The 124,300-nt window shown below is 36.9% G+C and overlaps 6 protein-coding genes across 9 annotated transcripts; 2 read left to right on the forward strand and 4 right to left on the reverse strand.

Annotated features, from left to right (window-relative positions):
* The first annotated feature begins 46,593 nt into the window (after nt 1–46,593).
* On the forward strand, nt 46,594–53,504 carry LOC128246664 (uncharacterized). Its single transcript, XM_052964981.1, has 6 exons — nt 46,594–46,743; nt 47,174–47,347; nt 47,849–47,958; nt 51,647–51,783; nt 51,968–52,149; nt 52,448–53,504. Exons 2-6 carry the CDS (start codon nt 47,180–47,182, stop codon nt 52,535–52,537), a joined length of 687 nt encoding a protein of 228 aa, XP_052820941.1. The 5' UTR covers nt 46,594–46,743; nt 47,174–47,179; the 3' UTR covers nt 52,538–53,504.
* Nucleotides 53,505–54,272: 768 nt separating this feature from the next.
* On the reverse strand, nt 54,273–56,123 carry LOC128220567 (uncharacterized). The gene has a single exon (XM_052929014.1). The coding sequence runs from the start codon at nt 55,959–55,961 to the stop codon at nt 54,870–54,872; it is 1,092 nt and encodes a 363-aa protein (XP_052784974.1). The 5' UTR covers nt 55,962–56,123; the 3' UTR covers nt 54,273–54,869.
* Nucleotides 56,124–68,105: 11,982 nt separating this feature from the next.
* On the reverse strand, nt 68,106–71,474 carry LOC128221002 (soluble calcium-activated nucleotidase 1-like). 3 transcript variants are annotated; one of them, XM_052929409.1, is made up of 4 exons: nt 71,388–71,474; nt 70,478–70,880; nt 69,341–69,544; nt 68,106–69,000 (listed from the first exon to the last, which is right to left on the reverse strand). In XM_052929409.1, exons 2-4 carry the CDS (start codon nt 70,875–70,877, stop codon nt 68,630–68,632), a joined length of 975 nt encoding a protein of 324 aa, XP_052785369.1. In that variant the 5' UTR covers nt 70,878–70,880; nt 71,388–71,474; the 3' UTR covers nt 68,106–68,629. The 3 variants fall into 3 exon arrangements, with proteins under 3 accessions (XP_052785369.1, XP_052785363.1, XP_052785377.1); XM_052929403.1 differs by having other exon boundaries at nt 71,338–71,443; XM_052929417.1 differs by lacking the exon at nt 71,388–71,474 and adding an exon at nt 71,085–71,257.
* Nucleotides 71,475–78,381: 6,907 nt separating this feature from the next.
* Nucleotides 78,382–83,351, reverse strand: LOC128221025 (soluble calcium-activated nucleotidase 1-like). The gene is made up of 3 exons (XM_052929429.1): nt 82,577–83,351; nt 81,835–82,038; nt 78,382–81,566 (listed from the first exon to the last, which is right to left on the reverse strand). Exons 1-3 carry the CDS (start codon nt 83,262–83,264, stop codon nt 81,196–81,198), a joined length of 1,263 nt encoding a protein of 420 aa, XP_052785389.1. The 5' UTR covers nt 83,265–83,351; the 3' UTR covers nt 78,382–81,195.
* Nucleotides 83,352–84,570: 1,219 nt separating this feature from the next.
* LOC128204474 (zinc finger SWIM domain-containing protein 8-like) lies at nt 84,571–111,647 on the reverse strand. 2 transcript variants are annotated; one of them, XR_008256148.1, is made up of 22 exons: nt 111,215–111,647; nt 104,244–104,397; nt 103,575–103,669; nt 102,774–102,949; nt 102,443–102,550; nt 102,027–102,229; nt 101,376–101,571; nt 98,668–99,759; nt 98,268–98,409; nt 97,722–97,897; nt 97,065–97,251; nt 96,722–96,829; nt 96,213–96,337; nt 95,626–95,930; nt 95,205–95,305; nt 94,721–94,910; nt 94,305–94,394; nt 93,900–94,180; nt 92,475–93,671; nt 92,073–92,250; nt 87,984–91,569; nt 84,571–86,867 (listed from the first exon to the last, which is right to left on the reverse strand). XR_008256148.1 is itself a non-coding variant. In XM_052905890.1 (21 exons), exons 1-21 carry the CDS (start codon nt 111,393–111,395, stop codon nt 91,350–91,352), a joined length of 5,505 nt encoding a protein of 1,834 aa, XP_052761850.1. In that variant the 5' UTR covers nt 111,396–111,647; the 3' UTR covers nt 84,571–91,349. The 2 variants fall into 2 exon arrangements, 1 of the variants encoding a protein (XP_052761850.1); XM_052905890.1 differs by having other exon boundaries at nt 84,571–91,569.
* Nucleotides 111,648–113,836: 2,189 nt separating this feature from the next.
* LOC128225079 (40S ribosomal protein S14a) lies at nt 113,837–118,630 on the forward strand. The gene is made up of 5 exons (XM_052935098.1): nt 113,837–113,903; nt 115,363–115,512; nt 116,118–116,279; nt 117,338–117,414; nt 118,514–118,630. Exons 2-5 carry the CDS (start codon nt 115,364–115,366, stop codon nt 118,579–118,581), a joined length of 456 nt encoding a protein of 151 aa, XP_052791058.1. The 5' UTR covers nt 113,837–113,903; nt 115,363; the 3' UTR covers nt 118,582–118,630.
* The last annotated feature ends 5,670 nt before the right edge of the window (nt 118,631–124,300 follow it).

Consider the following 124,300-nt stretch of genomic DNA (forward strand, 5'->3'; position numbering starts at 1 on the left):
GGAAAATGCCAGCTTTGCATATTGTAATATGTTCTGTCAGTAAAAACACGGAATGACCTGGTTGTAAATTATGTTTATGATATATATTTGTAAAACTACTAATGCAAGCATATTTTAGTAAAATATGTCTCTAGCTTATGCGTATACTGCTTATACTACTACATGAATAAGGGTAAAAGTATAATATAATGTAAAAGAACATTTTACTGTCTGTCCGCAAAATGCACTATTTCTCATGAAAACATGTGTTACATGGTTATTCTGTACTCTTCAATTGCATCATAAGTATAAAACATCTTATGATTACAATTCAGCTCTGGTGAAATCTTTTCGCATGAGAAGTTTATGTCTTTGCCAGACGACAGCCGGCTCTTGAATACGATCGAGATTAATCAAGAATTGCTGATGGCCTAGTTGACCGTATTCATGGCTGTTTGACGATGATGACTCTTACCAACATATTTCGGTCAAGTAGCTCTACCACAGTATACCAAAGTTATACAACCAAGTCAACCATGTGTTACCCCATGTAACGCTGGTCGACTGCATGTTGGTACGGTTTGTTAGAGATATATTGAAGGAAGTAATAAGTACACATACGTATGGTTGACTTGGTCGTACAACAGAAAATATTCCACTCATTATCTTATTATAGGAATGTCTTTTATAGCGACATTCATTGACAATTACTTCTGAGAATTTAAATCTTTTACCCGGTGTATCGATCTGTTCATTGCTAAGGGAAGCAACATTTACTTGATGGAATGTGTAGTATTGATTACAGGAAGGAGATACAATTAAAAGGCTTTGATTCGTAATAAGCTTAGCGTTGGTCAATTTTATTTAGTAATACAAATTTCGTGCCAAAATAGAATTTTATTGACAAAGATTTCGTTTAAAATGCTTACTCAGAAGCATTCAACAATTGTATAAAACACATACTTTAATGAAATAATAATAATACCATATAACTTTAGAACACATACAATCATCTGTATACATTTGTTTTTGTGTATGGTCTATTTTTAAGTCACGTGACCTTAAATGACCTCATGTATTGTACTTCAGTAGAACTGTTTGGTGTTTTGTAAATCATAACTCATATGTCAAGTCAAAGTTTTCAAAGTCAAGTCTAATGAGGAATTCGTGAAAGTCAAAAATGTTCCGCTTAAAGAAAAGTGCACCCAACTCAACTGTTTGTAACACTTCTCCTGTATAACATATATAAATACATTCCCATACATTTTCCCGTTTTTTTTTCATATTCTTCATCAGCGTACTGGACTGTAAGGCTGCCATTGTTTTAAAATTGTCGTATCTAAACTGAACATCTTGTGGAATGCGTAAATAGTTGTTTCAATATTTATTACATGGTTCAATCATTTCCACCGTCCCAGAACCCGAAATATGTCTCGGTTATTGCTTAAGGCTGACGAGAAAGGTATTCTAAACATCAACCCTTTAGTGAGTTCTTGATTGGTGCTTGTCAGAATAACGTTCTTACATCTAGCTTCCTCATATTACTATGTCTAGCGAAAACAAAGTACTTGTTTGTCACAGTTCGATGGACTCAAGGAAATGAACATTATGTTCATCTTGTGTTTTCTCTGTTCTTGAATTGCGTAACTGGACATTACATTGACATTGATTGTTAAACTACAGACAGTGTTACAAAAGGGGTTATCCGCAATTCGATGCTCAAAATGGAGAGTGCCTACATGCAATTGCTTGGTGCCTATTTATAATCGACAACCGTATTTGTCTATGTGTACAACTTTTAGTTGTCTTATGTTTATTGCCTAGCGCCAACGTCTTAATGCGAACCGTTTACTATTAAGTGACAACTATGTTTATCAAAATACAGAACTACAACTACTGCTACTACTTATAATACTATTTATATTATCATTAGTAATTATTATACATTAATAATATTATGCATTTGCCATTAAGCATGTATACGTATGCATCTAGATGAACGCAAACCAAACGAATGAAATTGAAAGGGAAACAGTAAATATTTGTATCATGCGAATGCAACACTCAATAGGAAATGAAATGGAGTCCTGGTACCCTTCTTATCCACAGGAGAGCACTCTCGACATGACATTCGCTATGGTAGCAGTCAACAGTTTCAGGTGTGGTAGTGGTATTCTTTTTTGTTCAAGATGACAAATGTCATCAAGCAGCATGTTGAAACTTAATGTCTCTGGCTTGAAACATTTCCTGTCAATAACTGCTGTGCACATGCCAAATTTCTCTGTAAATTATTTCCCAGATGCAGATCACTCTCATTTAACAGACAACTGTGACAACAGTATTGAGAAATTTTCAGAGGGTATTTCTGGAAGAAAAAAATAACAATAAACCATGTTTCAAATAAAAAGATGAGGCTAAAACGAGTACGTGCTCATGTTCTTCTTGGTCTTTGGTTTTTTCCTTATGAAAATCTCTTGCTCGCGCATGTTCTGCATTCTGAGAAGTAGTTGAAATATGTGTCATGCGATGTGTATTTGACTATGTCGATACGTAAATATAGAGTTTTCATTTGTTTGGTTACACTATGTTATATTGGGTTTGAGCGGGAGAGGTGTCCCCTCCCGTAGGACTTTTAAAAAAAATAATACAGTCATAACAATTTCAAAGCATTCCGAACGCCAACATTCAGTAAAAATACGACACTCTTACTAATAAAACATAACGTCTATAGGCACCCCCTGAACCTTCAATTGCTATTCCTAATTTCACGATACAAGCACTTGGAAATTCAGGGGAGCCAACATTTATTTGTTCGCCTGAGCGCTTTAGATTATATATTAAATGACGTCTCCAAGTGGTTAAATGATTTTATTATACAGAAACGGTATAAGATGCTTTGTGATAGAAAAATCTACACAATGTCTGTAATGGACTAGTTAAACAAATGTCCAAGCGTTATCAAACAGAGCTTAATTTAAATAGTTAGGTTAGGTCACTGAAAACCATCAAACATTGCAATAATTCATATTCCATTGCTTATGTGAAATCCATTTTATCTTGGTGATGATCATTAGTTTTTAGGATGTTAATATCCGATATTTTTAGGACTTACCTTAATTTGCAATGTACCGAATTGTAATTATGATTGGCACTTGTAGTTACCTTAAAATTATCTCATTCAACACAATAATGATAAAACTTTCGATTTTACAATCACGCTCGATGTCGTTTCACTGGTAGAAACTAGTACCGGTGTCCATTTTTGGGAGGCCATGCTAATGTTACAAAACCGTATGGGCCTCCAGATGTTTCTCATTGTGCCGATATGTTTGATTAGTCTACTGACCCAAATAGCATGTGCTTAAAGGTATTTCGCTCAGACTGCAATTCAAATGTTACACAACTGGCATGTTCCAAGTACAAGGTCGGACAATTTGTCAAATGTCCCAGAACATAATGCACCAGTCGAGAATTGAGTCCGTTCTCCCTTTCCCTCTTTCAATACACGTAACCGACTTTTGCTGTATCCCATTCCCATGATATGATTTGCCATTTGTTGAAAACGAAATGAAATATCTTTAAGTATAATAATTACTTGTCATACGAGAGTGATAAGGATCAATGGAAATGACAAGTTTTGTGACAATTTCATCATTGCTTTTTAGAAGTGATTGTTGATTTGCCAAGGTTCCGCTGCAATGAGATGTCATGTTCAGAATACATGTCCGAAACAATCAGTCCCTAACATGTTGATGTTAAATTTAAATATTGTTTACCGGCAGTTACTAATATGCGAATGATGAAAAGTATTGATACTGATCTATTGTATATTAAATGCACGTTTGTACAGTAAATAAATCCTTATTGATTGGTAATTTCATGACCTACGAACAGAACATATTGTGGGCTTTGAATGAATCTGGCACATTGTTCGATGTCCGATTCCGCTTGGATATCGGAAGCTTTGTGACAATTACTTCAATGACTTTTAGATGTGTTTGATGATTTTCTGTTATTCTTCCTATTGATTTTCATGTTCAGAACAAATGACAAATCAGTCCGCTTTTATCCAAGTGATGGCACATATGCATTGTGTTTACAAGAAGTACAACACGTGGGCATGTAGGAAAAAACACATTTGTACACTTATATTTAGAATATATCTATTTCAAGACATGAACTACCTGTAAGTACAATAAAAGTATATAATATTCATGAGTACTTATACGAATTGAGAACAGTATATTATACTTTGTTATAAATTCAAAGAAGTTAACAATTTTATGTCCGTTGTTTATTGTCATAGCATTTTAGGGTTTTAATTTTAACCTTAATCATAACTCATGAACATTCATGGAACTTTTTTGCAATTATTACACCGTAAATTATTCTGTAATTCAAACAATTGCAAATCAGAATTACAGAATAATTTAGGGTGGGATCCATTGGAATAAAAATAGCTTTTTCAACGTTAAGTTTAGTTGGTGGTTTTATTGTCAATTACAACTCGCGGAACATTGATGGAAGCATTTAATGCCAGCCTACGTAGGTGTCACATATGGATTCAAGCAATCGCCGTTAATGCCTCATGTTATATCCGCCACCTGTGACATGATGTTTCGTGGTCTTATATTGTATTATATCAGACACAGGTTGTCACGTTTAATTTGTGAAGGCACGTGTCGATCAATACTTTTTATAACACACTAAGTTTGATTTTAAATAGAATTAGTGAAAATCTAATCTACTTCAATTTCGAGAATATTTTCGCTTTGCCAAAACAAGTCAGCTTTATCATTTAAAAGTGCATGCAAGCTGCTTAAAAATGTTCGAATGGTCAGATGTTAAAAATTCGAGTTGCTTTTTCCCAAAATAAAATTTCGAATGTTTATACTTCAAAATGTTATAACTTCTTACTCAAGCCAATTCTCATCAAATCACGGTCCGATTTCCTTCCTAACAACCTTTACAAGCGAGGATGAAAACGGCTATGGGTTTCACAAGTGTTAACAATCCTTTCCTTGCCTTTCACCAGTTAAGCTACCAAGGTTGAAATGTGATTTGATTTTGTTTAGTATTTTGACAAAGTTGAATAATAGTCGGAAGAACATTAAAGGACACTTTTTGCTCACTAAAAAGAGTGCATGGCCTAGGGTTTATACATACACATATACCTCAAAATACAATTTTACAAAGAAAGCATACTTTTAAAGTTTCAATAAATAATTCAATTGGCCAAAAGCCTGGTATCAACACAGTGTAAACAAAACGTTTCTTCCCCTACTTATGACGATGTGATAGACACACGTGACTTTATTCTGACCTAGTTTAAGGTTAACAGGGTGAATGTTCGAACGAGCCCTAGAATGTATACAGAGAAATATTGTGTAAGCTGTATGAAGGTTGATGTTTGGTCAGAAAAACAAATGCTTCAATAATTCAAATAATTTTAAATTCGTAAATAAAATAAAGTATTTATTTTCTGGTATTTCGCAATCATTTGGTATGTACTTTATGACTCTTGGTTTGTTATTGGCGGTGACAGATTTGTGAGCGATCGTGTACCACGTTGTATACTTACATGTGCAAGCACAGTACTTACCGGTCGATATTTTGCAAACGACCTATGGTCAAACTTAAAGATACATTATTACCATTGCATTATTAAATTACCTTGAACAGTTGCCTGTCTTAAGCCAATACAACACATTGTATCACGTATTATTGTATGAAATGCTTTTTGAAGTAGAATTATATATCTATGATTTATCACCTGTCTTTGCTATACATCAGTTCGTTGCTCGTTGCAATTACCTTTCGACTTTACTATATCTAAAGGAAAATGCCAGCTTTGCATATTGTAATATGTTCTGTCAGTAAAAACACGGAATGACCTGGTTGTAAATTATGTTTATGATATATATTTGTAAAACTACTAATGCAAGCATATTTTAGTAAAATATGTCTCTAGCTTATGCTTATACTGCTTATACTACACGAATAAGGGTAAAAGTATAATATAATGTAAAAGAACATTTTACTGTCTGTCCGCAAAATGCACTATTTCTCATGAAAACATGTGTTTCATGGTTATTCTGTACTCTTCAATTGCATCATAAGTATAAAACATAGTATGATTACAATTCAGCTCTGGTGAAATCTTTTCGCATGAGAAGTTTATGTCTTTGCCAGACGACAGCCGGCTCTTGAATACGATCGAGAGTAATCAAGAATTGCTGATGGCCTAGTTGACCGTATTCACGGCTGTTTGACGATGATGACTCTTACCAACATATTTCGGTCAAGTAGCTCTACCACAGTATACCAAAGTTAAACAACCAGGTCAACCATGTGTTACCCCATGTAACGCTGGTCGACTGCATGTTGGTACGGTTTGTTAGAGATATATTGAAGGAAGTAATAAGTACACATACGTATGGTTGACTTGGTCGTACAACAGAAAATATTCCACTCATTATCTTATTATAGGAATGTCTTTTATAGCGACATTCATTGACAATTACTTCTGAGAATTTAAATCTTTTACCCGGTGTATCGATCTGTTCATTGCTAAGGGAAGCAACATTTACTTGATGGAATGTGTAGTATTGATTACAGGAAGGAGATACAATTAAAAGGCTTTGATTCGTAATAAGCTTAGCGTTGGTCAATTTTATTTAGTAATACAAATTTCGTGCCAAAAAAAATAGAATTTTATTGACAAAGATTTCGTTTAAAATGCTTACTCAGAAGCATTCCACAATTGTATAAAACACATACTTTAATGAAATAATAATAATACCATATAACTTTAGAACACAGACAATCATCTGTATACATTTGTTTTTGTGTATGGTCTATTTTTAAGTCACGTGACCTTAAATGACCTCATGTATTGTACTTCAGTAAAACTGTTTGGTGTTTTGTAAATCATAACTCATATGTCAAGTCAAAGTTTTCAAAGTCAAGTCTAATGAGGAATTCGTGAAAGTCAAAAATGTTCCGCTTAAAGAAAAGTGCACCCAACTCACTCAACTGTTTGTAACACTTCTCCTGTATAACATATATAAATACATTCCCATACATTTTCCCGTTTTATTTCATATTCTTCATCAGCGTACTGGACTGTAAGGCTGCCATTGTTTTAAAATTGTCGTATCTAAACTGAACATCTATTTATCCCTTGTGGAATGCGTAAATAGTTGTTTCAATATTTATTACATGGTTCAATCATTTCTACCGTCCCAGAACCCGAAATATGTCTCGGTTATTGCTTAAGGCTGACGAGAAAGGTATTCTAAACATCAACCCTTTAGTTAGTTCTTGATTGGTGCTTGTCAGAATAACGCTCTTACATCTAGCTTCCTCATATTACTATGTCTAGCGAAAACAAAGTACTTGTTTGTCACAGTTCGATGGACTCAAGGAAATGAACATTATGTTCATCTTGTGTTTTCTCTGTTCTTGAATTGCGTAACTGGACATTACATTGACATTGATTGTTAAACTACAGACAGTGTTACAAAAGGGGTTATCCGCAAGTCGATGCTCAAAATGGAGAGTGCTTACATGCAATTGCTTGGTGCCTATTTATAATCGACAACCGTATTTGTCTATGTGTACAACTTTTAGTTGTCTTATGTTTATTGCCTAGCGCCAACGTCTTAATGCGAACCGTTTACTATTAAGTGACAACTATGTTTATCAAAATACAGAACTACAACTACTGCTACTACTTATAATACTATTTATATTATCATTAGTAATTATTATACATTAATAATATTATGCATTTGCCATTAAGCATGTATACGTATGCATCTAGATGAACGCAAACCAAACGAATGAAATTGAAAGGGAAACAGTAAATATTTGTATCATGCGAATGCAACACTCAATGGGAAATGAAATGGAGTCCTGGTACCCTTCTTATCCACAGGAGAGCACTCTCGACATGACATTCGCTATGGTAGCAGTCAACAGTTTCAGGTGTGGTAGTGGTATTCTTTTTTGTTCAAGATGACAAATGTCATCAAGCAGCATGTTGAAACTTAATGTCTCTGGCTTGAAACATTTCCTGTCAATAACTGCTGTGCACATGCCAAATTTCTCTGTAAATTATTTTCCAGATGCAGATCACTCTCATTTAACAGACAACTGTGACAACAGTATTGAGAAATTTTCAGAGGGTATTTCTGGAAGAAAGAAATAACAATAAACCATGTTTCAAATAAAAAGATGAGGCTAAAACGAGTACGTGCTCATGTTCTTCTTGGTCTTTGGTTTTTTCCTTATGAAAACCTCTTGCTCACGCATGTTCTGCATTCTGAGAAGTAGTTGAAATATGTGTCATGCGATGTGTATTTCACTATGGCGATACGTAAATATAGAGTTTTCATTTGTTTGGTTACACTATGTTATATTGGGTTTGAGCGGGAGAGGTGTCCCCTCCCGTAGGACTTTAAAAAAAAAATAATACAGTCATAACAATTTCAAAGCATTCCGAACGCCAACATTCAGTAAATAAACGACAATCTTACTAATAAAACATAACGTCTATAGGCACCCCCTGAACCTTCAATTGCTATTCCTAATTTCACGATACAAGCACTTGGAAATTCAGGGGAGCCAACATTTATTTGTTCGCCTGAGCGCTTTAGATTATATATTAAATGACGTCTCCAAGTGGTTAAATGATTTTATTATACAGAAACGGTATAAGATGCTTTGTGATAGAAAAATCTACACAATGTCTGTAATGGACTAGTTAAACAAATGTCCAAGCGGTATCAAACAGAGCTTAATTTAAATAGTTAGGTTAGGTCACTGAAAACCATCAAACATTGCAATAATTCATATTCCATTGCTTATGTGAAATCCATTTTATCTTGGTGATGATCATTAGTTTTTAGGATGTTAATATCCGATATTTTTAGGACTTACCTTAATTTGCAATGTACCGAATTGTAATTATGATTGGCACTTGTAGTTACCTTAAAATTATCTCATTCAACACAATAATGATAATACTTTCGATTTTACAATCACGCTCGATGTCGTTTCACTGGTAGAAACTAGTACCGGTGTCCATTTTTGGGAGGCCATGCTAATGTTACAAACCCGTATGGGCCTCCAGATGTTTCTCATTGTGCCGATATGTTTGATTAGTCTACTGACCCAAATATCATGTGCTTAAAGGTATTTCGCTCAGACTGCAATTCAAATGTTACACAACTGGCATGTTCCAAGTACAAGGTCGGACAATTTGTCTTATGTCCCAGAACATAATGCACCAGTCGAGAATTGAGTCCGTTCTCCCTTTCCCTCTTTCATTACGCGTAACCGACATTTGCTGTATCCCATTCCCATGATATGATTTGCCATTTGTTGAAAACGAAATGAAATATCTTTAAGTATAATAATTACTTGTCTTATGAGAGTGATAAGGATCAATGGAAATGACAAGTTTTGTGACAATTTCATCATTGCTTTTTAGAAGTGATTGTTGATTTGCCAAGGTTCTGCTGCAATGAGATGTCATATTCAGAATACATGTCCGAAACAATCAGTCCCTAACATGTTGATGTTAAATTTGAATATTGTTTACCGGCAGTTACTAATATGAGAATGATGAAAAGTATTGATACTGGTCTATTGTATATTAAATGCACGTTTGTACAGTAAATAAATCCTTATTGATTGGTAATTTCATGACCTACGAACAGAACATATTGTGGTCTTTGAATGAATCTGGCACATTGTTCGATGTCCGATTCCCCTTGGATATCGGAAGCTTTGTGACAATTACTTCAATGACTTTTAGATGTGTTTGATGATTTTCTGTTATTCTTCCTATTGATTTTCATGTTCAGAACAAATGGCAAAATCAGTCAGCTTCTATCCAAGTGATGGCACATATGCATTGTGTTTACAAGAAATACAACACGTGGGCATGCAGGAAAAAAACACATTTGTACACTTATATTTAGAATATATCTATTTCAAGACATGAACTACCTGTAAGTACAATAAAAGTATATAATATTCATGAGTACTTTTACGAATTGAGAACAGTATATTATACTTTGTTATAAATTCAAAGAAGTTAACAATTTTATGTCCGTTGTTTATTGTCATAGCATTTTAGGGTTTTAATTTTAACCTTAATCATAACTCATGAACATTCATGGAACTTTTTTGCAATTATTACACCGTAAATTATTCTGTAATTCAAACAATTGCAAATCAGAATTACAGAATAATTTACGGTGGGATCCATTGGAATAAAAATAGCTTTTTCAACGTTAAGTTTAGTTGGTGGTTTTATTGTCAATTACAACTCGCGGAACATTGATGGAAGCATTTAATACCAGCCTACGTAAGTGTCACATATGGATTCAAGCAATCGCCGTTAATGCCTCATGTTATATCCGCCACCTGTGACATGATGTTTCCTGGTCTTATATTGTATTATATCAGACACAGGTTGTCACGTTTAATTTGTGAAGGCACGTGTCGATCAATACTTTTTATAACACACTAAGTTTGATTTTAAATAGAATTAGTGAAAATCTAATCTACTTCAATTTCGAGAATATTTTCGCTTTGCCAAAACAAGTCAGCTTTATCATTTAAAAGTGCATGCAAGCTGCTTAAAAATGTTCGAATGGTCAGATGTTAAAAATTCGAGTTGCTTTTTCCCAAAATAAAATTTCGAATGTTTATACTTCAAAATGTTATAACTTCTTACTCAAGCCAATTCTCATCAAATCACGGTCCGATTTCCTTCCTAACAACCTTTACAAGCGAGGATGAAAACGGCTATGGGTTTCACAAGTGTTAACAATCCTTTCCTTTCCTTTCACCAGTTAAGCTACCAAGGTTGAAATGTGATTTAATTTTGTTTAGTATTTTGACAAAGTTGAATAATAGTCGGAAGAACATTAAAGGACACTTTTTGCTCACTAAAAAGAGTGCATGGCCTAGGGTTTATACATACTCATATACCTCAAAATACAATTTTACAAAGAAAGCATACTTTTAAAGTTTCAATAAATAATTCAATTGGCCAAACGCCTGGTATCAACACAGTGTAAACAAAACGTTTCTTCCCCTACTTATGACGATGTGATAGACACACGTGACTTTATTCTGACCTAGTTTAAGGTTAACAGGGTGAATTTTCGAACGAGCCCTAGAATGTATACAGAGAAATATTGTGTAAGCTGTATGAAGGTTAATGTTTGGTCAGAAAAACAAATGCTTCAATAATTCAAATAATTTTAAATTCGTAAATAAAATAAAGTATTTATTTTCTGGTATTTCGCAATCATTTGGTATGTACTTTATGACTCTTGGTTTGTTATTGGCGGTGACAGATTTGTGAGCGATCGTGTACCACGTTGTATACTTACATGTGCAAGCACAGTACACCGGTCGATATTTTGCAAACGACCTATGGTCAAACTTAAAGATACATTATTACCATTGCATTATTAAATTACCTTGAACAGTTGCCTGTCTTAAGCCAATACAACACATTGTATCACGTATTATTGTATGAAATGCTTTTTGAAGTAGAATTATATATCTATGATTTATCACCTGTCTTTGCTATACATCAGTTCGTTGCTCGTTGCAATTACCTTTCGACTTAACTATATCTAAAGGAAAATGCCAGCTTTGCATATTGTAATATGTTCTGTCAGTAAAAACACGGAATGACCTGGTTGTAAATTATGTTTATGATATATATTTGTAAAACTACTAATGCAAGCATATTTTAGTAAAATATGTCTCTAGCTTATGCGTATACTGCTTATACTACATGAATAAGGGTAAAAGTATAATATAATGTTAAAGAACATTTTACTGTCTGTCCGCAAAATGCACTATTTCTCATGAAAACATGTGTTTCATGGTTATTCTGTACTCTTCAATTGCATCATAAGTATAAAACATCGTATGATTACAATTCAGCTCTGGTGAAACCTTTTCGCATGAGAAGTTTATGTCTTTGCCAGACGACAGCCGGCTCTTGAACTCGATCGAGATTAATCAAGAATTGCTGATGGCCTAGTTGACCGTATTCATGGCTGTTTGACGATGATGACTCTTACCAACATATTTCGGTCAAGTAGCTCTACCACAGTATACCAAAGTTAAACAACCAAGTCAACCATGTGTTACCCCATGTAACGCTGGTCGACTGCATGTTGGTACGGTTTGTTAGAGATATATTGAAGGAAGTAATAAGTACACATACGTATGGTTGACTTGGTCGTACAACAGAAAATATTCCACTCATTATCTTATTATAGGAATGTCTTTTATAGCGACATTCATTGACAATTACTTCTGAGAATTTAAATCTTTTACCCGGTGTATCGATCTGTTCATTGCTAAGGGAAGCAACATTTACTTGATGGAATGTGTAGTATTGATTACAGGAAGGAGATACAATTAAAAGGCTTTGATTCGTAATAAGCTTAGCGTTGGTCAATTTTATTTAGTAATACAAATTTCGTGCCAAAATAGAATTTTATTGACAAAGATTTCGTTTAAAATGCTAACTCAGAAGCATTCAACAATTGTATAAAACACATACTTTAATGAAATAATAATAATACCATATAACTTTAGAACACATACAATCATCTGTATACATTTGTTTTTGTGTATGGTCTATTTTTAAGTCACGTGACCTTAAATGACCTCATGTATTGTACTTTAGTAGAAATGTTTGGTGTTTTGTAAATCATAACTCTTAGGTCAAGTCAAAGTTTTCAAAGTCAAGTCTAATGAGGAATTCGTGAAAGTCAAAAATGTTCCGCTTAAAGAAAAGTGCATCCAACTCAACTGTTTGTAACACTTCTCCTGTATAACATATATAAATACATTCCCATACATTTTCCCGTCTTTTTTCATATTCTTCATCAGCGTACTGGACTGTAAGGCTGCCATTGTTTTAAAATTGTCGTTTCTAAACTGAACATCTATTTATCCCTTGTGGAATGCGTAAATAGTTGTTTCAATATTGATTACATGGTTCAATCATTTCTACCGTCCCAGAACCCGAAATATGTCTCGGTTATTGCTTAAGGCTGACGAGAAAGGTATTCTAAACATCAACCCTTTAGTTAGTTCTTGATTGGTGCTTGGCAGAATAACGCTCTTACATCTAGCTTCCTCATATTACTATGTCTAGCGAAAACAAAGTACTTATTTGTCACAGTTCGATGGACTCAAGGAAATGAACATTATGTTCATCTTGTGTTTTCTCTGTTCTTGAATTGCGTAACTGGACATTACATTGACATTGATTGTTAAACTACAGACAGTGTTACAAAAGGGGTTATCCGCAAGTCGATGCTCAAAATGGAGAGTGCCTACATGCAATTGCTTGGTGCCTATTTATAATCGACAACCGTATTTGTCTATGTGTACAACTTTTAGTTGTCTTATGTTTATTGCCTAGCGCCAACGTCTTAATGCGAACCGTTTACTATTAAGTGACAACTATGTTTATCAAAATACAGAACTACAACTACTGCTACTACTTATAATACTATTTATATTATCATTAGTAATTATTATACATAAATAATATTATGCATTTGCCATTAAGCATGTATACGTATGCATCTAGATGAACGCAAACCAAACGAATGAAATTGAAAGGGAAACAGTAAATATTTGTATCATGCGAATGCAACACTCAATGGGAAATGAAATGGAGTCCTGGTACCCTTCTTATCCACAGAAGAGCACTCTCGACATGACATTCGCTATGGTAGCAGTCAACAGTTTCAGGTGTGGTAGTGGTCTTCTTTTTTGTTCAAGATGACAAATGTCATCAAGCAGCATGTTGAAACTTAATGTCTCTGGATTGAAACATTTCCTGTCAATAACTGCTGTGCACATGCCAAATTTCTCTATAAATTATTTTCCAGATGCAGTCACTCTCATTTAACAGACAACTATGACAACAGTATTGAGAAATTTTCAGAGGGTATTTCTGGAAGAAAAAATAACAATAAACCATGTTTCAAATAAAAAGATGAGGCTAAAACGAGTACGTGCTCATGTTCTTTTTGGTCTTTGGTTTTTTCCTTATGAAAACCTCTTGCTCACGCATGTTCTGCATTCTGAGAAGTAGTTGAAATATGTGTCATGCGATGTGTATTTGACTTTGTCGATACGTAAATATAGAGTTTTCATTTGTTTGGTTACACTATGTTATATTTGGTTTGAGCGGGAGAGGTGTCCCCTCCCGTAGGACATTTTTTTTGAAAAATACAGTCATAACAATTTCAAAGCATTCCGAACGCCAACATTCAGTAAAAATACGACACACTCTTACTAATAAAACATTACGTCTATAGGCACCCCCTGAACCTTTAATTGCTATTCCTAATTTCACGATACAAGCACTTGGAAATTCAGGGGAGCCAACATTTATTTGTTCGCCTGAGCGCTTTAGATTATGCTTAGGTACACTGCCCTATAAAATGTCCACCATTTTCTCCGAGGAATGATGGTTATGCATATATATGGCAATACTATAAAAATATATCAATAAAAACATATTGTTCTGCCCGGTTGGAAGTTATACCAGGTCATTGCAGTACAAAGTTTTCCAAATGAGTCTTTCATTCAGTTTGCACTTTGCAGTCATTTCAGTTTATCAGGAATCATTGTTAAGTTATTTGAATCCTAATAAGATTAAACTAGTTGTCCAATATCTCCTGGGCCAATACTATTTTGCCAATCATGTGTTTTGCTGTGCTGTAACGTAGGTGTAGAATCCATTTACGGCTTAAAACAGATTTCTTTACCGCATTGGGTTCTCTCATCAGACATGCACATGGCATTGGTCTGTACCGTTGTCTGTAACTCGATAAAGTCAGAACGAACTGTGAAATATATTGTATGTATTATTGTCTTAAGAATATAAGTAAGAACTAATACAAGTATATCTAAATCAATATAATTATAACAATCCCAGTAACACACATGTTATCAATGTCCAGACTCATTACAAATACATCTTAATATGTTCATCAGACAGCTTCTTCAATAACAATACAAGAAGGCATTCTACTTACGCTTTAATGTTATTAAAAATATTTAATTGTAACATGCATGTAAATTCATTGGAAGAAGAGTTGTCTCCCCTGCCACATGAAGAAGATAGTTTATTCACTATAAGCTTAAAGCCCATGAGTAATACATATTTCAAACGATACTATAGAGAATAAAACATTTCCGGTATGCACAATGATAATACTTTTCTTACAATTTTCATCAATTTCTATATCAGACACATATATATTTTCAAAACCATTAAAAATTGAATGTGAGATGGTGCAATCCAATACAATTTTCAACTGAATATATCTATTATTTTCAACAATAAATTTACAAGTGAAAATGTTAATTTTGTTTAATAATGATTTATAGAATCATTGCCTTATTCGAGGAATTTTTAAGATATCCATATCATATCCGATATATCTTTACATGTTACATTTGGAGAAAAGTGTTAATTATAGTATGTATTTTGTCGTATTTTAAAACTTTTAAATATATAGCACGATAATTTGCGTATAGTATTTATGTTATTCGTTGAAAGAAGTTCAGTGAATTTCATAATATTTGGGCGACGCCAGTAATATCGACGTATGTATGATTTCCGTAATTCATGATATAAAGGACATTCTAAGAGAAAATGAAATTCGTCCTCCAGAGTGTTACAAAATTGACATTGTCTTTCATTTCTTGGGGTTATGTGTGGTTTATGCCATTGTCCCATTTCAATTTCGAGTCTATGGGAAGATAACCTAAGCCTTGATAGAGCGTGCCTGTGATGTTTGTTCTGGATATTGTCTAGGTATAGTTGGAAGTTAAAGTTTGAGAATAATACATAGGAGGAAGCTCCCGAAGAGCCTCTCAACTCTTCATTCCATTTTTGCATAAATATATCTCTCGCTCTTTGTTTGATGATATATAAAAAGTAATTAATGTTGACACCTTGATTTAGCCAAACGTCGTTAAACCCCATTGATTCTAACATAAATTTGACTTTATATGCCCAATTGAATTGACCGATATTGTCTTGTATATCTGATATCATTGAATATATAAAAGTTTTACGTATTTTCTGTCATTCGACATTGTCAATCTTAACCAGTATCTGATGATAGACGTCATTCGATAAACATAGAGAGGGATTCTTCCCAATTCTCCGTAAATAAAGTTGTTTTGTGTTGATAATTTTACTCCAAGTAAGTTTTTAAAGAAATGAAGATGAATTTTTTCTAGTGAATGTGCTCTTAGGAACCCCATACTTCTGACCCATAGTTGAGTATAGGTAATATAAGTTTGTCGAACAATGAAACGATGTGGCTTAATTTGATGTAAGTAAATTTAGATAAATATTTCTTTAATTTAAAAATAGGTTTAAGCGCTTGACCTCCAAGTGCTTCAAATGTTTTATTAAATGAACCGCCGGTAGAGAATGTGATTCCTAAATACGTGAATTTGTTAACAATCTCAATTTCACAATCTCCGTAAAAGAATTTGATATTATTTCGTAATCTTCCGCCTTTTCGGAATACCATGACCTTAGTTTTATTGACATTTACAACCAGTTTCCAGGTTTGACAGTAATTTCTGAGAATATTTAGTCCGTTTTGCAGTTCTACTTCTGAATTTGCAAATACCACTATATCGTCTGCGTAAAGCAGTAACAAGAGTTTTAATGTGTTTAAATTGATCCCCTGAAAACCTTTGAGTATAAATTCTTCCTCTAAATCGTTAATGTACATGGAAAATATATAAGGGGATAAACAGTCCCCTTGTCTTGTACCAAGTGAGGAGATAAATGCCTCACTTACTTCATTTTTTAACTTTATGCTTGATTTAACATTACTATATAGCGAGTATATTGTTTTCATCATATTTCCACGTATTCCGTATCTAATAAGTTTGTAGAAGATGTTACCTCTCACCAAAAGGTCAAAGGTAAAATCTACGTAGCAGACATACAGTTTCTTATTTTGGTTAAGAATATGTTCAATGACACCATTAAGGACATAGATATTGTCAACTGTTCCCATATTTTTCCTAAACCCTGCTTGCGCTTCAGTATAAATGAAATAATTTTCGGCCCATGTATTTAAACGATTACTTATTATTCTTGTAAAAGTTTCCCTAAAGTACTTAGTAAGGTAATTCCCCTGTAATTTTCTGGGAGGTTTTGGTCACCCTTCTTAAATAATGGTATAATATAGCCTTCCGTCCATTGATTAGGGAAGTAGCCTTGTTTCAATATATTATTAAATAGAGCACTGAAATAATTCGATAAGTAGGGAAAACCATATTTAAGAAATTCATTTAATATAAGATCGGGTCCTCCCGAGCGCCAGTTACTTAATTGAGAACATGCTTGTTTGATTTCATCATTTGAGATTTCAATATCTCTGAGAACATTATTTGCAATTCCCCATTTAGAAATCTGTTATTGAAATATTCTGTATCTTCATCCTCTTGATAAAAGACAGAGTTTGGGTCGTTGATAGATTTGAAATATTGCTCAAATTGAGATATAGTTACGTTTAAAGAATTCTGTTTGTGATTTATTTGACTGTCTTTTAACATGTTCCAATACATTTTTGCATTTTTATATCTAGCATGCAGTAGCTTCTCGGTGACGCTTTTGTCGAGTTGATAACGTTTAGACCGCAGAAGTGTTCTATATTCGGTTCTAGTTTTAGTCATAGCTAACCTATTGTTTGGCGAATCGTCGTTTATGTATTTATTAAGTTTTTTGAAAAAATCTTTGCGTTTATCCTCGCATTCATTATCGAACCATTTATTTGTTTTGTTACTAGAAGGCCTGCTGCGATGACCTGTCTTTTTCTTAAAAGGAGGGTCACATATGTTACCAAACTCTGCGTAGAAAGTCTTTAAGTTTTCTTCTAAGCTTTCAGTATTAGTTGCTCTTAACAAATTAGTTGTCAATGTATCTAATTTTAATGTGAACGCTTCATTTCTCAGAGCAGATTGGAAATTTTCAATTTTGTCATTGTCCCATCTATACAGATAATCTATGTTTCGGTTTGCACTATTTACCTCCCTTTCGTTTACAGTGTCACGATGGTTTGTATTTAGCCCTTTTAGTAATGAAAATGATATTGCACAATGGTCACTCATAATGTTTGGATCGTGTATAGTAAAAATCGAGATGTGTGGGATTAATGTCGGTTTACATAACACATAATCAACCACACTACGACCATTATTTTTTATACATGTAAACTTCCCGATACTCTTTTCATACAAATATTAGAATTAGCATGAATATATATGTTAGTATTTTAAACAGTGAAATAGCATCATAATATCAATAAAAGTGTGACCCTGTTAACTGCTTTAATTCAATATTTGCGTTCACAAGGCATCTGAATCATTGTTTTTCACTTAAATGTTGTTTAAAACCACCTTGTTTCTTTTTTGTATATCAAAGACACTAAATATCTTCAGATGTGTTGTTTATCTCATTGCATGTACCCAAAATGGTTTTAAACAACATTTTAGTGACAAACAATGATTCGGATGCCTGTGAATTATATAACTGCTTTGCCCATTAGGTACAAATTTTGCTCCCGAAAATGCTTTCCGAATTGTCCACTTTCCAAATTCCAGTATGTTAATAAGATACCAATAAGCATTACATTTAACGTGATAACAAAAATGTCATACAGTGTCTATTGCCAACTAATTAAGTTTTTGTCGCATTATCACCAAACTAACCAAATTATTATCCCTCTGTGCCCCTATTTACCAAAGGGTGTTTTGTTCATTTTTATAAATGGTTTGCTGTAAAATATGGAGGCACATGTACATTGATATGCTAGTTTCTCACTGCCTGAAAAACATTCCGTTTTGCCAAAACACCACAGCAGTTTGAAATATAACGGCTTCAAAGTCTATTAAATTGTTAATTTACCTCCCTTTAAACTGAAAACAAAATAAAAACCTGACAATAATACTAAAAGTGAATGTCATCCCAATAAAACATTCTCAAAGTTCAGAATGCGTCAATAAGGAATTTTCCAAAACCAATAGAAACAATTTCAAAACTATCGTATGCTTGAACAGATCTTAAACGTTCATTTGCCCGTGGATTTGAATGTGTAATATTTGAAAAACAACTTTTGTTTTTCTTTTATTCATATTCCATTATTCTCTTTGCGTCTTTTTTTTAAAGTTATTAGGTCCCTGCTTCAATACGTTTTCTTTGTCGTAAATCGTATGCTGCTGTGATCAGGGACGGCAGGGCACAAACTTTTAGATAAATTTCTTACTATGCTTTTATCAAAATGAAACAAACGCCAAAAACGGAGTTGAGCCTCGAAATTTACGATCTTAAGCCTTTAAATCTTGTTTAAAACCGGCTTAAGATTTCTCATAATTTTAACAAACGCATAATGAAAACGACACCAAAATGCTGCACATGCATTAGTCATAGAAAAAGAACTAAATTAGTAGCTAGTACCTAAATTATAAGTTTTTTCCAGAATTATAGTGACCAATAAGAAGAGTAGGTCAGTGTTTATTTTACACTGAAAATTTAACAAAAACTTTTAACTGCCCTGTGCCGATAATATATAACTTCATGTTCTCACATTTGGTGGTCGTACCTTTCTATTAAGGGGAACTGTTGCTATACATTTGAAGTTGTCTGAAAGAGTGAAGGATTGTGTCACAGATAGCAGTTTAGCTAACTTAATAAAACTACGAGATTTATATTAACTGCTACCTATTTGGTCGAGAGTCTTGCTCTGCTTAGAGGAAACTAAATTCACATAATTTCACAGCATTATTTAAGATGGTACTTCTGTGCTGTTATCCAATTCCAGTGGGTTTGGAATAGCATCATGTTATGATGACAGTGGTTAAAAAGATCTTACTCTTTTTAAAATACGAACTATTCATTAAATTTGAAGAGAAATTGGGGTTTTTAGGAATCAAACTACAATAAACCGGCGTTAATTTTATAAATATTTCTCGCTTAAAACTAGGTATATTTATGGCCATTTGCTAATGACAAAATGAAATAGCCATAAGCAATACAATTTCTTCTCATATATGATAATATAAAGCCAGCGTTTTAATAAAAACAGCCATAAACAAATGGCTGTTGGCTATGTAATGTTTCCATATTTATTTTACAGTGATATCGTTTTTCTATTGAATTGTATATACTTGATGTTTCTAATAATGGAAGCAATCTGCGGTATATCTAGTTGTTCCCTTGTGCTAAAGTGAATAATGAATTTTGCTATGCCCAGGGTATGTTACGAGCTGAAATTCTGACAAAAAAAACTAATGCAGGAAGCCAAAGGAAAAACATGTAACGTTATAGGCAAAAGAAATAAAACTGATGAAACAAGCCAAAGGAAAAACAATCAATGCAACAAGTCAACGGAAGCAAAACATGTGTTAAAAGCCAAAGATAGTACAACGAATGCAAAAAGCCAAAGGTAGTACAACGAAGGCAAAAAGCCAAAGGTAGTACAGCGAATGCAAAAAAACAAATGCAAAAGGAAGAAGAACAACGAATGCAAAAAGAAAAAGAAAGGACAATGTATGCAAAAAGTTAAAGGTAGTACTGCAAATGCAAAAAACAAAAGGAAGTACAACGAATTCAAAAAGAAAATGAAAGAACAATGTATGCAAAAAGCCAAAGATAGTACTGCAAATGCAAAAAAGGAAGTACAACGAATGCAAAAACAAAAAGAAAGGACAATTTATGCCGAAGGAAGTACAGCGAATGTAAAGAGCGAAAGGAAGTACAGCGATCGCCAAAGGAAGTACAACTGATTCAAAAAGCAAAAGAAAATGCAATATATGCAAAACCCCGAAGGAAGTACAGCGATTGTAAAGAGCCAAAGGAAGTACAGCGAATGCAAAAAGCCAAAGAAAGTGCTGCGAAACCCAAAGGAAGCACAACTTATTTAAGAAGCAAAAGAAAGTACAATGTATGCAAAAAACCAAAGGAAGTACAGCGAATGCAAAAAGCCAAAGGAAGTGCAGCGAAAACCAAAGAGAGTACAACTGATTCAAAAAACAAAAGAAAATACAACTGATGCAACAAGCAAAAGAAAGTACAACTGATTCAACAAGCGAAAGGAGGTACCACTGATGCATCAAGTAAAATAAGGAAGTACAACTGATGCAACAAGTGAAATAATGAAGTACAACTGATGCAACAAGCGAAAGAAAGTACAACTAATTCAACAAGCGAAAGGAGGTACCACTGATTCAACAAGCGAAAGAAAGTACAGCTGATTCAACAAGCGAAAGAAAGTACAACTGATTGCGAAAGGAAGTACAACTGATTCAACAAGCGAAAGGAAGTACAACTGATGCAACAAGCGAAAAGAAGTACAACTGATGCAACAAGCGAAATGAAGTACAACGAATGCAAAAAGCCAAAGGAAGTACAACGAATGCAAAAGGCCAAAAGATGTACAACTGATACAAAAAAGTCAAAGAAAGTGGAAAATGATTCAACAAGCCAAATGAAGAACAACTGATGCGAACACCAAAGCACAAAGGAAGTTTATCTTATTCAAAAGGCCAAGAGAAAAACAACAAATTCAAAAGAAATACAATTCAGTCAAAGAAAGGCCCAAAGGAATACAACCCTGTCAAGTGGGTAAAAACTAATGCAAAACGCCAAATGGTTATCAGCTAAAACAAACAAAAAACGCCCGTCTTAAATTCTTGTCACCAAGTTTGGTGATAAGTGTTTGTACGTTAAGGCAGATCTAGATAGCGACACTGCAAAAACAGTTCTTGCCAATTCATGGGACATAACTCTAAAGTGACTGAGGCTACATAGCAGGTTATCTTACCTGATCGAGTATTCTGCTCATACAAATTCTGACCAAATTTGTTGATGATCGGACATCAGTTATTGATGGAACAAGAACGATCTTAGGTTATCTCATTAATAAAAGGGTGTGACTCTTATGTGGCTCTGGACAGCAATATGGCTGGTTAAAGAGCTTGTTTAAAATACCATTCTTATACACATTCAAACCAAATTTGGTGATGATTTAACAACAGCCTCTAATTTTTTTGATCAGAGAAGTTAAGTTAATTTCTATGACTTTCGAATCAAACTTGTCCGACTTATTATGACTATAAACTTTCTGGTTAAACTTGGTAATGATTGGACAAAGGCTTAACTTATTGAATGGAAAAGACCGATTATAATTTATGGGCGATAACTATACATTGGTACACGTTAAAAAAACAGGTTAGCTCTAACGAGCTAAAGACTGTCAATACACTGTGCTGAAAAACCATATATAACTAACAATCTTATCGGAACACTCGCCAAATTGGTGATTATTCGAGTATAAATAAACTCAGTTCTTCAACTTTTCTCTTTTATGGGGCTTCTTTTTTTGTCCCATTCCGCGTGGAAATCAACAGATGTGTGAAAATTTCATCAACTACTTTTAGATTGAATTGTTGATTTACCAACGTGCTATATTTCTCTGTTATTCTTTGCCATGTTCATTACAAATGGAAGAATAAGCCAGACCCTATCAGGGAGACGATTAATCTGCATTTTGCGTGCAAGAAGTTACAGATATGGGAATGCTGGAAAAAACTACTACTAGTATTTAAATAAAGTTAAGCGAAGTACAATGAACATAAAATATTATGAGCAATATCTTTTGAGATTAAACAAACAATCCAGTTTATATATCATACTAAAGTACTGAACTATTAAAAGCAGGATCAGTCTCGTTTAGTTTGTGTTTTTTTAACTTCGTTCACATAGTCACACATATATCGTTTATTATTATACCGATGGGGTTAGAGAAAATGATGGAAAAGCTATATTTATTTCCTACGTGAGTGTAACATATCGTGATGTGTATACATTGATCCTATCCTACATTAACATAAATCAAGTTAAGCTCCTGTCATCTGTGACATGATGTTTTCTAGCTATATGATTATACACAGTTGGTTCAGTGTGTGTATACCACGTGATAAATTGTGTCATAAATGCTACGTCGGAAGGCAATATTTTGCTTTGAAAAAATACTTTAAACAAAGATAACTTCACTATTTCTTCACCATTTAAAATAAAACATGGCGCAGTTTACGCCGCTTACGGAGCCCTGTCTTCAGTCTTTTACCAGAGTTTGATTGCGAGTTTAGTATCTTTAAACACTTCGACAAACCTTTTCATAATACGGCCGTCTGACGGAGCACTGTCAAAACATTATTTTGGAAACAGGTTTGTCGAAGTGTTTGATGAAACTAATGACTTTGTCAAATTTCGGCAATAAAACAAATGCGGGGCTCTTTAAGCGGCATAGACTGCCCTTTGTTTCATTTAAAATGGTGTTGTAATAGAAATGTTATCTTTGATTTAAGTCTTCATTTTTATCAAAATATTGCCTTCCGACGTAGCATTTATGACGTAATTTATCACGTGGTATACACACACTGTAGTAGGCATGTAATAGATACAGTACGAGTTTTTCTTCAAAGTGTCCTCTTACAGACGTAAGAAGCCGTTTCGCTAGGACGAACACCAATTTTGTCCGAGGCGTTCGTCGAGTCGGAGTTGGCTAGAAAGTCGTCCAGTCGGAGTCGTCATTTGGAGTTGTCCAGTCGGTCATCAAGTCCATGTTGTAAAGTCGGAGTCGGCAAGTCGGAGTTGACAAGTCGGTCGTTGAGTCGGAGTCGTCAAGTCGATCGGTTGTCGAGTTGGACTTGCCAGTTAGTCGTCTAGTTGGAGTCGTCGAGTCGTAGTCGTCGATTTGGAAGTGTCGAGTCGGAGCTGTCGAGTCGGTCATTGAGTCGGGAGTTATCCAGTCGGTCGTCGAGTCTGAGGTATCCAGTCGGTCGTCGAGTCAGAGTTGTCTAGTCGGTCATTGAGTCGGGAGTTATTCAGTCGGTCGTCGAGTCGGTGTTGTCTAGTCGGTCATTGAGTCGGGCGTTATCCAGTCGGTCGTCCAGTCGTCATGTAAGAGTTTTTTAGTCGGTCGTCGAGTCGGAGTTGTCCAGTCAGTCGTTGAGTCGGAGTTGTCGACCAGTCAATCGTCAAATCGGTCGGCGAGTGTGAGTTGTCCGGTGTGAATCGCCCAGTGGGAGTTGTCCGGTCGGTCGTCGAGTCTGAGCTTTCTCGTCTGAGTCGACCAGTCGGTCGTCGAGTGTTAGTTGTGCGGTCGGAGTTTTCAGTGTGAGTTGTCTAGTCGGTCGTCCAGTCGGAGCTTCCCAGTCTGAGTCGACCAGTCGGTCGTCGAATCTGAGTCGTACAGTCGGAGTGGGCGTCGGCGTCGGGTTTGTCGTGCAAATACTTCAACCTTAGCCATAACTCAAAGCCGTTAAAGAAATAATTATGAAACGTAAACTTGTTGCAAGAGACATTGCACATGTGTAACGAGGCCCATAACAGTTGCATGTAACGAGGGTCAGTGTATAACTTTATGTATTATTTTTCCAAACTCCAAATTTTGATATTATTTATGAATACTGTGCTGAAGATACCTGAAGGGTGACACTCAAACTGCTTGAAATTAAAGCGTAATTAGCTTCGTTTTGCTGTTGGAAAACATGCCGTAAAAGCTCAGCAATAGTACACAAAGATGGAAATTGTATTACCGCTAGACATGAAATCAAGACTGGTATTAATGAATCAGTCCATAGCAGAAAGAGATGCAGAGAGCCAACGTAATTTCCAAGAAAATTGTCTTATTGACACTCGGTCTGTGAAAGAAATTTGATTAGGTGCCCTTTCATAAGAAACTCCCAGACACAATAAAAAACGGATAATGACACTGTTCAAATGCATTGTGTCAGTGTAAGAACCTTTCCCGTTCAAAGTGTTTCCTATTCGAGGTTTCTCAGCCGATTGTTATGTAAGATTGTTTTGCAGGAATATTGCATTGTTATTGGTCTGTAGTTGACTTCCATTTGTGTTATTTTATTGTTTATTTGAGACTATGTCTAACTTATATTGTGTGTGTTATATTTATCCGAAGTTATTCAAGTCACATTTTTATAAGCATTATAGGGACACAAAACCTTTTCTTCAATTTTTCAAACATGCTTTCTGTTCATACTATCATTCTTATACTGCAGTGCTATGGTTTGGTTAAGGTTATGAACATGATGTTCACACCAATGTCAAACGGTCATGTATACTTTTTTAGTGTGTCTTTGATAGCACATTGCGCGGTCGGATTGTCAAGCTTTGCGCAGGTGCTGCATGTTGCAAAGTACCACGTGACGGTGTCGGATAACCAAGCATTGCGCAGGAGTTGCATGTTGAAAGGTACCGCATGGCGGTGTCGGATTGTCAAGCATTGGGCAGGTGCTGAATGTTATAAAGTATCACATGACGGTGTCGGATTGCCAAGTATTGCGCAGGATTTGCATGTTATAAACTATCACATAACGGTGTCGGATAGCCAAGCATTGCGCAGGTGCTGCATGTTGTAAAGTACCACATGAGGGTGTTGGATTGTCAAGCATTGCGCAGGTGCTGCATGTTTTAAAGTACCACATGACGATATCGGATTACCAAGCATTGCGCAGATGCTGCATGTTGTAAAGAATCACAAAACGGTGTCGGATTGCCAAGCATTGCGCAGGTGCTGCATGTTTTAAAGTACCACATGACGATATCGGATTGCTAAGCATTGCGCAGGTGCTGCATGTTGTAAAGAATCACAAAACGGTGTCGGATTGCCAAGCATTGTGCAGGTGCTGCATGTTGTAAAGTTTCACATGACGGTGTCGGATTGCCAAGCATTGCGTAGGTGCTGCATATTGTTAAGTATCACATGACGGTGTCGGATTGCCAAGCATTGCGCAGGTGCTTCATGCAATAAAGTATCACATGACGGTGTCGGATTGCCAAGAATTGAGCAGGTGCTGCATGTTATAAAGTATCACATCACGGTGTCGGATTGCCAAGCATTGCGCAGGTGCTGCGTGTTGTAAAGTATCATTTGACGGTGTCGGATAGCCAAGCATTGCGAATGTGCTGCATGTTATAAAGTAACACATGTCGGTGTCGGATTGCCATGCATTGCGCGGGATTTGCATGTTATAAAGTATCATCTGGTGGTGTCGGATTACCAAGCATTCTGCAGGTGCTTAATATTATAAAGTATCATATGAGGGTGTCGGATTGCCATGCATTGTGCAGGATATGCATGCTGTTAAGAATCACATGACGGTGTCGGATTGTCAAGCATTCTTAAGATTTCTCATAATTTTAACAAACGCATAATGAAAACGACACCAAAATGCTGCACATGCATCATTCATAGAAAAAGAACTAAATTAGTAGCTAGTACCTAAATTATAAGTTTTTTTCCAGAATTATAGTGACCAATAAGAAGAGTAGGTCAGTGTTTATTTTACACTGAAAATTTAACAAAAACTTTTAACTGCCCTGTGCCGATAATATATAACTTCATGTTCTCACATTTGGTGGGTCGTACCTTTCTATTAAGGGGAACTGTTGTTATACATTTGAAGTTGTCTTAAAGAGTGAAGGATTGTGTGACAGATAGCAGTTTAGCTAACTTAATAAAACTACGAGATTTATATTAACTGCTACCTATTTGATCGAGAGTCTTGCTCTGCTTAGAGGAAACTAAATTTACATAATTTCACAGCATTATTTAAGATGGTACTTCTGTGCTGTTATCCAATTCCAGTGGGTTTGGAATAGCATCATGTTATGATGACAGTGGTTAAAAAGATCTTACTCTTTTTAAAATACGAACTATTCATTAAATTTGAAGAGAAATTGGGGTTTTTAGGAATCAAACTACAATAAACCGGCGTTAATTTTATAAATATTTCTCGCTTAAAACTAGGCATATTTATGGCCATTTGCTAATGACCATAAGCAATACAATTTCTTCTCATATATGATGATATAAAGCCAGCGTTTTAATAAAAACAGCCATAAACAAATGGCTGTTGGCTATGTAATGTTTCCATATTTATTTTACAGTGATATCGTTTTTCTATTGAATTGTATATACTTGATGTTTCTAATAATGGAAGCAATCTGCGGTATATCTAGTTGTTCGCTTGTGCTAAAGTGAATAATGAATTTTGCTATGCCCAGGGTATGTTGCGAGCTGAAATTCTGACAAAAAAAAATTATGCAGGAAGCCAAAGGAAAAACATGTAACGTTATAGGCAAAAGAAATAAAACTGATGAAACAAACCAAAGGAAAAACAATCAATGCAACAAGTCAACGGAAGCAAAACATGTGTAAAAAGCCAAAGATAGTACAACGAATGCAAAAAGTCAAAGGTAGTACAGCGAATGCAAAAAACAAAAGGAAGTACAACGAATTCAAAAAGAAAATGAAAGAACAATGTATGCAAAAAGCCAAAGGTTGTACAGCGAATGCAAAAAACAAAAGGAAGTATAACGAATGCAAAAAGAAAAAGAAAGGACAATGTATGCAAAAAGCAGAAGGAAGTACAGCGATTGTAAAGAGCGAAAGGAAGTACAGCGATCGCCAAAGGAAGTACAACTGATTCAAAAAGCAAAAGAAAATACAATATATGCAAAAACCCGAAGTACAGCGATTGTAAAGAGCCAAAGGAAGTACAGCTAATGCAAAAAGCCAAAGGAAGTGCTGCGAAACCCAAAGGAAGCACAACTTATTCAAGAAGCAAAAGAAAGTACAATGTATGCAAAAAGCCAAAGGAAGTTCAACGAATGTAAAGAGCCAAAGGAAGTACAGCGAATGCAAAGAGCCAAAGGAAGTGCAGCGAAAACCAAAGAGAGTACAACTGATTCAAAAAGCAAAAGAAAATACAACTGATGCAACAAGCGAAAGAAAGTACAACTGATTCAACAAGCGAAAGGAGGTACCAATGATGCATCAAGTAAAATAAGGAAGTACAACTGATGCAACAAGTGAAATAAGGAAGTACAACTGATGCAACAAGCGAAAGAAAGTACAACTGATGCAACAAGCGAAAGAAAGTACAACTAATTCAACAAGCGAAAGGAGGTACCACTGATTCAACAAGCGAAAGAAAGTACAACTGATTCAACAAGCCAAAGGAAGTACAACTGATTGCGAAAGGAAGTACAACTGATTCAACAAGCGAAAGGAAGTACAACTAATGCAATAAGCGAAAAGAAGTACAACTGATGCAACAAGCGAAATGAAGTACAACGAATGCAAAAAGACAAAAGGAAGTACAACGAATGCAAAAGGCCAAAAGATGTACAACTGATACAAAAAAGTCAAAGAAAGTGGAAAATGATTCAACAAGCCAAATGAAGAACAACTGATGCGAACACCAAAGCACAAAGGAAGTTCATCTTATTCAAAAGGCCAAGAAAAAAACAACAAATTCAAAAGAAATACAATTCAGTCAAAGAAAGGCCCAAAGGAATACAACCCTGTCAAGTGGGTAAAAACTAATGCAAAACACCAAATGGTTATAAGCTAAACCAAGCAAAAAACGCCCGTCTTAAATTCTTGTCACCAAGTTTGGTGATAAGTGTTTGTACGTTAAGGCAGATCTAGATAGCGGACACTGCAAAAACAGTTTTTTTCCAATTCATGGGACATAACTCTAAAGTGACTGAGACTACATAGCAGGTTATCTTACCTGATCGAGTATTCGGCTCATACAAATTCTGACCAAATTTGTTGATGATCGGACATCAGTTATTGATGGAACAAGAACTATCTTAGGTTATCTCATTAATAAAAGGGTGTGACTCTTATGTGGCTCTGGACAGCAATATGGCTGGTTAAAGAGCTTGTTTAAAATACCATTCTTATACACATTCTAACCAAATTTGGTGATGATTTTACAAAAGCCTCTAATTTTTTTATCAGAGAAGTTAAGTTAATTTCTATGACTTTCGAATCAAACTTGTCCGACATATTATGACTATAAACTTTCTGGTTAAACTTGGTAATGATTGGACAAAGGCTTAACTTATTGAATGGAAAAGACCGATTATAATTTATGGGCGATAACTATACATTGGTACACGTTAAAAAAACAGGTTAGCTCTAACGAGCTAAAGACTGTCAATACACTGTGCTGAAAAACCATATATAACTAACAATCTTATCGGAACACTCGCCAAATTGGTGATTATTCGAGTATAAATAAACTCAGTTCTTCAACTTTTCTCTTTTATGGGGCTTCTTTTTTTGTCCCATTCCGCGTGGAAATCAACAGATGTGTGAAAATTTCATCAACTACTTTTAGATTGAATTGTTGATTTGCCAACGTGCTATATTTCTCTGTTATTCTTTGCCATGTTCATTACAAATGGAAGAATAAGCCAGACTCTATCAGGGAGACGATTAATCTGCATTTTGCGTGCAAGAAGTTACAGATATGGGAATGCTGGAAAAAACTACTACTAGTATTTAAATAAAGTTAAGCGAAGTACAATGAACATAAAATATTATGAGCAATATCTTTTGAGATTAAACAAACAATCCAGTTTATATATCATACTAAAGTACTGAACTATTAAAAGCAGGATCAGTCTCGTTTAGTTTGTGTTTTTTTAACTTCGTTCACATAGTCACACATATATCGTTTATTATTATACCGATGGGGTTAGAGAAAATGATGGAAAAGCTATATTTATTTCCTACGTGAGTGTAACATATCGTGATGTGTATACATTGATCCTATCCTACATTAACATATATCAAGTTAAGCTCCTGTCTTCTGTGACATGATGTTTCCTAGCTATATGATTATACACAGTTGGTTCAGTGTGTGTATACCACGTGATAAATTGCGTCATAAATGCTACGTCGGAAGGCAATATTTTGCTTTGAAAAAATACTTTAAACAAAGATAACTTCACTATTTCTTCACCATTTAAAATAAAACATGGCGCAGTTTACGCCGCTTACGGAGCCCTGTCTTCAGTCTTTTACCAGAGTTTGATTGCGAGTTTAGTTTCTTTAAACACTTCGACAAACCTTTTCATAATACGGCCGTCTGACGGAGCACTGTCAAAACATTATTTTGGAAACAGGTTTGTCGAAGTGTTTGATGAAACTAATGACTTTGTCAAATTTCGGCAATAAAACAAATGCGGGGCTCTTTAAGCGGCATAGACTGCCCTTTGTTTCATTTAAAATGGTGTTGTAATAGAAATGTTATCTTTGATTTAAGTCTTCATTTTAATCAAAATATTGCCTTCCGACGTAATTTATCACGTGGTATACACACACTGTGGTTGGCATGTAATAGATACAGTACGAGTTTTTCTTCAAAGTTTCCCCTTACAGACGTAAGAAGCCGTTTCGCTAGGACGAACACCAATTTTGTCCGAGGCGTTCGTCGAGTCGGAGTTGGCTAGAAACTCGTCCAGTCGGAGTCGTCATTTGGAGTTGTCCAGTCGGTCATCAAGTCCATGTTGTAAAGTCGGAGGCGGCAAGTCGGAGTTGACATTCGGTCGTTGAGTCGGAGTCGTCAAGTCGATCGGTTGTCGAGTTGGACTTGCCAGTTAGTCGTCTAGTTGGAGTCGTCGAGTCGTAGTCGTCGAATTGGAAGTGTCGAGTCGGAGCTGTCGAGTCGGGAGTTATCCAGTCGGTCGTCGAGTCTGAGGTATCCAGTCGGTCGTCGAGTCAGAGTTGTCTAGTCGGTCATTGAGTCGGGAGTTATTCAGTCGGTCGTCGAGTCGGTGTTGTCTAGTCGGTCATTGAGTCGGGCGTAATCCAGTCGGTCGTCCAGTCGGTGTTGTCTAGTCGGTCGTTGAGTCGGGAGTTATCCAGTCGGTCGCCGAGTCGATGTTGTCTAGTCGGTCATTGAGTCGGGAGTTTTCCAGTCGGTCGTCGAGACGGAGGTGTCGAGTCGGTCATGGGCTCGGAGTTATCCAATCGGTCTTCGAGACGGAGTTGCCAAGTCGGAGTTATCCAGTCAGCCTTCGAGTCGGAGTCGTAGAGCCGGTCGTCATGTAAGAGTTTTTCAGTCGGTCGTCGAGTCGGAGTTGTCCAGTCAGTCGTTGAGTCGGAGTTGTCGACCTGTCAATCGTCAAATCGGTCGGCGAGTGTGAGTTGTCCGGTGTGAGTCGCCCAGTGGGAGTTGTACGGTCGGTCGTCGAGTCTGAGCTTTCTCGTCTGAGTCGACCAGTCGGTCGTCGAGTGTTAGTTGTGCGGTCGGAGTTTTCAGTGTGAGTTGTCTAGTCGGTCGTCCAGTCAGAGCTTTCCAGTCTGAGTCGACCAGTCGGTCGTCGATTCTGAGTCGTACAGTCGGAGTGGGCGTCGACGTCGGGTTTGTCGTGCAAATACTTCAACCTTAGCCATAACTCAAAGCCGTTAAAGAAATAATTATGAAACGTAAACTTGTTGCAAGAGACATTGCACATGTGTAACGAGGCCCATAACAGTTGCATGTAACGAGGGTCAGTGTATAACTTTATGTATTATTTTTCCAAACTCCTCTGTTGGAAAACATGCCGGGAAAGCTCAGCAATAGCACACAAAGATGGAAATTGTATTACCGCTAGACATGAAATCAAGACTGGTATTATAGAATCAGTCCATAGCAGAAAGAGATGCAGAGAGCCAGCGTAATTTCCAGGAAAATTGTCTTATTGACACTCGGTCTGTGAAAGAAATTTGATTAGGTGCCCTTTCATAAGAAACTCCCAGACACAATAAAAAACGGATAATGACACTGTTCAAATGCATTGTGTCAGTGTAAGAACCTTTCCCGTTCAAAGTGTTTCCTATTCGAGGTTTCTCAGCCGATTGTTATGTAAGATTGTTTTGCAGGAATATTGCATTGTTATTGGTCTGTAGTTGACTTCCATTTGTGTTATTTTATTGTTTATTTGAGACTATGTCTAACTTATATCGTGTGTGTGATATTTATCCGAAGTTATTCAAGTCACATTTATATAAGCATTATAGGGACACAAAACCTTTTCTTCAATTTTTCAAACATGCTTTCTGTTCATACTATCATTCTTATACTGCAGTGCTATGGTTTGGTTAAGGTTATGAACATGATGTTCACACCAATGTCAAACGGTCATGTATACTTTTTTAGTGTGTCTTTGATAGCACATTGCGCGGTCGGATTGTCAAGCTTTGCACAGGTGCTGCATGTTGTAAAGTACCACGTGACGGTGTCGGATAACCAAGCATTGCGCAGGAGTTGCATGTTGAAAAGTACCGCATGACGGTGTCGGATTGTCAAGCATTGGGCAGGTGCTGAATGTTATAAAGTATCACATGACGGTGTCGGATTGCCAAGTATTGCGCAGGATTTGCATGTTATAAACTATCACATAACGGTGTCGGATTGCCAAGCATTGCGCAGGTGCTGCATGTTGTAAAGTACTCATGACGGTGTCGGCTTGTCAAGCATTGCGGAAGTGCTGCATGTTTTAAAGTACCACATGACGGTGTTGGATTGCCAAGCATTGCGCAGGTGCTGCATGTCTTAAAGTACCACATGACGATATCGGATTACCAAGCATTGCGCAGGTGCTGCATGTTGTAAAGAATCACAAAACGGTGTCGGATTGCCAAGCATTGTGCAGGTGCTGCATGTTGTTAAGTATCACATGACGGTGTCGGATTGCCAAGCATTGCGCAGGTGCTTCATGTAATAAAGTTTCACATGACGGTGTCGGATTGCCAAGAATTGAGCAGGTGCTGCATGTTATAAAGTATCACAACACGGTGTCGGATTGCCAAGCATTGCGCAGGTGTTGCGTGTTGTAAAGTATCATTTGACGGCGTCGGATAGCCAAGCATTGCGAATGTGCTGCATGTTATAAAGTATCACATGACGGTGTCGGATTGCCATGCATTCCGCGGGATTTGCATGTTGTAAAGTATCATCTGGTGGTGTCGGATTACCAAGCATTCTGCAGGTGCTTAATATTATAAAGTATCACATGACGATGTCGGATTACCAAGCAATGTGCATGTGCTGCATATTGTAAAGTACCACGTGACGGTGTCGGGTATCCAAGAATTGCGCATGAGTTGCATGTTGTAAAGTATCACATGACGGTGTCGGGTTACCAAGCATTGCGCAGGATTTGTATGTTGTAAAGTATCACAAGACGGTGTCGGATTACCAAGCATTGCGCAGGTTTTGCATGGTGTAAAGTATCACATGACAGTGTCGGATTATCAAGCATTGGGCAGGGTTTGAATGTTGTAAAGTATCACATGACGGTGTCGTATTGCTAAGCAATGCGCATGTGCTGCATTTGTAAAGTACCACGTGACGGTGTCGGATAACCAAGCATTGTGCAGAAGTTACATGTTGTAAAGTATCATCTGAGGGTGTCAGATTGCCAAGCATTCTTTATACTCAAGATAAAAAATAAAATAAAATTAAGGGGCCGAAATGTCTCAGCTGAAAATCACGAAGGGGCCGAAACGTCTCGAGTCATTTTAATTAAGGGGACGAAATGGCAGGGCCGAAATGTCTAAGGGGCCGATTTGGTAGTAGGCCGATTTGGTAAGGGGCCGATTTGTCTTGCTCCCTAAAGTATCATCTGGCGGTGTCGGATTGCCAAGCATTGCGCAGGTCTGCATGTTGTAAAGTATCAAATGGTGTTGTCGGATTGCCAAGCATTGCGCAGGTGCTGCGTGTTATAAAGTATCATATGACAGTTTCGGATTGCCAAGCAGTGCGCAGGTGCTGCATGTTGTAAAGTATCACATGCCGGTGTCGGATTGTCAAGCATTGCGCAGGTGCTACATGTCGTAAAGTATAACATGTGATTGCCAAGCATTGTGCAGTGCTGCACACTGTTAAGTACATTGTATCACATGACGGTGTCGGATCGCCAAGCATTGCGCAGTTGCTGCACGGGTAAAAGTATCATATAGTCATACCTTGCATAAACCTTGCGCAGACGCTGCATGGTTTGAGTATCATATGGCCGTACCTTGCAAATGCCCTGCATGGTTTGAATATCATATGGCCGTACCTCGTGCAAACTCTGCATGGATAGAGTATCATATGGCCATACTGCCATGGCGCACAGGCGTTGGATGGTGAAAGTGGCCGTACCTTGCACAGGGGCTGTATGATGTAAGTATCATATGGCCGCACCTTGCACAGACGCTGCATGGTAAAAGTATCATATGGCCGTACCGTGCGCAGACGCTGCATGGTTTAAGTATCATATGGCCGTACCTTGCGCAGACGCTGCATGGTGTGAGTATCATATGGCCGTACATTGCACAGACGCTGCATGGTTTAAGTATCATATGGCCGTACCTTGGACAGACGCTGCATGGTGTAAGTATCATTAGGCCGTACCTTGCACAGGCGCTGCATGGTAAAAAAGTGGTCGTACCTTGCGCAGACGCTGTATGATGTAAGTATCATATGGCCGTACCTCGTGTAGACGCTGCATGGTTTGAGTATCATATGGCCATACCGCCATGGCACACAGGCGTTGCATGGTGAAAGTGGCCGTACCTTGCACAGGGGCTGTATGATGTAAGTATCATATGGCCGCACCTTGCACAGACGCTTCATGGTTTAAATATCATGTTGCCGCACCTTGCACAGACGCTGCATGGTGTAAGTATCATATGGCCGTACCTTGCACAGACGTTGCATGGTAAAAACGTGGTCGTACCTTGCGCAGACGCTGTATGATGTAAGTAGCATATGGCCGCACCTTTCACAGGCACTGCATGGTGAAAGTGGCCGTACCTTGCCCAGACGCTGCATGGTTTGAGTATCATATGGCCGTACCTTGCGCAGACGCTGCATGGTTTGAGTATCTTATGGCCGTACCTTGCGCAGACGCTGCATGGTTTGAGTATCACATGGCCGAACCTTGCGCAGACGCTGCATAGTTTGAGTATCAGATGGCCGTACCTTGCGCAGGCGCTGCATGGTTTGAGTACCATATGGCCGTACCTTGCGCAGACGCTGCATGGTTTGAGTATCACATGGCCGTACATAGCGCAGACGCTGCATGGTTTGAGTATCACATGGCCGTACCTTGCGCAGACGCTGCATGGTTTGAGTATCACATGGCCGTACCTTGCCCAGGCGCTGCATGGTTTGAATATCACATGGCCGTACCTTGCGCAGACGCTGCATGGTTTGAATATTATATGGCCGTACCTTGCGCAGACGCTGCATGGTTTGAATATTATATGGCCGTACCTTGCGCAGACGCTGCATGGTTTGAATATTATATGGCCGTACCTTGCGCAGACGCTGCATAGTTTGAATATTACATGGCCGTACCTTGCGCATACGCTGCATGGTTTGAATATTATATGGCCGTACCTTGCGCAGACGCTGCATGGTTTGAGTATCATATGGCCGTACCTTGCACAGACGCTGCATGGTTTGAGTATCATATGGCCGTACCTTGCGCAGACGCTGCATAGTTTGACTATTAAATGGCCGTACCTTGCGCAGACGCTTCATGGTTTGAATATTATATGGCCGCACCTTGCGCAGACGCTGCATGGTTTGAGTATCATATGACCATGCCTTGCGCAGACGCTGCATGGTTTGAGTATCACATGGCCGTACCTAGTGCAGACGCTGCATGGTTTGAGTATCACATGGCCGAACCTTGCGCAGACGCTGCATGGTTTGAATATTACATGGCCGTACCTTGCGCAGACGCTGCATGGTTTGAGTATCACATGGCCGTACCTTGCCCAGGCGCTGCATGGTTTGAGTATCACATGGCCGAACCTTGCGCAGACGCTGCATGGTTTGAATATTACATGGCCGTACCTTGCGCAGACGCTGCAGGGTTTGAATATCACATGGCCGTACCTTGCGCAGACGCTGCATGGTTTGAATATTATATGGCCGTACCTTGCGCAGACGCTGCATGGTTTGAATATTTTATGGTCGTACCTTGCGCAGACGCTGCATGGTTTGAATATTACATGGCCGTACCTTGCGCAGACGCTGCATGGTTTGAATATTATATGGCCGTACCTTGCGCAGACGCTGCATGATTTGAGTATCATATGGCCGTACCTTGCACAGACGCTGCATGGTTTGAATATTATATGGCCGTACCTTGCGCAGACGCTGCATGGTTTGAATATTATATGGCCGTACCTTGCGCAGACGCTTCATGGTTTGAATATTATATGGCCGCACCTTGCGCAGACGCTGCATGGTTTGAGTATCATATGACCATGCCTTGCGCAGACGCTGTATGATGTAAGTATCATATGGCCGCACCTTGCACAGACGCTGCATGATCAAAGTATAGACAATCATCGCTGCATTGTTTTAATATTGTTTTCTTAGGATTTACCTAAAAGGTGCAATTCTCAGCTGTCTTCCAAATTTGAACATCCCTTACACATATTGGAAACACATAACGAGCAGTTTACTTATTCGAATTTTTATCAGTAATCGTTAGCTCCATCCCTTTTGTTTGCGAATATTGTATCAGTAATAACATTAATTGTTTTTTTGTATGGTAAATAAAGTCAGGTTGCAGTTCATATCAATAAATATAATGATCCTCCTGAATGTATTCGAGGAACAGTTTATTCTATGAGAATATGAAACATACTCATACTTTGTTTCATGATAGAAGAAATCTGTGTTAGGGGTGTCTTTTCTGTGGGGAAATGGTACACTATCGCAATCATTGTTCAATTACTTTGTCTTATTGATGTTATATATGCCTTCTGCCTTTCCATTTGCTTTGTTGTGGAATCACTGTACAGTGTAGTTATGTTCATTATTCAGGAAACTATTTTCATATATATGCCCCGTACAATAAGGTGCAATTTAATGACATAATTTGTTCTTCAGATGCCTTACAATTTATTTCATATTTGAAAAACTTCTATCTTTCCAAAGGAAAGCATCATAAATTACAACTGATCATTTCTGCAGCATACGTTCTGCAATTCAACTTACCTGGATAAGTCTATCTCTCATCAAAATATTCCAAAAATTCTCATGTAATGAAAGAATGACAACCTAGATATTATATATGTATAATTTATTTGCAATTTTCTATAAAATGAAAAATGCTTTGTCATGTGTTCTTGAGTATGCGTTTTCCTATTTACATTATATAGTTCGTGCGGTTCAGTGCGTACATAATTAATGGACAAAAATGTATTCAAAACGAAAAATGCTGTTCGTGTTTTTTTATAAAAAAAATAATTCATTAAAAAGAGATTTAAGCCTTGTAAAATATATGCGATTTACATCCCGAATATTTCCTTTTTTATTTAAGGGAGGTAACGCAAGCAAGCTTGATTTCTTATTTATTTATGCACCAGTCAATTGTAACCACTACCGCCTCCCCCGCCCGGGGGTATACCGAGGATAGCGGGGAAATGGGCCGTATTTTTACCTTTTAGGTGGCCCCAGAGTGCCGAGTGGATGCGGTAGTTTTGTTTTCGCGCCAAAAATAGTGCGGAATGATAATATAATAATATGTGTAGAAGATGCGGCGTTTACAGTGTTCACGGCGTTCTCTAACATTTGCCCTGGCGGTCTGTTTATCTGGTTAATCAATGATAACCCTAGGATCATCATGGTGCTTTAATAAAAAGAGATTCTGTCCAATGTCACATGTAATTGGGGGCCTTAATTTTGACAGCAAGCGTGTAAAGATATTTGAAATGCAGCCTCTATATTGTCAGATTTTTTTAAATCTAGGTTAAGTATTGTTCATATATATATATAAATATATATGTGTGTGTGTGTGTGTGTGTGTGTGTGTGTGTGTGTGTGTGTGTGTGTGTGGGTGGGTGTGTGTGTGGGGGGGGGGGGCTCTATTCGCACTCTGTCATCATAAAACTACTTGGCCATACAGTTTGTCTATAAACCCATGAAACGTTCCAAAACGAATCTTATCTAGTCGAATAATAGGTGGTAATGGGACAAGAAGTATAAGACGCTATAAACCATGTTATCTAATTATAGTATGCAATGTTTCCAACACCAAATATTCATCAAACTAGCTCCGAAAATTTGCATTGGTAATTCAGGTTTAGTTTAAACATAGGTCAAATAGCGCAAAACTATCTCTAGTAATGTCAAATGCTTTAGCGCTTTTTCTCGAAAAAAGGTTATGGAGCTCAGGTGAGAGATGTATGACCGGTTAGGCTTTATTACACAAATGTATTCAAATTCGAAAATGACCAAGTGCAGTAGCTACAGTGTAATCCTGTATGTTCCTGGAGCCGTTTAATCAAATGTCGTCGGAGCACTTTCGTTGGAGAAATAATTCAAAGGGGTATTGAGGTTGTGGCCATATAAACTAGTTAACGCCCCCTTTAGAATCGTGCTCCACTGAACTTTAACAGCGACAGCTTCTCTAGCGGAGGTCCAGGGTTCAATCCCTACCTGCCTCAAACCATAGACGATACCAGTAACTTCCACTTCAGGTGTTTGGCTTGATAAAGGGGCCTATCTTTATTTAAAATTATGAAAAAGGTTAAACAAATATTTTCATTTGAATAATTCTTGGAAAGTTCTATCTTTTTTAATTGCATGTATCTTGCTCGGTTAATCGAGATGTTCCATTTCCTGTTTACGACCAATCTTGCCAGCTTTTCACAACAATCGACTGCAGGAGAGCGTAATAGGTCAGAAATTAATAAATTAACTGAAATATTTTTATATAAGTTAGGTATGTAAGAATTCATTCTTTAATGCAATAGGTATCGGACTCACATGGATATCAGATCATTTGATGAGTATTATATCCATAGACAACTTTGCTGGTTATATTAGTTTACGTGTGCATATTGTTTTAACATTATTTTTCCTTCGGACTCCACACACATTGACCAACCCAATTGCGTTCATACCCCGATAATGACATCAACCCCGCAATTCATTCCTTAAATGAATTGCGGGGTTGATGTCATTATCGGGGTATGAACGCAATTGGGTTGGTCAATGTGTGTGGAGTCACGCATACTTTGACCAACCCAATTGCGTTCATATCCCCGATAATGACATCAACCCCGCAATTCATTCCTTATATTTACACCAATAGTTCATTTTTTCATTCAAGAATTGTTAAAAAACTACTTCATTTCATTTAAGAAAACCTTTCAGTAATCCGTTCTTACCCATTCTGTAAATAGAAGGACCCGACTAAAACCGGAAACATTTTTTCAAATGACGTCACAATAACGCGGGAAAAGATCAACCACTTGAAATCACTTTAAAACGTAAAAAGTGAAACACTTCTGGCACCAATATATTTAAAATATAATAAACTAACACTTTCTAAAATGTTGATCTATATTTTACGGGACCTGCTGACACAATACAACCAATAACAAGATCAATAGCTTTTATGTATATTGTTATGCAATGAATTACGATCCGAACATATCCGAAGGTGTTGCGTTCATCGATTGATGAACGCAATTGCCGCAAGGCAGTTCATTTAAGGAATGAAAGTTGAGGTGTAAATATCACGTCATAAAATATACGCCACATTTTCGACAATAGATTTTGAATCTTTGTCAAGCACTTTAATTCTTTACTAAGCACATTTCGAATATCATGTCAGCTAAATAACATTGAAAAATACCAGAAATACGTTCTTAATAGTGGTTGGGTATATGTTCTAGGTTGACTATCGTTTATAAAATTAACACTGGAAAGGAAGCAACCCATGTACTATGTGAAAACAATGATGGCTCTGGTGACACTCAAAATAATGTTTTATGTACAGAAAGCCCCCACAAGGAAGTATATTTGAGCTTAATCATGGCTACAATCAAGCACGGCTTAACTGAAGTGTCTGCTAGGCCTTTAACCTTGTGCCGTTAAAACATGGTTCAAAATTATTCTCACTGCCCTAATAAATCTGAGAAACAAAGGGAGACAACTAATGAATCCACGCAAGATCTCACCATCATACTTGATTAGGAAATCAAGCTTGCTTGCGTTACCTCCAATAAATAGAAATATAATTCGGTGTGTGAATTGCATATATTTTACAAGATGCAACACAGTTCGTTTAAATTTGAATTTATTGGAATATTTGTATATTACAGAGAAAATAAAACAAAAACATACCTTTATGAACATCTGTTTAACATGATATAAAAATAAAGTTTAAATCTATTTAAAATAAAAAGCACAACACAAAAATACATGTATATCAATTCCATAAAACCTATTTCTTAAAAAAACTTAAAGCATTTTCGTTGTGAAAACAACTTTACATCGTGCACTTTCCATTATTATTGTACACAGTGAGCACTGTAACACTGCACCACAAATGAATAACGTAAATAAAAAAACTCACACTAGAGAACCAAGCTAAAAATATTTTTCAATCTAAGGAAAAAAATAGCAAATAATTAATACATATATATAATCAATGTTGTCAATGTAACGATCCATTTATGAGTTAAAAAAACACGAATTCATACATATATAACCCTTGGTGGCTGTGAACGTCTACATGTATGCTACATGTATGCGTTATATACTTTGATAATTGTACTAAGATTCAAGATTCAATAATTATTTTCAAAATACCCAGATGACCATAACCCATTTTGGACAAAAACAAACAATACAATAAAATGTTTCTGATGACAGAATGCACATATACTACATAACATGTCTGCAATAAGCATCAAAACAAAATTATCCCCAGTGGTACTGCGGATAACAGGTTGATTTTCGATCTCTTTTATTTGTAATCACAATCGAATCCGTGCCCACTTCCGAATACGGTAATAGTTTGCAGTGTTAATACAAATGTTTCTTTAATATCTCTGAACAATGGGTAATAGTAACTTTTTCGTGTGTGTAATATTCACTTAACATGAGGTTCTGCAAAAATAATAACAACAACAACAACAACAACATTCGCGTTTCGTGCACTGCATAATTTCAAATTTAAACATCACTAAATGTACAAAAAAGCGGTTTTACAAACGAAGGCTTATTTAGGGAATATTGTTCAATTATAATTTAACCTCATAGTAAGAACAGATAAGCTGTACATATGTATACTTTTTCTTTAAATTTATTCTTTCCATAGTCACACTTCCGTGTGATCTTTTGTACAGTAAATCTTTCTCATTTATCAATCTCCTAGGTTAAGCCCAATTGGGACGAAGAAAGAAACAGTTACTATCGCGTGTAACACTAAAAACGACACAAACAAAATAGCGTCGAATACCAATCCTTTCTGTTTCCCTCTTTGCGTTTCTTTAATCGTCTTTCTCTCATTGCGGTCTCGTTTCAGTTTCGTCGTTTCTGGTTTGCCGGTTTCTTCAGCCTGCCCATTGTCTGGCCATGCGCTTCTTACGTCTTGCTCGTTTTGTCCATGTTGTGTTCCCTCTGTGAAGTCATCAAGCTCAGATATTGCAACTGAGTTTTTCTCCGAGACAAGGACATTGTAGCAAACGTCGAAGGTAATATGTAACCAATGAGTGCAAACGACAAACACAGTTATGACAGCATTAACAAATAGTTCAGTTAATAAATAAATCACGACAAGAGACAGCGGGAGTGAAGATTTTGGAACTTGTGAAATTATAACCAGTGTCGTTACAACCGAACATAAAAAGCACTGGGTGCTGAATGTTATTCTTGAATCCATTTCATTCAAAAGAAATACGCACGTATGTAGAAAGCTGACCACAGCTACAGTTACTATGATAAAACACGCGTAAAACGCCGATCCACGCTTAATTGTAAATTTGAAATCGATGTAAGCGACATTATTTGAGCTACCTGTCGCTGTAGACGTCGATGTTAACTGCCATTCACTTGATTCTTCGAAATAAACTGTCGAAATTGTTCCCGAAGTGGAGATTAAATCCAGTTCAGTAATATCATAATCAGTGGATTCAACCCTGATTGTACAATCAAACTCGTCGAAGGGAAAGAATTTCGCATTGGAACACAACACAGATGTTTGAAATGGTGGTTTCCAAACAACTGCACCTGTGCTTAAATGAAATTTAACAGTATCTGACATGGACGCTATAAACGATGAAGATCCAGCAGAGTTAGCAATTCTCAAAGGCGGTATCCAGATACTCGAGCCTTGTATTAAAGTCCAAAGATCGTCAGTGACTACCGTGTAACGTTGTTCTGTCCACGTAACGGTGAAAAGGCCGTTAACGGATACGAGTCCGGAATCAGAGTCAACGTCCACCACTGAGATGAGATCCATGCCTACGTTAACGTTCATGATGCCATTTACAGTTTGAATAGGAATTGTCGACTGCTTTTCGAAATAAACTTCAATTATCGCGGCCACTTCGTCGTCCAACGCGGCCAACGTGTTGATAACACATCCGACGTTATTGATCATACCAAATATCAACACAAAGAGATACATCGTCATTTCGTTACGTTGTGTTTCGCTATTAAATGCTTCTATGTTTTAACTCTGTTGGTCATACTTATATACTTGCACATCCGTGTAAATAATTGCTGTATCAATTTTCATTAAAAGTGGTTTGTTTTGATCGAAAATTGACATTTTATTCAATACTTATATTCCCATTTCGCTGAGGTCTTAATTTTATAATTACGTACCTCATTGATGTAACAAAACTACTGTGCTTTTTTGACACCAATAATTACCTTAAATTACTATTCATAATCGTTATCTTGATATTCACTTGTACTGTATTTAAGGCATTGCCTCAAAAAGTAATTGGAATATAAAAGGCATTGAGATATACATCATAAACACAGTAATTATAAGTTTTGTATACGTTTATCAGACGTCGACAACATCAAATTGACCATAAGAACATGACAGCTGCATTATGTCTCAATGATAAGATGATAAAAATAGTTTCTATCTAAAGTTTATAAGAATAACATGTCATGTTGAACTGTAATTTTAATAGGTTCTGCATTTAGACCAAATACCGAATTCAGGTATATGGCAGATCCATTCTTTCTGTTTGATATATTAAAAAATGCATATACAAATCAAAAAGTGATACCAGATACCTTTATTAATGCAACAAAACAAGTAAAAATGACATTACAAACAATTCGAAGCATACACGAGATGTCAACTCAAATGACACAACAAAATAAAACTTTTCAGTCCAAAAGATATGCATGCGTCAGTCAGCTTTTTCCTTAAATCATTAACTATTATTGTTACCAGTAGTTTCACCACTGTCATTTGTAAATATTGGCACCAAAAACACAACCGTGAAGAATGCCTCTCCTGCTGAGAATGCCAGGAAGAAGAATGTATCTAGGATACGACCCACCTCTGCCCATTCAACCTCCTCCTCCAAACCCGCTAGTGAGTCGATCTCGTCTTCGTTTTCAGAGGACTGCCCTGTACTTTTCTTGGAAGCGCGACTCACTATGCCTGACAGAGGTGTTATCATAGTTTCATCATTGCTCATACTTGGCATATTATCTTTTACACTTACCCAATCCCTATTTGTTGATGTTTCCCTTTGCGTTTTTCTTTCGATTTCTAAATTATTATCATCGTTGCTTTCAGAATCGGAAGCTACATCGACTTTAGTTTTAGTAAGAACTTTGACAGTAGTGAGCTTGTCGATTGATACGTTTTTGTTTATCTTCAGCGATTTGACAGACGGTCGAAGAGAGTTGTGATTACTCGTGTGGCTGTTGAAAACCTTTTCAGGTTTATTTTTACCAGATTTATTCTCTTGGATAGGTTCTTCACTTATGTTTTCGTCGATAGTTTGGACAGCTTTCAACGATTTAGTTACCATTTCCTCGTCATGCTTTTGCCCTTCAAGTGATTTCACAGTTTGAAGCAGCGGTTTTAGAGTTGATCCTTTTTTATAATTCGTTTCTTCCCAACTTTGTAAAATCGTTTCTTTTTGGTCGAGTATATCCTTTTCCGCTAATGATTGTTTAACGTCAGGCAAAACGTCTTGCTCTATGTTTGGAACTGTAGTGGGAATCTTAGTATTTCTTTTGAGTAAGCTGAAGCATGTTTGATTTTCTTTATGAGCGAGGTCTTCTCTGGCTTTTGAATCATTTTCGCCCGAACGTTTAACGAAGCATTTTGATAAATTGTTAGTATTGTCAATATTCGTGTCGATGTCGACCCCTCTGGTGTTTTCATCTTTAAGTTTACTAGACCAACATCCACACAAAGTGTTTTTGCTGTCAGAAACAATTTTAACATCACGTGCAGTGGTGATAGTGTTTTCAAGGTTAACTTCTTCAACCCTACGTTTTCGGACAGCAAGTATGCAACCGCAGCAACATTTACTGTTTGAACCTTTATCGTGCTTGACACATCGGACGTAACAGGGGAAGCAACCTTTCCTACGATAACCCTGGTCGTCAGGCATTTCTTTGGGAATAGATGTTTTTTCTAATATCATATTATTTTCATCGACTGAAATTTCATTGAGTTCTTCGTCGTGCAAGCTTTTGTCAGAGGAATGGCAGCTACATTGACACAAATTTCTTCGTAGACACCTACATAATAAAACGCAACACCTGAGTTTTGCACAACCACAATTAATGAACGTCACTGTCCTTTGCAACCACAATGGAACCTTGCTCTTCTCGGGCTTATGATACACTCGCATCATCAATATGGTAACTAGAGTCATAGCACCGCTGTTCGCCATCATGACAACCAAATAGAAGCACAGGTATGAGATTGGGTTTGAGCTGCGAGGCATGATGTCCATGATCATGTTGAGAAGAACTGTGAACGACAAGAAGCAGGTTACAGAGAAGCCAACACGTTCTCCGGACTCGGCCGGGAGCAAGAACACTGTTGCGTTCAACAAGCACAACACTAACACTGGTAATAGGATGTTGAACGCAAAATAAAGCGGTTTTCGCTTGAATGAAAGAGTAAATTCAATAAATGAAGCGTTGTTCTTCGAGTAGGCCTCTGACGATGTGGTTGATATGTCCCATTCTCCAGAAAGACCATAATCATCAAGATTCCATTCGCTGTAGGCCGAAATAAGTTTCACTTCATTCTCGTAGAACCCCCATGGCGTGTACACGAAGCTGCAGTCCTGCTTATCAAAAGGATAGAATGTTACATCTGGAGTACACGAACCGCTTATGACGATTCTTGGCTTCCATGTCACAACATGAGAGTTCATGTTGTACCTGCATATGTAGGAGAGGTCTCCAACTTCACTGGCGTCGCCTATTGCATTGACCAGCACTAGTTTAGGAGTCCAAATTTTATCGTATGGTATCAGAAACTCACTTCGGTCAGAAACTTTAAAATTGATAGACTGAATCAACGACATTTCGTCCATCCAAGACATTTCCAACGCCGCCACGAGCTCGATGTTACCTGCGACCTCGTCGAAGCCATTAATTGCGAATAGGTGTATCCCGACTGTGACTTCCATGACCCTACTGACGTCATTGACGGGCGGAAAGTCAACCGTGCTGAAGCCGTCCTGGCTGTACGCGGACACGAGGTTCACATAGTTCTGTATGTGACTTATGTAGTTCGTGAAACAGGAACTTTGGCACAATAGCCCTAGCCATAACAACGACTGAAACCACGCCATCGATTATGTGTCCTTTTTCTAACGTGTTACGTTATTTCTATTTTCGCATAAATACCGACGTATATTCCCACGTTTGTAATTGCTTGTTTAAAAACAAACGACTACCTTGTGATTGACAACTGGACTTTAAAGCAATATACACTTTCTTATGAAATGATTGCATTATATGCATGCGCTATTCACTAATTTCATTTAATATCAGCAGGCGTAGTCGGTTTATGCCCACTAGGTTTTGTCTTGCACAGACTGTAATAAAACAAAACTCGCCATGGGTGTTTGGTCCTTTTGTTTAGGCCAAAATAATGAACATTTGATACATTTAGACTCTGTGAGGCGCCGTCGTTTTCATTTCGTATAACGTGGTATTTCAAAATATCTATGAATAAGATATAAGTTTTTTATAGACAATGCCAATATGAATACTGTGCATATCTTGTTTACATACAACAAAATACTAATTTAATATAAATAGTATTAAATACAATTATGTATTTCGAATGTTGAACTTCGTATCTTCTGTATAAAACAATTACACTTATTAACTTTATTAAAAAGGTATTCGCAATTCATACAAATGAAAATTTAAAAAGATAAAGTCAATGGAAAAGTGATTAACTCTATTTAATGGGTTCTGCTAATCCTAAAGATATTTATAACTAGGAGAAACACATTTAAGATCGTAAACACCCGGGACAATGTAAACTATTTTTGACTAAATATGGTTTATGATATTACACGAACATTTAGTTTTATGTTTCTTAAATTATTATAATTATTTCTTAAAATATGAAGTAGGCACATTCAGAAGTATGTATTGACGTTCTGGATGGTGGTGTGAAACATTTCCACGATAACATAACGATGCCATTGACGCTGTAGACTACTCATTAGAAACATTTAACAGGCATGTTCAATATTGTATCGGCTATACATGTATATATCGGTAGAATACAATTAAACCATACAAATACACAATTGGTGCCCTTTGAAGGATCAATAGATATGCACATAAACTGTTAACCATGTTCGATTTATAATATGATCAGGTTGGCCTTTATATAACTAGTGCATATATACTAGAACATAAATAAGTACTTTACAAAATATCAGGCTAACCACATGTACCGAGGTTCGATATCCATTCTACAAGGATTTATCACGGAGGTGTATACAATCTTTACTAAAGGTGAGTTTAATTTTAAACCCGTACATAACATGCAGGTTTTCATTTACCTGTACAACAGAAAATTTATTTGTAATAAATAAGAAACATGATACAACGTGTTCATGTATGGAGCATGTGTTTGTACATGTATCTTGTTTAAAACTCGGCGATATAATCGAAAGTCTTTAAATGATATGTATATTTTATTGTACTACAATACAAAATGTAGAATATTATCTTGGCGGCATTAAATAAAAGGTAAAGATATGTTAGGTGAGCGATTTAGGGTCTTAGTGATTCTCTTGGGAAAAGCCTATGGTTATACTTTATGTATTCTGAGTCATGAATCGTGCTTTTTTCAAGAGAATCAATAAGGCCCTTAATAGCCCACCTATCCAAAACAGGTTTGCTTATATCAATATGCTTACAGTGCATGTTTGTTTCACCTCAGGTCAGTATGTCTAATAGGAAGGTGTTATTCGTGGTGACGAACCACTCCAAGCTCGGAAATTCGGACAAGAAGACGGGTTGGTATCTACCGGAAGCCGCCCACCCGTACAAGGTGCTCACCTCGGCCGGATACCATGTAGATTTCCTCAGCCCCAAAGGCGGAAAGGCGCCAATGGTATGAATTGTTGTTTGTAGGTTGTATGGTCTTTTTTCGTGTGTTATGTTCAATTCTTTAGTTGATCTGCATATACGATACATGTACTGTTTTTTATACTTTTAACAAATAAACTATATTACCCATCATGAATATGATGCCTGCATGGTAATCCGATACATTTTAGTATCGTTGCTGACTACTTATATGTCATATAAGGTGACCGAAAGACATAAGTTATTCAGTTATTGCAGTGTGTATGTATTGTTGCAGGTTATTGTAACTGGAATTCAGAGCGAAATAGCCTAGCTAGTTTCGATGTAGCTTCAAAATTAATTTGTCCGCACATTGACAGGGGTCCCAAAATAGCATAAATGCGTATCGGATACGCTAAGTGCGTTATGTACAGATGCGTAATAATACTTTCACGTAGCCTGTGCACATTACATATAGTACATGATCCGCAAAACGCCAATAAATGCTTTCTAGTAAATATATTAAACAAATGACCTTCATCATCAGGATCCAGGGAGTGCCGATGCGTTCAAGGACGACCCCGATTGCACGACGTTTCTGAAGGAACACGCCTCCAAGATGGACACCACCCTGGCACCTTCGGCTGTCAAGGCAGGGTATAAACGCTTGCTTTTAAAACTATCACTATGCTTTTAATTCAATATAGCATATTTTCAAAACTTACATTGGTAAAAGTAACAGAACAGTGAAAATCAAAGAGCTGCATGCCAACTTAGTTTTTCCTCAAGGCATTTTCAACTTTCAGAACCCACATTTCTGACCTACCTTTCTTTTAGGTTTAAGTTAGGTTTCGTCATTGATTTATGATTGATTATACCCTACGTCGCCTATCAATCGTAGAGATGTGTAGTTTTACCACATATTAGACATAAGGTCATAAGTTGGTTGCCCGCCTGCTTAAAACAGGGTTCAATTTAAGACATTTAAAAATGATTAAGTTAATCTGAATGGCGAAAGGGGCGTCCGCTTCTAACTCATTAAAGACCTAGATTAGTAGCCAGTCACTGCTGGTCTGTAATTGACATGATGCGTTAAACTATTGGGAGTCTAAAGCTATTAAATTTCGCTGACCAGGGAAACTGAGGGCGTTATAACGTCTGTATGGTCAGGCAGAAGGGTTCCACTGATCAGGGCTAGAAAAGTCGACTTGTAGCATATGCATTGCCAAGTGCTTCCCTGGTGTCCGCCCTAAGGAGGGAAAATAACGGCTTTTTATGGCATATGTTCGGTCAGATAGTGCTCACAAGGTTTATGCCCAGACATGGGCAACTGTGGGCAATTCATAGCATATATATTGTCAGATAGTGCTCACCAGGTTTTCACCCAGACATGGGCTACTGTGGGCAATTCATAGCATACATATATTGTCAGATAGTGCTCACAAGGTTTCCAGCTTTACCAGTGCAACTGAGGGACATTTATAGCATATGAATGATCAGATCGTGCTTTCCTTGTTTCCGTGACCTGGAAAACTGAGGGCACTGTATAGCAAATGTATGGTCAGATAGTGTTCACAAGGTTTTTACCCTGACCAGGGCTACTGAGGGCACTATATAGCATATGTATGGTCAGATAGTGCTCACAAGGTTTTCACCATGACCAGGGCTACTGAGGGCACTATATAGCATATGTATGGTAAGATAGTGCTCACAAGGTTTTCACCATGACCAGGGCTACTGAGGGCACTATATAGCATATGTATGGTCAGATAGTGCTCACAAGGTTTTCACCCTGACCAGGGCTACTGAGGGCACTATATAGCATATGTATGGTCAGATAGTGCTCACAAGGTTTTCACCCTGACCAGGGCTACTGAGGGCACTAAATAGCATATGTATGGTCAGATAGTGCTCACAAGGTTTTCACCCTGACCAGGGCTACTGAGGGCACTATATAGCATATGTATGGTCAGATAGTGCTCACAAGGTTTTCACCCTGACCAGGGCTACTGAGGGCACTATATAGCATATGTATGGTCAGATAGTGCTCACAAGGTTTTCACCCTGACCAGGGCTACTGAGGGCACTATATAGCATATGTATGGTCAGATAGTGTTCACAAGGTTTTTACCCTGACCAGGGCTACTGAGGGCACTATATAGCATATGTATGGTCAGATAGTGCTCACAAGGTTTTCACCCTGACCAGGGCTACTGAGGGCACTATATAGCATATGTATGGTCAGATAGTGCTCACAAGGTTTTCAACCTGGCCAGGGCTACTGAGGGCACTATATAGCATATGTATGGTAAGGTAGTGCTCACAAGGTTTTCACCCTGGCCAGGGCTACTGAGGGCACTATATAGCATATGTATGGTAAGATAGTGCTCACAAGGTTTTCACCCTGACCAGGGCTACTGAGGGCACTATATAGCATTTGTATGGTCAGATAGTGCTCACAAGGTTTTCACCCTGACCAGGGCTACTGAGGGCACTATATAGCATATGTATGGTCAGATAGTGTTCACAAGGTTTTTACCCTGACCAGGGCTACTGAGGGCACTATATAGCATATGTATGGTCAGATAGTGCTCACAAGGTTTTCACCCTGACCAGGGCTACTGAGGGCACTATATAGCATATGTATGGTCAGATAGTGCTCACAAGGTTTTCAACCTGGCCAGGGCTACTGAGGGCACTATATAGCATATGTATGGTAAGGTAGTGCTCACAAGGTTTTCACCCTGGCCAGGGCTACTGAGGGCACTATATAGCATATGTATGGTAAGATAGTGCTCACAAGGTTTTCACCCTGACCAGGGCTACTGAGGGCACTATATAGCATTTGTATGGTCAGATAGTGCTCACAAGGTTTTCACCCTGGCCAGGGCTACTGAGGGCACTATATAGCATATGTATGGTCAGATAGTGCTCACAAGGTTTTCACCCTGGCCAGGGCTACTGAGGGCACTATATAGCATTTGTATGGTCAGATAGTGTTCACAAGGCTTTCACCCTGGCCAGGGCTACTGAGGGCACTATATAGCATATGTATGGTCAGATAGTGTTCACAAGGTTTTCACCCTGACCTGGGCTACTAAGGGCACTATATAGCATATGTATGGTAAGATAGTGCTCACAAGGTTTTCACCCTGACCAGGGCTACTGAGGGCACTATATAGCATATGTATGGTCAGATAGTGCTCACAAGGTTTTCACCCTGACCAGGGCTACTGAGGGCACTATATAGCATATGTATGGTCAGATAGTGCTCACAAGGTTTTCACCCTGACCAGGGCTACTGAGGGCACTATATAGCATATGTATGGTAAGATAGTGCTCACAAGGTTTTCACCCTGACCAGGGCTACTGAGGGCACTATATAGCATATGTATGGTCAGATAGTGCTCACAAGGTTTTCACCCTGACCAGGGCTACTGAGGGCACTATATAGCATATGTATGGTCAGAAAGTGCTCACAAGGTTTTCACCCTGACCAGGGCTACTGAGGGCACTATATAGCATATGTATGGTAAGATAGTACTCACAAGGTTTTCACCCTGACCAGGGCTACTGAGGGCACTATATAGCATATGTATGGTCAGATAGTGCTCACAAGGTTTTCACCCTGGCCAGGGCTACTGAGGGCACTATATAGCATATGTATGGTCAGATAGTGCTCACAAGGTTTTCACCCTGGCCAGGGCTACTGAGGGCACTATATAGCATATGTATGGTCAGATAGTGCTCACAAGGTTTTCACCCTGGCCAGGGCTACTGAGGGCACTATATAGCATATGTATGGTCAGATAGTGTTCACAAGGTTTTTACCCTGACCAGGGCTACTGAGGGCACTATATAGCATATGTATGGTCAGATAGTGCTCACAAGGTTTTCACCATGACCAGGGCTACTGAGGGCACTATATAGCATATGTAAGGTCGGATTGTGCTCACAAGGTTTTCACCCTGGCCAGGGCTACTGAGGGCACTATATAGCATATGTATGGTCGGATTGTGCTCACAAGGTTTTCACCCTGGCCAGGGCTTCTAAGTGTGCTTTTTATCATCTCTATGGTCAGAGTACTCTTACAAGGTTTCCACTATGACCAAGGCTACTGAGGGCACTTTATATCATCTGAATAGCCAGAAAATGCTTACCAGTTGTTCATCCTGACCAAGGCTTCTGAGGGATGTTTAGCAAAATGAAAGTAATTGGAAGTAAGTGCAATGGTCTAAAATTACAAGCAGTATTTTGCTGACCGGGAACCAAACTATGACTCTTATTCGGATAAGATCCATTTCAGCGTAGTGCTTATTGAAGGCCGTCTATATCTTTATTCCAGTGACTACAAGGGACTGTTTTACGTCGGTGGGCACGGCCCCATGTTCGATTTACCCGGAGATGTCGCCACTGCGAAGCTCGCGGCCGACATCTACGAACAGGGCGGGATCCTCGGGGCTGTCTGTCACGGAACCGTCGGTGGGATGTTTTTATTTATAAATGATGTATGAAAACTTTACTCGTTTATGAAACGGCAGCTAGTGGATAAAAACGTTAATCTACCCGTTTTACATAATTATATTATCGGCCAAATCCGTGTTCCTTTGCGTTGTACTGCAATGTGCTGAACATGCAACTTCTTAAACCACTTATGTACGTTCAGGTTTCGTGCCCATTAAGGTGTCTGGCAAGCCGCTGGTGAAAGACAAGACGGTAACGTCATTCACGAACGCGGAGGAGGACGCGGTGAACCTGTCGAAGGATATGCCGTTTATGCTGGAAACCAAGCTGAAGGAACTAGGTGCGAAATTTGTGGGAGCGGATTTGTGGGCGTCTAACGTGCAGGTGAGTGTCATTGTTTATGGTTGAACCAAGAAAATATCCTGCATGTGTATGGCTAAGGGTCAGGCAAAACCAGACGTTCCCTACGTAAAGGGGACAGGACTGTGGACCTACTCAAGGACATCAAGTTGGGCGGTGGCTGCGGACGGAGGTATATAGTGTCTCGTTATATTGTGACGACGGGACGGGTGGTATCGGAGTTGAACCCGGCTTCTTCCATCACGCAGACAGGGGAGAAGATCGAGGAGCTTCACAAAGACGCCAAACACAGACCCTTTATTTCCGGTGTTCTTTCTTTCAGGTGAGCGGGCGGCTGGTAACTGGGCAGAACCCGGCATCCGCCAGTGCAACTGCGGAAAAGATGGTGGAACTCCTGAACGACGTCAAATAGGGCGTTTGAAGCCGCAGCGACACCAGGATTTAGAGGATCGCTTTGCACTAATTTGCATAGGCGGCTGTTTGGAAATTACATTGTTCATGACAATCCTGATGCTTGAATGTATTCATTTTGAGTATTTACTTTGCAGCTAGAACAAAAACAAATTATGATAGAACGAACGGTCGCCAGATGTTTTCATATATTTTGGCTTTGCATACATGTACACCCACGTTTTCTAAAGCATCATTCGAAGGAATCGGTTTTAATCGAGATTGTACTTTCAGTCAGTCATTCAGACATAAGTTTAAACATTTCCATTCCATTGCACAAAATACAATTTCGGGCATTGAATGATGTTATACTTAAATAGAATGAAGCAATGTTTTATTTTGTCTTGGAGCTCAATAGATTTTATAGTTTATTACAGAAAATGCGCATTTATACTTGAATCATGATTTAATTTTTGTTTGCGTATAATTTGCCGTGTTTTATTTAGCATTTGTAAGTAAATTTGCGTTAAAAACTTAGATTATGTTTAAAGGGACTTTCGCATGTTACTCATGTTTTTGTAAAATGCACTATCTTTTTGTATGACGAAATAAAATGTGGTAAATGCTTAAAAGGAGTGTTAAAACTAAGATACCAAAAGCTGGAAATGGTGTTAAAAATATGGTCATTTAAGACCACAATAATTAAAAACACTAATGGTCCCTTAATTGTTGTTGCGTGATTGGTTGATTGACATGATCCAAGATGTTTTCAATATATTGTTAAAAGGTCAAAATATCCATCACTTTTGTATAAGTCTTAGTGACCTAGTGGTGAAGGCGTCGGTTTTCCTAAAACAAATCTTGACTTTACCCTCATGAGGATGCACCCTACTTCAACCGATATACTTGTATTATATATTTGTACCTTTTCTTCAATTTTGATATCATAAAATAAAATAATGATAAAATAAATGACTACAGATGCAAAACCGGTAAGACTCGTATTTGGTCCAAAACATAAGCGGTTCCCTTTTAATGTATGTAAATATAGAGTGTTTCAGAACCAATCAAGGCGTGTGTTTGATTATATTTTAGTTTCAAACATCCACAGATTTGTGTTAAATGCTGAAACTGAAATGGTATTTTTCTGCGAGTTGAAGCAGTTCCACGTGTATCTGCGAGTTGAAGCAGTTCCACGTGTATCTGCGAGTTGAAGCAGTGCCACGTGTATCTGCGAGTTGAAGCAGTTCCACGTGTATCTGCGAGTTGAAGCAGTTCCACGTGTATCTGCGAGTTGAAGCAGTTCCACGTGTATCTGCGAGTTGAAGCAGTTCCACGTGTATCTGCGAGTTGAAGCAGTGCCACGTGAATCTGCGAGTTGAAGCAGTGCCACGTGTATCTGCGAGTTGAAGCAGTTCCACGTGTATCTGCGAGTTGAAGCAGTTCCACGTGTATCTGCGAGTTGAAGCAGTTCCACGTGTATCTGTGAGTTGAAGCAGTTCCACGTGTATCTGCGAGTTGAAGCAGTTCCACGTGTATCTGCGAGTTGAAGCAGTTCCACGTGTATCTGTTAAAGGCAGTAACGGTACAACTTGAGAAAGAATATCGACGTTCATTTTGCGCACATCCACAACGCTTCATGCGTATACGACAGTGTTTGAGTATACGAATATAAGATACAAACTAGATTTGTTATACAAGATTAGACGCACTATTTGAAAACACATCAGGTCGGCCGGGAAAATAATAAAAAATAGTACGCACGTATATTTTTATTCAGTTACCGCAAATCAACGATGACATAAAATTACTACTAACACATTCTTTCCGATTGTAAAAAGATTTATTTTCGACGGATTAATTTCCGTGAGTTTCTTTTTCAAGCGGTACATGTAATTATAGAAACTATAAGGTTTTTTTCTGTCCCTACACAATCGTTATGATAGTTAACAACAGTCAAGCAAATCAATGAAAAACATGTTGAATTAAGTAACTCAATGGACACGCTATTTACCAAAAGATAGCTCCAAAATATGATGGACCAATCCCTTTTCATGCTTGATTTAATGATGTTGGTTTAAATATTGTGTTAAAATTTGCATTGATATTCTCATTGTCAAATGTGTTCTCATGCAATAAAATATAATTAAATTAAATTAATTATGATGGACACCTGGGATGGCGACCGCAATGATAAACTCAAAAGCAAACAACGCTAAAACACATATGCAGAAAACCAACAGCAGAATAAAGACTTGAATTACAAATAAATGTACAGAATATAATAGTATCATACAATATAGTCTTGCATTTTCGACCCTTTAGCACCATCCTGTCAGTACAGTTATGTCGTCCTATGTGCTAGTATCACCGTCGTCTGTTTCTACAGCCGGAGGAGCACTTGGCACGCCGTTATTTTCTTCTTCCGGAATGTCGTCGTGGTCCTGACGTCTGTGTTTGCTCAGTTGAATGACGTCATCGCTTCTGTATGTTTCCAATAGGTATTCACCTGTGCGCTGGAAGCGTTCCGCATGCTTAATTGCAGCTTCCGTTTTCATCAAACGTTCGGTGACGGGATCTGAATCGTCGGAGTAGAAAGTGCTCTCGCGGGATTTGATGGCATCGAACCTTCGGGCGACGTCGTGTTTCATGTTCTGCTGGTGGGATTTCGGCACCAGACGGGCGGAACGCGGCGTCTGTCTGTCCCTGTCGTCCTTGGTGGCATACTTAAACAGGCGGCTGAGTGATTTAACATTTTCGTGCGGATAGTCGTCAAGGGAGACAACCGCGGGAGAGAGGCTCTTTATAAACCTGTGGAATCTGGCGTCCCGTCCGGACCCACCGTCCTCCAGAAACTTTTTCCCACAATAGTTATTGTATCGGTCAATCAGTTTTTGGTCGTATTCAATAATTTCTGGAAACTTAGTCATGAAGGTTTTTTCTCTATGAGTAATTATTTCTGTCTGCTCTCTTAATACGGTTAGGTTCATTTTTGGCAAAATCGGAGAAGGCGTTTCGGCTTTTTCTCCTTCCGGTTTGAACTCAGACATCCGGTACATGATTTTACAACTCTTTGGCCGTTCGCTCTCATTACTCATATGTACACACGGAAAATTCATGTTCGACAGTCTGACCTCATCGAGGCGTTTCCACTTCTGCTGCTTCCGTTTCTGTGCCTGTCGGAAGGCACGCATGTTGGAGTCGAGCACCTGCGCGTTTCGGAGCCGGTCTTGTCGCATGGAGGTCATTTTCATGTCCAGCTGGCGCCTGTAGCTTACATTTTCGTACAGTATTGCCTGGGAAAGCCGTGTCTTTGGCAGGGTCCGTCTTAAACACAGGAAGTGTTTAATGCCAATGTTTCTCGTGTCCGCGCCGGTGGTGAACTCGAGCGTTTCCGGTGTTATTTCGAAACGCTCGATCGGTTTAATATCCGTTTCCAAAGCCATTTTTATTTGATAGTTTTACACAAGTCCCCTCGTATGTTAGAAAATTAAGTAATAGACGTCCGAAACCGCCCGGCTACCATATCTTCCAACCTAACACTTGCGGCTAATCCATCGAGTGCCCACCGTTCCATATATTCCGCTATATTACCTTTAAACAATACTTGTAAAGGACAAATGTGTAAACATCATTATTCCTTACAAATGTATCTTTGCAAAAGATGGTTAGTTAACATTCATTCAAACATTTAATTGTGACTTACCCAAATCGATCATGTTTGATAATATACAGCTATGACTTAAACAAAAGGATCGCTATTATCCAGCATGAAGAGGACTGTAAAATAATGAATGCTGTGAGATGTGTGCCAATAATTTGTATTCAATCTCACCGTGCAGTGTCGGTGTTGAAATGTTAGGCCAGAGTTTTTTTATCTTTAGATTTACGGGAGATTTTTCAAAAAGTTGGGTAAGGAGGAGGAAATAAAAATAAAAATAAAATGCATAAAATGTCCCAAAGGAGAAATAAATAAAAATAAAACGGATTTTTCTCCGATTTTTTTTATTTTTTAAATCTTCTTATATCATGAAGACAAAACACACCTTACTTGTGTCAGCTATTTCATAGGCTGAAAAAAGGGTGATAGATCACCATAAAGTTTCAAAAGCATAATAAAAAGATCCTTTTAATGACTGAAAATATTGACCTCAACACTGTGAGTTCAAGCGCTCATTGAAATTAATTGTATATATTTGTTTGAATGCATCTATGCATATAAGGTCCATATATTATCAACCCATGGATTTTATTAAACATGTCTGTGTAATAAAGAAGTTTAAATGGCCAATTCTAACCTTTTGCCCACAATATAAGCATATCCTTTCCATTGTGAAGTTATCAAACATTGAACACAGTTTCAGACACAGTATAATAAGGAGGTCAAATGTGTTTTTCTGTCTTTAACGAAATAGCACCGTGACAATTTACCGTGATGTGGTTTTTATATAGAAAATATAACCAAAAAAAGTAGAAGCCCTGATGGAAATTCCTCTTCACTTCAAAGTTTGACAGGGCTTACGGATATACAGACAGTCAAAATCTACATTTATGTACTTCACCAAAGAAAATTCGGGAGCATTAAGATAAATTTTACAAGTGTTATATGTTTCAAAAAACCAGGTCTAAGAACTGATTTTAGAATCAGTCCTGAAAAATATCCTTCTAATTCAAGCTATGCCCGTTGGCAATAAGCAACGGATAAGTTTGACTTCTTGCACTGACTGCCAGATATCTTATGTTCAGATTGATTTCTGTTTTATCGGAAACACACACTATGTTATTATTACATCATTTTCAGTATTCTATAACGATTTAAATTCTAAATCATTATTAAACTAATTAACAACTACGAATATCACGATACCTTGTGTTTTTCTCTTCAAATATGTGATCGTGAAGCAGTGTGTTCAATGCTCCCCAGAGTCAAATTCAGAAAAAATATCCATTTTGACTATGATGAACAAGATATCATTTTGCAGTTTGTGTTTGTCAGAAGCTATACATTTTTGCGATGTAATCCAATTCATCCTTGTTAATATACGACGTGCGCCAACGACTTTTAATAGACAATACAACCCACGAATTTCTCTATTTTGACTTGAAGTTTCGCAATTATTCCACGAAACGCGAACAACATACTGAATCTACAAAAAAAATCACAATAAACACGCTCTAAGTTCACCACGGTTTGATTTAAATAATGAAACATAAACATCGGAACGTTTTTGTAGTAAAACATTTATATAGCTGCAGAAATTGTGAGAAATAAGGGGTATGACAAAAAGTACTTTCACTTTTGACAGGACGTTGTTATGGTAACGGGTACCTGTTCTGTTTCCCCGCGTATTTCCGACTGGTTTACGTGGTTTGTGCAGTAAAAAGACCGATAATGAATGACAATTAGTACACCAGTTGGTTCATTCGGAACTCCTCGGCCATTTTTTCAAAAACAACCTCGGATGTATATGGACGGTTTACATACTTAAAAAGTGGTACGTTTAAGTCCGCTGCAAATAGATCGCGTAGTAATCTTATTTAGTAGTTAAAATTTATGACTTAACTCTTGGGAATCGTAATTATGTTTGCAATAATAGACTTCACTGGCAATCAATTTAAACTGAGAGCAATGAATACAACTCTTAAACACTACATTTAATTAATGCTTTTATTCAAAAAAATACGGACTACTTCAACAGATGTACCGGCATACATCCGAGGTTGTTTTTGAAAAAAATGGCCGAGGAGTTCCGAATGCAGTTGGTTCTGAGATATGGGTTATAGAACACTAATTTTATTTTTTTTCTTAACACTGGAGCAACGTTCGTCGGAAAAAATAAAAATAAAACTACGAAAATGAATTTTATTTTTATTTGGGTTTTGCAATATTTAGGTACGGCGCTCCCGTAAATCTAAAGATATAAAAACTCTGGCCTTAATATGGATATGATCAAAACATACCAATAGTCGCCTTATGTTCCTCATAGCTTCTCGGTGACTTTTCTGATAGTTACCCGATGGTGAAATATCGAAGCACTCTGACCAGAACTTTCAGATTCATGTCCTGGCTTCTAGTGTGTCTCAAAATACGTTCTTATTGAACTTTTTACTTATCAAAATGGGAAAAAACAACACGTAAATGACATATCCATACTTAAATAAACGGCAATTCGTAAATTCAAACCAAGTGTTTTCTCATATAGTTTATAAAAAAATGGAAAAAAAGAAGAGAAAGTCTTAAGTCGGTTGTTTGTATGTTCAGATTACACAGGCCTTTAAAATGATATAAGACGGAGAAAACCCATATACGCTGTGGTCTACAAACACAAATACAGGGCTGAATTAAGTTGTGGAATATTTTGTTACTCAGATTCCATGTCGTCTTATAAGAATGAAAAAAACTGAAAAATAAGTAAAGGACCTCGTACAGAAACTGTTTGTATATGAAGTTGTTCGCGACACTTAAATTAGTTTGCACATAGAATGTTCTTTGGACAAAGTATTTGCAAATGATTTTAAAAACAAGATACGAGATACAAGAATCTATTTAAAGACGGGTATATGTTAACTAAAAATATTAGCTTAATGAACTATTTTCCGACATGAACAATCAAAACATAACAAAGAGCTGGTGACCTGGAAATAAAAGCAAATTGTTTTAAATAGGGAAATAGTGGAACAAGTATTTTCAAGGGCCGTTTCTTAATACATTCATGCTTCAAATTACAAAAATAGTAAGATGGATTAGAGCACTGTATACAGGGATAATATCAGAGTGTTCCCGGCTGTGCGGGCAATCCATACGCGCACGGTTCCTCTTGTTGACATTTCACTGTAAAATGGTTTAATCATTGAAGAGTATTAATTAAGAATAATCGTATACATTTAAATCAGAAAAATTGTAAGTAGCATTAGGTACATGGGAATTACAGCATTGTACGGTAATGTGTAGTTGGTAAAATGTTATAATTAATTCAGTTTGCTAGAAAGAATGGAAAGTAGTGCTAGGAGGAGGTACTTAATTAATCATGTAATTAATATAATACTAGCGTGTGCTAATATTATCAGAAACAGTAGTGTACAAAGGCATGGTTGTTGATTGGTCAAACTCTACCTACAGGTAACCATCCATATCTGCACCTACCACTGTTTAAGAATGTAAATTGAAAGTGCCAAATCGCAACACTTTAACAAAAACTGGCAGAAAATCCTCCACAAGTGCTGTATGTGTTCGACCGATTTTATACATTCGAAATAATAATAATAACTAATATATTTTAGCCATTGTTATTTAATTTGATATTTTTGTTCATATTCAAAATGGCCGCTGAAATCTTTTCTGATATTTGAATGCCACATCTTGTCCAGTGGACTGAAAGCAAAACTATTTTCCGTGAAGACAAAGGATACAAGATATAGAGTGATACGTATCAGCCTTCTACATCCCAGGTAGTAGGTGAGAGCACCTTACTTCATTTCCATACCTCACTGGCCTCAAAGCGGAAAGCGTTCTTCCCGTATTTAGTTGTTCTAACTAATGACATATCTATACAATATTCATATCTTAGAATAAAATTACATGTCTTAAAAGCTAAAGGTTTTGAACATATTCTGGACGGATACCGTACAGACATTTGTAAGTTTCAATTTAGATGCAACTTAGATGAATGTTGGCAATTGAACTATGTAAGCAGACAAAAATGACAAATAACAGGACCCTTTTTTTTTGGGGGGGGGGGGGGTCGCATGTATCATATTTATAAGATTCTTGATACGCCTCCATAACTGTTCATCGCGTGCTCTGTAACCCGTTAGTTGGTTTTTATTTCATTATATTAAACGTGTAAACATGAAATAAATGATCAAAGCAAGATATATACCTCCCCTGTGAAACTAAACATTGATCAGTGATCACTACTATTTTTTGCTTGGCCTTATCTGACCTCATACCTGTGTGTACAGAGCAGGAACTATTTACAACGTTTACTCACTCTTCACTATTGACGCGTTAATATTTGTGAATCGTTGTAATTAACATATATTTTTATTTAATCAATACACTTTATTTCCGCCTTTTCCATACTTAAATGATTATAAACCTCACTGGTTGCGTATGGATAGTAAATTCCAGTTTTATGTGCTAAACAATGAATTTAGAAACATAACATTTTAATAGTCTATTTAATATTTTTTGAAGGTCAATTAAGCCAGTTCGTATATATTAACGTTTTCGTCGTAATCGGATTAGTGTTCTTTATCTGACGGTATAAAATGCTTAAAAATGGAACAAGACTCAAAGCAGGGCCTCAATGTATGAGTGTATACCTGTCAAATACGTACACCAAATGTTCATTCATTGTCTACCCGAATTTTAACAATTAGATGTACTATCAAACTATGTTGTCCGCGTAGCGATTACTTTTTTTTGTTTGCGTACCGTGTAGAACCTCTTCCATTAAGAAAACACTGAATAACGCGTAGGGTGAATGGGTGATGCGGAGGGGGAGGGGGTACAGCCCTAATGAGAGATGTAATACCTCACGAAGTACAGTTGCTATAACATCGAACTGATGGTTTATCACCAACGAAAACAATGTATTTACATTGACTGTACTCCTTACTTAGAAAGAACTCGGGGCCATCCAATATATCACTGTATTGATGTCACACATATATTTTTTCTTTAAGTGGAATGGAAATGTATATTGATTCTGGTACTGGTAGGGCGGCAAGTGGCCCTAGTGAATAACTATAATCCATGCAAAACCTTCGCAGTATTGGACTGGGTTCAATTACTTGCCTTTGATTTGAACAAAACCACCATCCGTACTTATGAAATGAGATACTCAATTATTGATTGAAAAAAAAAATTTGAATTGCAATTAAAATTAATGACAGTCGAAGGTTGGGTATTCAGAAATTTATATAGAAGCATTCAATGTATACATTACAGCCTTTCAGTATGTATAGATTATCATAATTGATGGGCATTAAATGGGTAAAAGTCTACATTTAAAACCTTCTATTCCAGTCTCATATAATAGGGTATCGATACATAACAATGGTTCAACAAAGTGTATTACTAAACATTTAGTATACTTCTAATAGAACAGTTTGATAAATATCTTATCAAAGCATTGCCGCCGAATGAAAACATTACATATTCGATCAAACGGAAATGAAACGTTAATATTAGTCCAGCTATGCTTACATTATAGGAATTCAATGCTTTCAAAACTAGTTTTATAAATATGGAACGCAATATGCGTATGTCCACCACTATAGGGCATTAAAAGTTTAATGCTGTAGTTTCAGATAGTCTCTTCTCAACTATTCTTGGATGTGAAATACAGTCACAGTATAATAAAGCACTTTGCAGCAATAATTCGAGCAGAGAAGAAAGAGTCGACCATAGAAAGATTCAACTATTGCATCGTTAGCGGTGAACAAACACATATATACATGCACTTACAACTTAATAAAGCATACTGTACTGACATGTACGCATTTTGAAACAATAACTATGAAGATACTGCTGTATCTTGAAGAATGTTCAAACTCTGCAATCAATGTTTACACATTTGCTTCTGGTCAAGTCCAGACACTTCCATGTATGGGGCCGGGCCTCAGTCGGGAGGAACCCCGGGTGCTCATTCGGCCCATCGATTGTAGAGAAGTATTCAAACTGTCTGCAGGTAAGTTGTACCCTGGCTGGAGCATATTTGACGACTGTCGCCATATTCTGTTGGGTTTCGAGCTTGGTCTGAGCGGCAACGTCGCTCCAATACCGAGTTTAGCCTTAAGGATATCCGTGGTGTCAGTGTGGTCATTCATAGCAGTGTTCGTTCTACTGATCGGCGGAAGCCCGAGGACACGCACATGTCGACCGTCCGACAGCGGCGCCGACTGCGCCTTCTTAAAGAGTCTGTACATGCTGTGTGTTCTTGCAGCACCTTGTGTGTGGGTTCTGGTGCTTCTGTTGGGAGATATATCGGTGCTGGAACTAGGACTTACATCTGACCGGAGTCGAGTGGTTGTCGTCCACGATGGCACGGGTTCGTTAAATCTACTTAAATGCGTTCTCTGAACTCTGCGCAGTTTCCGGTCCAATGAAAGACTTATTTTATTAACACGCGGTAACTGAACTCTCTCCACTGTGCTGTCTGGTGAACGGCGGGCGAACAGCCCGTCCAGCTCCTCTTCATTCGGAGTGTTGTGTCTCTCCACGTCAACGTCATTTTCTCCGTTCTCGATAGTAACGCGTTGTTTGCTCGAGTCTTTATCGTCTTTGTAGTATATTTCATACAATGACATTTGTTTTTTGCCCAGAAACAACTTCCTGTCTTTGATGATCTCATCACTAAACTTATACACGGTGTCTTCATTGAAGAGCGGTGACGTCGACTGTGCATAACGTCTCGGGTCGTCACCGTTCTCACGTGGCAAGTACACGTTAATGTATGTGTCCGTCCGTGCTAGGTTCATTGTTGTATCTGTGGAACAACACGAATTAATCCTTCAGTATTTACCTACTGGTCCCGAGTGGTCCAGATTTAAAGATTATGTCGAGTTGCATAGCCATTGTTCTTTTTTCGGCTTAAAATGAGTCTGAATAGTGCAATTCATTTGCATTACTGCAGAAACAGCCTTGTAATATCCATACAACGTTCGTGTTATTTATCTATTCAATAATTTCAATTTAACTTGATCTTCATAAATACCGTACACCGGCATGATCACAGCGGAGATATATGGCAGTATCAATCAGTCCTCTTTGTCATAAACTTCAATAAATTGTGCCAATACATTATTGTCAATAGTTTAACATATCCTTTTAAACCGATATATCTAATTAATTATGTATCTTTTTGAGCCCCAAACCGATATTTTTAGCACAAGTTTGGAATTAATCTAAAAGCACAGCGCTAACTTGATATTGTTTATTTTATTAATTATGTTGAAAGAGGTCTAACCTAAATCCGTTCGATAAGATCTAGTGGCGTTTTTCTTCAAAATGTTTGACAAAAAGCTTTGCAGAAACTATCGTATGATAACCTTTATTAATAAAGGTGAAATACCAGCTATAATGCGCCATGAATGTACGGAAACCTCGCGACTTTTGCGGTCCTTTGATGTGCCTACTGAGTATAAATTGATTTCCAGATATCATACTATACTGTCATTATCCACATTGTACAATTTTTGGCATGGACTTCTCAAGGTAACATGCTGATAATTTGATATTAATGTTTTAATTTTAACCGAGTTAATCAATTTTGTCTTTATTTTCATCATATATTCTCAATACGTGACAGTTAGGCAAAACTCATGACTTACTTGACGTAGTAAAACGAAATTGAAATACGCTTATAGCATATATGACTTTATTGATACAACTTCTTTCAGAATATTAATTATTATTGTTACAGTAGCTGTTTAGAAAGCCGATCACGCATGTCCTCATGTCGTTGAAACAGTTCCCCATTAGTGGAGTTCATGGAGTTGACATGTACTGCATGCAGCGATTAAAGAATAAATAAGTCACTTAAGTGCTCGTTTAAGTTCAGATGTTGGATGCTTTGTTCAATGCGGCCATTTCCTACCCATCTAAATATTCAACAGCAAGCGTTGTAAATAACGATGTGACAAAAGATAGAGGAAACAAATAATTCTTCACCAGTGAGGTGAGGGCAATACACTCTAAACTCGTAAGCAATAAAACTCTTGAACCGGTTAAATCAACTCTAACAAGAGTGCCAAGCTGTCACAGGTATTCGTAGCACGTATATTTATCTGCAACCATGATGATATTGGCGATGAATTCCAATATCTTTTGAAATGTACCCACTTCACGGCTTCTAAACGCCAGCTCCACCACTTTACGGTGGTGCAAAGAAAAAGAGCTGTCGACACTTCGGTGGTGGAGCTGTGCCCTATGTTTACACGAACAAACGTGAGTATGATTTATATTTTATTGGATAATTTCATTTAACGGACATATTTCGAAAATCGGAGAATGTGGTGCCGTGTAAGAACACGTCTACTGCAGGCTGGTTACAATTTCGTTTCAGTATTGTGCAAACTGTGGTGCCAGGAGTTTTTCTCCCGAATCGGACTTGTGCAAATTTTGAGATCTGATTGCATAGCAAGTACATTTCGGTGCTAACATACCCCATAACAACATAATCACGCATGCAAACATAACTGTTATGTATAGTACCTATGCCAGAACACAACAAAACTAATAAGCACTTCTTAAAAAGGAAAAATGCACCTATTTATAAAAAGTGGTGGCGCTGTTGCCCAGGTGGTGGCGCTGTCGAGTAGTGGTGGCGCTATCGACTCCGTAATCGATTATGTTTTGCGCTTGAAGTAATATAAAAAGTTATACTTTTATAAATATGTGCATTTTTCCTTTTCCTTTTAAGAAGTGTTGTTGAGTTTTGTTGTGTTCTGGCATAGGTACTACACATAACAGTTATGTTTACATGCGTGAGAATGTTCTTACGGGTTGTGTAAGCACCGAAATGTACGTTAAATGAAATTATCCAATAAAATATAAATCATACTCACGTTTGTTCATGTAAACATAGGACACAGCTCCACCACGGAAGTGTCGACAGCTCTTTTTTCTTTGCACCACCGTAAAGTGGTGGAGCTGGCGTTTAGAGGCCGTGCACTTTGTAATGAAAGAAGGAAACTTTTACCAGCTTTGCAAAGTAATAATATAAATGTCTTATGTTTCAAAACGATTATGTGTGAAAATGATTGTCAAAAGTTAATTCATCTCGGTTATACTTAAACTAACCCACCGGCAATCAACCGATCTTTACTTTCTGTATAATATGTACTATTGTAATATGTATGCATGTTTACCTCTATTCACATGTATATATATGTGTTGAGCGTAGCTTGAAACTATAATTGATGCATTAAGGACCATAACTCTGAAGTGACTAGGACGACATGGCTTGTTATCGAACCCGCAAGATATATATACATGCACATATGCCGGGATAACCTTATGTTCAGGCACCTGTTATACAATTGCTCTTATTGAGATGTTATTTGATAACTCCATTTTACATATATACATGCATATAATCATACCAAACTTTGTGACTGAATGCACATACGTGTTATTGTTAAAATTTTAGTATTGATATAAGTTTGGTGATGATCGAACAAACGGTGATTGATTTAAAGCCCGGAAAAAAAAACAATTTGTGTAAATTAAGGAATTAAGAATTCAAGGACAATTAGTCTGAAAAACCTGTCGCAAAGTGGCTGGCTCACGAACATGGTCGAAATACAATGTCCATACACATATTACCCAAGTGTGGTGAAGATGGGGCAAAAGCTTCTCGAGTTAGATCTCAGACAACATTAACAATACCTAACTGTGTGACTGAATACATGCAATTATGTGTTATTGTAAAAATGTAAAAAAATAAAATTAAACAATCTGAACAAAAGTTTTTGAAAATCAAGCTTTTATCACTGAAGTGAGCAGTCTAGAGCAGCTATGCGATCGTTTAATTTTAATGAAGACCTCCAAATAAATGATAATATGTAAAATAGTTGAAGTATGTTTGGTTTGCCAACATGCCCCCTTCAAGCAAACATAAACACATACGAAACTGCTGAAGAAGCACGAGCACGTACGAAACTGCTAAAGTAACATGAACACGTACGAAACTGACGTAACATGAACACATACGAAACTGGAGTAACATGAACACATACGAGACTGAAGTCACATGAACACGTACGAAACTCGAACTGAAGTCACATGAACACGTACTAAACTGAAGTCACATGAACACATACGAGACTGAAGTCACATGAACACGTACGAAAAACACGTACGAGACTGAAGTCACATGAACACATACGAAACTGAAGTCACATGAACACGTACGAGACGGAAGTCACATGAACACATACGAGACTGAAGTCACATGAACACGTACGAGACTGAAGTCACATGAACACATACGAAACTGAAGTCACATGAACACATACGAAACTGAAGTAACATGAACACATACAAAACTGAAGTAACATGAACACATACGAAACTGAAGTCACATGAACACATACGAAACTGAAGTAACATGAACACATACGAAACTGAAGTTACATGAATACATACGAAACTGAAGTCACATGAACACATACGAAACTGAAGTCACATGAACACATACGAAACTGAAGTAACATGAACACATACGTAACTGAAGTCACATGAACACATTAGAAACTGAAGTAACATGAACACGTACGAAACTGAAGTAACATGAACACATACGAAACTGAAGTCACATGAACACATATGTAACTGAAGTAACTTGAGCACATACGAGACTGAAGTAACATGAAAATAAACGAAACTGAAGATACATGAATACATACGAAACTGAAGTCACATGAACACATACGAAACTGAAGTCACATGAACACATACGAAACTGAAGTAACATGAACACATACGAAACTGAAGTAACATGATCACATACGAAACTGAAGTAACATGAATACATACGAAACTGAAGTCACATGAACACATACGAGACTGAAGTAACATGAACACATACGTAACTGAAGTAACATGAACACATACGTAACTGAAGTCACATGAACACATACGTAACTGAAGTAACTTGAGCACATACGAGACTGAAGTAACATGAAAATAAACGAAACTGAAGTTACATGAATACATACGAAACTGAAGTAACATGAAAACGTACGAAACTCAAGTTACATTAACACGTACGAAACTGAAGTCACATGAACACATTAGAAACTGGAGTAACATGAACACGTACGAAACTGAAAACACATGAATACATACGAAACTGAAGTAACATGAAAATAAACGAAACTGAAGTTACATGAATACATACGAGACTGAAGTCACATGAACACAAACGATAATGAAGTAAAATGAACACGTACGAAACTGGTTTAATATGAACACATATGAAACTGCTGAAGTAACATGAAAACGTACGAAAGTGAAGTAACATGAACACATACGAGACTGAAGTTACTTAAACACATACGAAACTGAAGTAAAATGAATACATGTACTATTGAGGCTTATTTTTGTAATGTCAACATGTCGAGTTTTTTACTTATTGCTTTTGTTTGCTTAAGAAGGCTGAAATGAGTTGTCATTGAAATAAGTGTTGGGTTACTTTATACCGCATGTAAGATTGTGTTGTTGTTTTTCTAGAAAATCATCACAGAATTTGTCTTCCATGAATGACAGCCAATGGTGTCGTGATGAAAATATGTTGAATATTAATTAAACGCAGTTAAAGGTTAAGTCCATAACTGAAGCAAATGTGTATGGCTAGCAATACCATTTCCATGGTTATGATGAATTATCAGACAAAAATACATGTTGACAGTGCTCCATAACTGATTGATGGGCGCTGTCATCTGCATACATAGCTCTTGATTTCATTGATTCAGTATAATTATTATAATATTCTGTTTCACAACTAAAAAGAATATGGCCTTTTAAGATATTGTGTAATCTAAAAAGTGCATAATGACAAATACCTTCGTTCTTCTTTTTTGTCATTTATTTTTGTAAACACTGTTACATACATACAATACATTTCATACACACAAAACTGTCATATCGATATATTAATAACATAAGTATAGGGAAAATTTGGAAATCAGAATTATATTGGTGTATAGTGAAAAGTGATAGTGTTTATATTGTGCAAATACAATACAAGCATATGCAAACATGCATGAATAGATAATAAACACAACTATTTATAAAAAAACATCTACGGAAGGTGGATGGCAAAAGCGATACAAATGAAACTATATTTAAAGCGTAAATCTTTCAACACAAACTAATCAGACACACAATTTCGAGCAACTTAAATGTGAACGGCCAGATGTGCGACCTTTTTCTTCGTACAAACATTTATGTCATGCTATTGAATTTGAAAATCTTAAATGTATGTTATGTATACAAGGTTAAAGCTGGGACCATGTAATCTTACTCCCAGGTTAAAGTGAACATTGTGCAGTTAAGTACTTTAACTAACATATATAAATGATGTTCAAGCAAGATTGAAATATTTTAAACAAATTCAATGCCTTCAAATTTTGCATCTCCTATTTTCATTTCCTCATATAAAATGTTTCCCTCAACGTCAAAAACCATGATGTAAGTTGCCTTATTTGCACCATCTTCTTCTGATTTCAAGGCCACTATCACATTGTGGTTGGTTCCAGGCACAAATTTAAAAGATGAGAATCCATGAGTTGGGTTTATTTCACCCACGGTTGAGACTTCTATATTCTTAAAGTCTTCAGTTGCAGTGAACAAGAGATTGGTTGCCCTCTTCTCATCAGCGTTTTCATCATATCGGAGTTTGCTGGCCTTGCGAGGCATAAAGAACCACCTCTGATGGACAGAGCTCCACACGGCCGACTCGTGGATCATATAGCCTGTAGAAGGTAAAACAATAACCTATATAGGAAACATGCATACAAAGTAGACTGGTTTAAGCACACTAATAACAATATATATAATAATAATTTTCAACACAGTCCATCCGTGAAAATGTGGTTAACTCTAAAATTTCTATGACATGATATCCGATGTCTGAAGGGTCAGGCATTCTAGCTAACTAGAGAAGCTACAAAATATCTTAATTCAATAATTCGGTCCAAAAAGAAATTCAATATATGGTGGTTGAGAAGACCCTCATAAAAAATCTGTATTGGGTTAAATCAACGACTGATAAACATCTTTTCCCATGTAATTACAATTTTTTGTATGTCATACCAGGGAGATTCATCCCCACTTTTTCCCGCAGAGCATTGTAGTTGTCCTTCCAGTCATGATGCTGGATGTCCCCATTAACGCCAATGGATTTCACCCACTGATGATTTGTGTTGACCACCTCTCCATCATCCGTTGTCCACTCCTTGCCAAGACCTCCAACATATAGCCTGTTGTCCTTAACAGTTGCCCATTCACACTTGAATCCTGAAATGATGTGAAATCTCTTTCATTTTAACATTTCTTTCAAGTTATAGATATGTTTATAAGATTGCAAGTATTGCTATTATGTGTATTTTCAGCTGTTTAAAATTACAATCCTATAAATCTTCCCTTTTGTATAAATTTGACAACTATCACACTAGTTAAGCGTTGAATTTCTTATACATGTAGCCTAACGGCTGACTCTGAGTGTATGTCATGAATTTTAAAGGGGCACAATACAGGCAAATATTTTTTTTTGGTAATTTTAATGCATTATTATATTTTACTTATTTGACTTAAATGATCAAATCAACATTAAGTATATGATTTGAGTAAAGATAGAAAATAAATGCCCTTATGAATGCATTTTTTAATTCATAGCTACGTGGCCTAACATTCCCAAGGTAAAAAGCGCCAAAATATCGCTCCTATTTTTATTATGTTTTTTTTTTTGCTTTGATCATTAAAGTCAAATAAGTTAAAAGTAAATGCATTAAAATTGTGTAAAAAGGCATCTATCTATAGTGCTACACACCGTTAAAACAAGTAGGAGTTGTCGAACCTTAGCAATTAAATAGAAATTGAAACACAGACAGGCACATATTCTTCAGCATTATTTTGTACATACAATGTCTACATAAATCAGTAAGTGGATATATCCCCATTTTTCTAATCAAGGTCACCATACACTTGACCTTAGACCTCAACATCAATAGGTGTCATCTAATGGAAATTAGCAATGTGTGTACTAGGATTGAAGTATTATCCAAATCGCTTAAAAGTTGGTGATCTAAAAAAAATATTAGACGCCGACTATGAGGTCACCGATACCAGATAATATTATCCGATAGTTTTCAGGTGACTCAAAAACAAGCTGGGTTATATACAATAGTTATATCCATATTCGTAATTAAGCAATGCTATTAAATCTAGCACCTTTTGATGTACTTCCATCGCCGTCCGTTAAGATGTATCTCTGTATAACTTTGTTGTCAACTATTTCATATACTATCCCAGTTCTGTCATCCAGTGTGTAGAGTTTTCCATTAAACACGATCAGCTCCGATAACTCCATTCCTCTTCCTCCTGCCGACACTTGTGATGTCAATGTTATTGTTTCATCAAATTGCACTGCAACGTTTGTGTTATCATCGGATATTTTTAAATGCCCATACTTTAAGTAGCTGACCCATGTGTTTGATTGATCAGGACTTTTAGAGTCTTTGTCTAAATCGGACACAATAGCAATTCTGTATTGAGTTCCTTCTTGTGTCTTAATAGGGCTTGCAAGTGGATATTTGTTGTCATACATGATGTGATCTGACTCCGAGGACATCAACTGTAAAACAAACAATTCAAACCAAATCTACCTTTTTCGAAAAAGAAATGGAATATATATATTATATATATATAATAATAATAATAATAATAATAATAATAAAAACATTGATAAAAAGCAGTATACAGCAGAAATATTGCAGTTGAATTCGTAACCGCGCATTGCTGACCCGATACTTAATGAGGTGTCAAATTTCAGTTGTACCAATCATTGACGGTAAATAAGTTCTGCGTGACTGTCTTGAAAGCCAATTTAATATCATTTCTGTAGGCTGTCATCCATTTTGCTAATCTGCTGGGTCAATGGGCAGAGAACATGTACGTTAGGAAGAGACCAGCACCACACCCGTAATTGAATTTTGACATTTTAAGGACGTTATATGCATCTCAGCAGATGCTTGATGACAGACCATAACAATTCCACCCCTATTCTGGATTCATAATTCAAATAAAATTACCCAACAAGCCACTGCAAATTTCATTTTAAAAGGTATTCGATATCCATTACCTATCAGTATTTAAATAACTTCGAAGGAAACACAGTCGCGTTATGGGGTGTGGGATATTCTAATCTCAATTACTCAGGCGCTCGGATCGAAGACTCAAAGAACACCATGGACATATGCAAGCGTCTAGACAAACTAGTGAAACCGTCAACTGTTTGGAAGATGCGATCTCATTGGTATGATTTGAGGTGGGAACCTAGTCAGTTCGCACCAATCAGCGGTTGCGTTCCATACTTAGCGTCAGGTGAGTCTGAATGTGCAGCATATAGAATATGTTTGGTAACGGATGAATGCACTGTTGCATACGAAACTTAATCTTAATGTTGCTAAGGGATACAAATCTTGATAAACTTAGGTATAGTTCCACACTGCAGTTATTCATACTTCTTGAATTTTGATATCTGTGGTATTGTATTTCACTTGATGCTAGTAAAAATGTAACTCCATTTGATATATCTGTAGACCAAAATCAAACCGTATATATTCAAGAGACATTTTCAAATCGAGAATACAAAAAATGGCGAATCATTTGATTTGTTTGTAACAGATTTGAGATTGCTCATCAAAAAGTGGGTATCCAGAAGGCTTTTTAGACACGATCCATGATAACTTTGTATTTGGCGTTCGATCTGTGATACACCGGAAAAGTTCATCAGCAAACGGTTTAACAGTACAGAAACCTTTGGGCATTACTTGTACGTATTAACATTTCTGTCTGCATGTCGTATTAACTCACAAAATTACTCATTAAACAATAGGACTATAACCAAATTGTACATGCTTTACCACCAAGGTCATATCAACACCTAGAGGCAAAGAGGAATCCAAAACCAAAGTCAAGAGGCAAACTGAAGTATGCTAAAGGAAGAAGGCTTGTTGTTCAAACTGAGGACCCAAACATGATAAATAATGTCGGAAAAGAAATCACTTTGATAATGTATATATATGCTACAAAAAGAAAAGGAACAAAACAAATCACGAGGTAAATGAGTTTTCCTCCTCAGATCTAAGCGACAACTGTGCTGGTTATTGTGTAAATACTAGCTGTTACTCATGACAAAAGCAAAAATCAAACTTCTGTCATAATTTCAGCTGGTCAAAACAACACACAATTAAAATTCAAGATTGACTCTGGTGCACAAGTAAATAGCACATGTGCAAATCATTTTGTAGATTTTTTGTTGAACCACACATACAATTGACAGTTTATGATTGCACCTCACTCAGAGTTAGTCTTCAATGATTGTACAATGGTAAAATGTCAGGAAACGAATTTACATTGTAAACACATTTAAGGTCTTAAAACTTGCCTTGCAATGAATAACACAAATTTGTATCAGCAATAAAACCTGACGTTTTTTTAACACAAAGGACCAAATTATTTCAAAATGTATTTTATGGTCTAGGAACACTTAAAAATGAGTGTGACATACATATAAAATCGGGTGCAATATTTGTAAGACACTATCCCAGACGTGTATATATTGCTAATAAGGGCATACTAAAGACAGAATTAGACAGAATGACGGTTAAAGACATAGTGATTGTCGAAGTAACAGGACTGTTTGCAGCAGGGTTAACAGTATGGTACCAGTGTTGAAAAAACCATTGCCGCTTTAAGTGTTTGCAAACTACCATAACGCGACAATAGTGAGACCACACTGTCCATCTAGATCAATTGAAGATATTTGCCTGACTTGACAGGTGCGGCAGAATTTTCCAAATTGGACACCGAATCATGAATGATTTCTGACAGTTTTCTATTTTCCCTTTGGCAGATATAGGTATCTTTAACTTCCATATGGTGTCAATTGTGCTTAAGACGATTTCGCGCAGAAAATGGATCTGAAGGTTTATATGGCGTCAGGGTCATTGTTAAAGACATTGTTTGTTTTGTCATAGACAAACAGACACATGGCAGAAATTTGGACAAACGTATGGAAAAATGTCAATAAAAAGGTCTCAAACTCAATTCTGAGAAAAGTGAGATTAGTTATTCAGAAGTAATTTTCTTTGAGCATTTACTGACGTCAAACCGACTAAAATTGATCTTTCAGAGGTAAGAGCTGTCCAGTAAAAGCCATTTGCTAAGTCAAAGTCTGAGCTAAAGACTTTTTAAGGAATGATGAATTATTTGCCACGATTTGCATCCAATCCTGCAGAAATAACTAGCCCATGGAGACAGTTTCTGTAAATAAATAGTTATTTTCCGGTGGAAACCGGAACATGAAAATGTCTTGAATAAAATTAAAAGGGTAATAACTAAAAACCGAGGACAGCTGGTTCTCTCCTACTACATTTCAAAATAGTGATGTTATGCTTGAGTTGGAATTGTCTCGGTTGTGATTTTGCTTCGAGAGCACTGACGCCTGCAGAAAGAATCCATGCCCAAATTACCACAGAGCTCTACTCTGTATTGCATGGCATGATCAAGTTAAATCAAATGCAATATGGACGGCATGTTGTCCCGCCAAGATTGCATAAGATAAGTTTGCATCTACATAAATATAATTATGAAATTGTCCACGTACATGGAAAGGACATTCCATTAGCTGATATGCTAAATCAAAACTATTTGCAATGAATTGATGTATGCAAAGACATTGATCATGATCCCTGTTCATGTACATTTTTTCATGGGGAAATGTGTTATGGGTGATCGGAAAATGGCACTGATCAAAAAAGTAAAATTGAGACTGATCAGGATATTTTGACACACACAATAGTAACAGTTTGGCCTGTTCAGAGACAGAGCTGTCCAGATTGTATTTTACAGATATATATACAGAATTTCAGAGATGAACTGACAGTCATAGGCGATTTGTTGTTCAATGGAAACAATGTAATTATTATACTGGACATGATTCACACAAAGGCATGCAGAACTGTACTCAGTGTAATATTTTGGCCCATAAGACTGATGACACGGACATCTTTCGACTTTTGCGACATTGATGTGCCTACGAAGGATGAATTGATTATAATACATGTATATACTATTTGCATTGTCCACACACAGTACATACTTGGCACGGGAATTCGACTCATTGTTTGGTCTGAAATGATACGTTGAAGTAATTGTATGACCAATAACTGAAAAAGCAAACAAATACATACAAAACAAAGATTTCGGACAAAACACTGGTCACTAATACTATCACTAAGGATACCATTAGTGACAAGGTTTTCGTCCGAAATTGTTGTCTTTCACAGTAATAAGTCATAAAAACGAGTTTAATATATAATTTCATACCAAACAATGAGTCAAATTCCTGAGCCAAAGTTAAAATGTCAAATAGTTGATGTTAAATTTAATATACTAATTTTTACCAAATTAATCATATATAATATGCTATAAATAAAAAATAATACAAACACGTCATTGCTTTTGCTGTTTTTAACCTACTTTTTAACCAAATTAATCAGCACATCTGTTTTATTTTATTTTCAAAATATTACAAGGCAACGGCGATCCTCTTGGCATCCTCTGGGTGCCTTGTTCTACATCCTCTCAATGCTTTGTATTTTCAATCTGTCTATTAAATATTAAAGAGCAAGCGTTGTAAATAAGGAGGTTACAAACATGGGAGGATATTTCCCAACACCTTTACCAATGACGGCAATACAGACTACTTTCATAAGCAATAAAAATTCTTGTACGGGTTAAAGTCAATTACGAGTCAGCCAGTTTATTAAGTACAACTGATCTTTAAGCAGTATTTTCGCAGAAAAAGGCTAGGGTATAAAATAAACAGTGTGTGTATACCACGTGATAAATTGCGTCATAAATGCTACGTCGAAGGCAATATTTTGCTTCGGATGAAAACTTTAAACAAGGATAACTTCACTTTTTCTTCACCATTTTAGAATTAACATAGCCCAGTCTACGCCGGTTACGGAGCCTCTCCTTTGGTCTTTTACCAGAGTTTGATTGAGAGTTTAGTTTCTTTAAACACTTCGACAAACCTTTTCAAAATACGGCCGTCTGACGGAGCACTGTCAAAACATGATTTAGGAAACAGGTTTATCGAAGTGTTTGATGAAACTAATGACTTTATCAAATTTCGGTAATAATACAAATGTGGGGCTCTTTAAGAGGCATAGACTGCCCTTTGTTTCATTTAAAATGGTGTTGTACAAGAAAAGTTATCTTTGATTTAAGTCTTCATTTTAAGCAAAATTTTGCCTTCCGACGTAGCATATATTATACGACGTAATTTATCACGTGGTATACACACACTGATAAATAACGCGCATACATTTGACAGCGTTCCATGTAAATCTAAAGGTTTATGATTTTATGGCATAGTTATCGCTTTACATCAGTAACAATGACAATGCCGCCGCTAAATATATGGAAGGATAACATAGCAATTCGTTGACTATTTTCTTTGATAAACAAACCAGTTTAAAGCTAGAGCTATCATTGGATATGATTAATACCCCACTGGGAGTGATTTATGCTCATTAAATGCCCTATGTTGGTGAGAAGGCATCACTTCAAGTTAGTGACCCTACTATATAAGAGTACCGTCTACACTGGGAAAGAAGGGATGAAAGTTTCTAGATTAGTTTTTAAGAGCATAGCACAGTCTTTTAATGAGTTGACCAAACACAATATATATAAGGACAACCACAGACTGCCATACCTGCACCCAGAGTTATGGATCCCTTTCCCTAATTGAGATTTATCCGTATATCTCGTATAGGAAGTTCGAAATAAATACCTCAAATAAATTACCTTACCAAGTTATGCTTCGGAAAAACAATAAATAAGCAAAATAACAAAGGACAATAGCTAAAACTGGACGCCAAATGGCAACATGTCGATCCCGTTTAAAGAGTCATTGGCGCAGACATATCGTTTCTTTAATGCAATTGCATTACAGAATAACATGGGAGTTAAACAATACGTGAGACCAGCGACTCTACTAGTTCTTTTTGAAAATCCTATAACAGGCATGGTAAAGATAAGGTTCAGTCCAAACCAGTCCTATCAACAGTACTCATTTGGAAATTTATAACCTTTAAGTGTAACCATAATCTTTGAGGTACATATAATTGTATGTGCCTTCAGGGCAAGTTATTTGAAAATCCTATAATGCATGGTCAAGATACAGCCCAGACAAGGGTTATTTCAAACTATGCCCTTTAAGTGTGACCTTGATCTTAAAGGTACACGATGAGTGTTGTGAACGATACGCCTGCTCCTGATGGTGAACCTTCAATGCAAGTTATTTTGAAAATCCTGAAATACATGGTAAGATACACCCCGGGCAAGGATCATTTCAACCTTTGATCTCTAACTTTGACAAACAGATCTGGGTCTTTTGCGCTACACACCACCTCATGATGGTGAACTTTCATGGCAAGTCTTCTTGAAAATCCTATAATGCAAGGTCAAGATACCCATGATCATTTCAACCTTTGACCTTAATTCTTGAAATTTGACATTCAGACCCAGGTCTTGTGCGCCGCACGCTACCTCATCATTTTGAACCTTCATGGCGCTTTTTAGAAAGTCTTATAATGCATTGTCAACATACAGCACCCGACAAGGACCATTTCAACCTTTGACCGCTAATATTGACCTTTGATGTACACACTGGGTCTTGTGCGCGACACGTACGCAGCCTCTTCATTGTGAACCTTCACGGTGGCACGTTTTTCGAAAATCTTATAATAAATGGTCAAGATACAAACCTGGCAAGGATAATTTCACCGTTTCACCGGTAACTTTGACCTTGACACGCAACCTCATGGTGATGAACCTTCATTGCAAGTTTTTTTTCAAAAATCTTTTAATACATGGTCAAGATACAGCACGGACAAGGATCAGTGTAACACTGACCTTTAACCTTGACCTTTGAGGTACAGAAATGTTTCTTGTGTGCGACGTACCTCCGCATCATGGTACACATTCACGGAAAGTTTTTGAAACTCGTGTAATGCGTTGTCAGTATACAGCCTTGACAAGGACCATTTCAAACTTTGAACTCTAACCTGGACGTACCTACTTGGGTCATGTAGCTGACACACCACTTTAATGGTGAACCTTCATGGCAGTTTTTTTAATCTATAATGCATGGTCAAGATACAGCCTGGACAAGGATCATTTCAACCTTTGACCTCTAAACTTGACCTTTAACGTACAGACCTAGGTCTCGACACACTGCCTTATCGTGGCAGGTCTTTTGAAAATCCTATAATGCTTGGTCAAGATACAGCCCGGAAAAATTCAGTTTGGACGCACGCACGCACATACAAGGAACCGCCATTATGACAACAATGTCTTGCTCACCGCAAGCAGGTTCGACAAAAAATACTGCAGCAAGGGTTATGGTCCCTGTGCCTACACTTCTCAATGAGACCCATATGTTTATGAAGTTTGAAGTAAATACCTCATGGACTTTTCAAATTATGCTCCTGGCAAAATGTCAAAATGAAAATTAGCAATGGCCAATAACCCAAAAATACTGCAACCAGACACAAATTCAGTATAGAAATTAACAAAGGGAAATAAGCAAAAAAAATATCTGTATGTGAAGTTTGAATTCAATACCTCAAAGACTTTTCAAGTTATTTTCCAGACAAAAAATAACAAAGGACAATTACTCGAAATTCTGAAGTCAGAGTTGTGATTCCTATTCACTGCACATTTCATCAATGAGTTATACCTGTTTTTGTTCAAGTTTAAAGTCAACATTAAACTTAAAAACTTCAAATTATGCTCTGGACAAAAAAAATATGTATGAAAAAGTAGCAAAGGGCAATAAGTCAAAATATACTGCAGCCAGAGTTATGGTTCTGATCCATTGCACTTCTCCTCAAAAGATACATCTGTATATGAAGTTCGAAGTCAATACCTCAAATACATATGTTGAAATGGAGAAAAGTAGACTTGTCCCAATGTCATTTAGACATGGTGGTGGCCGTAATAAAGAAGATGTGCAAAAGATGTCACTCTTTTTGAAAAAATAGACAAGGGCTAAGAAATGAAAACTCAAAATGTATTTGTTAAATAATGTACTTCAGGAAGTTACCCAATAGTGTACAGGTAGGCTTTTTCACAGCGCACCATTCAAGTTATGACAAGCAACAAAACACAACATAGAGATCATTGAGCAATCATTTATATATATTGAAGCAAGTATTAACCAAACAATATAATTTGTAATCCCCAATTACTGACTTTTTATTTCAAGCCAATTTGTTACTATCATTTCAAATATATTAACACAAAATGCAGATGATTTGGTTCATTTTTACATTGCCAACATTCAGCTCCATTGTATAAATTTACAAACCATTTACTTCAAAACAGAAACAGAAGCTTTAACATTAGCCATACAGATACTTCAGGTAAACATGTACTTGTAGAAAAAAAAGACAAAACTGGTTTAGGATTATCAATAATATCACAGACAGTTAATACACTGTTCATACAATATGAACATGGCTTATGGGTCATAACTACATGTACATGAGATGCTACACATTAAACAAGAGACATCTGTTTTTTTACAGAGCAATTGTCAATTTTTCAAATTTCATAATATATACAGCAATGAAATTTCATGAACATTAGTGTTATAAAGATACATAATTCATTATGGTTATGTGTCTTTGTATTCATATTCAAGCTTTCCACAGCATGCAGCTATTAAATTCAACACAAATTCCATTTACTAAGTTATAATATTGGAACATTCTGAAAATTTGAAACAAAATGAAAGCATTGAATAAATAAAAGATACTGTAGGAAAACCTAATCATAACAACAATCAATCATTCAATTCCATTCATGTCTTTTGGCCATGGAAATGTATGATATGTATATATAACTTTAAAAGTAATTTTGACCGTCAATATGATTGAATTACTATTACTATAAGTTTAACTTAAATATGAATGATAATAATAAATATATAAGGCCACAACAAATTGATCATTTGTTCTACGGATTTTGCCAAAAAAAAGTAAGAGCGAGCGAGCGAAAAAAAAAAAAAATACTTTTTTTTAAATTTAAGGCAAATCAGAGGCGAGCGAAGAGCGAAAAATTAAAAAATAAATAAAAAAGTTTATTACTTACCAAATTTATCATAAAATTATGTCAAGAAATGCTTTTCAATTACAAACAAAGGTTCTCAGTTATAAATGAAAAGGTTTTGATTGTATCACATGAAAATCTGTCTCAACAAATGGCAATGAGATCCAGTGCTTTACTATTAACTTAAATTTAAACGTGGATATATTGTAAAGACAACATTCCTCATAGTATCGTGCAATTATTCGAGGACCAAAAAGAAAACTATTGTATTCATTCCGTAACTTACTATCACAAAAAACATTTTAGACTAGTAAGAGTAATTCATCATTTGAGCATTTCCAAATATTGGGTCAGGTCTAAATATGAACCTCTTGAAGCACATGATAAAATTGTAGTGACATTGACACTGCAGAAGATTGAAAAAGTAAATAACACAGAGAACATTTCTAAAAAAAGAAACACTGTGGATTGAATTGCGGGACAACATACTTGAAGCAGGATCAAACAATTCTGCAAATGTGGCACCGGTTATTATTTTAAAGCAGGTGGTGTTTCCCTTTCAAGACCTCGCCTTGACCAAGAACCTATGCTGTATAGGTCCGTGCCTTAAAAAGAATAACATGATGGCCCCATAGCTTCAATGACCGTAAGAAACAGGCCACTTTACTACAACTTGGTCAAAGAAAAATTTAGATAAGCACAAAGAATTGAGAAAATTAAAACAGTCATTTTACTTATAAAAGGTTTTATTTTCTGATTTAACTGATGTTATTTTCAAACTGTATGTGTTATGCAATAGTCAATTGTAACCACCAGCCCCCCCCCCCCCCCCCCCTCCAGGTCTGGGGAATAGCGGGGACTTTCGGTCCAGCCAACCCCGCCGGGCAAATCCACCGCATTCACCCGGCACTGCGGGGCCACCTGGAAGGTTAAAACACGGTTCATTTACCCGGCTATCCTCGGACCTGAGGGGAGGGGGGGGGGGCGTGGTTACAATTGACTGGTGTATAAATACAGATTGTTTCTAAAACATTTACAAGTCCTACTATTTTTATCTGTTTTAAACAATTATGATTATATGAAAACTGAGACATTTAAGAATTTAAAAAAATAACTCACGAAAACATGTTCACTGGTTGTACCGTAAGTCGTGTGTTCGTGTATTTTAATATAAGTTTTGCACTCAAAATCCGATCTAGTTATTATTTAACACTAAATTTTGAGTACAAAACAATAAATGACTTAAAACACACATAAATAATTATTGCTTTCGACGCTGTGAAACTCTTGTTGTTTACTGAAGACTATAATCCATTGACTATGACACTAATTTTCACTTAAAACGTGTATTTTACATTACAAATACTGAAAGTAACATGAAACTTAATACCGGAAATGAATAACAACGGCGCGTCCTGCAAAATATTCCCGACAAAAAAGACTGTCAACAAATATCGGCTATGTTGCGGTTACCCGGACCTTATTTTGTCCTGACACGAGGAAAGTTTGCTCGCGAAGAATGTAAAGCATGGAATTACCTTCAAAAAGGCGAGGTCGACGTTGCAGGTTTAAATTCTAAGTAAAAGAATTTCAGAAAATAGAGAAAATTTAGAAGTCAACAATAAATATGCGCGGCCAAATAGTATGTGCGGGCGCAAAATAAGTTTTTTAGTTTTTTTTTAGTTTTTCGAATTTTAGGTGCGGCAAATCCGACGAACAAATGATCAATTTGTTGTGGCCTAAAGAAAGTAGGATATATGTCATACAAATTCAATGCCTTCAAATTTTGCATCTCCTATTTTCATTTCCTCATATAAAATGTTTCCCTCAACGTCAAAAACCATGATGTAAGTTGCCTTATTTGCACCATCTTCTTCTGATTTCAAGGCCACTATCACATTGTGGTTGGTTCCAGGCACAAATTTAAAAGATGAGAATCCGTGAGTTGGGTTTAATTTACCCACAGCTGAGACTTCTATATTCTTAAAGTCTTCAGTTGCAGTGAACATGAGATTGGTTGCCCTCTTTTCATCAGCGTTTTCATCATAACGGAGTCTGCTTGCCCTGCGAGGCATGAAGAACCACCTCTGATGGACAGAGCTCCACACGGCCGACTCGTGAATCATATAGCCTGTAGAAACAGAAACAATAACCTAGATAAGCAAATATGAGTACAAAGTAGACTGGTAGACATCTGATATCATAATTTTATGTAATTTAGTATTATTTAACTCTTGAACTACTATGCAAGAGATCTGATGCTTTCAGTGGTCAGACAATCCAACTGATATATATATATATATATAGGAGAGTCTAAAAAATACCAAAAAATGAGTTTAAATCAAAGGCTGACATCCAGCTTTTGCCTTTTGATTTCAAAGTTCTTTTGTATGTCATACCAGGGAGATTCATTCCCATCTTTTCCCGCAGAGCATTGTAGTTGTCCTTCCAGTCATGATGCTGGATGTCGCCCATAACGCCAATGGATTTCACCCACTGTGGATTTGTGTTGACTACCTCTCCATCACCTGTTGTCCACTCCTTCCCTAGACCTCCAACATATAGCCTGTTGTCCTTAACAGTTGCCCATTCACACTTGAATCCTGAAATGATGTGAAATCTCTTTCATTAAAACATATTTTAAAAACATGGATATTGAAACTAAGGAATAATTGTTCAGTTAACTAATATGAATATTTATGGCAATGTAGTAAAACATACCACTTATTTGTCAAAAATTATCTCATTAGTTAATTTAATATCATGATTAAATTATGATATAATTTGCACTTCATCTTTATATTTAAACAATTTATGTATATATGTCATGTAGCCTACTAACTGAATTTTAGTAAATTATATATCTTTTAAATAAACAAATACTGATTGAATGTCTGTTTAATATACATGTACATGCTAAAATAGTTTATATATATAAATTGATGATATAATCGGATGTGCTGTCTGTCTGGAGCGCCAATCATGTTCTAGTGATTTTAATACTGTAAAGATCACCATAAACATGAACAATTGACCCATAACTTAAGGTCATCTTACAACCACACAGAATGTCAATGACAGTCAATGTGTATACTTAGGTTGAAGACGCTTCACAAAGTTGTTCATTGTATACTATACTACCTTTTGCTGCACTGCCATCGCCATCTGTCAAGATGTATCTCGGTATAACTTTGTTGTCATCTATTTCATATATTATCCCTGTTCTGTCATCCACTGTGTACAGTTTTCCATTAAATACAATAAGCTCAGATAACTCCATTCCTCTTCCGCCTTCTGACACTTTCGAAGTCAATGTGACTGTTTTATCAAATTGTACTGCAATTTTTGTGTTATCGTCCGATATTGTCAAGTTTCCATACTTCAAGTAGCTAATCCATGTGTTTGACTTATCTGGATGTTTAGAGTCCGTGTCCAAATCTGTAACAATTGCAATTCTGTACTGTGTTCCTGAGTGTGTTTTGACGGGGGGTGTTAGTGGATAACTGTAGTCATATATGGTATGATCAGACTCCGAGGACATAATTTGTGAATCACAATTCAAACCAAATCTGCCCTTTTTCGAAGAAGGAATGAAATATATTAAAAGTATAACAACAGCTATAAAAAGTACTAAAGCATAAGCCATAAATCGTGGTTTCATTTGTAATCTGGCATTCCCGACCCGATACTGGGTGGGGGATCGAATTGCAGCCATCCAATCATTGACAGTAAATTGGTTCTGCGTAGAGTTCCTGGGAGCAGAATATGATTGCGATTTGTGCAACATTTTGCGGAGCAAATGTCGTTTCAAAAATGATAAAAGGATCATCTAATTAAAGATCAAATTGAATTTTTTTCAGCTTGACGTGTCGGATTTTACCGTAGGCTGCCATTTTGCGGTGTCAATGTAAATAACGAGCTCGTGGAAATAAGTCCTAGCAATTCTAAAATGTACTGCCATATTGTAGATACAGGTTACTCATTACTTAAACATAAACTATTTTCAAGGGGCTTTAACTGGTCCCACATGTTAACACATCCCAATTTTTTTGAATCGATCCCACATGTTTTTCCACTTTTTCCAAATGGTTAAAATTCGTTAAGACCATTGCCATTGGTGCCAAAGATCGGATACTGGACTTACCGAAATACAATTAATTACCGTCCAGTATCCCCAAAAAGATTGATTTAATGGAAACTGTCACTGTGCGTAGAACTTCTTTTATATGTGAGAAATATCCATTGGGTATCATGTAATTGTATGAATATGAACTAGTCCATATAAACAGCCGCTTTAGAGTCTTGATTTTTTTTATTATTTTTTTTTTTTTTTGGGGGGGGGGGGGGGGTGACTAAGTTGAACAATGTTAAACATCCTACACGTCATTGTACACTACATTGAGAAGTCGACCCAGTTATGCATCAGTCAATTGTAACCATGGCCCCCAAGGTCCGGGGGTATACTGGGGATAGCCGGGGAAATGGGCCGTGTTTTTACCTTTCAGTTGGCCCCGCAGTGCCGGGTGAATGCGGTGCTTTTGTATTTGCGCCAACTGTAGCCTTGCTTAGGGTCCCTGGGCTACGGAGGCATTTGGCGGTGATTTTACCATCAGTTCGTCTCCGCAGGCGGGGGTTTTACCCGGGCTTGGCTAGAGCGAAAGTCAAAGTCCCCGCTATTCCCCGGACCTGGAGGGGTCGTGGTTACAATTGACTGGTGCATTAGTAGTTACCTGCACCAGTAAATATATATCAATGACATAGTATAAGGGGACACTTAAAGAAATCATTTTTCTTACTTCTCAAATCTTTAAATCTTATATAATTTACATATATGTCAATATTTTGAAAATGTTAACTTCCATACCTTAAGATATTCTATCCATTTGCAATTATATGTTTTTGTGTAATCATTTTAGTTTGAAAAATAATACTGCTTTAACTAACCTTCACAGCATTTGGCATATAAACATTTGGTACTAATCACAAACTTCCAAGATGCTGTCATGAGTAACCATGTGCATATAGCCATGAATGATTGATTGATGGAGTAAGCCATCTGTTACATGTTCCTGCACCAAACTGCAATGAAACTGGATCTGATACTCTTATGGTTTACATAAAAAAGAAACAAGAGATGATATTGCAGTTTTATTTGTATGTCAAGACAGAGATGATGACAACATGGTCGGGTCATGACCGGGTGGGGGTGGTGCCTGGTGACAGATGTTGTTCGGTCAGGAAAGTAATGCTTACATGAGGACATGATTTGACACATTTCTTTAGTCATGTCATACACAATAATAGAACTCCATGTAGAACTGTTCACTGATGAACTTTCAAGCAAAATTTTCGAATGTTTACATCTAAATTGTTGCAGTATGTCTTAATTTTATTATAAAAACATAGAGAAGTGCTATGAAGACTTTTTATCGAACTTAAAGTACACTTCTTGACACTTCTTATTTTGTTAAAAGTAAAACTTGAAAATGGTATTATCATGAACTTTTGCTTTTTTGAAAATTTTAACTCCTAATAATAATGAGTCATGAGCAGTGTTTCATAGACATGTAGATAAAGTTACGAGCAGGTACACTGCAGCATTAGAGAGGTTGCGAAATGCTAACTGTTCAGGTGAATGTACTGTGGGATCTACTTTCTGTGCACTACATCATCCAGGTATACAGGTTTCGATGCAAGAGTGTAGTCGATATCCTGGACACAGGTCAAGTTGTAATCTACGTCTAACAGGTATTTGTAGGTTTGTGCAAGGTTAACAGTAATGAAAACTACTAAATCATGAGAAAAGGGTTTTATACGAGAGTTAAAGAGTCTACCAGTACATGTGTAAACAAGAAACCACTTTTAACGCCAATGCATCTTTATCGTGTACAGATAACTACAAGAAGTACAAGAAGTGTTTCGCAACCTTTCTATTGTTTCAACAAGAACTAAAGAGCTTGCCTTCATGGATCACCTACTAGGAAATCGTGAACAAGATGACTAGTGGAGGTGATATATCTGACAAATGACTAATTGGTTTGACTTACAATAATCAATTAAATATCTTGAATCAAATACAGCATTTTTTGCACTACATAAAATCATACTTAAACATCAAATTTTGTATCAATCTTTAAATGGGAATTATTCAGCAATGAGTTTGTATACAATCTCTAAATAACAGTACAGCATTGTACAAAACTGATGCAAAGTTTTAATATTAATGTTACAAAATGAATACTCTTAGAGAGATTCCACATTGATTTTGTAAATTGTTTCTCAATGATCAGTCATGAGTTTTTAGAGCAAACAAAACTGTATATTAAAATTAGAATCGGATACAAATTATTTAATAACAACCAAATTTATAATAGTAACAATTACAGAAAATTTTATATTTTCTTTTTTTATCACTTGCAAAATCACAAGACAAAAATTATTTTCAGATAGTATTATAATAATAGTAAAATCTGATCAAACTCACAAAATATACAGACAAAATAAACATGTTCTTAGTTCACCTATAAAGTTATTTGATAACCTACTATCATACGTTCTACTAGGCAACACGTTCTACTAGGCAACACGTTAAAGCCCTTTATCTTTGCCAATATATATTTTATTTTGAGAACCTATTATAAATGACCTTCCAAGTCCAACAAAGAAAATATTGAATACCAGGGTAACAAAATAATTATCAACAAGGACTATGGAAAATGCACAAAAGGCATTAAAATGTATGTGGCCAGTGTTACAATTGAAACATATTATGATTTCCTATAATGGTACAATCAACATGACAACACACAATGCTTGGAAAATACACGCACAAAACAAAGTGGGTACATGAATTGCTAACCATCTGAGATCTAGGAACTACTCTGCATATTCATGAGGGGTGCATTCACACTGTAATGAACATTCATTATGTACAGACAAACAGGAACTCTTCTTCACTTAACACCAACGAAGCTATGGCAGAAGAACAATTTTGCTGATTATTCATAATATTTGTACAAATCATGTTGATGATGTGTGTTCTAGTGTGATGAACTGTTAACGGTCTCAGGACCTGGTCTATTCAGCTGCATGTTTGTTTAAACAGGCAACACAATGAAAAAACACTTCATTTATAGCCATGTCATGTCATGCTATTATGCTATATCTTTAATTTAAAGAATCAACAACCTTTGTGTTGAAATATTAATTTAGCTCATCAGCATTTTGTCAACACATCGAAAAGATCTGAACTTGGCCTTCAAAAAATGATAATGATCCATATCCAAAAAACCCCAAAAAAACATAAAATTTACACTGACAAAATCTTATGAGCAATTTATATAAATGAAGATGTGCTTATTTAAACATGTACTTTCTGACATAAATATATATTAATATTTATATATCATTCAATTTAAAATACATATTAACCCTTTAGCGCATGTATACGAGATAGGCCGACATAGCTCATTACCAGATGTATACGCATTTGGCCGACCGTATCCATTACTGGATGTAAACGCATGGCCCGCATATTTCAATAGGGTCATTTCAATATTTCAATTTTGCATCTTTCTTTTTGTAAACAATATCCCGGATGTTTATAAAATTAAAGTTTAACCTTTTGTGTATTGATTTTCCCTTGAAAATATCGTCTGCTAAATTGAGAAGGTGTTTATACTCCCAATCGCAGGTGTGATATCCCATTGTGACGTAATAAGACCACGAGCTAAGTACTGTATGGAATTTCCCCCAAATTCATTGATGCGTAAATCATTAAATATATTACGTCAGTTCAGTTTACCATTAAAATCAATTGAGATTATATTTACTTAAAGGTAATATTTTGTTTACAAACAAAAGAAACAATTAGTAAATGAGAAAATGATGGGTAAATTTTCTGTGAAGCTTATATAATGTCCATCATAGTTTTGGCTGTAAAATAGGTCATGTGCAAGCGTTTTGTTTGATCTAGATCTTTTTATTCATACCGGAAAATCATTTATCGGCTTTCTTTTTTTGTAAACAATTTTATGAGGGGGTAATAAAGTTAAACAGACACCTTGGACTGGATCTCTCAGCTGGATGACACCGGATATTCCTGACATATGTCTGTGTATTAATACACAAGAACATAAATTGTCGGCTTTTTAATCCAGATGGGTCTTTTTTATGATAGGGGTAATAAAAATTAGATCGATCCCAGCATTTTATTACCCTGTGATTTAATGCAATTATGACATTTCAAAGAAATGTTACAAATCCATCTTGAAAATACATTCACAGCTGAAATAAAATAATTTAATATTTCATCATTGACACCATTTATTAGATAATTTAATTATCTATAAAAAATGAATTCACATAAAAAAGATTTGGACACAATTATTTGGAGTAACATTGATTTTAAGGTCATACTGCTGTATTCATTTTCTCATTTTCAAATATCCAGAAAAGTGCCTATGCAGATAAGGACTGCTTATCAGTAAGATGGCTATTGACTGGGAGGTGTAATCTGGCCACTTGTCTATGTGCTAAAGGGTTAAACCTCTCTGTTTGAATGTGACATATCATTTTCATGAGATAAATTCACAACTTGGTGCCTATGTATAGGCAAGAAAAGTTCCTGAGATTTTCCAATAATAATTCAATCTGATGTAGTTGAACAATTATAGCTACAACAAACAACATAACAATCTACAATCTTATATCTTACACATATCTGTAGCAAACATAGTCTCCACCTTAGTTAGTCAATATACTTTCGGGGAATACATAAGAATAAAAAACTAAAGTTAAGATTCTAGCAAAACAATAACCTCTAAAACACTGAAATAGGAAACCTTTAATTGATATGAATAATGATGTTTAAATATTACTGCCCTTGATGATTACAATTTTTTATTTAAACAAAATAAAATATTGAATGTTTCATGTGAATTATCTGCATCTATCCAAAACTTATATTTGTGATTAGCTTACTTTAGTTATATGTGCCTTTTGTATTTCTTCTAAGTTTTTAAAAAGCAAATTCAGAAAACACGTAGTATTTAAATTAAATGATTCATTTCATGATTACTTTCATCTAACAGAACAAACAACAACCCCACTTCTTTACTTATCAAAACAATAACCAAGATATAAATTATATAAATGAACAATCTTTTTCGATGTTTGCAAAAACATAGCAATGACCTTCATCACATGCTACACCATGTTTCCAATTTAATATGGCCACTACAATGATTTTTTTATACTACACATGTATCATATCTTGCTTTAATTCTTTGATCAAAAAATAAATCACTCCAATTGTTTGTAATAAATTTAATTGGAAAAATGGTTACTTGATTTCACCAAAGAAATTAACTGTTATTTTTATTCTTACTGGACAAACCCTTAAATTTCTTTCCACTCTTAAATGGAATTGAAGCAATTGGATATATCATTTGTATTTAATTCTTTCGGTTATGAGATTTCTGCAATGCATGTACCGCAGGAATTGCTGTTGCTATATGGTGTTTGCTTTATCACCAGCGCAGGCAGAACAGGTAGGTTTTTGTTATTTTTGACCAGAAAAAGCATATGATAAAACTAATCTGACACTTGTCATCATATAAAACGCATAATTTTATTTATTCAACACGTCCAGGAAATATATTAGTGGCTCGCGAAAGACTAGCATACTAAAACATTTCTGAATTTGTTGAATAAAATTATGTATTATATGACGACTTGTAACAGATAAAACATATATATATATAAAAAGAAACATGTCAAATCTGATGCTATGAAATACATAGTCACAAATATGAAAATGCTGCAGTACTATTTTAAGTAGTTCGGTGTAATACTAGGTGAACAAGTGTTCTTGACAGAAGTAGGTACTTTTTAAGACTGTTAACCCAATAATTTTCTTTTATTAATAACAAAATATAATTAAAGGGAAATTCTCTCGTAACATTAAGTCAAACATCTCCTTAGGAAAAAAAAGTCATTTTGTGACTCCATTAAATGATGTATCAGGGCTTTTTCTATAGTACCCACGGGTCCGACTATCGGACCCATTCCCAAAGCAAAATATAAGATATTTTTCCCAATTTTCAGAAAAAAATCCCCATCAAAATATTTTTTTTTTTTTTTTTTTTTTTTTTTAGAAAGTCTTTTTACATGTACTGGATCATTTTCAACATCATATCAATTATGTGATGTAAAGTTTTTTTGATAATTGAATTCGGAAATCATTGATTTTCATCACATTCAGATATCTGTATAAAATATTATCTGTCATGATCGATTTATTGCAATAGATATTTACACCTAAGGATTAATATTTCAGCCATTTTGGTTATTTTAAAGGGAAATAAACTAATATAAAACCATTTCCTATTCGCTGGAGACTAGATAGCTTTTTCGTTTAACTGTAAAATTTCCCAATTTCAGCATTTTCACAACGCAAAATTTCCCAAAATGTCTAGGGTCTTTTTCCCAAATTGGGCAGAAAAAGCCCTGAATGTTTCTGAAGGAAAGTCAACACTTCTGAACTTAATAAAGGAGTTCTTAATTTCATTCCATGTTATATAACTTCAACAAAGTAACAAACAAAAGATGACAAATAGAACAAGTAACAGATGTTGCATAATCACCATATAATAGTACATCATGTGTGCAACAAATACTAATTCAATACGAGTTGATCAGTAAAATGAAATGTCAATTTGATAGAATAAAGTGCAACATTACATATCTCCACATGTTTGAGTATTTCATTGTTACCATGACAGTGCTTTTTGCATACAAAATTTAGTAGACTCTTTTTTAGAAGACAGACTTCAAAACTGATTACATATATATAACCTACCAGAAATAAATAATGAAAAACACATGGATAATAGTATGAAATTTGTTGTAAAAATATAATGCATATAATTACACTTCAGTTTAAACAATAAAGCTTATTCATTTTTTACACATAAAAGACCCATCATTCTTTTGTACATTAAATTAGTCTCCCTGCAAAAATATTTTTTTCTTTATCTTAACAACACATTCATTGTTTTAGTGTGATTACAAAATAAACTACGAAATTAATTGCAATGAGTCATTATAATCCCAATAAATACAGCTAGCAGCAAGTATACAAAGCAAATACTATTTTAAACTACTGTAAACAACTTAAATATACTGGATCAATTATTTTAAAGGTGTTAATGAACTTTATACAATGATATTTCTTTTCTTTTTCTAGTTTTCCACATTTATACATTGGCATGAAGGACACACTGGCACAGTCTAGTTTTTGTGTTCTTTCCTTGTATAAGACAAGTTTGTTAATGTACATTAGTCAATAAACGCTATCAGGCCCAACATGTTGGGTGACAACTTTGATATGGTGAATGTACATTAACAAACGTGAACCAGGTGAATGTGCAAAATTGTGCTTTGTCTGTTGGCCCAGCCTCTAATTCATTTGATTAGAATCAATAATCATCGACAGCTGATTCATAAAAAAAACCTGTACATTAGATTTGGAAAATACTACAATCCCATTGGGAAAAAATATCATCCAACACTAAATACAAATAAATGTGAAATTCATATCTGACATGTGGTAACCACACATTTTACATAAACTTTCAATAAAATTTACAACTCACAATCTTTATAAAAAAATGGTTTGAAATGAAATCACCTATTCTGAGTTCTTTCTTTTGTCATTCTTTATCACATAAAAATCTAGTAAAATTTTGAAACCTAAAAAGTAATTTTAAGACGTGTATGAGAACAGAACAAGTGTCACCATTTACTCAAGTAAACTGTGCCATCTTGAGCTAAAACACAAGTGTTTAATCCCCAGGCATTTTTAGAACTGATCAAATCTAAAACAGCCATTCAAATCTAACAAGAAGAAGGATCATAAGCTAACCGGAGTGGCGAGGCCATTCATTATTCTCTGCCAGAGTTCTTTCCTACACGATTTGGTTCTCCTTAGTGACTGTAAAAGCTCCTGAAACTGGACCATGCCTCCAGGAGTGATGTAGAACACGTTACGCGCGCTGCAGATGATGCTAACAAAGTCATCGTACTCTGATGGATTGATATGGTGGATTCTCTGGTGGGCACATTGGATAAACCTGGATGGGGAGATAAAACAACTGTATACGGTAACTTGAGGGAAACATCTGTGAATGAAAGTCTGTGATTAAAGGTTTAGAAAATTGATTAAATAGCGATACATAGTGAATTACGCTTTAAATTATGAAAGGAAATAGTACCAACTTATGATGACAATCATGTTCTACCGCATTACAAAAAAGAGAATTGTCATTAGGAAGATTGGAAAATATTGGTACTGTGACACAAACTATTTACAGTAAGTTTATAGAGCAAAACATAATAAGTGCAGAAGGTTATTATGACTCTGACCTTGAAGGTGGTCTCTTCTGCCAAATTATTATAAAATCCAAAATTGTATTACAAATATATGGACACAAACTTTTATCAGTAAGGCTTATATAGCAAAAAGTTCAGAAGGTTGTTCAGAGGCTTGACCTTGTAGGTAGGGACAAGGGTCTTGTGCAATTTTAACATTCACCAATAATTTCAAAATCTTAAGTTTAGAGATAACAGTTCTTACATTTGAACACATTTCTGCACGAGTGGATGGAGTATGCCGGACCGCAGGTGGCTCTGGACGGCCACAGGATTGTTCCTGGCAAGCACCTGGGCAGCCTCAATGGCAATGTCGTACAGCAGGAAAGGGCTCACTACAGCATTTGCAACACTCTGGGTAAACTGCTGCAGGTAACTAGTTCCTGAAATATGGTTGTCATTTCAGTGCAAATGAACTTTATAACAGACATAGTACAGCAACCAAAACTGTTAACATACTAATCAACGAAGTAAGTTTTAAAGGAACATCTGTTACTGAGGAGGCTTTTTTCTATTTTTTAAAGTATAAAGCTATGGCAGAAGCTCTTACTAAATATAAGTTTTCTAGAAAACGATATTTATCCTTTTAATGCGCACATCCTCTTACCTAATTTCATAGCCAGTTTCAGTAGCCATTTAACATCTTCTCCATTGGGTGGATTTTTGGCATACTTTGTCTGTGGTCTTTCATCATGTACTCTTCTTGCCAGCGTCTCCATGGCAAGAATCCCCACCCTAAATGCAGCATGCAGGTAATGTGTCTGAGTAGGATTCATTATGTGTGGGTTAGTGAGGGTGTGGTGGTGACCTATATCTTCCCCACTCATGTTTGGTGGGTGAGCCATCGAAAGTGGTGCCTGGGGTGGTGGAGGCAGCATTCCTGGAAGGTTGGACATTTGGCAATTCTGACTAGGTATGACCTGAACCCCTTGTCCTTGGGCCTGAGTTGGAATGGGGCCTGGGGCCATAGGGCGGTATGCTGCTGCAGAGGAGTAGACAGGGGCTTGTTGTGGCATTCCGTTGTACTGGATGGGATTTGGATAGGTGAATGTCACATATGGCGGCATGGTCTGGGGATGCATGGGTATGGACTGTTGTAATGGTGGCGCTCCAAATGGCTGATGGATTTGCTGAACGATGTTATATGGCTGAACAAAAGCCTGCTGTTGCTGCATGTGATGGTGTGGGTGGTGAGGACTAGGCTGGGGTACTGGGGGCATAGGGAATGGCAACATCACAGGCTGGCCATTGTGAGTCAACAGCTGGGCGGCAGATACTGCCACATGGCTGGCATTCGGCGGAGTATTGCTGAATGGAATAACTGGCAGATTCACAGGGCTGGGTCCCTCAGCCCCCTGCGATGGGCTTGACACAGTGACAGGGGCCAATGGAGCTGACCGGGGTCTCCCTCTCTCATGTCCATCAGCCCTCCCAGACTCTACCCCACCTGGCTGGCTAGCTGCCTCCTCAGCCAGTTCATGCCAGCGTTTAGCTACATGGAATAACACTTCAGGGTACACACCACCTCCTGTAGCTGCTCCCTCCACAGCAAGGCAAGCTTTCTCCAACATTTCTTTGCTCTGCTCCTTACACTGATACAGCGCTCTCTGCACCTCGGAGGGGTTTAGAGCATGTGCCTGTGGTAGACAGGACAGGGCAAGTTCTGCTGCTGCTCTCACGATATGGTGATCCCGCCCCCTTGATGCACGATCAGCAAGGGAGGCAACCTCAGGTGGTGTCAGGTGACCCTCCCAAGTGTCAATCAGTATATGGATGGCTGCACTGCCTATCTCCATTGCTTGACCTGTCATTTATACAGTGGTTATCTTATATTCAATGAAATTTCAAAGGCTTTATACTCTTGAAATAGCAGTATCAAAGATCTTCATTATCATTATACTAAGTCTTATTTCACTTAAGGAAAGAAAGTATATTATTTAAAGAAGGATATCTATCACCAATCCCATTATATAACAGAAAATACTGTTTTTATTTACATCCATTTAACACGTAAAAACAAAGGAGCAATTACCAGTAATCCAGGATACATGTGAGGAGTAAGTCCTGGACAGCCAGTTGGGAGCCACGCAGTTCTGCAGGCCGAGGGCATACAGGCCGATCTGGAATGAGCACAGCTGGAGGTTCCTGTGTGGGCCAGATGGCTGGTTTGTGTTGGACGGCTGGATGAACTGGGATGTGGAGCTCGAGCCCCCAGCCTTGTTCAGAATCATCTTGGCTACCTCCCACATCCAGTGGGCCGACGCCTCGCTTGGCTGGTTTGGCACAGTAGGCATTATACGCTTACCCTTGAACCTGGTAATAATTTATAATTGCATGTACTGTATACGGAAAACCATATTTTTTTAATAAAGGTACAGGTGAAGTGAGGTGTGAGCAAGGCAAGAAATTTGTTTTCATTGATTTTAACATAACTTACCTGATTCCCTTAAGATTTGGAGTAGAGCTTCTTGAATCTAATATAAACTGTGAAGTTGCAGTTATTCTACTGTTGATTTGAGCTTGTGAGCTGAAAAATAAAACAATTAATTATATAACACAGACATATGATACCCAAGGTTGTTCTGGTCAAAGTCAGTGCTCACAGTAAACTATGAGAAGAAAGCAAACTCAGAAAAAGGAATAAATAAACAGCAGTGGAAATCCAACTTATAGGTTTATAGAAGATGTTTCAAAGTAATAACTTGTCGCAAGGGTTATTACAGAAAAATGTCACACCTTTCCCAAATGTGAATGTAACGTTTAACACCAATACATTAAAAAAGTAACGTTTTACACCAATACCTTAAATAAGTCACATTTTACACTAATACATTAAAAAACTTAACTCCTAACCTTTCATCCCTCAGTTTAGTCCTAAGCTCAGCCTTATCCCCGGAGCTGGAGGAACCAAGGGAGTCACTGTCCCCACTGGAGCCACTGTCGCTCCCCGGTCCCTGATGCTTGCCCCACACCCTACGTACCAGGGTGGGAGAGTTGTCACTGCTGGTGGTCTCTGGGGCACTGCTGTCTATGGCTGCGCGACCTGCACAGATAATTTGTACATGTCATATGCATGATTATGGCCATGATTATGGCGATGATTAATATGATGATTTTATTTGCCAGTTGCCACATATATGATAATCATGAATGGATTTCTCCGATTGCTAGTTTCTGTTACACAAAATTAAACATTGTTAGTAATTTACATGCATTTCATAGCAGAAATCAGTGGAAGTTATGAAACTGTAAGTCTCCCAGCTTCTCTAATACAAGAAACTTAACCGAATTATATATGTAGTCCTTTTTTTATCTCAAGTCACATGTTTCAATTTACCTGAGGAAGGTTTCTTCTTCAGCGCCATACAGCGTAGCTTGGCCTCTAACTGCTTGTAGTTGTCTCCTTCCTCTTCAACAGCTGAACTGTCTGTGTCTCGGCTATACAATGAAAAAATGAGTTCTTAATACAGGGGTGCAATAATGTGCCAACAACAGAGCCAACTGTCACAAAATATACCCATCCTTATTTTAGGACACCAAGTTTGGTGACAAGTGGTTGTATGTAAAGCCATATTTAGAGAGCGGACACTGTAAATACAGGTCTTGCCTGGAATAAAAGGTTACATTACAAAAACTGGAAACAGAAAGTGAGGATTTTGATAACCTCAGAATATCTTTCCAAACATTACACATGAACATTTACCAAAAAGAGTCATAAGTTATATGTCAAGTAAAATATAATCGGCGCACACGCCTACCTAAGTCCATATGTGATGGTCGTGTACGCCTTTGGCCTAGCTCCTGTCGTCCCCAAGCCACCTGATGCCCCACCACGATGCCTTTGATCATCAGGAGCAGGGAACTCATCAAGCTCAGATGTCCTGGTGCTGCGAGAGGTTCCTGATGCCCCTCTTGGGTTCTGGGGCCTTTCCTGCTGGTCCCTGCTCCCCCCAGTTGATGTGGTAGGGGTGTGGCAGGGGGCTTGTCGTGGGGTCAGATATGTCATCAGACTTGGTGCCTTGTACTGCTGGTGAACCTCTTTGTCGAGAAGTTTGTCCATAATCTGTGCATAAAACAATGACAGTGTTATCAGGTTTGCTGTAGTACAAGTGAATAAATAATATACATATAAATAGTATGCAGTTGGCAATGATTATAAAGAAAGTGCTTTCAAATTGTGTAGGGAACATATATATATTAACTGTTACTGTCATATCTTTATTAAAATGATTGCAATATCATTGAATACTGTCCAGATTCCAGAATATGTCTCTACACAATCACATTGCAGAAACACACTTGTTCTCTGTCCCAAACTTTTCATTCATTTCATTTCTTTGTTTACCTTGCTTAGTTTTGCAATGTCATCCTTGTAGTTTAGAAGCATGGCCATAGTGAGATCCCCCCGCTGTTTCCTTGTACTCTCACACAGCAGCGGGTGGTCAGCTTCCGACACGTTCGCCTTCATACCTGATCACAGTACATCAAATACATGTGTTACTACAAAATGATCTTTGATAATTCATTTTGTATCAAGATTCATTAACACTAAATACAACAATAAATTAGTTTGGTAATTTACTTAATAGATTTATTCATTTTATCAAATTAATTTCATAATCAAATAGCCTTATAGTTAGTCATGATGTTTTTTATTTCAATTGCCTTGAAGTCAATTTGACCAACGTTTTGTACAACTCAAGGGGGTGAATGCAAAATGATTCTGAAAATGGGTTCACTTTCATTACTTAATGCCTCTACTTCCTTTGGTTCTGAGTGACATTTCATAAAGAAGAAGATTAAACCGACTCATTTTCAGGCGTCACAACATTAGTATACATATGTATCTCATACCAAGAGCAGCAACACATCCCTCAAAGCCAAGTTTCTCATCTCCCGACTGTCTACAGGGCACCATGGACACATGGCGACATCCAGGCATGGTCGACGTCATTGGGCACGCTGTAAACATTGTAACAAAAATAACTTTAAGTCAAATCTTTATGAGAACTTTCTTTAATTGTTTGGTTCTCTTTCTCATTTGTCTGTCAATCCAACAAAGAAATTTTAAATAGCTCTTGTTTGTTTCTTTTAATTTGTTCACAGTCTTTTCAGTGGTATATTTATCAACAACAGGCAATAACTTTGGAATCAACCAAACTATTATAGCATGCAACCATATTCACACAACACCTACCTCCCAGACAGAGGGCATCAAATATGAAGCTGGCGAGGGTGAGGGGCAGCAAAGCCTCTCCCCGTGACTTGATGGTTCCATCCTTCAGCTGGTCAGCACGCTGGCGGAGCATGGACATCTCAGCAGGTCCAAGGGGAATTTTCTTTAACAAAGACAGCAACTCTGTCTCTTGGTATGCCAGTTTCACCTGCAGAAACACAATTAGAGGAACATGATTGCATTGCCAAAAATAATAACTAAATGACCCTATTTTAGAAACTGAAATACATGACTGCTACTAACATCTTCTTTCAACTGCTAATAACTATAAGGTAATATAACATACCAATGTCAATGATAAAACTCATGTTTATAACCTTGTTAAAACTACTGTAATTTGATGATCAGCTTATGAATATCAATTATCTTTTTTACAAAAGACCATAATAGCAACTATACATACATTTACCCATGTTATTATTTTCTTCTCAGTCCAACAATAAGCATTACTGAACATTCATTATAACTATAATTATGGACCGTGTTGGTATGCTGAGCAAAAAATGACACCAAGGCTTTCCCATAACTCGACCTTTTTCTCAAAAAATAGATCAAGCTCAAAATGAATAAATGAATTATTCTTCATGAGCACCAAGAATGCTTGAGTTGAGTACGAACCTCCATGGCCTTGCATGACGCAGGTGGGCGGGGCATCTCTAGGACAAACATGCCCATATGGAAGGCTAGGTGCCACGTATCCTGTTCCTCCAGAAGAACACCGGCCAGGAATGCAGCCTTTGACAAAGTGGTGCTGGTCAGCAGGGTTATGTTTGTCAGGGCCTTCTTACGCTTACCTGAAATTATGGAGGGCAAGTTATTATATATAGTACAGAGTTCCAAATGTATGATCAGAGGAATACCAAAGTTCTAAGTGAGACTATGAAACAAATGGATTTGATAAAAAGTGAAAAATCATTACTGATAAAAAAGAAATCTTATAATGCAAAATGATATCTTGCTCATATTAAGATGTCATAAAATGCATAAGCAAGATGATTTTTGGTCAAACTGCAACTGAATATATCGTCCACTGATTGATGAACAGGTCAACCAGCCTTTATTTTTTATTATGATTGATCATTATTTTTTATTATGATTGATCATTATAGCAATTCGAATAGACATTAAGATATTTGACTACAAGTTCTATTTCACACATCTCACCTTTTATGTTGGGTACTGCAGCAGTCTCTGCCAGCAGGTCAGGAGGGTTGGCTAGAAGATCTTCGGCCAGCTGTTGGGCGAGTTTACATGCCTCCTTTGTGTGACCATGGGCATGTAGGGCCTCCGCACGTGCAAATGAGATCTAAAACAAAGGGCAGGGCATGGAATATAGAACAACATGAAAAATCCTATCAAAATTGTTGGAAGCAAGTATTAATTCTATCAAAACGTTGACTACAAACTTCAAGTCTATTCTCAACTTTGTTATCAATTAATTTTTAATAACATTTCAGAAGATAATGCACACTACAAACTTATTTGATATAAATGTTTTAAAACCAATATTTCATATCATAACACAAACTGTTTAACAAATGGTTGAAAGGAAGTTCAAACTCACATCTTGTCTGTTTTCCAAACATTTCACGGCAGCAAAATAGTTGGGCTCCTCATTGTTTTTTTCCTTCCTTTTCTTCTCCATGTCAATGGCCTTGGCTCGATCATAAACATATAGAGAATACTCATCTCCTGACAGCTGGGCCTCAAAAAGAGACTCCCCCTGGGCTTGAGCCCCATCTCCTGGCTGGTCTGGGCCAGCAACCCCCCCTCCAGTCTCTCCATTGGCACTCGCGTTTCCACCTAGCTCCATTAAAACATCATCATCATTTTCATGTGAATCACTCTGACTTACACTTTGATTATAATTTTGCTGTTTTGATTCTTGAATATTCAAATTATACAACCTAAATGACTCTGCATCATCAAGTGAGTTTCTCCTAAAATTTGGCTCCTTCATTTCTGATCCAGAATCAGAGTCTCTGAACAGTGAACTACCCCTTTCGGGCTCACAAAACCCTTCTGAACCAGAGCTCATGGCACCATCATTGTTACTATGACCTTGTCTGCTAGGGTGCCTGTGACGTTTATTTTTCATGTCTTGTGGGGAGTGGTGTTCATTCAACATATTAGTGGCCTCAGCCAGTGTGGTAGTGTCATCTGTGCTTATAAGATTCTCTGAACACACTGCCATTGGCTGAATTCTGGAAGGCTTCTTGGCATCAGAGTCTAAGACTCTGTTAAACCTATAATGCAATGACAGTTTTTGTGAATCGGAGTAAGTAACACCAGGAATATGATAATCATCCCACTGTAGTATACAAGCTTCTATTCCAGGTTTGAAACCAGCAAAATTTTCTATTTCTGACTTTTTCAAAGTGCCCCCAGCACTTCCAGAATTTGATGAGTTCCTAGCTCTTTTTACTTTTTCGATCGTTGACAAATGCCACTCCTTGAATTTGGCACACAATTCATCCTTCTGTACAGGGCTGAGTTTGGGGTTGAGGGCAGCCAGTTTCCATAGATTGACAATCTCATCACAGAGGCTAGAGGCAGCATGCTGAGTGATGCTGGCGCTGCTGTTACTGCTGGATCGGGAGCTCAGCTGGTTATTGTTGTTGTTTGTTATCTTTGTCATGAACCACCATATTAAAATCTAGTGGAAAAAGATAAATGAGTATTGACTTACATGTGTGTGTGCAATTACATGGGAGGTATAAACTATGCTATTAAACAAATTAAAAAGTAAAATTTGGAACTATTAAATGAGCTAATTATTTGATCTTGAATTTATATATGAGAATATATATATATATATATATATATATATATATATATATATATATATATATATATATATATATATATATATGAACAGAAAAAGTAAAAGTCAATCAAAACAGTGTACCAATTTCTTCCCTTAAAATGAGACCCGTAGCAGTTCTGTATCAAAATATGAAGATCATCACCATGTTTACCTGTTTAAGCTGTAAACTTTTTACGAAATTACAACCGACACGTTTCCTAACACTACATGTATATCAATTAGGGATGGAAGCGAATATTCGAGTATCCGGATATCCGGATATCACGCAAGTATTCGGATACCAAAATGGGTATTCGAATATTCGTTAAGAATTAAAATTTCAATGAAATAGCTTAGCAGAGACATAGCAATTGTTATAAAACTTTTCAGAAGATATATTTCAGGTGATCAACAGTGTCTGTCACGAAGCGGGTATGTGTCACAAATCGTCTGCTAATTGGATGTTTGCACAAGGCGTGATATTGTGTCCTTGTGCAGCACCCTGTGAAGTTCTATGACCTTGTTTACAATGACAAGTGTTGTTTTATGATCTCAGATGTGCTTAATTGACACTAATTGGCACTAGTTGATATTAAACGGATTGATCATTAATCCGTAGGAATTGATCGTCCAATCACAAGTTAAGGGTCGTGCAATCAAAGCTTTTAATGACCAATCATATTTTTGATGAATATGCATAAAGAAATAATTGCTATCTGAACAATAAATACAAAAACAAATTTGTTTATCTTTTCACTTTTCAATCAAATTTCCATCATTTTACATCTTGTAATTGTGTTTTGAATTATTAATCGTTATTCCTGTATCACGACTACATAATATGCCTCCAACATTGACTTCAAGTGTTTGGAAGTATTTCACAAAATCCGAGGATGGTAAAAGTGTTGTGTGTCAACTCTGTAAGGTTAAACTGGTATATTGTGGTGAAACTTCAAATCTTAGAAATCACATGAAAAAACACCCCGTATGCAGTCCACCGACTACAATCGACTATCAAATAATCAAAGCGTCATTTAACATGAAACCTGCTGATAAATTACAAACTCGAAAGCACGTGGCAGTAACCAAGCAACCACCTCGGCCGAAGTGACTATCAAATTCGTGAGGTGTTTATGTGGTATTCATCATGAGTTTTATGACGTAAAATGAGTTGTTTAGCTTTGATTATAACATTATAAATTATTAAGACTGAGAAAGAATGAATGAAAAAGTGAAATTGCCATATGACGAATTATAAATTAAGTGGACAATTATGTCAAATAACAGAAGGTGGGTGACATATAATAGGAAATTTACTTATTATGAAAACAATTTGATACGAGTATCCGGATAGTATTCGAATACTTGATACGAATATCTGGATACCGATTTGGTATCCGGTTTCCATCCCTAATATCAATATACATGACATGCAGCCATAATTGTTGTGTGAATAAAACACCCACCTGTTCACACTGTAGGACTTCGTCAGTGATGATCTCAAGGAGGGGTATGGCATTGTGGTCACTCCTGCGGAACATTTCGCGGGCTATAGAGAGCAGGTTCCACATGCCCTCTGGCTCACGGCCACGCAGTGGACGCAGCAGGCTTTGCCACTCCGCCGCTGCTGGGGGTGCTGTCTGCGTCAGGAAGTTTACATCACTGGGAAACAGATTTTTATCTTAATTCTTGTGACAAACAAATTTCCAAAATCAGCATTAAATATTATGGGGGCCATTACGCTCCACAGACTACTTTCACAATGTATGTCAAATTTTCAGACTATAATTGACTACTGGTTTTAAATAAAAGTGAACAGAACTATATAGAACAGTAACTGGAGTTTTTCTTTAAAAGCTTAAAATTAATCAGAACAGATCAAATATGTCCTTGAATCAGCAATTTATTGTCCTGAAGGTTTAATAATCATAAAGCTACAATTCAATTTGTGTATGTCAAATGTTTAGACTATAACTGACTTCTGGTTTAAACAGAACTGTCAGAGACAACTTAAACAGTAAGTGGAGCTTTTCTTTGAAAATAAAAATATTATTATATTATTGACTTCAATGAAATACATATTTTTTTTACTAGTCAGACAAAGTGTTGATAATTACCTAAATACCACGGGTGAGGGTACACAGAACTTGACGAGTGTTTTCTTCACGTTCTCATGCAGCTGTTTTTCATCGAGGCACCAGGACGTTTCCTCATTGGCCTCTGCCCCTGCGGTTGGGTCTGGTGCCCCATTATGGGTGTTCATGTCACATTCCTGGGCTGATATCAGCTTGTCTAACAAGCCCTGGGCTATTGGCAGGATCTACAAGAAAAATAATGTATTTGTGGGAGTTTGGTCAAACATGCTGATCTGACGAAATGTCACATAAAGCTTATCATGCATGAATTGAATTCATTTATTTTCTGATATTGTATATATTTAAGAAAGCATCTGTAAAATGTACATAATCAAATGTGTTTTATTAATATATATATAAGACAGAGATAGACCAACTGGGTAACATTGTTTGCCTACCTCTTTTGGCATCTCAGCGATGAGGTACTGTGCAAACTTCTGTAACTGGTCTCTATGTAGCTGGGTGAGACTCTCAGACACTGGCACCCGCCGGGTCACCTGGCCAGGCTGGGAAAATACAGATATGGTCAGTCAATCACAAATACAGAGCTACTTGAATTAGTACCACACAATTCTGAGTAAAATAAAAGCATGTGTTTCATGAAAATTCAAACCAACTTTCAGATTTTTTCTACCCCAAACTGATTCATTAAATTTGATTTATTGTGAATGCACTTCTTTCGTATATCGATAAAATCATATCTGACAATTGTTGTCTTCTGTAACATACCTGGTGTATCCTAAAGAGACATACAGCAACGACATGTGAACACCAGAGAGCATTGCTATTACAGGTGCACGTGCACTGGGAGATCCGACGGCGGTCAAACAAGATGGCCACCTGGAAACTGCCCTTGTGATGGCTCAAGTGGGTTGGATGGGCCACCGTTGCGCTCAGGTGGAACCCTAAATTTACAGCATAAATATCATGAAAGTAAATAATCAGTCTACTATCCAACTTTGCGCCTGTAGAACATTTTGCAATACAATTTGGAGAAGTACATTCTGCCGTTGAAAAAGTTATCCACCTTGTTATATCTTAAAGCTGCATGCTCACAGATTATACGATTTGACAACCTTTTCATCCTTTGTCTCAGAATCAGCTGATTTTGATATCAGTGCTTTCAATTCTGTCATATACGATAACTCACGATAGAATATATTTCGTTATTTGGAAAATTGCCAAAATTTTCATTTTCCATAATTTTTTTCGAACATAAATATTAAAAATAGCAAACTGATCTTTTATCGGCAGTGTTATATCACTGTTTTTCAGACATTTACTCAAAATATGGCTTATTCCAAAACAAAAAATAAAAAAGTTATCAAAAGGTCATTCTGTGAGAGTGCAGCTTTTAATGCATACAAAATGTTTATTTTACAAATTCATTAGATCAGAATGATAGAAACAAACATTGCAAGTATTGTACATAAATGAAATAAATAGTGATAACAAACATTAAGTAATGGTTTTCACAACAATGAATCAGGAGTTGTACCACACCAGCCCGATACACTAGAGCAGACTTACCAATCTGTAGAGCATTTTTCACAGACTTGCTCTTATAGAGGTGATCTCCTTTTTGGAACTCTTCAGCACTGCCATTGGCCAGGCAGGAGTAGAGTCTAAAATGAAAATGTAGCATTGAATTTTGTTATTAAAGCATACTAAGGCCAAAAAAAATTTACCATTTTGAATTATAATCCTGAATACATATCAGTATTTATTTCATAACACTGCTTCAGTCTTCCTGGAATTGTTAGACTTAGAGAATATAATAACATGTTTCTGTGATGCTCATTGCAACATCATTTTTATATGAGTTTATATTATGTTGACAGTTTCATCAATTATTTATTTTTGGTATTAAAGGCATATTATGTGCAATAGTAAACATAACATAATAAATGTACATACATGCCACTCCACTACCAATCCAACCCCTAAACTACAACATGGTAATGGTTTTCACCATCTGTAACCTACCAGTATCATACCCACCCATGTTCCTCTACACTCTTTAAATCCCTCCGTTTTTACTCTCATCCTTCAGTATTTTTATTCTCAGTCCAACCCTTCTACCCTTCTACTCCCCCCCACCCCATTGAGTACCCTGACTCCTTTACACCCACTCCCATGAAGTCTCCTATCCCTTTACTCCCACCCGCTCGACCCCCATAACCCCACCCTATATTTTACCTGATGTCCTCCTCACAGTCAGGGAAGCTCCAGAATGTGATTCTCAGTTGCAGCGGCTCAGGAATGGGCTGTGGGTATTTCTCCACTACACCGTATGGAATGTTGCAGGCCACTGTTTGAGAGGCCAACTCCACCAGTGATAACACCTCCCCCTCTGTAATACACATCAAACAGGTACAATAAAATATATAATAATAATAATAGAAATACTAGTAATTAAAAAAATACTAATGATAATCTTCATTTTGTATTGAACAATGTTTTGAAATCCACTGATTTCTGCAGTATCTTGAAGGTGAAACTCAGGGTCAGTGGTAGAAACACATAACCTTTCACATCAATGATAATTATCATTTATTCATGGTTTCATTAAGAATTTCAAAGTACAAAAGGTATCCAATTGTAAAAACTAGAGCTGTTACAGGAATGACTAATATCCCAATACTTCACCTGGAGACAGAAGTGGTAAACTATTTCTTTCAAAAGGGATTATCACTCCATCAAAAACTGGTGGTTTGTAACCAAAGTTATTTCACCGAGGCTGTTGGTATTATTGTTAAATTTTTGATGCCCGGTGACCACATAATTTTTTAAATCATTTAAAAGGCATTGCTGGTCGATTACTAATATATACCAAGTATTTAAATTCAATGACAGAAAATGCATTAATTTGTATGGATAAATAATTTCTTTATTTCAATCAAAATCGGGTGTGAAAAACCTATTTTTCAATCTTTTAACGCCATAACAGCTTGATTGGGGTACCTTTTTCATATTTTATTTTCATACTATTTCTCTACTAATGAAACCTTTGGTACTCACAATAACAAAATAATAGGGGGTCACCAGATATCCACAATTTACTTAATTGTACCTTATAATGGCTTATGTAGTCATTCTACAAGTTCAATATCAATTGTAAGTACAGGTAACTGGGATATACTATGAATCAATGTTCTCATGCATTACCAAAACGATTTTTAACAAGAGATGTTTGTCAAACATTATGCCCCCCCTGAGCGCCATGTTGTCAGGATTATATGGACAATTGAACAAGCATTTTCAGTGAAAAGATATCCCCCTCCAACGATGGCTTGTTTGTGCTTGATGGCTTGTTTGTGCTTGAAGGTTAAAAAAAATCTCAGAAAGAATAAGATAAGCACATTGGTTTTACTGAGAAACGGCTGCAAACAATGATTTTTTAATAAACCAAGGACAATAACTCTAAGGAAAATTGACCAATCCAAAAGAAAAATAGACAGGCATCATCACAGTATGTTGGTTCTTATTCATTCCAAGTGTCATGAATTTCTACCAGCAAGTTGCATAGAAAAGGCTGCAAACATGGATCTTTTAATAAATCAAGGGCAAATAACTCATATAGAAATTACACAATCCAAAATATAAATAAACAGGCATCATCGCAGTATGTTGGTTCATATTTATTTTAAGTTTCAAGAATTTCTACCAACTAGTTACTGAGAAATGGCTGTAAATGAGAGTTTTTCAAAAAATCAAGGGCAATAACTCCAAGTACAATTGACCAATCCAAAAAAAAAAATGAACAGGCATCATCCCAGTATAGTAATTCATATTTATTTTAAGTTTCATGAAATTCTGCCAGCTAGTGACTGAGAAATGGCTGTGAATGTGCATTTTTCAAAAAATCAAGGGCAATAACTCCAAGGACAATTGACCAATCAAATTTCTTTTTGGACGGGCATCATTCCAGTATAGTGGTTCATATTTATTTTAAGTTTCATGAAATTATACCGGCTAGTTACTGAGAAAACGCAGGTGACAGACGGACGGACGGAAGGACGGACAACGCCATTTCAATATCCCCCTCCCTATTTCATAGGCGGGGGATAATGAAATATGCATGGACCGAAATGACAGCTGATTTGTCGCTAACATTGTATGCTGTTGAGGCAGTTTTAAGATTATGACCATTCAAAGTTTGAGGATAGAGTGTGTTATGACCATGACCTTTGACTCTATGACCTCAAAATCCATAGTAGTCATCAGCTGGTCACCAAAAATCTAAATGTTAAGTTTGAGGGCCATGGGTGCAGGCATTGACAAGTTATCACACAGACAAGCATTTTTCGTTCAAGGTCACTGTAACCTTGACCTTTGATCCAATGACCCCTTAAATCATAGAGGGTCATCTACAGGTCAGACACAACACCAAGTCAAGTTTGAGGGCCATGGGTGCAGGCATTGTCCAATTATCACTTGAAACATTTTCGCATTCAAGGTCACTGTGAACCTGACCTTTGACCCAATGACTCCTAAATCAATAAGGATCATCTCCTGGTCAGGCCCAACTTACATGTCAAGTTTGATGATCATAGATTCAGGCATTGTTGAGATATCACTGGGAGAAGATTTGTTAACTTTTGTGTGTTAAAGGTTACTGTGACCTTGACCTGATGACCCACAAAGTCAAGAGGGGTCATCTACTGGTCAAGCCCAACCTTCATGTCAAGTTTGATGACCATAGGTCCAGGAATTGTCGAGTTTGCTTTCAAGGTCACTGTGACCTTGACCTCTGACCCCTTAAATCAATAGGGGTCATCTACTGGTAAGGCCCAACCTCCAAGTCAAGTTTGAGGGCCATGGGCACAGGCATTGTTGAGTTATCACTCGGGCAACCTTTTATCGTTCAAAGTCACTGTTACCTTGACCTTTGGCCCAATGACCCCTAAAATCAATAGGGGCCATCTACTGGTCAGGCCCAACCTCCAATTCAAGTTTGATGGCCGTGGGTGCAGGCATTGTCGAGTTATCACTCAGACAACCTTTTACCATTCAAGGTCACTGTGACCTTGACCTTTGGCCCGCTGAACCCCAAAAACAATAGGGGTCATCTACTGGTCAGGCCCAACCGCCAAGTCAAGTTTGAGGGCCATAGGTGCAGGCAATGTCAAGTAATGACACGGACAACCTTTTACCATTCAAGGTCACTGTGACCTTTGACACGGACAACCTTTTACCATTCAAGGTCACTGTGACCTTGACTTTTGGCCCAATGACCCCAAAAACAATATGGGTCATCTACTGGTCAGGCCCAACCTCCAAGTCAAGTTTGAGGGCCATGGGTGCAGGCGTTGTCGAGTTATCACATGGACAACCTTTTACCATTCAAGGTCACTGTGACCTTGACCTTTGGCCCGATGACCCCCAAAAACTATAGGGTTCATTTACTGGTCAGACCCAACCTCCAAGTCAATTATGAGGGCCATGGGTGCAGGCATTGTTGAGTTATCACTCGGACAACCTTTTACCATTCAATGTCACTATGACCTTGATCTTTGACCCGATGAGCCCCAAAAACAATAGGGGTCAGCTACTGGTCAGGCCCAACCTCCAAGTCAAGAATGAGGGCCAAGGGTGCAGGCATTGTCAAGTTATCACTCGGACATCCTTTTACCATTCAAGGTCACTGTGACCTTGACCTTTGGCCCGATGACCCCCAAAAACAATAGGGGTCATCTAATGGTCAGGCCCAACTTCCATATCAAGTTTGATGACCATAGGTCTAGGCATTGTTGAGTTATCACTCGGACAAGCTTTAAAATTATTTTACCATTAAAGGTCACTGTGACCTTGACCTTTGACCCCTAAAATCAATAGGGGTTATCTACTGGTCAGGCCCAACCTTCATGTCAAGATGACCATACGTCCAGGAATTGTTGAGTTATCACTCGGACAAGCTTTGGTCTACCGACGGACCGACGGACGGACCGACCGACCAACATACCGACATGCCTGTGCAAAGCAATATACCCATCTTCTTCAAAGGGGGGCATAATAATTAAAAAAGGCAATTTGGATAGCCCTGATTAATTGTGTAGCTATAAATAACATACAGAAAAGGCCATCTGCATACCGTCTTTCATGAAACAGCATTGAACAATAATAAATTCTTTTTCGATAATCTTTTGAATAGCCAGTATAAAGGTTTATTTCATACGACAATCATTTCTAAAGTAAAGAAACCAGTGGCACTGATCAATGGTGAAAATGAACTGTAAAAAATGAACTCCTTCCTATCCAGTGGCCAAGAGTTTCCTTCCTCTTGAAATAAATGTAGCACGACAACCTGGAACCGTGATCAATCAAATTGTCAATACTAGCATTATCAGCTAAGAATTGCTCTGGAAATTTCTGTCTGCCACTGATGTCTTCAATGTATACATTTGTGTCATTAATGCAAACTGGAGATACATGAAGACAGAAGATAATAATGAGATGATTTTTTATTTCATCCAGATTAATAAACAACAATTACTGTCAGAAAAAGATACCTTTAAAGCGGACTGAACGTTTCCAACCTGACTAAGGTCTTAAGGCACCTTAAAAGATTTAATCCCTCAGCTTTGACTTACACAAATAAAAATAACAAATATTGCAACTGTTTACTTATCAAAATACTGTTCATATGAGCCAAGGATGTCATGCTATTTATTTCATTTATTAGCCTACATTACTTAGAAGTTTCAACTCTACATGAATAACATGAACAACCTCGATACTAATCATTTAAAATAAAAAATAAATTCTTTCTGTCTGCTTCTTATGGTACCATTGTACAAATATTGTAATGGTTAATATGTAATTTGCTCACATTGTTAAGTTGAAACTAATACTGAATGGACATATTGAACATATGTGTCATTGACCTTTTGTACAGAAAAAAGAGACTATAGCCCAGAGGTCAATGACCAGCAGTATATTGAACATAGCTTCATTCTCTTATGATTACATGTAAACCCTGTTTTTATTTACTACATCAAGCCCTTGTTGACACTTTTGGACAATGACTCTTACTATTTTTTCTTTCAACACTTGTCTGAATGTCACCTTAAAACCATTTTAATACAATATCCAAGTAAAGTCATTCAACTCATTTGCATTGATTTCAATTTTTTTTTACACACAATATGAGTAGGCCCTATAGTTGTTTTTCTTACAACTGTGGCAATCTTATTCTTTGGTACTGTGTGTGTATTCGTGCCTGTCTGTGTGTTTGGGGGGGGGGGGAATCTGTCCCTGCTATCAATGATTAACATGCTTAGCACCCTTAATAAAAAATACTAAAGGGCAGGAAGAGCTGAAATATTTTAAGTAATCATGTAAGGAAACATGTTTGCGATAGTAAACAGTAGTGTTTAAAAAGTAATCATGGCAGATCAATAGCTGAGACGAAAGTGAAGAGCTCTCCCAGCACCAATTACAACTCATGTAGCAGCATTCCTACACAGCAGGCCACAGAGAAAAAGGGCTCTGTAAACCTTCATATAATATGTATGTCTTTTATTGTAATACTTACTGCATCCATCACTCAAGTTATTAAATTAGGGTTGTTTAGTAGGGTTTTTTTTGTAGTGTATTGCTAATTAAACATAAAACTTTTACATTCTGTATACACCCCTTGGCATTTGAAAGAAAAGGACACGTCATTACAGGTATACATTATCAAAAACTGATTATGATATCAGAAGCTTAAACTGATGACATTGCCAACTGTGCAAGTTAAACCAGTTCAATGTTTTCTTGGTGCACATCCATAAAAATCCAATGTTGATGGAAGTTTCAATACTGCTAAATGATATCAGAAGCTTAAACTGATGACATTGCCAACTGTGGGAGTTAAACCAGTTCAATGTTTTCTTGGTGCACGTCCATAAAACATAATATAATACATACATGAATGATGAAAACTTCATTTAGGTACTTTAGAAACATGATCATAAACTAATTGGCAAGCCAAACCTCTGGACAGTCGTCAGTGAGTGATCATGAAGTTTTGGGTTAAGAAGTCAATAAATGTTAATGACAAATGAAACATCATCCATTCCAATAGAAGTTATATATATATATATATATATATATATATTCTTTATTTTACTGTTAGCTAGCGATCTGTGAAAACCAAAAACATATATCACCTATTTCAGAGATTTACAAACAATTTTTATACAATTATCGGTCATAGCTGATCATTTGATTTATTAGTTTCATTTTGTTAGTTGTTTTCAATTTGTGTAACCCCTAGTGGATCTAATTTTTATTTTACTGTTTAACTCGAGAAATCAAGCATCTTCGATCTTTACATGTTTGTTGATTTTCATTTGATTAATTTTCAATTTTCTGTATTAAATATGATTTTTAAGACAAATAATATTCCTCCTTGTCAAGTACCCACTATTCCAGATTCCAGAAACATAATATCATGTGAAAGTAGTGTGTGAATCAATAACAATGATATTTCCATATACTGAACAGTTGACATGCATATATATATATAGTATTGAAACTTCGCTTTTTGGTAACCGTTCCGATATGAGAATTCATAAAAGAAAAAATGGCTAATTTAATAGGTTGTTTTGTTTTTTCCTTGTTGATTGTGAAAGAAAATCTCTTCAAATTGAAAGTTTTCATAATTTTGTAGTATATATGAATTCGGGCTAGTTCATCCAAAATACTTATTTCGATGTCTGCAATATGCTCCAGGTTGGTGGACCATGCAGCCAAGATTAAAAGACAATACAGCCTAGATAGCTGGATATTAAGGCCCAGACTAGTGTTTCTAATTGTAAAAAAAATATGATAAATTCAATTTGAAACAGATCGATTGACCATATATGTCAAAATTGGGTGGACCAATGTGGGCCATATGGTCTTTCCATCTTGGCTCAATCGTCTTTCAATCTTGGCTGTATCCTCTTTAAATCTTGACTGTATCTTCAATCTTGACTTTATTATATGCAAATCTGAGCTGTACTGTATTGTCTGTCAATCAAAGCCCAATAGGGTTGGGCCCTATTGCCTGCCATTCTTCTGCAAACATGTTATTTCGAGTAGTTAATAAATGAGAATTTCCAGGGATTTTATTAATGCAAAACACTCCTCTTTGATTTCAGCTGTAAAGTTTACCAAATTTTACATATGGCAATTCATACCTTGGGCCTTGTTGTAGGAAGGGCTTGTCTGGCCACCATTCTGACGTTTCCATCCTCGCCAGTTGTTGTTCAAACTCTCAGTTTCACTCATCCAAGAGCACATGGACTCTTCCTCAAACCGTTCACTGTCATCAAAGGAAAATCTGTCTCCATCGTTGTCCCAATCGAACATGAAATCCATTTCGTCTGATCCTGATTTATTTTCCAAGTGTGAAGAGTTAGCCTAATTTTTGGATGCAGACGTCCAACTTCCAACTTAAAATTTCGTCATTTTTAGAGCTGTAAATGGTAAATGACCTCAGCCTTTGTGAAAATGGGCTGCTCCTTCACCAACATGCAATAAATATAATTGAGTTTAATTCAATTTAGACTAGTATTTAAGAGAAATTTTAAAGCCTTTGTTGAAAATTCATGTTGATCTGTGACAACAATAACAAACCCTCTCGGCAATTTCCGTAAAATTATCGTTTACGTTCGTGAGTCCAATGTCGCAGGTGCTTGTGGTGCGTACTGCTACAGGATTTTTTTTTAAGGAAACGTTATGATCCATCGGTTTCATTTTTTCTGCTTCACACTTCATCTGTTGGGATCCTTGCATGCGTTTCAGTACCAGTGGTTGTCATTTAATGGTGAACAAATGTCATAACACATACATTCCAAACACGAATACGCCAGTCTTATATGAGATCCTTATGATAAAACTGAAATTGACAAACTTCCAAAAAATCCAAATGACCGCTGTAACAATGCTGCGTCACCGCCATGTACAAGGTGCTGGGAGAGTATGACAGGTTATGAACATACGAGACTACCTCATTCCTCAGGGCAATATACGTTTAATTAGGGCTAAAACTTTAAAAGACCAATCAGTGACAATCAAGTTGAAAATATATCTGTAGTTATCAAAAGTGTCTCGAACCTGTGTTTTCAAAATCAGACAATTTCAATAATTCCTTCTTCATTAGAACTGTATGTGACTGGTATAAACTAAGTGAACTCAGATAGTATAAATTCGTTCAAACATTCGTATACACTGACTCAGAATTAACTCAGAACGCGCACGCCCGTTGTGTAAAAGTCAAAATTGGTATCAACGGCGACCCCAAACAGCTAGTTACAGATATAGAAGTTGGAGAGTTTTTTTTCAAGATAACTTTTGATCCGTTGAAATTATATCCGACAGTATACTTCGGCTGTTTTAGTTAGAAACATACAAACTAAGCTGAAATTAATTAACCCATCTTCCTTTTCTGTGGTTCCAAAATAGGTGTAAAAGGGACCAAATTCGAGTTGAAAGTAGTAGCTCTCCAGGACGTTATCTGATAATGACGTCATTGTCCGTTCAATATTGAAAATTTCGAACAAATGACAGTAAATTTCAAGCTTTTTATTACAAGTAAATAATATTGTTCAATAGAATATATGGCTCATTTATAACCATGTAGTAACTTAATTGACGCACCATGACGTCTGACGTGAACTATGTGATAAAAACTGTATCGGTGATGAGTTTCACCAAAGTGAGTAATTTTAAAAACGTATTTTAAATCATATGTTTTTTTTAAAACAAAATGAAATCTTGACTGTCCGTAATCTTCCCCTGTCCGAAATATATTTCCCTACTGGTCAACTATCGATTTAACTACGACGGCATATTATTTCTACATGTTATATATCTGTAAATATGGTAATAGGAAAATCAAATAATTTACTCAGAGATTGATTTATGGTGCCGCGCGGTGCCTTTGAGTGGTAATATCACCAGCAGACTGTTAATGCCCCTGGGTTTTAGCCCGAGAAAATATTTACTACCGGAGACATTATAACTTAAATGGCAGCGGGTGACCATTTTTTCAAATGTGTTATGCACTGTTTTTTTTTTTTTTTTTTTTTTTTTTTTTTTTTTTTTAATTTGTTCTTTGCTTGAAATCTGAAATTAACATATTTTTTTCAAGACCTAATTGGAATGTAACTGCTGCGCAAAGTTGAAATGATGAAATAGTCCCTTTAAATTTAGAATTAGTAAACCACGTTTAAACTAATGTTGCTTTAATTCTCGGTGAGAGATTTGGCCAATTAATATCGAAAATCAACTTTCTTTTGTTGTTGAAGTTTATATTTGAATTCACTAGAACAGTTAAAGTCATTTCTTTGTTGTACATACTTACAAAAAAAAATATGAATGAAGAATTCGGGAACACCCCATCCCACCATGCATCTACCACCTGAGTACATGCAAGTTTGACCATGTAACGCCCCTGCATGGATGATACATCCTATGTTTCTACAAGAAGGGTTTGAGCTATGTGATGCAAAATATTTTTGTTATTTCTAAAAAAATGTCATGACCTAATATGCAGAAGAGCACTGTTGTGTATCACATCATGAATCTAAATTCAAAGTAATTTAAACTTTATATTATTTATATAAAAACCCAATTGGCTTCGGAAATTTGAGATCCCCTTCCATGCAGAAAAACACACGCATTCGATCGACTTCATCCTTACCCATTTGTTGATTTATAGCAATAGCTATCAGCTTATTTTCAAATTTCAATTTTTAAATTATTGGCCATTTTTTTTTTCATTTCCAACATTCCCTATCATTCTTTCGAAATCTGATACTGTAAGTATACGCACCGGAAGCACTAGCTACTTCCTTTCATCAACATCCTCGTAAAAACCGAAAGGTAGAAAACCATTGCATGTTTTAATCCACTGAATCTGCCTGTACTGTTTTAAGTTTAGACAATTTACTTAAACTGTCATGCAACAGACATATTTCCTTTTAGTTTGAAACTCTTATTTAAGTACCCAATTACTTAGAAAGACGTTTTAATAGCGAATAATTTCAGCATATGAATGTAATCAATTTTCGCGACATAATGTTTAGACATTGTCGATGTTGATATTGGTGTTGAGCATAAACAGTGTAAGTTTTGTCAACCGATTTTAAAGAAAATACAACTTATTTCATTATAGCTGACAAAAATTGTATGATGTATTCGAGAATTTACGTGCCCTGTCGAAATGATCAACATAAGTTTTATTTTCTGTATTGAAAATACTTTTGAAGTGCTTAAAGAACCTGCCTATATTTGTCATGCTTCACATAATATGTATGAATAAAAACTTCAGTGTTTGTAAATTGGCATCTACAACATATATGGGCATCGCTGCATTTGAGTAGGTTAAGTCCATCATTTTTAATTAATCGTTACAAGCTTCTTCAGACTCCCCTTTGCTTATATTTGTAAAGCTCTGTCATAGGAGAAAACATTCAAACTAGGCAGCTTCTTAGTTATGATTTATCTACGCTTGTATGAAAAAAATTGGGGTGTAACCTTTACAAACATTATGGTGTAAAGCCTTTAACTTTATCTTTAAACTGATGAGTTTTAAAATCTGTATACATATTTTAATATCATTCCTGAATAGTGTGTGGGATTGCTAAGAAGACATGATAATGGATTGACATAAGTAAGCATACAAAACAACCAATTCCTGACTGTAACATATTCACTACCAGTTCATTCACTACTAGCCACAATAATTTGCCTTTTAGGAACTTTTTTAACATTTTGATATTCATTTTGTTCCCTAAACGCCACAAGTCGACTGATCCATACCAATGTAAAATATATTCTTGAACTGTTTCTCAACAATACTTAACACTTCACTGTTAAATAAAGTAACAAAAGTTACACTTTAATTATTTTAGCCAATACTTTTACTTATAACACTTAGGTGTTTAATGAAACACAAAAATTAGTTTAATTTAGATCAACTTCTGTCAATAAAGCATCGCCATTTTGATACCATCTAGCAGGTGCCCATTATCTTTCTGCTCAATATACTTAGTGGGATCTGTCATTCTTGGCTAGGCAAACAACAAGTGGGATATGGACGCGTCTAAAGCGGCTGTTTATATGGACTAATTCACTACTACATGCTTTTCATATAATATATACGGTAATCAAACGGACAAGTTGGACAATCAAGCGCTCATCTTAATTTGACGAGGTTAAATTCTACGACTGGATTTTTTTGCTTGAGTTGCTCACAGTATTCAATTTCGCTCTCAAATATGTGAGTATGAAAATTGATTATCTCTTGCTGTGTGATGCATTTTTGTCATTTTTATTTAAGGATGGCTCCTAGAAAGGGGAAAGTTCAGAAGACTGAGGAGCAGATTACGCTCGGCCCACAGGTGAAGGAGGGCGAAAACGTGTTTGGTGTAGCACATATCTTCGCAAGCTTCAACGACACATTTGTACATGTCACTGACCTGTCTGGCAAGTAAGGGGCTCTGTTTTAATATGACAGTTGATATTTTTGTAACAATGAATTGATAATGTATAAAGTTTACCAATAGCCCGTGTTGACCAAAAACAGAAAATAGCTGTTATTCTTCATCAAACCATTCTAGCCGATATAACATGAAAAGCTTGAGTTCAATTTTGCTTTGTTGAACAGTTGTTGTTTTTTCTGAATAATTTGGGGCCGAAATTAGACAATTCTCAATGCTTAAACATATTCTTTGTCCCAAATTTTAAATCAAATTCCACAAACAATTCCCCAAACAACAATTTTATTATTATAAATAAGTGGACCCCAAAACCAGATTGGAATAGAAGAGTTGGGTTTTCTTTATAAAATCAACTTTACCAGATTTAACATCCCTGTCTTCTTTTTTTTTAAACATTCTGTTAATTTAATTTAACTTCCCACTTTTTTTGGTCAAAATTGCACATTTATTTCCTATCTGATGGACCTGACCCATTTCCGAAAATGGTGAAATGCAAACAGAATTGTTTTGCATTAACCAAATTAAACAATATTGTTCAGGGCTGTCTCTGAGCTGTCGTAGGAATATGACTTCTATTAAGCTGTTGGTTTTTCAGGGAAACAATTGCCCGTGTAACAGGAGGTATGAAGGTAAAGGCTGACAGAGATGAAGCCTCCCCCTATGCCGCTATGTTGGCCGCCCAGGATGTGGCTGAGAAGTGTAAGAATCTGGGAATCACAGCTCTACACATCAAACTGCGCGCCACTGGTGGTAACAGGTCAGTACACAGTTACACCATGCATACTATTGTCCGACTCTAGATAATAGATAAAGTTAATCATACATTTATGATGATGTACTTTTTAACTATTTTAAAACAGATGTTTTGGAAAAGACAACGAATGTTTTTCAAATCTCAAATTGTGTCCACTTCCTATTTTTGCACAAAAAGTTACATTTTCATTTGCTGGTATTGTTAAGCCTAAAGGTACTTATGTGAAATTCTTGCCTTTGTATGTCCATGACTAGTGGTTGAAGCTTTCTAAGTCTTCATAATATGCTAATAAAAAAGTGACGCTCAACTTGGTGATGTCTTTTAGTGATAATCTGTTAAAGTAGTCATATGATGCAAAATTTTATTTATCTGTTCAGGAAATAGTTTGTGAGGGAGCCTTTGGCAAGTAATTAACATATTTTCTGGACGAGAATATAAAATGATGTTATATGATGACTAGTGACAGACTCGATTGATATGTTTTATTTTTGCATAAAGAAGAAAATGAACCCACCTGTTTCATTAGCGCTGATGAGCTCGGTACCACAAACTGACATAGTCACATATTGCAGTTTCCCACATAACATGCATTCCAGAGATGAAGAACTCAGATCGTTTTAATTAAGTATAAAAATAAGATGATATCCTGTGAAAAACACATTAACACAACTTTTAACCAAATTTGCTTTCTTTTAAATAGTTGACATCATAACTTTGTATTAATTATGTTCTTGACATCATTTCAAGTTTAAATGGAAAATGAACTACTTGATTCAAATTAAACTAAATCATGACCACATAATTAAGTTGTTAACAAACGTTGGAAGTGATATTGTTATATAACACATGTGCAATACAAAATAATATCTTTGTATTTACTGTAACTGGAAATGAGGTATAGCCTGTTATACATATATTTTTCACATGCTTTACCTCGTTTCTGCTCTGAAGTCAAAATGAAACTTTGATCTTTAGTGCCGTTGCGATGAGACATTTTTGTACAGAAGGCAGTTGCTTATAATTTGTTATTTCTGTTGTTATCTATATGGTTGTGTTGACAGGACCAAGACCCCAGGACCCGGTGCCCAGTCGGCCCTGAGAGCTTTGGCCAGATCCGGCATGAAAATTGGCAGGATTGGTATGTAGAATATTTACAGTCTATGTTGACATTTTTTCATTCAATGTATTTTTTTCACCACTATGAATGGGGCCAGGCTTGATTGTGAAAAGGATGCGATAATCGGGAAAATCCTAATGTAGTTTATTTTTGGAACTCGTGTAGAATGTGCTTGAAATTGGACAAATGACATTGCATGTTATTAATCCAGAGTCCATAAGCAAAATGATGAAGGGAAATTGTTAAATTGTGAAATGGGTAAATTTGGTTAATACTTATAAATAAGAGAAATATATAATATTTGATTTTTGTTCTTTGCTTTTTCACAAACACAATGTTTTGGGTTGAACCAACTTAACATAGTCCTAACAGATTTAATGCTGCCCCAAAACCTTATGGATAATGACTTTGCAAAAGCTTAAAGGGACTGTGTCACAGATTGGCACCAAAAAAGTTTTTTTCTGTAACAAATCTCAGGACAATTATCTAATAGAATGTGTTAACGCTTTGATATCATAATTGTAAAAAAAAGTACCAAAATGTAAAAAAAAAATTGTGTCTGTGACCGGGTTTGAACCTGCGTCGCCAAAATTGAAGTCCAACGTCTTACTAACTGAGCTATTAAGGCTTACTCTTATCGGGTGACATAATTAAGTTATACACCTACCTCGGCGATATCACGTGATAACACGCCGACTAGCCAATCACGCATAAGGAATGAATTCTACCTGGTAGACATACCCAGTAGTCTTTTTTAATGGAAAAATATGAAATAACTGCTGAACTTAAATAAATTGTAAACAATGTGGTACTTCTGTTAGTAAGTTTCAATGTATTGTACACATCGATGCCAAGTTTGTCATTTTTCGACAATTTTCTTTTTTCCCCGCTATTTTATCATCTGTGAGATAGCCCCTTTAAAGAACTTTAAATGCAATAAGAGTTAAAAAAGTTGTTGTTTTTCTACCAGCCCTGTTGAAACTGAAGAGGGTTTGGTAAAATCTACTTTTTTTTACAATAAACAACTAAAAGGTTTGGGCCTGTTGAAAGCTGGAAGTCATTTGCCATTTCTTCTCTACAGAAAATATAGGTTTGATATTTGTCAATATTCCTTTTACAGAGGATGTAACCCCAATCCCCTCGGACAGCACCAGGAGGAAGGGAGGTCGTCGTGGTCGCAGATTGTAAATGCTTTGTTTATGTCCTGTAGCTACACTAAATTAAAGAGAAAAACGAATGATTCTTGTTGTAAACTGCGTGTATTATAGGGGCAAATCGAGGATGAATGTAACCAACGTGTAGTTCATCAGTTGCAGACACAAAGGAATCATGCAGCAGTGGCAACTTTTGAAGTCACATTAGTACATTCTCACATTTCCCATGGAATCTTCCAAACATGTTGGCCATTTAAGGTATATTGGAATGATGTCTCTCAACAAATAATAAGCCTATTCACTACAGTCATTTGGTTGCCAGAGTTGGACCAAATATACATTGCCCACTATCTTTTAGACTCTGATCTTAACGCCACTGGTCGAAATTAGCACAAGCCCGCAAGCCCTGCACTGGTAAAATGTCTTCTGGGTTTGCTCAAATTTTGAATTTTATATTGCATGGTTTGTTAAAAAATTTGATACCAAGCAATAGTATAAGAATTCAGGCTTGTTCATCCAAAAGTCTAATTTTGATGACTGTAACGCATTTGTGAAGAGATCCTAAAAAAGCTCCAGGTAAATCCAACGTATGAAAAGTTTGGTCAAGGATTGGCTGATACTGTTGTTATCTGTAACGACAAGTTCATCACAGTCACTGCACCAGCTTATTGGTTTTACAGATTAAAGGATCATTTAGACCCATTCAATAAATCGTACAGAGCAGTTAATATTATTCTACATCTAATCTATACGTCCAGTCATAGCCTTATTTTGAACATGTCGCATACAATATATTTCAGTATCAGGATGCATGTGCATGCTAAAAAATCCTGTATTTTAAAAATGATCAATTCTCATTTGTTTGAAAACAAAACATAAAAAGCTGACAATGCCTTTATAAAATATTATTCAATTGAAATATATGAATATAATAATGTTTATAAAAATAAATTAGTCATTTAACATTGTTTTGTACACTGCTGGATATATTTGGACTCATATACAGCTGTGAAAATCATACTGGACTCCCCTAACCATGTGAAATCAAACTGAAATATTGTAAGTTATTGTTTATATCGGAGCATTTTGGCGGGTGGCATCCAGTATGTTGTCTGCTCATTACTTGAGAACCCTTTGTCCAATCAGGTGAGCAGTATAGGGCCATCTTGCACACTTCGATCATTTATTTCAATAGCATATGATTAGGATTGAGATTACAGGTACATTCATGTTGAAGCTGTGCCAAAATGACACCACAGCTGACCACCTAGCTAGAACCTAGAACAAACTACACATGTACAATGAATACATACTATTGGTTGTGATCTATAGATCACACAGCTGAGCAAGCTCAAAGTTTCAGATATTGGAAGAGTTTACCTTTCATGGGATCATGTTTGAGGCCCCTAGAGTCAAGGTCACTGTAACTTAAAATAGTAAAACAGTGAAACAGAATATCGTGAATTAGATTTTTCATATTGTAACCCAACTTCCAATCATTGTAATTCTGGTTTTGTTGCATTGCAGCATTTTTTGTTTAAGTTGAAACAAATATTAAACATTTTAATTAGCAAGATGCATTTAACTTGAATGTTCCATTTCCACAGTAAGAAGTCTTAAAGACCTTGATCAGTAGCCTTGTACTACTGGTCTGTGATTGACTGTCTAGTCAGAGTGTGCTTACCAGTAGCAAAAGTGAACATTCTGGATTTTATTGAGCTTTATACAGCAGATAGCTACTTGATAAAACTTGAATTGATTGACTAACATATCATAATTTCCCATTTTTATGCCCCCCTTCGAAGAAGAGGGGTATATTGCTTTGCACAGGCATGTCGGTCGGTCCGTCGGTAGACCAAGGCTTGTCCGAGTGATAACTCAACAATTCCTGGACATATGGTCATCAAACTTCACATGAAGGTTGGGCCTGATCAGTAGATGACCCCTATTGATTTTGGGGGTCATAGGGTCAAAGGTCAAGGTCACAGTGACCTTTAATGGTAAAATAATTTTAAAGCTTGTCCGAGTGATAACTCAACAATGCCTGCACCCATGGCCCTCAAACTTGACATGGAGGTTGGGCCTGACCAGTAGATGACCCCTATTGTTTTGAGGGGTCATCAGGCCAAAGGTCAAGGTCACAGTGACCTTGAATGGTAAAAGGTCGTCCGAGTGATAACTTGACAATGCCTGCACCCATGGCCCTCAAACTTGACTTGGATGTTGGGCCTGACCAGTAGCTGACCCCTATTGTTTTTGGGGCTCATCGGGTCAAGTTCACAGTGACCTTGAATGGTAAAAGGTTGTCCGAGTGATAACTCAACAATGCCTGCACCCATGGCCCTCAAACTTGACTTGGAGGTTGGGCCTGACCAGTAGCTGACCCCTACTGTTTTTGGGGCTCATCAGGTCAAAGGTCAAGTTCACAGTGACCTTGAATGGTAAAAGGTTGTCCGAGTGATAACTCAACAATGCCGGCACCCATGGCCCTCATATTTGAATTGGGGGTTGGGCCTGACCATTAGATGACCCCTATTGTTTTTGGGGGTCATCAGGCCAAAGGTCAAGGTCACAGTCACCTTGAATGGTAAAAGGTTGTCCGAGTGATAATTCGACAATGCCTGCACCCATGGCCCTCATAATTGAATAGGAGGTTGGGCCATACCAGTAGAACCCCCCCTTTTTGGGGGGGGGTCATCGGGCCAAAGGTCAAGGTCACAGTCACCTTGAATGGTTAAAGGTTTTCCTTGTGATAACTTGACAATGCCTGCACCCATGGCCCTCAAACTTGACTTGGAATTGGGCCTGACCAGTACATGACCCCTTTTGTTTTTGGGGGTCATCTGGCCAAAGGTCAAGGTCACAGTCACCTTGAATGGTAAAAGGTTGTCCGAGTGATAATTCGACAATGCCTGCACCCATGGCCCTCAAACTTGACTTGGAGAATTGGCCTGACCAGGAGATGGGTGACCCCTATGGTTTTTGGGGGTCATCTGGCCAAAGGTCAAGGTCACAGTGACCTGGAATGGTAAAAGGTTGTCGAGTGATAACTCGACAATGCCTGCACCCATGGCCCTCAAACTTGACTTGGAGGTTGGGCCTGGCCAGAAGATGGTCCCTATTGATTTTAGGGGTCATTGGGCTAAAGGTCAAGGTCACAGTGACCTGGAATGGTAAAAGGTTATCCGAGTGATAACTCGACAATGCCTGCACCCACGGCCCTCAAACTTGACTTGGAGGTTGGGCCTGGCCAGAAGATGGTCCCTATTGATTTTAGGGGTCATTGGGCCAAAGGTCAAGGTCACAGTGACCTTGAATGATAAAAGGTTGTCCGAGTGATAACTCAACAATGCCTGCACCCATGGCCCTCAAACTTGACATGAAGATTGGGCCTGACCAGTAGATGACCCCTATTGATTTTAGGGGTCAAAGGTCAAGGTCACAGTGACCTTGAAAGCGACCTCGACAATTCCTGGACCTATGGTCATCAAACTTGACATGAAGGTTGGGCCTGCCCAGTAGATGACCCCTATCATCTTTGGGGGTCATCAGACCAAGGTCAATGTTACAGTAACCTTTAACGCAAAAATGTTAACAAATCTTCTCCCACTGATATCTCAACAATGCCTGAACCTATGATCATTAAACTTGACATGGATGTTAAGCCTGATCAGTAGATCACCCTTATTGATTTTAGGATTCATAGAGCCAAAGGTCAAGGTCATGGTGATCTTGAATTGTAAAAGGTTGTCCGAGTGATAACTCAACAATGCCTGAACCCATGGCCTTCAAACTTGACTTGGAGTTGCATCTGACTTGTAGATGACCCCTTATGATTTAAGGGGTCATTGGGTCAAAGGTCAAGGTCACAGTGACCCTGAACGAAAAAAACTTGTCTGTGTGATAACTTGACAATGCCTGCACCCATGGCCCTCGAACTTGACATTTAGGTTTCTGGTGACCTGCTGATGACTCTGGATTTTGAGTTCATAGAGTCAAAGGTCATGGTTATAACACACTCTATCCTCATACTTTAATGGTCATAATCTTAAAACTGCCTTAACGGCAACAAATCAGCTGTCATTTCGGTCCATGCATATTTCATTCAATTGTCCATATAATCCTGACAACATGGCGCTCAGGGGGGGGGGGGGGCATAATGTTTGACAAACATCTCTTGTTTTATATAAAGTTAGCATTTAACATGATGTATGAAATAATGCCATAGCTACTCTCTCTCACAATGTGATGTAATAATCTTTTGATCCTTTATTTTCAGTATAATTTAGTGAAGATGACAGAATAAAACATGTTCAAATTTTTATCATTTAATTCAAATCTTCCAATGTCAGGGTTAAGTGAAGTTGACACTTGTTCAATAAAATTGAGGTCAACTTTATTGAATAATAATGACTACAAATGAAGACAGTGTTGCCAGTATTACATACCATACATATAAAACAAGTTTATATGACCGTGACATGGTGTTGTAAAACACATTGAACATCACTGTATGCAAAGTGTATGCCACTATCATAGGTGAATATAAACACATAAATATGTGTCATTAAATATATAATGAGAGCTGTCACAGACACCTGACAAATGCCCCCAATTGGGCCTTGTGGGATGGACAGCCATTGTAAGAGCTCACCTTATGGCAGCTAATTATGCCCCCCCTTCGAAGAAGAGGGGTATATTGCTTTGCACATGTCGGTCGGTCAGGCTAAAGGTCAACGTCAGAGTGAACTTGTATGATAAAAGGTTGTCTGAGAGATAACTCAAAGATGCCTGCACCCATGGCCTTCAAACTTGACTTGGATGTTGAGTCTGAGCAGTAGATGACCCCTTTTGATTTTAATTAGTTATCGGGTCAAGGTTACGACCTTGAAGGAAAACTCGACAATTTCTGGACCTGTGGTCATCAAACTTAACATGGAGGCTGGCCCTGACCAGCTGATGACCCCTATTGATTTTACGAGTCATCGGGTCACAGTGACCTTGAATGCGAAAATGATGTTCAAGTGATAAATCAACAATGCCTACACCCATGGCCCTCAAACTTGACTTGGGGGTTGGGCCTGGCCTGTAGATTACCCCTTTTGATTTAAGGGTCATTTGGTCAAGGTCACAGTGACCTTGAACACAAAGAGCTTGTCTGTGTGATAACTTGACAATGCCTGCAGCATAGGCCCTCAAACTTGACATTTAGACTGGGGGGTGTCCAGTTGATGACCCCTATTGATTCTGAGGTCATAGAGTCAAAGGTCATTGTCATTACTCATATTCATCATTAAAATGTCATCATATTAGCTTATTCCCTGCTGCTAAGAGGATACACTTTCATCTGCAAATATCAGTCATTATTGGAACATAATTAAAAACTGTACCTACTGTCATCACACTTTGAATGGTCATAATCTTAAAACTGCCTCAAAGGCACCCAATGTCAATGACAAATCAGCTTTCATTTCAGTCTGTATTCTTATTATTCAATTGTCCAAATAATCCTGACATGGCGCTCAGGGGGGGCGTGTGGCATAATGTTTGACAAACATCTCTTGTTTATCATTTGAATTAAATGTGTGTGGGGTAATTTAAGTCATGATGAACCTCTCCACCAAGTTGTAGGTCCAAAAGCTCTCTTCATGGTGGGCAAGGTTTTTTTGTTCAAGGTCACTGTGGCCCTGAATTAATCTGCAGGTCATGACCTACATGCCTACCAAGTTTTAATCAATAGGGGATATCTGTTG

The sequence above is a fragment of the Mya arenaria genome, chromosome 2, assembly GCF_026914265.1.
Source record: "Mya arenaria isolate MELC-2E11 chromosome 2, ASM2691426v1".
NCBI lineage: Eukaryota > Metazoa > Mollusca > Bivalvia > Myida > Myidae > Mya > Mya arenaria.

What these genes read in the sequence shown, in the direction of transcription:
- LOC128246664 (XM_052964981.1), top strand. Translation starts at nt 47,180, where the DNA reads ATGTCTAATAGGAAGGTGTTATTCGTGGTGACGAACCACTCCAAGCTC. An exon ending in AAGGCGGAAAGGCGCCAATG is followed by an intron (nt 47,348 to 47,848) that starts GTATGAATTGTT and finishes CTTCATCATCAG; the next exon opens with GATCCAGGGAGTGCCGATGC. An exon ending in TGTGGGCGTCTAACGTGCAG is followed by an intron (nt 52,150 to 52,447) that starts GTGAGTGTCATT and finishes TCTTTCTTTCAG; the next exon opens with GTGAGCGGGCGGCTGGTAAC.
- LOC128220567 (XM_052929014.1), bottom strand. Translation starts at nt 55,961, where the DNA reads ATGGCTTTGGAAACGGATATTAAACCGATCGAGCGTTTCGAAATAACA.
- LOC128221002 (XM_052929403.1), bottom strand. Translation starts at nt 71,361, where the DNA reads ATGAAATTTGCAGTGGCTTGTTGG. An exon ending in CGATGGAAGTACATCAAAAG is followed by an intron (nt 69,545 to 70,477) that starts GTGCTAGATTTA and finishes ACATCATTTCAG; the next exon opens with GATTCAAGTGTGAATGGGCA. An exon ending in AGTGGGGATGAATCTCCCTG is followed by an intron (nt 69,001 to 69,340) that starts GTATGACATACA and finishes TACCTTCTACAG; the next exon opens with GCTATATGATCCACGAGTCG.
- LOC128221025 (XM_052929429.1), bottom strand. Translation starts at nt 83,264, where the DNA reads ATGATCCTTTTATCATTTTTGAAACGACATTTGCTCCGCAAAATGTTG. An exon ending in CGATGGCAGTGCAGCAAAAG is followed by an intron (nt 82,039 to 82,576) that starts GTAGTATAGTAT and finishes ACATCATTTCAG; the next exon opens with GATTCAAGTGTGAATGGGCA. An exon ending in GATGGGAATGAATCTCCCTG is followed by an intron (nt 81,567 to 81,834) that starts GTATGACATACA and finishes CTGTTTCTACAG; the next exon opens with GCTATATGATTCACGAGTCG.
- LOC128204474 (XM_052905890.1), bottom strand. Translation starts at nt 111,395, where the DNA reads ATGGATTTCATGTTCGATTGGGACAACGATGGAGACAGATTTTCCTTT. An exon ending in CCCTCACCCGTGGTATTTAG is followed by an intron (nt 101,572 to 102,026) that starts GTAATTATCAAC and finishes TCTGTTTCCCAG; the next exon opens with TGATGTAAACTTCCTGACGC. An exon ending in AAGTCCTACAGTGTGAACAG is followed by an intron (nt 99,760 to 101,375) that starts GTGGGTGTTTTA and finishes TTTTTCCACTAG; the next exon opens with ATTTTAATATGGTGGTTCAT.
- LOC128225079 (XM_052935098.1), top strand. Translation starts at nt 115,364, where the DNA reads ATGGCTCCTAGAAAGGGGAAAGTTCAGAAGACTGAGGAGCAGATTACG. An exon ending in GTCACTGACCTGTCTGGCAA is followed by an intron (nt 115,513 to 116,117) that starts GTAAGGGGCTCT and finishes TTGGTTTTTCAG; the next exon opens with GGAAACAATTGCCCGTGTAA. An exon ending in CATGAAAATTGGCAGGATTG is followed by an intron (nt 117,415 to 118,513) that starts GTATGTAGAATA and finishes TTCCTTTTACAG; the next exon opens with AGGATGTAACCCCAATCCCC.